Source organism: Bos indicus x Bos taurus, chromosome 2, assembly GCF_003369695.1.
Source record: "Bos indicus x Bos taurus breed Angus x Brahman F1 hybrid chromosome 2, Bos_hybrid_MaternalHap_v2.0, whole genome shotgun sequence".
NCBI lineage: Eukaryota > Metazoa > Chordata > Mammalia > Artiodactyla > Bovidae > Bos > Bos indicus x Bos taurus.
The window spans coordinates 127,738,285-127,882,463 of record NC_040077.1 but is presented as its reverse complement, the minus strand read 5'-3'; the positions used below and the strand labels follow the sequence as shown (position 1 = coordinate 127,882,463).

Genomic DNA, 144,179 nt, shown 5'->3' with positions numbered 1-144,179 from the left:
TCTGTTTCATAAGTAAGTTCATGTCATATTTCAGATTCCACATGTAAGTGGGGCTTCCCAGGTGGCTTAGTGGTAAAGAATCTGCCTGCCAATGCAGGAGACTCAGGAAACACAGTTCGATCCTTGGGTCAGGAAGATCCTCTGGAGGAGGAACCAGCAACCTACTCCAGTATTCTGGCCTGGATATTATACAGAGGAGCCTGGAAGGCTACAGTCCACGGGGTGGCAAAGAGTCAGACACAACTGAGCACACACACACGTCAGAGATGTCATATGGTGTTTGTCTCTTTCTGATTTACTTCACTTTGTATGATAATCTTCAGGTTCATCAACCCTGAATATTCATTAGAAGGACCAGTGCTGAAGCTCAAGCTCCAACACTTTGGCCACCTGATGCAAAGAGCTGACTCATTAGGAAAGACGCTGATGCTGGGAAAGATTGAGGGCAGGAGGAGAAGGGGACGACAGAGGATGCGATGGTTGGATGGCATCACCGACTCAATGGACATGAGTTTGAGCAAGCTCCGGGAGGGGTGAAGGACAGGGAGGCCTGGCGTGCTGCAGTCCATGGGGTCACAAAGAGTCGGACATGACCGAGCAACTGAACGGCAACAACAATGTTGCTGCAAATGGCTTTCTTTCATCGTTTTTATGGCTGAGTGTATCCTATCATATACATGAACCACACCTTCTCTACCCGTTCATCTGTCAATGGACATTCACGTTGTCTCCATGTCTTGGCTGTTGTAAATAGTGCTGCTATGAACACTGGGGTGTGTGTATCTTTTTGAATTATAGTTTTGCTTACATATGTGCCAGGGAGTGTGGGAAATCTATTTTTAGTGTTTTAAGGAGCCTTCGTAGCATTGACCGTAGTGGCTGTGCCGATGTACATTCCCACCGACAGCGTAGGCGGGGTCCCTTTTCTTACGGACTGCTTTTAACCCACCACTGTAGTGATGCCACTTGAGCTGCTCAATCAAGCGCACACCTGAGGATCCACCCCTGATGCGTGAGTTAGGCCATTCTCCTTGTTGTTGTTTTTTAGGGAGGGGGTGCTGCGCTGGGCCTTCCTTGCTGTGTGCAGCTTCTCTCTAGTTGCGGTGAATAGGGGCTACTCTTCGTTGGGGTGCATTGCTCACTGTGGTGGCTTCTCTTGTTGTAGAGCAGACTCCGGGTGTGGGGTCTTCCGTAGTTGAGGCGCACAGACTTAGTTGCCCTGCAGCATGTAGAATATTCCCAGACCAGGGATCCAGTCTGTGTCCCCTGCATTGGCAGGTGGATTCTTAACCACTGGACCATCAGGGAAGTCCTCAAGTTCTCCTTGTTGTTGAAGCCAGTTTGGGCTGGGTTTTATGATCCCAGCAAATCAAAGAGCCCTGGTTAGTACCTCTGGTGCCTCATGGGAAGAGCTTTTGTCTGCCTCGTCTCCTTCTCCAGACCTGTCTTTTCTGACGGTGTCCTTCTTAAATGCAGCGATAAGAGCTGGTCCCAGGCTCCAGGAGAAGTCCTTTATTCTGAAACAAAGTACATGCCGCAGTTCCATGGCCACTGGTGAAGATGGATGTGGGAAAACGCATTGCTCTGTTGACTCATGATCCTTCGGATTCATTTCTCCACCAGTGGCTCCTGCTAAAACATGCCTTTTCCATCCACAACCTGCCCTTAGATATTTGGCAACAGTTTCCGAGTCTTTCTGAGTCAGGCCCCTTTGGGAGGAGAGAGACAGAGGAGTCTGTCCCATGGGGACTGTCGGTTTCCAAGGGGAACGAGCTCTGTGTCCACCTTCACCCTGCCTTGCCATGTGAACGTGAGCAGGTGCCTGCATCTCTCTGGTTCTCAGTGTCCTCCCTTAAAAAAGGAGGTGAAGGTTACACCAACATGTCACAACCTGCTCCAGGATGTTCTTGGCTCCCTTCTGTCCAGAGGAGACATGAAATTTAAGAAGCAGCCTCACTCAGACAATCTGAGTCTTGTGCAGTCAGTGGTATCCTAGCAGAGATAAAGGCATACACTCTATGCCCTTTGCCATCTCATTTGATCCTCCCAGAAGCCAGTGAGGAGACAGGACCAGACAGACCTGCAGGACAGATATGGTCTCACCTCCAGGGCCTGGGATAAAATAGCCGCTGTGGGTTATTGAGTACTTTCTGCTGACTGTGTGCCAAGTACTTCATGTATGATCATTTTGTTTCACTCTCACGTCAACCCTGCTGGGTGGTTACTATTATTAGTCCCTTTTCCAGATAAGGACCCTGAAACTCAGAGGGGTGACGTAACTGTCCAAGGAAAAGGAAGCAAAAGGAAGCGGTGGAGCTGGGATTCAGAGGCGGCTCCAGCGTCTCGGAGGCTGCCTGTGTTTTCCATCACACAGCACTCCCTCTTGGTGTTGACAGGAGCACAAGGGTGGGAGTGGGGTGCGGCAGAACTCGGAATGCAGACTTGGGATCGCAAGAAACTCTGAACACTCACTAGTTCTTCACAGTGGAAACTGACACAACATGGCAAAGCAACTAGACTCCAATAAAAGTTAATAAAAAAATAAATAAATTAGCTATCAGTTCAGTGTACTTCATTTCAGTTGCTCAGTCGTGTCCACCTCCTTGTGACCCGATGGACTGCAGCACGCCAGGCCTCCTCACCCATCAGCAACTCCTGGAGTCCACCCAAACCCATGTCCATTGAGTCAGCAATGCCATCCAATCATCCCGTCCACTGTCGTCCCCTTTTCCCCCTGCCCCCAATCCCCGCCCCTAGCATCAGGGTCTTTTCCAGTGAGTCAGCTGTTCCCATCAGGAGGCCAAAGTATTGGAACTTCAGCTTCAGCATCATTCCTTCCTATGAATATTCACGGTTGATTTCCTTTAGGATTTATGGGTTTGATTTCCTTGCAGCCCAAGGGACTCTTCAAGAGTCTTCTCCAACACCACAGTTCAAAAACATCAATTCCTCGGTGCTCAGCCTTCTCTATAGTCCAACTCTCACATCCATACATGACCACTGGAAAAACCACAACCCTGACTAGAGATATATTATACAGCATAGAGAATACAGCCAATAGTCTAAACTAACTTTACACAGCGTATAAGCTATACAAATTCGGAATCACTATGTTGTACACCTGGAACTAATATTAGACTGCAAATTGACTATACCTCACTAGAAAAAAGGGTTTCCCTTGTAGCTCAGTTGGTAAAGAATCTGCCTACAATGCAGGAGACCTGGGTTCGATTCCTGAGTTGGGAAGATCCCGTGGAGAAGGAAATGGCAACCCACTCCAGTATTCTTGCCTGGAGAATCCCATGGATGTAGCCTGCCAGGCTCCTCTGTCCATGGGGTCGCAAGAGTCAGACACGACTTAGCAACTAAACCACCAGCACCCCTAAAAAAGGGCTTCCCAGGTGGCGCTAGTGATAAACAACCCGCCTGCCAACGCAGGAGACCTAAGGTATGTGGGTTCGATCCCTGGGTCGGGAAGATCCCCTGGAGAAGGAAATGGCAACCCACTTCAATATTCTTGTCTGAAGAATCCTATGGGATAGTGGAGCCTGGCAGGCTACAGTCCATGGGGTCGCAAGGAGTTGGATCTGACTGAAGCAACTTAGCACACACTGGGTATGTGCGCGTACACACACAAAAAAGTTAGGGGAAAAAAAAAGAAAACAACTCTATACACTTACTAGTTCTGTGGCCAGGGCAAAAATCTCCCATCTCACTGAGCCTCAGTTTCCTTTTCTTTAAAATGGGGCTAATGGTTCTCATCTGAATCGTGAGGACTTGGGAGGGGTGGGAGGGGGAAATATTCGTAGCAAGGGTGTGTAAGCGAGCATCTCTTTTGTACTTCAGAGCGGTCTAAATGAAGAGACTGTTGTTTTTCTTAATCCCGGAGCAGGGGCTGGGCCAGGAAGTAGGCAGGCCGATCAGGACGGGCCAAGTGTCCCAGAGTGGCTGTTTCCACGCTTGGCGTCCACCAAGTCCTCTGGAAAGAAAGACAGGGCAAGAGGCAAGGCCCAAGCCCTGGATTCTTATCTAGAACTTCCCTCCACCCCGGGCCCTCCAGGGGAAGAGCAACTCCGAACTGTCACCACCGAGTTCCAGGCATTCCAAAGGGCTCATCGGGGAGGAAGGCTGTCATCGCCGAGCCAGCAGCAGCCAGAGAGAGGCCCGGAAGGGCTGGCGGAAATCCAGGCCTCGCAGCCTCCGTCCTCGCCCTGCCCTGGTCTCACTGTCCTACCCGAGGCCCAGCCAGAGCCCGATCCTCCCAAGAGGAGCCGCGGACCGCAGACCCCAGCGGTGATGGCCCGGCGCCCAACCCTCCCGAGCGGCAGCTTTAAGGGCGACTGGGATTTGGACTCAGGACGCCCAGCCTCTGTTGTGGCTCAGGCCTCTCCCCTCTCTGGACCTCAGTGTCCCCGCCGTGGACCAGGAGTGTCAGGGAAGGGCACCGCAGTCCTGGGGTGAAGTCGGAGCCCCTGCTACCCTGTCACAAAGTGCCCCTCCCATCCTTCTTCCCAGGCTGCCCGCAGGGTCACCGTCACAGTCCTCCAGCCCAGGGATTCCACTTGCATGCCATCTTTATGATTCTGTATCTCTGATGCTTCCTGAATTCTAGGTCTTTCTTGCTCCCAGTTAGGCTGAGAGGTCCTTCAGGCTGAGTATGGGGGCCTGCTCGCTTCTCTGCGTCCCTCAGAGCCCAGCCCAGCACAGAGTGAACCTCGAGCCTCTTCACTGATTGTGCTGCTGGGCCATCCTGGGGACCCCTGACAGACATTCAGTCCACTCCCAGGGCCTGTGGGAAAGAGTTCTGGCCACACAGATGGGGCAATCCTGCCTTCTGACTGCAGCTGCCCCCTGCTCAGACTGCGTGATTTTGTTCAGGGCCCTTCCCCTCTCCCAGAAGCATCCGTGGCTCTTTGAAACGTGCTCAGTGGAGACCAATGGCACCCCACTCCAGTACTCTTGCCTGGAAAATCCCATGGATGGAGGAGCCTGTTGGGCTGCAATCCATGGGGTCGCTAAGAGTCGGACACGACTGAGCGACTTCACTTTCACTTTTCACTTTCATGCATTGGAGAAGGAAATGGCAACCCACTCCAGTGTTCTTGCCTGGAGAATCCCAGGGATGGCGGAGCCTGGTGGGCTGCTGTCTATGGGGTCGCACAGAGTCGGACACAACTGACGCGACTCAGCAGCAGCAGCAGTGGAGACCCAGGGAACATTGTGGCTCCAAGGAGAGTGAGCAGTGGGTATTCCTGGGTGGTGGGGTGAGGCCCAGGGCAGGAGCTGGTACTTCAGACCTCAACACCACCCTGCCCCCAGAGCTGCTCTGCCCTTCACTTTTAACTTGTATGCATTGGGCAAACCTGGCATTTGTGTTGTGTGTGTGTTTTTAAGGCTTTCCTAGGGCTTAACTCATTCACAATAAACTGCCATATTTAATACGTATACACTTTTGGACTTCTCTGATGGTCCAGTGGATAAGAAAGTGAAAGTGAAAATCGCTCAGTTGTGTCTGACTCTTTGTGACCCCATGGACTATACAGTCCATGGAATTCTCCAGGCCAGAACACTAGAGTGGAAAGACTTTCCCTTCTCCAGGGGAATCTTCCCAACCCAGGGATCGAGCCCAGGTCTCCCACATTGCAGGCAGATTATTTCCCAGCTGAGCCACAAGGGAAGTCCAAGAATACTGGAGTGGGTAGCCTATCCCTTCTCCAGCAGATCTTCCTGATCCAGGGATTGAATCAGGTCTTCTGCGTTGCAGGCAGAGTCTTTCCCAGCTGAGCTCTCAGGGAATCCGCCTGCCAGTGCAGGTTGGGTCCCTGGTCTGGGAAGACCCTGCGTGCTGTGGGGCAGCTAAGCCCATGTGCCACAAGTGTGGAGCCTGTGCTCTCGAGCCAGCGCTCTGCAACAAGAGAAGTCATCAAAATGGGAAGCTGGTGTACTGTAACAAAGACCCAGAGAAACCAAAAACAATTTTTTTTAAAAAAGACTTAAAAAAAGAAAGTGTACGCTTTGATAAGTTTTGACATATATGTACACGCAGGAAACCATCTACAATCATGAGGGCAGAGGTATCCATACCCCTTAAAACTTGCCCCGTGCCCCTTTCCAATTCCCCCCATTACCCAAGAACCACCAATCTGCTTTCTATCACCGCACACCAGTGGTCATTTTCGACATTTGTTTATGTAAATGGACTCACCCAGTACGGTCTCCTTTTTGTCTGGTTTCTTTCACTCAGCATGATTCCTCTCCATCTATGTAGGCACATGTAGCAGTGGCCCATTCCTTTTTAGTGCTGCCTGCTGTTCTGTTGTATTGGAGGCACCACAGTTGTTAACCCACTGACCTGTTGATGGGCATTTGGCTTTGTTTCCAGTTTTTAGGTATTACAAATGCATGTTCCTGCTATGAGTGTTCCAGTTCACATGATTTTATCTGAAAAAGTTGCACTATTAAAAGAAACAAAAAAGCTAGGGGATTTCCCTGGTGATCCAGTGGTTAAGAATCTGCCTTGCAATGCAGAGGATGCAAGTTAGACCCCTGGTCCAGAAACAAACATTTCACATGCTGTGGAGCAGCTAAGCCCACAGCACAACTACAGAGCCCCTGTGCCACAACTAGAGAGTCCCTGCCACAATGAAAGATCCACAGGATGCAGCAAAAATCCCTCATGCAGCAATTGAGACCTGATGCAGCCAAATACATAAATGAATGAATAAATAAATGTTTTAATAGGTATTGCTGTTGTTCAGTCGCTAAGTCATGTTTGATTCTTTGCAACCTCATGGACTGCAGCATGCCAAGCTTCCCTGTCCTTCCCCATCTCCCAGAGTTTGCTCATACTCCTGTCCTCTGAGTCCATGATTCCATCCAACCATCTCATCCTCTGTCGTCCCCTTCTGCTCCTGCCCTCACTTTCCCAGCATCAGGGTCTTTTCCAATGAGTCAGCTCTTCCCATCAGGTGGCCAAAGTATTGGAACTTCAGCTTTGGCATCATTCCTTCCAATGAATATTCAAGGTTGATCTCCTTACTGCCCAAGGGACTCTCAAGAGTCTTCTCCAGCACCACAATTCAAAAGCATCAATTCTTCGGTGCTCAGCCTTCTTTGTGGTCCAACTCTCACATCCGTACATGACTACTGGAAAAATGACAATTTGGACTATACTGACCTTTGTGTGTAAAGTAATGTCTCTGTTTTTTAATATTCGATCTAGGGTTGTCATAGCTTTTCTTCCAAGGATTAATCGTCTTTTAATTTCATGGCTGCAGTCACTATCCATAGTGATTTTCCACAGTGATTTTGGCACCCAAGAAAATAAAATCTACCACTGTTTCCCCTTTTCCCCCATCTATTTGCCATGAAGTGATGGGATGGGATGCCAAGATCTTAGTTTTTCAATGTTGAGTTTTAAGCTAGCTTTTGCACTCTCTTTTTCCACCCTCATCAAGAGGCTCTTTAGTTCGTCTTCACTTTCTGCCATTAGAGTGCTATCATCTGCATATCTGAGGTTACTAGTATTTCTCCTGGCAATCTTGATTCCAGCTTGTGATTCATCTAGCCCAGCACTTCACATGATGTAGTCTACATATAAGTTAAGTAAGCAGGGTGACAGTATAAAGTCTTGACAAACTCTTCTCTCAATTTTGAGCCAGTTCATTGCTCCATGTCTGGTTCTAACTTTTGCTTCCTGGCCTGCATACAGGTTTCTCAAGAGGCAGGTAAAAATGTACACATGTGTACATATTTTTTTAAAAAGCTAGATAATGTGATTCCCCTAAAACTGAAGGCTCTTAAGGACCAGAAAGCCGTCATGGAGAGTCAAGGACTAAGGGAGCTGGTGTTTTGAGTTCCTACTCGTGCCAAGAACCTGACCACATCTGCTCATTTAATGATAGCACATCTGGGAAGCAGGTGCCATTGTTATTTTACAGATGAAATAGCTGAGACATAGAGGCATGGATGCGGCTGGCTGACACACATATAGGCTGGGGCAGAGCCATGACTCAGTCCCAAGGTCTAGCTGCCTCTCGCCTGTGAAGAGAACCAGCACTGGTTCCTTCTTGCTTTGACTCATTGTGAGACTGGGGATGACGTTTGTGTTGACTTTGTCATACTGGGCCCGCTGGGGATAACCACTCAAGCCTGGGAGGCACAGCGGGGAGCTGGGGCCAGAGCAGGGGCAGGAAGTGAGTCAGCCGCAGTTGTGAGGGCCACCGGGTCGGGGGCCTGGCAGAGGAAGATGGGAGGGAGCCCCTTGAGTGACCTCACACAGAGGTCACTAGGCTTTCCACACAGGTTCTCTCCTATAACGTTCACCGTAATTCTGAGACGCGAGAATGACCATCTCCAGCTTACAGATGGGAAAACTGAGGCTCAGGAGCGTCTATCAGTCAGGACTCTGTCAGCTTCCAGTAACAGAAAAGCCAGCTGAAAGTGGCTTAGGGGATTCCCTGGCAGTCCAGTGGTTAGGACTCCGTGCTTTCACTGCTGGGGCCCGGGTTCAATATCTGGTTGAGGAACTAAGATCCCATGCAAAAAAAAAAAAAAAAAATGTGGCTTAAACCATAAATACATTGAGTTGATAAAACCTCCAAAGCTGTAGGTTCAGCAAGGGCCAGGTTTTATCCAGAGGCCCACGGGCCCTTAGGACCTGGGCTCTTCCGCTCATGGGGGGCGCCCCCAGCACACTCCCCCTCATTCACCATCAGCTGTGCATCTGTGCTCTCGCTTCAGTCGGGTCTGACTCTCTGTGACCTATGGACTGTAACCAGCCAGGCTCCTCTGTCCAAGGGGTTCTCCAGGCAAGAATACTGCAGTGGGTTGCCATGCCCTCCTCCAGGGGATCTTCCTGACCCAGGGATCGAACCCATGTCTCTTATGTCTCCGGCATTGCTGGTGGGTTCTTTACCACTAGCGCCACCTGGGAAACCCCTACCATCAGCCGGAATTGCCTAAAACCATCACTGGGTTAGGGACCAGACCTCACTTGTGGCCCAGACCCATCCGGCCCCACCTCCAGGGTGGGATCCCTCTGGAGACTGGATGCTGAGAGCGGGGTCTTGTTTGAGAGAAGAAGGGGTCTGCCATGGGAGCAGGAGAGGCCTGCACAAGGTCATCTAGCTGGCCAAGGAGAAAAGTGTGGGTCCTGTTACGGAAACCAGGAGTTTCCTTAGGCAGCCCTACTGCTCCATGAACACTGTGCCAGCTGTGTATCATCCCATCACGGTGAGGTGAGATGCTAATATTATACCCACTTTATAGAGGGAGACATCGAAGCTCAGAGAACAAGAAGTTTGTCTGAGATCACACCGCCAGAAAGTGATGGCCCTGGTACTTGAACTCTGTCTGGTATTCCAGCTTGTGCTTCCTCCAGCCCAGTGTTTCTCATGATGTACTCTGCATAGAAGTTAAATAAGCAGGGTGACAATATACAGCCTTGATGTACTCCTTTTCCTATTTGGAACCAGTCTGTTGTTCCCTGTCCAGTTCTAACTGTTGCTTCCTGGCCTGCGTATAGGTTTCTCAAAAGGCAGGTCAGGTGGTCTGGTATTTCCATCTCTTTCAGAATTTTCCACAGTTTCTTGTGATCCACAGAGTCAAAGGCTTTGGCATAGTCAATAAAGCAGAAATAGATGTTTTTCTGGAACTCTCTTGCTTTTTCCATGATCCAGCAAATGTTGGCAATTTGATCTCTGGTTCCTCTGCCTTTTCTAAAACCAGCTTGAACATCTGGAAGTTCACAGTTCATGTACTGTTGAAGCCTGGCTTGGAGAATTGTAAGCATTACTTTACTAGAGTGTGAGATGAGTGCAATTGTGTGGTAGTTTGAGCATTCTTTGGCATTGCCTTTCTTTGGGATTGGAATGAAAACTGATCTTTTCCAGTCCTGTGGCCACTGCTGAGTTTTCCAAATTTGCTGGCATATTGAGTGCAGCACTTTCACAGCATCATCTTTCAGGATTTGAAATAGGTCAACTGGAATTCCATCACCTCCACTAGCTTTGTTCGTAGTGATGCTTCCTAAGGCCCACTTGACCTCACATTCCAGGATGTCTGGCTCTAGATGAGTGATCACACCATCATGATTATCTGGGCCGTGGAGTTCTTTTTTGTACAGTTCTTCTGTGTATTCTTGCCATCTCTTCTTAATATCTTCTGCTTCTGTTAGGTCCATAACATTTCTGTCCTTTATTGAGCCCATCTTTGCATGAAATGTTCCCTTGGGATTTCTAATTTTCTTGAAGAGATCTCTAGTCTTTCCCATTCTATTGTTTTCCTCTATTTCTTTGCATTGATCACTGAGGAAGGCTTTCTTATCTCTCCTTGCTGTTCTTTGGAACACTGCATTCAGATGCTTATATTTTTCCTTTTCTCCTTTGCTTTTTGCTTCTCTTCTTTTCACAGCTATTTGTAAGGCCTCCTCAGACAGCCATTTTGCTTTTTTGCATTTCTTTTTCTTGGGGATGGTCTTGATTCCTGTCTCCTGTACAATGTCATGAACCTCCATCCATAGTTCATCAGGCACGGTGTTTATCAGATCTAGTTCCTTAAATCTATTTTTCACTTCCACTGTATAGTCAAGTCATAAGGGATTTGATTTAGGTCATACCTGAATGGTCTAGTGGTTTTCCCTACTTTCTTCAATTTAAGTCTGAATTTGGCAATAAGGAATTCATGATCTGAGCCACAGTCAGCTCCTGGTCTTGTTTTTGCTGACTCTATAGAGCTTCTCCATCTTTGGCTGCAAAGAATAAAATCAATCTGATTTTGGTGTTGACCATCTGGTGATGTCCATGTGTAGAGTCTTCTCTTGGATTGTTGGAAGAGGGTGTTTGCTATGACCAGCATGTTCTCTTGGCAGAACTCTATTAGCCTTTGCCCTGCTTCATTCTGTACTCCAAGGCCAAATTTGCCTGTAACTCCAGGTGTTTCTTGACATCCTACTTTTGCATTCCAGTCCCCTATAATGAAAAGGACATCTTTTTTGGGTGTTAGTTCTAGAAGGTCTTGTAGGTCTTCATAGAACCATTCAACTTCAGCTTCTTCAGCGTTACTGAAGGCATAGACTTAGATTACCATGATATTGAATGGTTTGCCTTGGAAATGAACACAGATCATTCTGTCATTTTTGAGATTGCATCCAAGTACTGCATTTCAAACTCTTTTGTTGACTATGATGGCTACTCCATTTCTTCTAAGGGATTCCTGCCCACCTACTGGAAGCACAGGCTGGAATCAAGATTGCCGGGAGAAATGTCAATAACCTCAGATATGCAGATGACACCACCCTTAAGGCAGAAAGTGAAGACGAACTAAAGGGCTTCTTGATGAAAGTGAAAGAGGAGAGAGAAAAAGTTGGCTTAAAGCTCAACATTCAGAAAACTAAGATCATAGCATCCGGTCCCATCACTTCATGGCAAATAGATGGGGAAACAGTGGAAACAGTGGCTGACTTTATTTTTCTGGGCTCCAAAATCACTGCAGATGGTGATTGCGGCCATGAAATTAAAAGACACTTACTCCTTGGAAGGAAAGTTATGACCAACCTAGACAGCATATTAAAAAGCAGAGATATTACTTTGTCAACAAAGGTCTGTCTAGTCAAGGCTATGGTTTTTCCAATGGTCATGTATGGATGTGAGAGTTGAACTATAAAGAAAGTTGAGCACCAAAGAACTGATGCTTTTGAACTGTGGTGTTGGAGAAGACGCTTGAGAGTCCCTTGGACTGCAAGGAGATCAGTCCTGGGTGTTCATTGGAAAGACTGATGTTGAAGCTGAAACTCCAATACTTTGACTAACTGATGCGAAGAGCTGACTGATTTGAAAAGACCATGATGCTGGGAAAGATTGAGGGCAGGAGGAGAAGGGGATGACAGAGGATGAGATGGTTGGATGGCATCACCGACTCAATGGACATGGGTTTGGGTGAACTCCTTGAGTTGGTGATGGACAGGGAGGCCTGGCGTGCTGTGGTTCATTGGGTTGCAAAGAGTCGGACACGACTGAGCAACTGAACTGAACTGAACTGGTATTCCAGGATCCTACCACACACAAAGATTAAGGGAAGGGCTTAGAGAAGGCCCAGGTGGGTGAATCAGAGGACACGTGGGGCAGCCCCCAGGCCAAATAGAGATGGCTGAGCAGTGACAGGTAAGGGTCAGCTGCTTGGGAAGTCCAGTAGCCAGGAATAGGTCTGAGGCCAGGCTGGCCGGCAAGCCCAGCCCAGCCTGTAACACAAGCCAAGGAGGCGACCCCAGCCACCCACATTGCCTGCTTTTCAAGTTCCAAGTCTCTTGCCTGAGGGCCCTGATCCACGTTCCAGATGGAAAAACTGAGGCTGACCTTGCATAAAAGTCTGGTTTATCTGTTTCATTCACTGCCTCATCCTTTTGCCTAGAACAGTGCCTAGCCCGTTGTAGGCATTCAATAAACATTTTCAGAATGACTGACTTGTTGAATGAAGGTGGTTTTCTGGAGGCACTTAGAATTGCAACAGAAAGCTGACTATCAGAACCAAGTCTCGGGACGTCTCTCTGGTGGTTCAGTGGCTAGGACTCTGCTCCCAATGCGGGGGCCAGGGTTCAATCCCTGGTCTGGGAACTAGGTCCCACATGCCACCATTAAAAAATCCTGAAGGCCACAACCAAGATCTGGTGCAAGCAAATAAATAATTTTTTTTTTTTTTAAAAAGAACAGCCTCTTCTTCAGCCCCTGACGTCACACACGGGAAGACTACTGGGGGTATCCCTCACAAGGCACACAGGCTCTCACAGACACAACATTTAATACATTTCCCCCAAAGCGCACACACACACACACACACCTTACTTTAGTTCCAAGGACAGACTCCCCTCAGCCTACTTACGCATAAACAGGGTGGTGGGAGGTAGAGAGGGTCACTGGCAGGACCCTTATGTAAGGGCAAGGTCAGGAAAAGCAGCCTGAACATGACATCACCCACCACCAACCCCGCCCATCTGGGCTGAACGCCTCCTCTTGTCTCCCCTTCTCTGAACACTCGCTTTCTCAGGACTCCTGGCTACCTCAGCCCCAGGGGTGCAGGTCCTCTCAGTTCCAACACCCAACTGAGACTGGTGTCTAGGTTTCAATTTCAAATTCTTTGAGAGTGAATCTGACTCGCTAGCTGGGGTTGGAAGCCACTTCCAGCTCAGCGGCCACCGCCCAGGACCCATGATGGTGGGAGCAGACCCTGAAAATGCCAGTGCGCATGCCTTCTCTAACAGGAATGTGGGGGGTAGAGGAAGTGATGCCTTCACAGCCCCCATCCTTCAAGATATTCAAGAAGTCGAGTATCTCCTGTGATGACGCTCTTATCACCCATACGGCACAGTGCCATCCCTTGTCCCTTGTTATTCAGTGCCTCGGTCACGTCTGACTCTGTGACCCATGGACTGCAGCATGCCAGGCTTCCTGTGTTTCACTGTCTCACGGAACTTACTCAAACTCATGCCCATTGAGTTGGTGATGCCATCCAAACATCTCATCCACTGTCGTCCCTTTTTCTTCAGCCTTCAATCTTTCTGAGCATCGGGTCTTTTCCAATAAGTCGGCTCTTCCCATCAGGTGGCCAATGTATTGGAGCTTCAGCTTTAGCATCAGTCCTTCCAATGAATATTCAGGGTTGATTTCCTTTAGGATTGACTCATTGGATCTCCTTGCTGTCCAAAGGACTCACAAGAGTCTTCTCCAGCACCACATTTTGAAAGCACCAATTCTTCTGCAATCAGCCTTCTTTGTGGTCCGACTCTCACATCCATACATGACTACTGGAAAAACCATAGCTTTGATTATACTGACCTTTGTCAGTAAAGTGATGTCTCTGTTTTTTAATATGCTGTCTAGGTTTGTCATGGTTTTTCTTCCAAGGAAAGTTATCTCTTAATTTCATGGCTACAATCACCATCCACAGTGATTTTGGAGCCCAAGAAAATAAAATCTATCACTGTTTCTACCTGTTCCCATCTATTTGCCATGAAGTGATGGGACCGGATGCCATGATCTTAGTTTTTCAATGTTGAGTTTTAAGCCAGCTTTTGCACTCTTCTCTTTCACCCTCATCAAGAGGCTCTTTAGTTCCTCTTCACTTTCTGCCATTGGAGTGGTGTCATCTGCATATCTGAGGTAGTTGATATTGCTCCTAGCAATCTTGATTCCAGCTTGTGATTCAACTAGCCCAGCATTTCACATGATGTACTCTGCATGTAAGTTAAATAAACAGGGTGACAATTTACAGCCTTGTTGTACTCCTTTCCCAATTTTGAATCAATCTGTTGTTTCATGTCTGGTTTGAACTGTTGCTTCTTGACCTGCATAAAGTTTCTCAGGAGGCAGATAAGGTGGTCTGGTATTCTCATCTCTTCAAAAATTTTCCAGTTTGTTGTGATCCACACTGTCAAACGCTTAGCATAATCAAGGAAGCAGAAGTAGATGTTTTCCTGGAATTCCTTTGCTTTTTCTATGATCCAATGGATGTTGGCAATTAGGTCTCTGTTTCCTCTGCCTTTTCTAAATCCAGCTTACACATCCTGAAGTTCTCAGTTCATATGCAGTTGAAGCCTAATTGAAGGATTTTGAGCATTACTTTGGTAGCATGTGAAATGAGCACAGTTGTACAGTAGTTTGAGCATTCTTTGGCATTGCCTTTCTTTGGGACTGGAATGAAAACTGACCTTTTCCAGTCCCGTGGCCACTGCTGAATTTTCCAAATTTGCTGGCATATTGACTGTGTAGCATTTTCACAGCATCATCTTTTAGGATTTGAAATAGCTCAGCTGCAATTCCATCACCTCCACTAGCTTTGTTCATAGTAATGTTTCTTAAGGCCCACTTGACTTTACATTCCAGGGTCTCTGGCTATTGGTGAGTGACCACACCATCGTGGTTATCTGGGTCATTAAAACCTTTTTTGTATAGTTCTTCTGGGCATTCTTGCCACCTCTTCATAATCCCTTCTGCTTCCGTTAGGTCCTTGTTGTTTCTGTCCTTTATCGAGCCCATCTCTGCATGAAATGTTCCTTTGGTGTCTCCAATTTTCTTGAAGATCTCTAGTCTTTCCCACTCTATTGCTTTCCTGTTTCTTTGCATTGTTCACTTAAGAAGGCTTTCTTATCTCTCCTTGCTATTCTCTGGAACTCTGCATTCAGTTGGGTATATCTTTCCCTTTCTCCTTTGCCTTTCACTTCTCTTCTTTTCTCAGCTATTTGTAAGACCTCTTCAGACAACCACTTTGCTTCCTGGTATTTCTTTTTCTTTGAGATGGTTTTGGTCACTACCTCCTGTACAGTGTTATGATCTTCTATCCATAGTTCTTCAAGCACTCTGTCTACTAGATCTAATCCTTTAAATGCATTTGAGAGATGTATACCACCTCCACTGTATGATCATAAGGGATTTGATTTAGGTCATACCTAAATGGTCTAGTGGTTTTCCCTAGCTTCTTCAATTTAAGCCTGAATTTTTTGATAAGGAATTCATGATCTGAGCCCTAGTCAGCTCCCAGTCTAATTTTTGCTAACTGTGTAGAGTTTCTCCATCTTCGGCTGCAAAGAATTTAATCTGTCTTATTTCAGTATTGAAAATACTAATGTATTGAAAATAATCTGGTGATGTCCATGTGTAGTTATCTCCTGTGTTGTTGGAAGAGAATGTTTGGTGTGACCAGTGTGCTCTCTTGGCAAAATTCTCTTAGCTTTTTCCCTGCTTCATTTTGTATTCCAAGGCCAAACTCGCCTGTTATTCCAGTTTATCTCTTGACTTTCTGCTTTTGCATTCCTATCCCCTATGATGAAAAGGACATCTTTTTTTTGGTGTTAATTCTGGAAGGTCTTATAGGTCTTCACAGAACCTTCAACTTCAGCTTCTTTGGCTTTAGTGTTTGGGGCATAGATTCAGATTACTGTGATGTTGAATGGTTTGCCTTGGAAACAAACCAAGATCATTCTGTCTTGAGATTACACCCAAGTACTGCATTTTGGACTCTTCTGTTGATTGTAGGGGAGTACTCCATTTCTTCTAAGCGATTCTTCCCCACAGTAGTAGATATAATGGCTGACCCAGGGATAAAACCCAGGTCTCCTGCATTGAGGCAGATTCTTTACCAACTGAGTCACTCGGGAAGCCCTAGATAAAATGGCCATCTGAATTAAATTCACCCACTCCTGTCCATTTTAGTTCACTAATTCCTAAAATGTCGATATTCACTCTCACCATCTCTTGCTTGATCGTGTCCAATTTACCTTGATTCATGGACCTAACATTCCAAGTTCCTATGCAATTGTTCTTTAGGGCATTGGACCATTGTCCCTTATTACTCATTACTGGTTGAGAGCTCTTAAGTAATCCCTTCTTCTGAACTCACCATTGCTCATATGCTCACATCTGTGGCTGCAGCACTTACGTAGTTTTAAGTTAAGGCAACAACCTGTTTCCTTGTTCTGCTTCTTTCTAAATAAGTTTTACACCTTGTAGAGCCAAATCTCATGTAAGAGAGGATGTGATTGGTTCTCTTATCGTTAGCTTGCCAGTACTTCCCTTGCTGGCCAAAGCATTCATGCCAGCTTGCCTGTTGCTTGCTAGCCAACCTATAGATGGCTGTCCAAAGACCAGAGCCCCGCCCACTTCTGGACAGAGATGTTTGGGGTCATTTTTTAGCTTTGGCTTTTGCAAGTGTTTTCTCCTCTTATCCTGATTTTCCTGTGGGTCTGGGCCAGTTCCCCCACCAGAATTCTTAGCTCATTGTTTACAGAGGCTTATTCTTCTCCTTCCTAATGTTTCTCCACCTTTTCCCTGCCGATTGTGTGTTTTGGACACAGCTCTGATCATTTCAACCAACAGTCACATGTATCGCTGTGAGCAGGTCTCTCACCTGCTTTGAACCTCAGTTTTTCTGCGGGTATGTTGGGGCTGCGTGTGTGCGTGTGTGTGCTCAGCTGCTCAGTCACGTCCTACCCCATGGGCTGTAGTCCACCAGGCTCCTCTGTCCATGGAATTCTCCAAGCAAGAATATGGAGTGGGTTGCCATTTCCTCCTCCAGTGGATCTTCCCAACACAGGGATAGAACCCGCATCTCTTGCATCTCCTGCACTAGCAGCAGATTCTTTATCACTGAGCCAACTGGGAAGTCAGTGCTGGGGTCACTAATTCTCATCTCACAGGGTTACTGAGAAGATGAAAGGAGTCCATGTGGGCAAGCTCCACAGAACTGAATCCTAAACAAACTCAGTGTTGGTCTTTCCTTTTGGCATCAGCCCTTAGTTAAATTGATCAAAAGCTGGACCAGGAGTGAGAAGAGGCTTGAGTTCAAGCCTCAGCTGGGCATCTAATTTTCTGTGTTTGGGAAACTCCCTTCCCCTCTCTGGGATCAGTTTTCCTATCTGTATACTGCTTCACTGAAAGGCAACTCCCCTTACCTATCACCCATGGATCAGTGAAAGTCTACCACGTCCTCACACATGACCTTGGAGAAAGTTTTTACAAAGTGGGTGGGCTGTGTTCAACCTTTGGGTTACCAGTGGAGTGGAAAGGGCCTTTACGGGAGTGGAGAACTGAAGGCGATCAAGAATTCAGCAGGAGTAGGTTTTATGAAAGGAGGAAGTGAAGAGGCTGACTAGGAGAAATGGACCCCCTTCCCAAGAACCCCCATAGAGATTAGGAGGCGTGGTGGTCCTAAAACATTGTGCCCAAATGCTTTCTGCCCCTCCCATAAAAACGAGGGTTTTTGTACGCCTTCCCCTTGAACATGGATTTTGTGACTGACCAATAGAATATAGGAAATGACCCAAATCTTGAGACTGGAAGGTCACTTCCTATTTCCAGGAATACTTATTCTTGGAATCCAGCTGCCATACTGTGCACAGGGAACCTTAAGAGGCCACGTGTGAATGTTCTGCCAGACAGCCCCGGCTGACATACCAGCCAACAACCAGTATCAACTGCCAGACATGTGAGCGGAGGAAGCCTCTCAGTTCAGTTCAGTCCAGTTCAGTCACTCAGTCATGTCCGACTCTTTGCGACCCCATGAATCGCAGCACGCCAGGCCTCCCTGTCCATCACCAACTCGCAGAGTTCACTCAGACTCACGTCCATCGAGTCAGTGATGCCATCCAGCCATCTCATCCTCTGTCGTCCCCTTCTCCTCCTGCCCCCAAAGTACTGGACTTAACTTCTAGAACACTCCAACTCCACTATCTACACGTGATCTCAGCCAAAGGCCGAGAAGCATTCCATCCACCCTCTGATCGCAACCACATGGAGAACCGTGAGACAGAACCCAGCCTAGCTAAGCACAGTTGACCCAGAGATCTGTGAGAAATAATAACAAATGATATTGTTTTAAGCGACGAAGTTTTTCGGTTGATTCATTTTACAGCAACAGTTTAACTGGAATAGGAGACTAGTTATGAATCCTTTCACAGTGGGATAGGATAGGAAAGCCCATTTTTCATGAGATCTTAAAGCACGGGGGTGGGGGATGCCCAGCAAGCTGTTAAACTTGAAGGTCGAAAGCAGTGACATCTGGAGGAACTTGGCATGAGATAAAAAGTTTCTGCTGTGACCTTTAGGAGTTGGCCAGAGACTCACCAGGTGAGTAAAAGTGTGACTTGGAAGTTTCTATCTTGAGCAACTGCCCTCAGTGATAGCAGGAGATGAGCAGGTTTGGGTGAGATGATGAGATCAGTTCTGGACACAATGTTGCATTTGCCAAGTGTCTTCTATAAATACAAGAGCCTGCCCATAGACTGACAAAAAGAGAGGAAACCTTTCTGGAAGCTTCAGCTTAGAACCCCAGTCCTCATTCATCAATGCCCATGCTAATTCACTCATTCATGCATTTATTCATCCACTCATTCACTCATTTTGTAACCCATTCAGACAGAAAGGTATATTTAAGAACCCAGACTCTAGAGACTGCCTGGGTTCAAAGCCCAATTCTCCCTCTTCCTTCCCACATCCCCCATGGCCTTGGGCAAGTAACATAGTCTCTTGGTACCTCAGCTTCCTTATCTCTAAACAGGAATGATAATAACAGTATTTATATTATTATAAAGATTAAAAGAGCACATACTTGGAAACCCTTAGAATAGTACTTGGAACATAAATACATATTACATGTTAGCTATTAATAGTTCAACAGAATCTTTATGCTGCACCCCTTACTGCACTGAGGCTGCAGCTGAGAACTGGGCAGACACAAGCCCTGCCACAAGGCTTACACTTTTGTCTTTACCCCGCACCTGGGCCCTAGGCTTCCTCAAGTTTTCTTTCATGTGTATTGTCCCATTTGATCCTCAGGAAGAGACTATTAAAAAGAAAAAACAGAAAGAGCCCATGAGGCTGGCATGATACTGACCTTCTCCCCATTTGACAGAGGTGGAAACTGAGGCCCAGAGAGGAGCATGGATGTCCTCTTTGCACAGTGCCTCTGTCTAGGCACAAATCGATGTGTCCCTTTAACAAAGGCACACTGGGGACTTCCCTGGCAGTCCAGTGGTTAGGACTCTGCCTTCCAATGTAGAGTGTGTGGGTTTGATCCCTGGTCAGGGAACTAGGATCCCACACGCAGTGGGGTGCAGCCAAATAGTTAAACAAACAAGCAAACATAAAAACAAAGACACTCCAACGTGAGTGGGCCTTTCTCCTGTCAGGTAACCATGCTTCCTCTGCCCATAAATCCTTCAGCAAACGAAATCTCAACCATGATTAACTTGTGACCTCTGAGCAGGGATCTCCACAACCCTTTGAAGGCAGAGTTTCCGGAGGGACGAGGTCAGGACCCTGTGCTCACACTGCCCCTGTTCTTACTTGGTCTTCTAAGTGAACTGGGTGTTTTTCCGCTTGGTGGGACCACACCAAACCCCACCCAATCCATATTATCTTCATGGATGCCTGAAATTCTAGCGCTCATGATTCATTCTTTCAAGTTGAGCAATGGCTCCCAGAAACATCCTGTAATATCCCCAAATCCCTCTGAAGCGGGTCACCAACACCTTATTGAGCTAAAAGCGGGCCTTGAAGACGATCGCCTTCCTCCTACAAATGAAGAAACTCTGGTCCAGAAGGAACTTGCCTGCGGGCGCAGAAGCGGTCAGTAGCAGAGCAGGAGTGGGAGACGGCCCTGTTTCCTCTAGGTCCATGGGTCTCCCGCTCATTTCAGTTCAGTTCAGTTCAGCCGCTCAGTCGTGTCCGATTCTTTGCGACACCATGGACTGCAGCACACCAGGCCTCCCTGTCCGTCACCAACTCCCAGAGTCTACCCAAAATCATGTCCATTGAGTCGGTGATGCCATCCAACCATCTCATCTCCCTGCTCATCTCATCTCCCTGCTCGTGTACAGCCTGCAAAGAGCTTCCCCATGAGAGCTAACCTGATGGAGGCCATGCCTACGAGCAGACCGTCTTCCTGCGAGGTGCACGTGGGCTGCCTGAGGCTACACAACAATCACGCCCTCTTCTGATAACAGGGCCTGGTCGATCCTTTAGGGAATCAGCTCAAAGGTACTGTTCATTGGTCCTAGCCCAGGTCCCCCGAGTGGCCCTGGTTGCTGGCCTTTCCAAGGCCTCGTTCAGCTCCTCCTCCCATTCTTTCTGGGCAGACCCAGACCCTTCCAAGGCATTCCATTTGCTGTCATTTAGGGAAAGCCAAGTTGCTTTCTGTCGTGGTTTCTTAAGAACTCTAATTGACATACCCACTTTACAGGTAAGAGGGATGAGGTGTGGAGAGGAAATGTGAACGATAAGAGATAAGGCCAGGGGACTTCCCTGATGATCCAGTGGTAAAGAACCTGCCTGCTACTGCAGGAGACGTGGGTTCAATCCCTGGTTTGGGAAGATCCCCTGGGGAAGGAAATGGCAACCCATGCCTGTATTCTCGCCTGGGAAACCCCATGGACAGAGGAGCCTCGCAGGTTACGGTTCACAGGGTCACAAAAGTGTCAGACACAACTGAGTGACTAAAACAGCAGAAGCACCTCCCCTGTGCAGTCAACAACTACACACAACAGCCCTAGAGACAGATTGTTGTTGTTTCGTTGCTAAGTTGTGTCTGAGTCTTTTCTGCAACCCCATGGACTGTAGCCCTCCAGGCTCCTCTGTCCATGGAATTTTCCAGGCAAGAATACTGGAGTGGCTTGCCATTTCCTTCTCCAGGGGATTCTCCCCACCCAGGGATCAAAACCAAGTCTCCTACATTGGCAGGTGGATTCTTTATCACTGAGCCATTTGCCTTATATGGTATAAGGACTAAATGACATACAGTCTTTGGCACTGTGCCCAACACTTAGTAAGTGCTCAATAAATAGTAGCTAAATATGACACCCTTATCACAGGCTCTGTCTGGAAGGTGTCTGGCAGTCTGTGGTGAAACTGCAAGTCTTAGGTGCCTCCCTTTCTCACCGCCCACTCCCAAACCTCCCAACCTTTCCTGGATGGCCTCCATGCCTGGTTTCTTCCTCCAGGGCCCTGCAGGCTTGGCTGGGCTGTTGAGGAACAGGGTTCTGGCCTTGTCAAGCACACCGTGGCTTTCAGTTTGCCGAAGGCCCCAGATATACCAGGGCTCAGCTGTCATGTTGTTCCTGCTCCAAGGTTCAGAAGGTTCCAGCAGGGTGTTCTACCCTCCAGCCTCCTTCAGCCCCCAGGCAGATAGAAATCAGAACGCAGCATTTCTTCAGGGCCTACCTACAGCAGGCCCAGTAGCCTCCATAGCTGCCCAAGCCTCCTCACACCTCCTCCGCCCTCCCAAGCAGCCAGAGACAGGCATGGCTGGACCCAGGGCCTTTGGGAGAGCCACGTGTGCCAGCCCAGCGCCTGCCAGCTCTCAGGCTGATCTCACAATGGCCCCTTTCACCAGGGAGAGGAGCTGGCTACCCTGGAGCCCCAGGGGTGACGTCCCAGCCCCAGGGGCAGGGAGGAGGAGGTCAGAAACTCAGGAAGGGGCGGCCGAGGCTGGGAGAGGGCAAGGTGCTCAGTCCCTGCCGCCGCCACCACCGCATGACAGCGAGGTGACCACCACACAGCCAACACCACAGAGATCAGACTCCCTTGGGCCCGGGTGTGGGGGAACAAATAAGTGTGGGAGCAGATGGAGGGAAGGAGTTAGTCATGGGGTTCTGGGGGAAGGGAGGCTGGGCCCTCAGCCCACACTCTGGCTGGCATCTCCAGGCCCATAGCAAAAGGGTGACGTGGTCTTGGTCCTTGAAACAGCCCTTCCCGTAACAATCCGGGCATCGCAGCCAGGCACCTTTTGCCCCTCCCCTTTGTCCCCATGCCTTCTGCCCCAGGACTCCAGGAGCTCTTAAAGGAACTTGCATCTTCCTACAAGTTTCTCTGTCCCTGTTCAGTTCAGTTCAGTTCAGTTCAGTCGCCTCTGACTCTTTGTGACCCCATGGACTACAGCGCACCAGGCCTCCCTGTCCATCACCAACTCCCGGAGTTTACTCAAACTCATGTCCATTGAGTCGGTGATGCCATCCAACCATCTCATCCTCTGTCGGCCCCTTCTCCTCCTACCTTCAATCTTTCCCAGCATCAGAGTCTTTTCAAATGAGTCAGCTCTTCGCATCGGGTGGCCAAAGTATTGGCGTCTCAGCTTCAACATCAGTCCTTCCAATGAATATTCAGGACTGATTTCCTTTAGGATGGACTGGTTGAATCTCCTTGCTGTCCAAGGGACTCTCAAGAGTCTTCTCCAACACCACAGTTCAAAAGCATCAGTTCTTCAGCACTCTGTCCCTGTTACCTGCCCCCTTCTCTACTCCTAGTGCCTAAATTTAATCTAAGGCACTCAATCCCCAAATTAAAGCCTTCACTGGGTCCCCACTGCCCAAAGGACCATGACCTCAAAGTCTGGACTTTCGCCACCTTTTCCTTAATATCTCTAAATTCCTTTATTCCAGGGAAGCCATCCCTTCCTCACTCTGTCCATGCAATTTGGATGAGGCTCAGGGCTAGGGAAAGGCTGCTGTTGCTGCTGCTAAGTTGCTTCAGTCGTGTCCAACTCTCTGTGACCCCATAGACGGAAGCCCACCAGGCTCCGCCGTCCCTGGGATTCTCCAGCCAAGAACTCTGGAGTGGGTTGCCACAGGTGACCCCAACTTGGCCAATCAGAGTAGCTCAGCCCCGCCCCCAAACAGTGATTGGTTCAGGCGTAGTCAGGGGTAGACCCAAACCAGTTCAGGGAGAGTCAACTGCAGAACCTGTGTTTAACCACTGGGAGACATTGATTTTTTCCTTCCACTGGGCTGGAAATTGGGATGGGTTCAGTCTGGAGCTGCCTTCATTTGGAAAGGAACTGCTCCAGAAGGAAGGCAACACAGGGAGAAGCAGAAAGATGGGGACTAAGTCCTCGTGGCAGCATTTCAATCCCTAGATACAGCTCTTTCCTGAAGCAGGGAAAATGAAATTTTTATTTTTGGTGGGGGCAAATTTCCGTCTCATTTAAGCCTCTTGGGATTGTGTTTTCTGTGTCTTGCAACCCAGGAGTTCTGACCGATTCAGAGACCCTCCCTAGTCCAGTGGAGCACCGCAGCTGCCGTTTTGTCTGCCTTCGTCTGGGTATACCAAACTCGCTGCTCTCCCAAACACCCCATGTACCCGATGACTCTACTGGGCTCTCTGCCTGTGATGAACTCACTTTTCCCTTTTGCTTTTGCTCAGCTCTTAAAAGGTCCAGTTCAAATGCCCAGTTCCTCCATAGAGCCTCTGTCAGCTCCTCCGGGGGGAGAATTTGCTCTTTGCCCCTGGTCACTATAGAACCATTATTTGGCTGGATCACAGTGGTTTGTGTGTGAATCCATCTCCTCCACTAGATTATTGAGCTTCTTGAGGGCGACTGTGATTTTCTTTTCTTAGCATACAGTACCTGGTCTGGCATATCATAGGGGCTCAGAAATGCTTGTGAAATGATCTGAATTGCCATCAGACTGGATGGCTCCCAGCTTGGGGTTGGCATCATGGGGCTGAGCCCTGACTCTGGCACCACTACTAGGCAACTCTGTGGCCCGTTCCCACCTCTGTGTGGATGAGCTTTCCTCAGCTTAAAATGTCTGTCTCAGCCTGTCCTGGTGGTTCAGTGGTTAAGACGCTATGATCCCAATGCAGAGGATGTGGGTTTGATCCCTGGTCAGGGAACTAGATTCCGCATGCCATCAGTAAGAGCTCATCTGCTGTGACTAAGATCTAGCACAGTCAAATTAATAATAATAAAAAAATCTGTCTCCCCTCAATCTATAAATCCTGCTCATCCATCAAGGAGCTCACATCTCTTAATATGTGAGATGAAGGCTGCTTTGAAATTGAACAGATTTGAGTCCGAGTCCTGGCTCTTCCACATGACACACGAGTTTATGGGGCGAGTCATAGAACTTCCCTGAGCCTCAGTTTCCTAAAGTGGCAAGTGCATAGGGTTTATTACATGCTGGGCATTGTTCTAGGTGCTTTACTGGTGCCAGCGTGCCTCATTCTTCTGTCCACCCTCTGGGGTGGACATACTCATATTATCCTTATAATAGATGAAGCAACAGAGGCCCAGAGAGGTTAGGTGCTGCCTGAAGCCATGACTTGGAGGTGGTAGAACTGGGATTGGAACTCACACATCAGTCGCCAGAGCAGTCCTGCCCCTCGCAAAGTGAGGGCAAGACTAGCACGTTCTTTTCAAGGTTGTTGTGAAAGTTAACCTCCGAATAATGTGTGCCGAGGACTAGCAGAGCTGAGCACTGCTGTTACCTCTGGTGTGTTCTGAGCCTGGTAAAGTCCAGTCTTCCCAGAGAATCCTGGACCAGGCTGGAGGGAGTGGGGCTGTGGCTGGACTGGGACAGTGTCCACATGGCTTTGGCTGCATTTTAGGGCTCTCTCTGCTTGGCAGAAGGTTTCTGCTCATAATGCTCATTTGTCCAGACCGTAGGTCAATGGCTTCTGCATTCTCTGCATGCACTTCCCTGGGCACAGAAGGGGTGGAAGAGGACAGTATGGGCTCCAGCCAGGCTAGGGAAAGCTTCTGGGAATTGGGAGGTCTGGGGTGGCCAGAGGGCCTCGTTTCTAGAAACCCCAGCTCTTCCACTGCCTGGATATGAGAACTTGATCACTTAATCCCCTGGGGCCTCAGTTTCTTCATCTGTAAAGTGGGGACAGTCATGATACCTACTTGATCTGGTGGTGTGAAGATGAAAGATGGTGTGTTTTGCAGGATGTGTTGTGGGCACTCAGTGAAAGACAGTTGATTATCAGTGTCATTTTGCTTTTTGCTCAACCAGACTGTCTGGGTCTCTGTCCTGGCTCTACTGTTTCCTAGCAATGGGACCTTGAGCAAATTACTCAACTTTTCTGTGCTCAGCTCCTCATTTATGAATCAGGGACAGTGACAAGACACAATGAAACAACTCTGTGTCTGGCACATTAAGGATGCTCCATACCTTTCAGTGCTTGTTGTTATTATTCTCCAGCTGTAAGATCTTGGGCGACAACCAGTCCCTCCCCAAGTCTTGGCTTTCCCGTCTATTCAGTGAAGTTTAGACTTGGCTCTTGGGGCCATTTCCTAAGAGATTCCCGATTCCAGCCCCCACCACTGAAATCACTCCCTCTGGGAGAGAGGCCAGATGTCCTTTCTCTGGGAGCCACTGTGTCCTCCTTCTTCTTGCTTCATTCCCTGCTGGGTCACCAAAACCTGACCTGGACCTGGCACATGATGGACCCTCAGTAAATGTTTACTGAATTTATGTGTGTGTGTGTTTTTAATGAAACAAACACCGATTTAGAGATTTTTATGTTCCAGGCACGCCTCTGAAGTCTTTACAGACAGATATAAATGCATTCACTCTTTGCGATCTTGGAGGGAGGGACTCTTTTTTTTTAAATTAATTTATGTATTTGGCTGCACCAGGTCTTAGCTGCAGCACAATGGTTCTTCAATCTTTGTTGTGGCATGTGGAATCTAGTTCCTTGACCAGGGAGCAAACCAGGGCCCCTTATCTCCGTTTTTTTCACAAATGAAGCAACTGAGGCAGGGAGTCAGGATAGTGTACCCAAGATTTACACTCAGGCCCTCTGGCTCCAGATTCATCTTCAGACCTTCTCTGACCCTGCCCTGTCTGTTCAAGAACTGACATACACAGCGTACACACCCATCCACGGGCATCCGTTACACATCTCCTGGGATGGGATTCTCCCATCCTCAGGGTGAGAGGCGGGGACTGGCCACGAGATGCGCAGAACTGAGCAATGGGTCCAGCCTCTTGGGGACAGTCTGCCAACACCTGCCGCTCTGCCAAGTCCAAAAACGGCCTGGGAAAAGCTCACATCCTGCTGTTCTTCCGGAGCCCGAGGAGCTAACAGGAAAGGCTGAGAGGTCTGGCTGCGGTGCTGACTCGCTGGGAGGCGGGGCGAGCAGCCGGTAGGGAAGGGCGAGCAGCACATTAAATTCATCCTTCCTTTCTTGGGCACTCACTGGAATAAGGCTGGGCCAGGGAGCCAGAGGCCTGAATCCTCCAACCCAGAACCCCAAGATGCTGGATTATAACCTGGCCATGACACCCCTCCAGGAAGATGAGGGTCTCTGCATGGCCAAACCCAGTATTGGCAGCCTTGGGCACTGCCCACTTGCTGACCACAGCCTGGAGGCCTAGAAAGGCCCCAGGAAGGAAATAAGGAGAAACTTGAGGCCTGAAAGTGGGAGGAGGGGACGAGAGCAGAGAAATGCAATTGGAAGAAAGAAGCAATCTGTCTAGACTCTGAAAGCCCCTAGGATGGAAATGGTTGCTGGACTTTTAAGAAGAAGGATATTTAATACTCAAATTTTATCTTTTAGTGGTGCCTCCACCCACCATTACCACCAACCGTCCCACAAGATGGCCTTGTGGGATAAATTGTGAGGGTGTGAAGGGTAGGGCCTTGTTTCTGGCTGGGACTTGGGGGTATGCACAGCACAGGTGGGACACAAGAGATGTCTGGGGACTGAGAACTCAGTAAATGCAGCCCTGGGAGGCTGGTGAGTCAGGCTGGCTGTAACCTGCACATCTCCTGGGCTTCTTACAGGCAGTGCTGGAGGCTTGAGCCATGTGGTAGAGTGCAAACTTCAGAGCTAGATTATGTGAGTCAAACACTCACTACATCTGTCATAGACTCCTTGAGCCTTGATTTCATCTGTAAAATGGGAATAATAAAGACTAATTTTTTTAGTACCTAGTATGTGCTCGACACTGATATCAGTATACCTTATACGGATTACGCCTCTTAAAATTCTTACTGCAACCCTATGAAGTACCTTCTATTTTCAGATGAGGAAACTGAGGCATAGGACGTTTAAGTTTATACAATAAGTAGCAGAGTTGCAAAAACCCAGGAGGTCTCAAATGACACGGGTCACATCTACCTACTAAGGGAGTTGTGAGTGTTCAATGAATTTACACATATAAATCTCACAGACCAGTGCCTGGCACACAGTTGCTGCTGCTCAGTCTCTCAGTCGTGTCCAGCACTTGCGACCTCATGGACTGCAGCATGTCAGGCTTCACTGGCCTTCACTATCTCCTAGACTTTGCTCAAACTCATGTCCATAGAGTCGGTGATGCCATCCAGCCATCTCATCCTCTGTCGTCCCCTTCTACTGCCTTCTATCTTTCCCAGCTTCAGGGTCTTTTCCAATGAGTCAGCTGTTCACAACAGGTGGCCAAAGTATTGGAGTTTCAGCTTCAGCATCAGTCCTTGCAGTGAATATTCAGGGTGATTTCCTTTAGGATTGACTGGTTTGATCTCCTTGCAGTCTAAGGGACTCTCAGAGTCCTCTCCAACACCACAGTTTGAAGGTATCAGTTCTTTGGTGCTCAGCCTTTCTTATTGCCCAGCTCTCACATCCATACATGACTACTGGAAAAAACATAGCTTTGACTATACAGACCTTTGTAGGCAAAGTAATGTCTCTGCTTTTTAATATGCCATCTGGGTTTGTCATTGCTTTTCTTCCAAGGAGCAAGCATCTTTTAATTTCATGGCTGCAGTCACTGTCCACAGTGATTTTGGAGCCCAAGAAAATTAAGTCTGCCACTGTTTCCATTGTTTCCCCATCTATTAGCCATGAAGTGTTGAAACCACATGCTATGATCTTTGTTCTTTGAATGTTGAGTTTCAAACAAGTTTTTTCACTCTCCTCTTTTACCTTCATCAAGAGGCTCTTTAATTCCTCTTTGCTTTCTGCCGTTAAAGTGGTATCATCTGTATATCTGAGGTTATTGATATTTCTCTCTGCAGTCTTGATTCCAACTTGTGATTCAACCAGCCTGGCATTTCCCATGATGTAGTCTGCATAGAAATTAAATAAGCAGGGTGACAATATGCAGCCTTGATGTACTTCTTTCCCATTTTGGAACCAGTCTGTTGTTCCATGTTTGGTTCTAACTGTTGCTTCTTCACCTGCATACAGATTTCTCAGGAGGCAGGTAAGGTGGCCTGGTACTTCCAGCTCTTTAAGAATTTTCCACAGTTTGTTGGGATCCAAACAGTCAAAAGCTTTTGAGAAGTCAATGAAGCAGAAGTAGATGTTTTTCTGGAATTTTCTATCTTTTTCTATGATCCAACAGATATTGGCAATTTGATCTCTCATTCCTCTGCCTTTTCTAAATCCAGCTTGTACATCTGGAAGTTCTCTGTTCAGATACTATTGAAGTCTAGTTTGAAGGATTTTGAGCATTACTTTCCTAGCATGTGAAATGCGTGCAATTTTGTGGTAGTTTGAACATTACTTGGCATTGCCTTTCTCCCTCTTCCAACAACCTAAGAGATGACTCTACACATGGACACCACCAGATGGTCAATACTGAAATCAGACGGATTATGTCCTTTGAGCCAAAGACGGAGAAGCTCTATACAGTCAGCAAAGACAAGACGGGGAATGGACTGGCACATAGTAAGTGCTATGCACCATAAGTACTGGTACATAATAAATTAAATATGAGCTTTTAAATATGCTGGCAACCCACTCTAGTATTCTTGCCTGGAGAATCCCATGGACGCAGGAGCCCGGTGGGCTACAGTCCATGGGGTCACTAAGAGTCAAACACGACTGAGCGATTTCACTTTCACTTTCATGCATTGGGGAAGGAAATGGCAACCCATTCCAGTATTCTTGCCTGAAGAATCCCAGGGACAGAGGAGCCTGGTGGGCAACCCCTGCCATCTATGAGGTTGCACAGAGTCGGACACGACTGAAGCGACTTAGCAGCAGCAGCAGCTTGGTCATAGCTTTTCTTCCAAGGAGCAAGTGTCTTTTAATTTCATGGCTGCAGTCACCATCTCCAGTGATTTTGGAGCCCCCAAAAATAAAATCTCTCACTGTTTCCTGACCTATTTGCCATGAAGTGATGGGACTGCATGCCATGATCTTAGTTTTTTGAATGTTGAGTTTTAAGCCAGCTTTTTCACTCTCCTCTTTCACTTTCATCAAGAGGCTCTTAAGTTCTTCTTCACTTTCTGCCATAAGGGTGATGTCATCTGCATATCTGACATTATTGATATTTCTCCTGGTAATCTTGAGTCCAGCTTGTGTTTTATCTAGCCTGGCATTTTGCATGATGTACTCTGCATAGATGTTAAATAAGCAGAGTGACAATATGCAGCTTTGTTGTACTCCTTTCCCAATTTGGAACCAGTCTATTGTTCCATGTCCAGTTCTAACTGTTGCTTCTTGACCTGCATACAGATTTCTCAGGAGGCAGGTAAGGTGGTCTATTATTCCCAACTCTTTGAGAATTTTCCCCATTTTGTTGGATCCGCACAAAATGGATCACAAATGACTGGCTTTGGCATAGTTAATAAAGCAGAAGTAGATATTTTTCTGGAACTCTTGCTTTTTCGATGATCCAGCGGATGTTGGCAATTTGATCTCTGGTTCCTCTGCCTTTTATAAATCCAGCTTGAACATCTGGAAGTTCACGGTTCACACACTGTTGAAGCCTGGCTTGGAGAATTTTGAGCATTACTTTGCTAGTGTGTGAGACGAGTACAATTGTGCGGTAGTTTGAACATTCTTTGGCATTCCCTTTCTTTGGGATTGGAATGAAAACTGATCTTTTCCAGTCCTGTGGCCACTGCTGGGTTTTCCAAATTGCTGGCGTATTTCCCAAATATGCTGGCATATTGAGTGCAACACTTTCACAGCATCATCTTTTAGGATTTTAAATAGGTCAACTGGAATTCCATCACCTCCACTAGCTTTGTTCGTAGTGATGCTTCTTAAGGCCCACTTAACTTCTCATTCCAGGATGTCTGGGTCTAGGTGAGTGATCACACCATCGTGATTGTGTCATGAAGATCTTTTTTGTGTAGTTCTTCTATGTATTCTTGCCACCTCTTCTTGATACCTTCTGCTTCTGTTAGGTCCATACCATTTCTGATCCTTTATTGTGCTCATCTTTGCATGAAATGTTACATTGGTATCTTTGATTTTCTTGAAGAGATCTCTAGTCTTTCCCATTCTATTGCTTTCCTCTATTTCTTTGCATTTATTACTTATTACTGAGGAAGGCTTTCTTATCTCTCTGTGCTAATCTTTGTGTTTTTTTTTTTAATTTTATTTTTAAACTTTACACTATGGTACTGGTTCTGCCATATATCGAAATGAATCCGCCACAGGCATACATGTGTTCCCCATCCTGAACCCTCCTCCTTCCCCATACCATCCTTCCGGGTCGTCCCAGTGCACCAGCCCCAAGCATCCAGTATCGTGCATTGAATCTGGACTGCTGACTCGTTTCATATATGATATTAAACATATTTCAATGCCATTCTCCCAAATCATCCCACCCTCTCCCTCTCCCACAGAGTCCAAAAGACTGTTCTATACATCAGTGTCTCTTTTGCTGTCTCGTATACAGGGTTATCATTACCATCTTTCTAAATTCCATATATATATACATGTATTGGTGTTTTTCTTTCTGGCTTACTTCACTCTGTATAATAGGCTCCAGTTTCATCCACCTCATTAGAATTGATTCATATGTATTCTTTTTAATGGCTGAGTAATACTCCATTGTGTATATGTACCACAGTTTTCTTATCCATTCATCTGCTGATGGACATCTAGGTTGCTCCCATGTCCTGGCTATTATAAACAGTAACGTGATGAACATTGGGGTACACGTGTCTCTTTCAATTCTGGTTTCCTCAGTGTGTATGCCCAGCAGTGGGATTGCTGGATCATAAGGCAGTTCTATTTCCAGTTTTTTAAGGAATCTCCACACTGTTCTCCATAGTGGCTGTACTAGTTTGCATTCCCACCAACAGTGTAAGAGGGTTCCCTTTTCTCCACACTCTCTCCAGCATTTATTACTTGTAGACTTTTGGATCGCAGCCATTCTGACTGGCGTGAAATGGTACCTCATAGTGGTTTTGATTTGCATTTCTCTGATAATGAGTGATGTTGAGCATCTTTTCATGTATTTGTTAGCCATCTGTATGTCTTCTTTGGAGAAATGTCTATTTAGTTCTTTGGTCCATTTTTTGATTGGGTCATTTATTTTTCTGGAATTGAGCTGTAGGAGTTGCTTGTATATTTTTGAGATTAGTTGTTTGTCAGTTGCTTCATTTGCTATTATTTTCTCCCATTCTGAAGGCTGTCTTTTCACCTTGCTTATAGTTTCCTTTGTTGTGCAAAAGCTTTTAAGTTTAATTAGGTCCCATTTGTTTATTTTTGCTTTTATTTCCGATATTCTGGGAGGTGGGTCATAGAGGATCCTGCTGTGATGTATGTCGGAGAGTGTTTTGCCTATGTTCTCCTCTAGGAGTTTTATAGTTTCTGGTCTTACGTTTAGATCTTTAATCCATTTTGAGTTTATTTTTGTGTATGGTGTTAGAAAGTGCTCTAGTTTCATTCTTTTACAAGTGGTTGACCAGTTTTCCCAGCACCACTTGTTAAAGAGATTGTCTTTAATCCATTGTATATTCTTGCCTCCTTTGTCAAAGATAAGGTGTCCATATGTGTGTGGATTAATCTCTGGGCTTTCTATTTTGTTCCATTGATCTATATTTCTGTCTTTGTGCCAGTACCATACTGTCTTGATGACTGTGGCTTTGTAGTAGAGCCTGAAGTCAGGCAGGTTGATTCCTCCAGTTCCATTCTTCTTTCTCAAGATAGCTTTGGCTATTCGAGGTTTTTTTGTATTTCCACACAAATTGTGAAATTATTTGTTCTAGCTCTGTGAAGAATACCGTTGGTAGCTTGATAGGGATTGCATTGAATCTATAAATTGCTTTGGGTAGTATACTCATTTTCACTATATTGAATCTTCCAATTCATGAACATGGTATATTTCTCCATCTATTAGTGTCCTCTTTGATTTCTTTCACCAGTGTTTTATAGTTTTCTATATATAGGTCTTTAGTTGTGCTAATCTTTGGAACTCTGCATTCAGTTGAGTATATCTTTCCTTTTCATTGCCTTTAGCTTCTCTTCTTTTCTCAGCTATTTGTAAGGCCTCCTCAGACAAGTATCTTGCCTCTTTGCATTTCTTTTTCTTGGGGATGGTCTTGATCACTGCCTCCTGTATAATGTCACGAACCATTTAGGTATGACCTAAATCAAATACCTTATGATTATACAGTGGAGGTGATAAATAGATTCAAGGGATTAGATCTGGTAGACAGTGCCTGAAGAACTATGGATGGAGGTGCATAACATTGTACGGGAGGCAGTGACCAAAACCATCCCCAAGAAAAAGAAACACAAGAAGGCAAAGTGGTTGTCTGAACAGGCCTTACAAATAGCTGAGAAACGAAGAGAAGTGAATGGCAAAGGAGAAAGGGAAAGATATACCCAACTGAATGCAGAGTTCCAGAGAACAACAAGGAGAGATAAGAAAGCCTTCTTAAGTGAACCTTGCAAAGAAATAGAGGAAAGCAATAGAGTGGGAAAGACTAGAGATCTTCAAGAAAATTGGAGATACCAAGGGAACGTTTCATGCAAAGATGGGCTCGATAAAGGACAGAAACAACAAGGACCTAACAGAAGCAGACGAAATTATGAAGAGGTGGCAAGAATGCCCAGAAGAACTATACAAAAAAGGTCTTAATGACCCAGATAACCACAATGGTGTGGTCATTCACCTAGAACCAGATATCCTGGAGTGTAAAGTCAAGTGGACCTTAGGAAACATTAGAACAAAGTTAGTGGAGCTATTTAAAATCCTCAAAGATGATGCTGTTGAAGTGCTGCACTCAACTTGCCAGCAAATTTGGAAAACAGCAGTGGCCACAGGACTGGAAAAGGTCAGTTTTCATTCCAACCCCAAAGAAAAGCAATGCTAAAGAAAGTTGCTAAGACACTACCGTACAATTGCTCCCGTCTCCTATACTAGCAAGGTGATGCTCCAAATCCTTCAAGTTAAGCTTCAATAGCATGTGAACTGAGAACTTCCAGATGTGCAAGCTGGATTTAGAAAAGGCAGAGGAACCAGAGATCAAAGTACCAGCATCTGTTGGATCATAGAAAAAGCAAGGGAATTCCAGAGAAACATCTACTTTTGCTTTGTTGACTACTCAAATGCCTTTGATTGTTGGATCACAACAAACTGTGGAAAATTCTTAGAGAAATGGGAATACCAGACCACCCTGCCTGCCTCCTGAGAAACCTGTATGCAGGTCAAGAAGCAACAGTTCAAACCAGACATGGAACAACAGACTGGTTCAAAACTGGGAAAGGAGTATGTCAAGGCTGCATATTGTCACCTTGCTTATTTAACTTCTATGCAGAGTACATCATGTGAAATCCTGAGCTGGATGAATTGCAAGCTGGAATCAAGACTGCAGAGGAAATATCAATAACTTCAGATATGCAGATGGTACCACTCTAATGGCAGAAAGTGAAGAAGAATTAAAAAGCCTCTTGATGAGGGTGAAAGAGGAGAGTGAAAAAGCTGGCTCAAAACTCAACATTTAAAAAACGAACGTCATGGCATCTGGTCCAATCACTTTATGGCTAATAGACGGGAAAAAATGGAAACTGACAGATTTTTTTTCTTTGGCTCCCAAATCACTGTGGACGGTGACTGTCACCATGAAATTAAAGGGCGCTTGCTCCTTGGAAGGAAAGCTGTGAGCAACCTAGACAGCATATTAAAAAGCAGAGACGTCACTTTGCTGACAAAGGTCCATCTAGCCAAAGCTATGGTTTTTCCAATAGTCATGTACGCATATGAGAGTTGAACTGTAAAGAAGGCTGAGTGCTTAAGAATTGATACTTTCAAATTGTGGTCTGGAGAAGACTCTTGAGAATCCGATGAACAGCAAGGAGATCCAACAAGTCAATCCTAAAGGAAATCAACCCGGAATATTAATTGGAAGGACTGATGCTGAAGCTGAAGCTTCAGTACTTTGGCCACCTGATGTGAAAAGCCAACTCACTGGAAAAGACCCTGATACCAGCAGGTATTGAGGGCAAGAGGATAGGGGGTGACAGAGAATGAGGTGGTTGAATGGCATCACTGACTTAATGGACATGAGTTTGGGCAAACTCTGGGAGATAGTGAAGGACAGAGAAACCTGGCATGCTGCAGTCCATGGTGTCACAAAGACTTGGCCGTGACTTAGTGACTGAACAGCAAGTCTGATTGGTCAAGCTATGTCTTGTGCTCATTCGTGGGCCAATAACAGCACCAGAACAGTGCCAAGAGCTGCTAGTATTAGCCCTCACTGGCTCCACCCCCAGAGCTGAAACTGGAGCAAACATTCCCAGAATAGGGGGTGCTGGCCAGAGGAGGACTCTGTTGGGAAGGTATAAGGAGGGGTATGGAAGCAACTTTAAAGAACCGGTGACCCTTGTTAGCTGGAGGACAGGGGGAGCCCTGGGTTACACAATACTGTGTGCTCATCCAGTGTCCAGTGGTGTTGGATCCAGAGGAAGAAGAGGTTTATTTGGATTGAGGGTGGAGGTATGTTTTTGGAGGATCCCTGGAGGCTTTGCCTCTGAATTCTGAAATATGAGAAAGATTTCCTCAGCCGGGAATGTCTGGAAAGAGAGTCGGAGGGTATAGCATGAGCAAAGACCTGTCGATTTCGGGGAAGTTGGGACCCTGGGCAGAGTAGCCTGGGGGGAGGGAGGTGGAATGTGAGATGGGGCCTTCAGGGCACAGGGCTCCTCTCCACCCCCATCTCACCTCTGGGCTGAGAGGACCAGAATAACAGATAACATTACCAAGTGCTTGCTGTGCATGTGTACTTTCTGGGCAATTAATCCTCACCACAGCTCTACGGAGAAGTACTGCTGCTGTCCCATTTTACAGCTGGGGAAAGTGAGACACAGATTAAGTAATTTGCCTAAGATCACACAACTGGCCAGGGCAGACCCGAGCTACAAATCCAAGCAGTCTGACCTCAAAGCCTGTGCTTTCAACATGCCCTTTCCTTCCTTGCTTGGCCCCATCCCAGTAGGGGGTGAGCAGCACAGGGCAGGGAGAGAGAAGTTCCACCAGGCCTGGGCGTCGTTTTGTGAGTCACTGCAGCTGGTGGTTGCCGCAGCAGGGGCACCTGCATCTGGCAGACAAAGGCTCAGGAAGGTTTTGTCTCCAGTGGGCAGGGAGCCGGGCCCCCTCCTGCGGCGTGGGAGACAGGGAGAAGGTGGGAGAGCCGACGTGGAAGGAGCTCCAGGGCCAGGAGATCTTCCTTCCTAGTACTTGAGTTCTTTGAGTCTCCGTTCTCTCCTTTGAAATAATAATAATTCTCATTATTCCAAATATCATGCTATTAGGAGGAGGCAAATGGAACTCGGTAAAGAATACAAAGATGCTTTTTACCATGTCATTCAAAGGTTATTTGTTTTTCTTGCTAAAGCAGAAATCCTGGGTTGGAAATGTTAGCAGAGATTGCCTTTGCAGCTTCATTCTTTGTTCTGCTATTCTTTTTTTTTTTTAATCCTCTGTACAATGAACATATTTTACTTTTTAATGGACTCTCCCCCACAAAGAAGAACATTAAAATTCATTATTAAAGTTCTTCCACAGGATATATCTACATAAACCTGTGCAGATGTGTGTAGAATGGCTTCGGAAGGCAACCCAGGAAAATGACTATGTGCAGCCTGGGGGAGGGGAAATGACAGCCTGGGGTGGGGGTGGGGGACTGCCCTTGAGCTGTAGGCTCTCTGGGACTGCTTGAATTATTATTTATTTATTTTAGCATTTGCTTGCATCACCTCTCAAAAACTTTTCTTTTTTTTTTCCTGGTCAAGAGGAAGAATCACACCCAATTCCCAAATCCTCACTGGGTCCCCTGGTGACCATACTTGGGATCCATCTCTGAGCTCCCCCTCCCCTTCTCTGTTCTGGCTTTTTAAGAGATGCCTTAGGGACGGACCCCGGTGGGACTGGAAGACTGACTTGCCTTGTCTCCCAGCCAAGCGGCTGATTGCAATGAAGTGGGTGCCAGACATCTTGGAGGTGGGGCAGGGGCTGGGGAGTTCTTCCCCCACTCAGCGTGGACCTACTCACTGCATCCTCCACACCAAGGCCACATTTCTTTTCTTTTTAATTAATACAATTAATTAACCTTTAACTGCGACGAGTCTTTATTGCTGTGCATGCTCAGGCTTTCTCTAGCTGCAGAGAGTGCGGGCTACTATTCATGGTGGTACGAGGGCTTCTTATTGTGGAGGCTTCTCGTTGTGGAGCACGGCTCTAGACCCTCGGGTTTCAGTAGTTGCAGCCCAATGGGCTTAGTTGCCCCACTGCATATGGGATCTTCCCAGATCAGGAGTTGAACCCGTGTGCCCTTCATTAGCAGGTGGATTCTTAACCACTGGACCACCAGGGGAATCCTGGCCACGTTTCTTAGGGCAGTATAAGGCCCTCCCTGCCCGGCCTTTCCTCTGTCCAGTTTCACCCTCTCCACCCTCTCATCTCACATTGATGGCCAGGTGCCAAAAGAGCCTATCTTCTCTCACCCCAGGTCCACGCACAAGCTGTTCCCTCAACCTGAACAGTCCTTCTGCCCCGCTGCACAGTTAATACCAACTGATTATGCAAACCTCGTCTTACGTGGACCCTCCTCCAGGAAGCTCTCCTTGATCCATCCTGTTAAGGGCCCTCCTCTGGACCACCCTGGGATTCCCTAGTGCAGAATTCTAGCTGCGCCACTTTTGGCCTGGCTGTGTAACTCTGGGCTAATGACCTAACCTGTCTGTGCCTCAGTTTCCTCATGTATAAAAGAGCACTTAGCTCAGACTTGTTGTAAAGATGATATGACTCAATGCAGATAAAATGTTCAAAATTGTGCCTGGTACATAGTAAACTCTGGATGACTCTCGTTCTTATCACATGATATTTGGAATGGCCTGTTTATCTGTCTCCCCCGCTAGACTGTTAAGAGCTTCCTGAACCCTGTGGCTGGGTCATGTCCTGATGGTCACTCAGGGTCTGGTACATATTAAGACAATCTTGAAAAATTCCTGTTAAATAAGTGAAATAATCTGTTCATATTAATAAACATTTCTTGGGCACTTGCAAAGCATGTACAATATGTAACACTCCTTATTAGACACTGGACTACTAGGTATCTTCTAAGCGATATTTCATTTAATCCTTATTACAAGGGTTTGAGTTAGGTACTTGCAGCATTCCCATTTCACAGATGGGTAAACTTTCATTTTTTCATCATAGCGCATCACCTCCTGACATTTATTTGTCTGTGAGAGAGCCTGCCTCCCCTCGCAGTTCTGTAAGCGTAGGGACTATTTTGTGTTACACTTTGCAGTGTTCACAGGGCCTAGGACAATGTCTTGCACAGAGCAAGTGGTCCTTTTTTATCTGTGTTAAACACCATTGCCTCTTGAGAAAACTCTGATGACTGTCTTCCACCCCAGACTAAGTTAGATGCCCTCATCTGTGCTTTCATAGCACCTGGAAATTATGTGCACTTCCCCTAACCCATCAGGCTTTGCTGATATTTCTTCTTAAATCTGTGGTTTTCTTGGCCAATTGGCAGAATCTGGGAGGGCAGGACCTGTGGTTAATAATAATAATAAACAATGAACATTTGTTGAGTATTTGGCGTGGGACAGCTCTTTCCATGAGGTATCGATCCCTGTCAGTAGTATCTGTCCTCCTCAGTAGGAGCCTATGAGGTAGCATGTTGTCTCCATTTTACAGAGGAGGAAAACTGAGGCTCCTGGAGGTCGAGAGACTTGCTGCAGGTAAAGTGAGTAGCAAGTCAGGTGCTAGCAGTGCCGGGCCCAGGCAACTGAATTTAGCATTGGGATCCTTAACCACTACACCTATTGCCTCTTTAGAAAAGACAACAGCTATTTATGCCACGAACTGAGTGGGGAGCACTTGAGAAATGTCTTCTGAATGCCTCTGACAAGCAGGAAACGAAAAGGTGTTCCCTGTTCCGGATTTCTGGTCCACCGGAGACAATAGGGGGCAGGGTGCCGAACCAGTCTGCGCAAAGGGAGGGACCACGTGGGACTTTTTGGAAAGGGCGAAAGAGTGCCTCTTCCTTCTCACTCCCCAGCGCAGGTCCCAGAGGCTCAGAATCCCTGGAAAGACCAGTGCTTAAGCCGATACCACTGTTGTTTCCTGGCTGGCCCAGCCCCTATGGCCAGACTTGGGGGTGGCCCCAGAGATGATGATCTGGGAGGCTGGAATGTCTTCCTGGCTATTAGGAAAAAGGAAACCAACCAACACATTAAAAAGTCCTTCAAAAGAGAAATATCATAGAAAGAGTTCCATTGGTTCAGCCATTCCAAGAGAGAGGAAAAAACCCCCTGGATTGCAGTTAGGGATCTAGCGTTTCCTGCCTCTGGGCCCCTATGATGTTTATTTTAATTTAAAGTAATTTCAAACCAACAGAAAAGTTGCAAGAATAATATGAAAGCTCATATTATTGATAAGCTTATTTATATGAGATATACAAATATATGTTACTTATATATGAGAAATATGTAAATCTTTGTCACCTAGATTCCACAAACTTTTTACATTATGCCACTTTTATGTTCTCTCTTCATAGATAGATAGATGATAGATATTAGATATAGGTCGATAAATAGATGGATATTAGATATAGATAGATGATAGAAGTTAGATAGAGATATGGATATACATCTAATTCTAGGGTATGTACTATGGTTTCTGAACCATTTGAGAGTAGACTGCAGACATCACACTCCATATCCCTTAATACTTTAGTACATATTTCCAAAAAAGAAGGATATTCTCTTCCATAACCACAGTACGACCGTGAAATTCAGGAAACTTGGCATTGACGTGATTCTGTGATTACTGTGCATACCGCCATCCTGTCCGATGACGCAGTGACTCTCGGTATGGTATTTCCTTCTCTAGTACGAGCTCCGGGGCGAGGTTATGTGCTGCGTTTGGCTGCTGCATCTTTTTACTCCCCTCTAACCTGGAAAAGCCCCCTGCCTTTCTTTGCATTTGTGACATTGAGATCTTGAAGACGACCCAGCGTTTTACAAAATGTTGCTCGTTCGGGGTGTGTCTGATGTCTCCTCATGATTAGATTTGGGTCATACACTCTCGGTTGGAATCTTACAGACGTGATGCTGTGCGCTTCTTCAGACATCACTTCAAGAACCCCCCAATGTCTGTCTGCTTGGAGAGGGTGCTCTTTTTATTTTTCTTAACTTGTTATTTTATACTGGAGTATAGCTGATTAACCGGAGAGGGCAATGGCACCCCACTCCAGTACTCTTGCCTGGAAAATCCCATGGGCGGAGGAGCCTGGTGGGCTGCCGTCTATGGGGTTGCACAGAGTCAGACACGACTGAAGCAACTTAGTAGTAGTAGTATAGCTGATTAACAGTGTTGTGGTAGTTTCGGGTGGAGGGAAGAGATTCAGCCATATATATACATGTATCCATTCTCCCCCAAACTCCTCTCCCACCCCGTCTGCCCCATAATATGGAGCAGAGTTCCCTGTGCTATGCAATAGGTCCTCATTGGTTATCCATTTTAAATAAAACAGTGTGTACGTGTCAATGAAGAGTGTGCTCATTTTGATCTCCGGGTTAAGGGGTGGTCTGGTTTCTCCACTGTATAAGTTGCAATCTCCCCTCCCTTTCTGGCGGGGTGGGGGATAGCAATCTGTTAGGGGGCACTTGAAGGTCAGGTAAATATCCTGTTCCTGCTGATTCTTGCAGTGTTTATTTCCGATCAGCAGGAAGAGGTGCCCAGTCCCCTTTTACCTTCTTTGTCCCAGTCAGCCCCCACACCGTGAAACTGGGATGAGGCCTCTCCTAGCATACTTCATCAGCGTTCTGTGGGGCTTGGACATGTTTACCCCACCTGACCCTGTTATTTGAATCCAGGGACTCTGGTCCCTGCCTTAACAGGGTGGACTCAGCAGCTGAAGGGTATGGGCAGGTTCTGGGCAAGAAAGGACTCCTTTTAGAGTTTCACTTGAAAACAAAGAGGCAAACCAAGTTGGGGGAAAAAACAAGAGTTGGGCTCAGCCTTCAGAACCATGGCCATGTCTGAGATCAGCTCAGGAGGAATGGCTGTTGTCCTTCTGTTAGGGATTGTCCCCTGTGTGTATACAAATACTGGCAGTTCTGGTCCAAATACAGACAGCCCAATAGGAAGCACAGTGCTATTTGAGGAGATGAGTGGCTGTTTGATATGGGAAACAAACAGATCAACCAGCCAAGCCTCCAAGTATCACTAAGCCACCGACCATGGAGGGAGGAGGACTGAGCGTGTGGGATGCAGCTGGGAAAACATGGCCCCGCGGCTTGCAGGTCTCCTCTGGATGCTGAGACTTGGCACGGCTCAGAGCTGGGGGCCGTGTTTATTCTTTTGAAGCGTGAAGGGTACTTCTCAGCTTTGAAAAAATACAGTTGCCGGCTTGCGTTTCAAATAGTTCAACGCCTCCTCTGCTACCCAGCTGTGATCTAAAAAACTGGGATTGTTCAGGCCTCAGAGTATCAAATAAATGAACTGTGACTGCCCAAGGATGAGAAAGAAGTGTCCTTATTCAAATCAACCTTTGTGGCTGGAAAAGATTGTCGATTTTTGGTCTGATGTTGCAGGGAAGCTGCTGGGGGCTGGAGACCACCCCCTGCGTTCTCCTGTGGCAGCAGGTGGCTGTCTCTGCACCTTTAGACCATAGGAAATGGACACCTCATCTGAGTCGAGGCCACCACCTCTAGCGGTGAGAGCTACTTCTCTGTGCTGAAGGTCATAGCCATGGTCTTAGGTCAAGAGGCAAAGGGCGGAATAGGCGTCTGGGGGAAGACGGTTGAACGCAGGGTACTGCCCACATGATGGCTGTGGGTGATGGGAGGGGGTGGTGCAGTCTGGAGTCAGAATCGATTTGGGTTCAAATCCCACCTCTGTCCCTTGCTTACCAGCTATTTGACTCGGGCAACTGATTGAAGGTCTCTAAGCCTCAATTTCTTCCTCTGCAAAATGGGGTTCAATAATAACAGTGGACTTGGGTTGTAGGTATTGTATGAGACTATGTATACAGTGTACCCAATAATAAGAAGAGTGCTGATGGCGGTGGTCATTATTATTATTTCTGAACCTCCAGGCTATGTTTGGCTTGGCTAGGAGGCTGGAGCTGGGGTGGAGGTAGGAGTGGGGATGTGGGCCGAGGGAGCAGGTGCGTGGCCCTGAATTGAGGCCACCAGGCACAGAATGCCATCATCCTGATGGCCAACTCCACTAGCTCCTACCCTCATTAGCAGCCTCATTCTCAGCAACCTTGAACACCATTTTAAGGGACTGTGTATTATTGCATTGTGTAGATGAACTATGGGGGGTTTTTGAACTATGTTTTATTTGAGGAATTTTTAACAGCTGCAGAATATTCCAGTGATTGGTTGGATCATGTTTTGACAGGGAAACAAAATGGTGTATTAGAATACAAACAGGGTCTGGAAATACAGATCTTCAACTGTTTAGTCAACATTTTTGAAGCATCAACTTTGGGCCAGGCCCTGTGCTGAACACTGGTCATATAAAGGTTAAGAAAACTGACAGGGACCTGCCCTCAAGATGAGTAGGGTCTAAAGGGGCTGACAAGCATACAAGCGGACCTGAGCTTAAACCCTGGCTGTGTGATCTTAGTCTCGTGTCTTCCCTGAGCCACAGTTTCCTCAGATACAGAGGCTCAATGTAGAGTGTTATAGCCACAGTTTTTGGCCAACAAACATTAGTTCTCTTTTATATATATGCATATATATATGTGTGTGTGTGTGTGGTTTTATATATATACACATGTATATATATGCATTAGTGGTTTTATATATATGCATATATATATAAACATGTATACATATATATCTGTATTATATATACATATATAGTATAAGTGAAGTCGCTCAGTCGTGTCCGACTCTTTGCGACCCCATGGATAGTAGCCAACCAGGCTCCTCCGTCCACGGGATTTTCCAGGCAAGAATACTGGAGTGGGTTGCCATTTCCTTTTCCAGGGGATCTTCCCGACCCAGGGTTCAAACCCTGGGTCTCCCACATTGTAGGCAGATGCTTTACTGTCTGAGCCACCATTAAGATGGGTACATATATAGTATATACATATCTAATTATAAAATATATTATACATAATTATTAATATATAATCTTTTTTTGCCCTTATGGGTAACCTGGCCATGGATAGCTTCTTAAAATAGCTTTTTCTTTTGGAGATGGACTATTTATCATAAGCTGATTTTTGCTATCTAGCTAAAGAAGGTGTTTTTTCTTTCTTTCTTTCTTTCTTTGTGTTTTTAGGCTGTGCTGGAGGCTTGTGGAATCTTACTTCCCGGACCAGGGATTGAACCAGGCCCTGGCAGTGAAAGCACCAAGTCCTAACCACTGAACCACCAGGGAATCCCCTAAAGAAGTTTTTCTAAATCCTCTGCTAGTCTCCAGTGTTCACCAGGCAGGAAATGGGCAGGAGCCACCGAACTGGCAGGAGGCCTCAGCAAGTAAGACCTTTTGTTCTCATCTGCCTATTTTGTGTTCCTCCAACACACCAAGGAAATTCTTGCCTCAGTGCCTTTGCGCCGGCTGTTCTCTCTGCCTAAAGCACTAGATACTGCCTAGATATCACCTTCACTTTCTTCAGGTCTTTACCTAAATGTCATCTTATCAGAGAGGCTGTTCTTAACCACTGCCCCTCAACTCCTCTCTTCATCTCCTTTCTCCTATTTCTTCTTCTTCATAACTCTTATTACCTCCTAGTATAGGTATATTGGCTTAGGTATTGGCTTATTATCTTTCTTCCTAAATGGAATGGAATGTTTGTGAAAACCAGGATGTTGTCTGACCTGGGCCTGGAACAATGCCTGGCATATAGGAGGCCCTCAGTAAAAATTTGTGGCATAAGTAAATAAAGAGATCACATGGGACTACTCATAATACATACAGTATATACTAGTGTCTGGAAACAGTAAAAAGCTGTTCAAATGAAAGGGAGAATGAAAATAATTGGAAACTGAATATCGTGCCTTATTTGGGTGATAGGCCATTGAAGATCTTGGCTGGGGTGTATGTGAGTGGGGTTTGGGGTTGGAGAGGCAGTATTTCTTCCTGGCCAAGCTGCAGTGAGAAGCTGATGGCCTCTATGGGGATCCAATCCAATTAAGGCCCTGGCTCCAAGTCAGCTCGGATTCCCTTGCTGGCTGCAGCAGCTTCCAAGTGACAAAATGAAACCTGTAACTTTCCCGAGATGAGACAGTCTCCAGGTGAGCAGGGCAGAGAGGGGCTGAGCATAGGGTTTCTGCTCCCAAGGGAGCAAATCTGCATTGCATGCACAGGGTTCTAATATTCTGTGTATGTGTGTGTGTGTCTCTGTGTGTGTGTCTGTATGTCTGTGTCTGTGTGTGTGTCTGTCTCTGTGTGTGTGTGTGTCTATATGTCTGTGTCTGTGTGTGTATCTGTCTAGGTGTGGCTCGTGTGTGTGTGTGTGTGTGTCTCTGTGTGTGTGTGTCTATATGTCTGTGTCTGTGTGTGTGTCTATCTATGTGTGTGTGTGTGTGTGTGTCTGTCTCTGTGTGTCTCATGTGTGTGTGTGTGTGTGTGTGTCTGTCTCTGAGTGTGTGTGTGTGTCTCTGTGTCTGTGTGTGTGTCTATATGTCTGTGTCTGTGTGTGTGTCTGTCTATGTGTTTGTGTGTCTGTATGTCTGTGCCTGTGTGTGTATCTGTCTATGTGTGTCTCGTGTGTCTATATGTCTGTCTGTGTGTGTGTCTGTCTCTGTGTCTGTGTGTGTGTCTGTGTGTGTGTCTATATATCTGTGTCTGTGAGTGTGTCTGTCTCTGTGTGTCTCGTGTGTGTGTGTGTGTTCCAGGCAAAGTGGCTATTTACCATCCTCCAAACCCAGTGCTCACAGAGAAGCAGCTGGATGCGGTGGAAAGACGTCAGATGCAAAGCGAGGGGACACAAGTTCTGAGATCCGCTCCCACACAGCTGTGTGACAGGGCGAGAAACCAAGAAGGCAGGGAGGCTGAGACCTGCCCCGACTCACATAGCTCCCTACTACAGAGCTGGAAAGGTGGCTGTCCACAGGTTTAGGCTTCATTGCGCTCAGAATGCTCTTTCAACTTTGTTTTTCTTTTTTCAAAACATTTTTTTGGAGAGGTAATACATAGCTCAAGGACAAAATTTTAAATTTATGTAAAAAGAATCCATATTGTAGAAAACAAATGTACACCTCTCTCCCCAGTGACCTGGTTCTTCTTTCTGGGGGTAAACACGTGTCCAGTTTCTTGTGTATCCTTCCAGAGAGAAATGCACTTGTGACATAGAGTTATGAAAAGATTATTATGGTGTGTGAATGTGATACGCAGGCATGCAGAAATGATGCACAGGCATTACATTAAAATTTAGACTAATATAGAGAAATCTAATATCACAGGTAGAGATTATACTTCTTTATGTATCCAAGCATTTTCAAGGTTTTTTGGTGAACATATTATATGTGTGTGTGTGTGCTCAATTGCTCAGTTATGTCTGACTCTTTGGACCCCCTGGATTGTAGCCCGCCAGGCTCCTCTGTCCATGGGATTTTGCAGGCAAGAATATTGTGGAGTGGGTTCCCATTTCCTATTCTAGACTATCTTCCCAACCTAGGGATCAAACCACGTCTCTTGCATCTCCTGCCTGGGCAGGCAGATTCTTTACCGCTTTACCACCTGGGAAGCCTGGTGCATGTATATGTGTCTCAGTCAGTTCAGTCGCTCAGTCGTGTCCAGCTCTTTGCCATCCATGGACTGCAGCACAGCAGGCCTCCCTGTCCATCACCAACTCCCAGAGCTTGCTCAAACTCATGTCCATCAAGTTGGGGATGCCAGGTGATGCCATCCAATCATCTCATCCTCTGTCATCCCCTTCTTATTCTGCCTTCAGTCTTTCCCAGCCTCATGGTCTGGGTCTTTTTCAATGAGTTGGTTCCTTGCATCAAGTGGCACTGGAGTTTCAGCTTCATCATCAGTCCTTCCAATGTATATATGAATATACATATTCTAAGAATATATTCTAAGCATATATATATGCTAAGTTGCTTCAGTCGTGTCTGACTCTGTGACCCTATGTACTGCAGCCCACCAGGTTCCTCAGTCCTTGGGATTCTCCAGGCAAGAATACTGGAATGGATTGCCACGCCCTCCTCCAGCGAATCTTGCTGGCCCAGGGATTGAACCTGGGTTTCTTTTTCCTGCGTTGCAGACAGATTCTTTACTGCTGAGACACCAGGGAAGCCCAATTTTCCTTATAATGTGCCTTATATATAAATAACATATATCTGCCATATATATGTATGTTTCTCAAAAATAATTTTGATAGCACTTCACATATTATTGAGGGATTTCCTGTTCCCAGATATTTTTACGTTTTTGGTTGCAGGAATAACTGAGATGTTTACTTCTATTATAATTTCAAACTGGCAGGGTTTTGAATATAGGAAGGCACTGGTTTCTAAAAAAAATATTAACTTTATATCTTATCATTTCCATGAGATTGCTCTTACTATTTTGTTGTTGTTTCGGTCATGCCATGTGGCATGCGGGATCTTAGTCCCCAGACCAGGGATTGAACCCATGCCCCCTGCAATGGAAGCATGGCGTCTTAGCCACTGGACTGCCAGGGAAATCCCAAGATTGCTTGTTGCTGCTTACGGATTTCCAGTTGTTTTTCTTTGGAACTAATGTAGCAGACAGTCAGCCCAGTAGATCCTGCTCCCATGGATGCTTTGTTAATAAACTCTTTTTGATGTGACTGATGACCTATCACGTCTGTGTAAACTTCCCCTTCTTTCCCTGACTCAACATAAGCCTCTGTTATAGACATTATACCCACACTTGACAGAAGAAATTGTGGCTTGGCAAGGTGAAATGATTTGCCTTAGCTGGTGAGTGGCAGACCTGGCATTTCAACTGAGGTCTGTTATGCAAAATCTTTTGATCTTAGCATGGCAAAATGAAGGAGAGAAGAGGTTAGAGAGGGGTTTGTGCAAAAGCAGCAGAAGACGACATTTTTTGAATGCCTAAGCCGTGCCAAAAACTTTATATACTATCGTTTTGAATGTTCATAAGATCTCTTGGAGGCCAGCATTATGAGCAGATGGTTGGCCAGGGCCTGGGCTCAAGGACAAAGAGATCTGGGTTTGATTATTAGCTTGGCTGCTTTCCAGCTGTGTGACCCTAGGCACATTGCTTAGCTTTTCTGAGCCTCAGTTTCTCTGCTGTATCCTTGTTACAAACAGTACCTGAATGGTCCTCCTCTCAAAGGTCTGTGTCCTGGAGCTTGTGGCCGAGAATACCTCAGTCCTTGGACCCACACACTGGAACTTTGTTTCTAGAGCCTAGAAAAGCGGAATTGACACGTGTCTCCAGCTCCTATGTTTGTTGAATGACTTTGCTTCCTCCAGGGGAGCCCATATCTACAGGGAGGTGGGAAGTTGGTGCTTCTGTGGACACAGCATTCAGGTTAAACTTTAGCCAAAATTATGGCTAAGTCACAATTAGCAGGATTTTATAGGACCTAATTCATATTGTGGGGACACATCTGAAGTTCAAAGATGCATTGGGATTTTCCATAACTGAGTTGACTGACATCACTAGAGATTAGTTTGTTGTTGTTTAATCGCTCAGTTGTGTCCGACTGCTTTCGACCCCATAGACTGTAGCCCACCAGGCTCCTCTGTCCATGGGATTTCCCAGGCAAGAATACTGGAGTTGCCATTACCTACACAGGGGATCTTCCAGACTCAGGGACCAAACTCATGGTTCCTGACACGTCTCTGGCATTGCAGGTTGATTCTTTACTGCTGAGCCACTGGGGAAGCCCCCAGAGACTAATTAAGCACCTGTTACAGGTGGAATGAGAAAAACAACGATGTGAAACTCAGGGGATGGAGGTTAAAAGGCAATGGTTGAATTTTATTTATTCTTTCACTGAATCTCATCAAACTTGGGGCTTCTCAGGTGGTGCTAGTGGTAAAGAACCTGCCTGCCAATGCAGGAGACATAAGTCTCAGGTTCAATACCTGGGTCGGGAAGATCCCCTGGAGGAGGGCGTCAAGATTATTATTATTTTATTATGTCCCAAGCACTGAGCTAGGTATAAGAAAGCATAAAGAAGAATTATAGGTATACATGATTTTGTTGTACATCATTGTATTGTACTTTGTAGATATTGCATTTTCTTACAAATTAGAGGCTTTTGGCAACCTGGCATTGAGCAAGTCTATTGGCACTATTTCTCCAACACTGTTAATTTATTTAATATACTTATTTTTAAAATGTATTTAAAATCTTTAATGTATCAAGTACTCTGCTAAATCATTTGCATGCATTATCTCACTTAATCCTCACAACTACCCTGTGATATTAGTATTCTTATCACCCTTATCTTATACATAAAGAAACTGAGGCTTACAGACTAATTTGCTATTTTTCCCATTGTCAATTTAGTTAGCAAAGAATAAATATTTGAAACCCAGGTCTAGTGTACCAACAGCATTATTTTTATTTACTTAGTTACTTTATTTATTTATTTACTTTTGCTTGTTATTTTTGGCTATGCCATGGGATCTTAGTTCCCCAACCAGGGATCAAACCTGTGCCCTCAGCAGTGAAAGTGTGGCATCCTTCTGCCAGGGAGTTTCCTAACAGCATTATTTCTTTTTTGAATTTTTAATTTTTTTAAAACCTTTAATTTTGTATTGGGTTATAGCCAATTAGCAATGCCATGATGGTTTCAGGTGAACAGCAAAGGGACTCAGCCATGCATACACTTGTGACCATTCTTCCCCAACCTAGACAGCATATTCAAAAGCAGAGACATTACTTTGCCAACAAAGGTCCATCTAGTCAAGGCTATGGTTTTTCCAGTAGTCATGTATGGATGTGAGAGTTGGACTTTAAAGAAAGCTGAGTGCTGAAGAATTGATGCTTTTGAACTGTGGTTTTGGAGAAGACCCTTGAGAGTCCCTTGGACTGCAAGGAGATCCAACCAGTCCATCCTAAAGGAAATCAGTTCTGGGTGTTCATTGGAAGGACTGATGTTGAAGCTGAAACTCCAATACTTTGGTCACCTAATGCGAAGAGCTGACTCATTTGAAAAGACCCTGATGCTGGGAAAGATTGAAGGCGGGAGGAGAAGGGGACGATAGAGGATGAGAGGGTTCGATGGCATCACAGACTCAATGGACATAGGTTTGGGTGGACTCCGGGAGTTGCTGATGGACAGGAAAGCGTGGCATGCTGTGGTTCATGGGGTTGCAAAGAGTCGGACACGACTGAGCGACTGAACTGAACTGAACTGATTCTCCCCCAAACTCCCCTCCCATCCAGTCTGCCACATAACATTGAGCAGGGTTCCACGTGCTATATAGTAGAACAGCATTATTTTAAAATTAAAGTATGTATATTATTTTTTTCAGGATAATGCTACTGCACACTTAATAGACTACGTACAGTGCAAACATAATTTTTATACGTACTGGGAAACCAAAAAGTTTGTGTGACTTGCTTTATTAAGATACTGGCTTTATGAGTTAGAGGTAGCTGCGGAGGAAATTGAAAGCTTAGGCTTTGCTGTGATTACTCCAGTATTACCACAGTGGGCAGGGAGACCAGGTCTACATGCTGAAGAAGCCTGACTCTATGGCACAACAGACCCTTTGGGCCTATCCTGCTCAATTCTCCCTGGACGACAAATACTCTCAAGATGAAATCACCATCAAGAAATGCTTCAAGGTACTCATGACCCAGCAACCTCGGCCTGTCCTCTGAGGATCTCTTAAAATCTCATATCCCTTATGCCGCCTGCTAGCCCCAGAAGACTTTCTGAAACCATGCTCTTCAATCTGTGAGCCTTGAAGTCTTGCTACAGCTCTTGCTTCTTGAATCTGGTCTCATCCTTGCCTTTGATCATGCTTGTTGTGAGGCAATTATGGTAGCATCCTCTTTAAAGGGAAGATGTTTGAATCATCTTTTCATACTTTGAATCACTGCCAGGTTATTAAAATGATTTGAAAGAGAAAAAAGAAACCGATACTGGCTTTATTACGGTGGCCTGGAACTGAACTCACATCTCTAAGGCCTGCCTCTCATGTTTCTTAGCACTTAGTATATGCCAGGCTGTGTGTTAATAAGCTTTACATTTATTTACCTGTTTAATCTCCATAACAACTCTATAAGATAGGTATTGTAATTATCATCATTTTGTAAGAGGAAATTGGTATAGAGGGGACTACTTGCTCAAAATTGCAGAGCTAGGAAATAAGATATTTTGCTCAACTAAAGATGGATATAAGGTTCCTTTTACTCCTAGAATCTCACAGTATACCAAAGAAGAAGACATTGATATGAATAGTAATAATAGCTAACATTTATCAAATGTTTATAATTAAATGCTTTACATGGATTATCTCATTTAATCCTCAAAGTGACTTTATTAGTTAGGTTCTATTCTAGTCTCTTGTGATGAGGAGGCTTGCTTGAGTTAAGTAACTTGTCCAGATGGAGTTCAAAATCAGGCAGTTTGCTAGAGAAGCTCACTTTAGTACATGCAATACCACCTAACCTCCTTGATGGGTGATGTAGAATCCAGACCAACACATTGGTTCAAGGCAGCTCCTTGGAGCAGGGGAATATTTGAGCTGGGCCTTAAGGATAGGTAGGCACTTACCCATACCCACTAAGTATACAATGTGGTGAAAAGACAATTGTGGGTTGAAGTCTCAGCTCTGCCACCTTTCCAACTGAATGACTTGTGTTTCATCTCCTCTATTCCCTAGTTTCCTTAATTTTAAGTGTGGACAATGAAAATTATTCATCTGAAACACCATGAGGAATAAAGTTTTTTTATTTTTTTGAGTGCAGGCTCAGTAGTCGTGGCATGCACAGGCTTATTTGCCCCAGGTTATGTGGGATCTTCCAGATGTACAAGCTGGGAATAGAAAAGGAAGAGGAACCAGAGATCAAATTGCCAGACTCTTTTGGAGCATAGAAAAAGCAAAGGGAGTTCCAGAAAATTATCTACTTCTGCTTCATTGACTACTCAAAGGCCTTTGACTATGTGGATCACAAAAACTCTGGAAAATTTTTAAAGAGATGGGAATACCAGGCCACCCTACCTGTCTCCTGAGAAACCTGTATGTGGGTCAAGAAGCAATAGTTAGAACCTTACATGGAACAACTGACTGGTTCCAAACTGAGAAAGGAGTACATCAAGGCTATACATTTTCACCCTCTTTATTTAACTTATATGCCGAGTACACCATGCAAAATGCTGGGCTGGATGATCACAAGCTGGAATCAAGAGATTGCTGGGAAAAATATCAACAACCTCAGATATGCAGATGATACCGCTGTAATGGTGGAAAGTTGAAGAGGAACTAAAGAGCCTCTTGATGAAGGTGAAAGGAGAGTGAAAGACCTGGTTTAAAACTCAACATTCAAAAAACTAAGATCATGGGATCTGGGCCCATCATTTCAAGGCAAATAGAAGGGGAAAAAGTGGACGTGATGACAGATTTTCTTTTCTTGGTCTCCAAAATCACTGCAGACAGTGACTGCAGCCATGAAATTAAAAGATGCTTAATCCTCGGAAGAAAAGCTATGACCAACCTTCTAGCATATTAGAAAGCAGAGGCATCACTTTGCCAACAAAGGTCTGTGTAGTCAAAGCTATGGTTTTTCCACTAGTCATGTACGGATGTGAGGGCTGGACCATCAAGAAGGCCGAGCACTGAAGAAATTATGCTTTCTAATTGTGGTACTGGAGAAGACTCTGGAGAGTCCCTTGGACTGCAAGGAGATCCAATGAGTCAATTCTCAAGGAAATCAACCCTGAGTATTCATTGGCAGACTCTTGAGAGTCCCTTGGACTGCAAGGAGATCCAACCAGTCCATTCTAAATGAGATCAGTCCTGGGTGTTCTTTGGAAGGACTGATGCTAAAGCTGAAACTCCAATACTTTGGCCACCTCATGCGAAGAGTTGACTCATTGGAAAAGACTCTGATGCTGGGAGGGATTGGGGGCAGGAGGAGAAGGGGACGACAGAGGATGAGATGGCTGGATGGCATCAACGACTCGATGGACGTGAGTTTGGGTGAACTCCGGGAGTTGGTGATGGACAGGGAGGCCTGGCATGCTGCAATTCATGGAGTCACAAAGAGTTGGACACGACTGAGCAACTGAACTGAACTGAACTGATTCATTGGTAGGACTGATGCTGAAGCCGAAGCTCCAAAACTTTGGCTACCTGATGTGAAGAGATGACTCATTGGAAGACCCTGATGCTGGAAAAGATTGAAGGCAAAAGAAGAGAACATCAGACGATAAGATGGTTAGATAGCAACATCAACTCAGTGGATATGAATTTGAACAAACTGTGGGAGACAGTGAAACATAGGGAAGCCTGTAGGCCCTGGAGTCACAAAGAGTTGGACATGACTTAGGGATTAAACAACAATGTGTTCCCCAACCAGGGAGCCAACCCACATTCCCTTCATTGGAAGGCAGATTCTTAACCACTGGACTCCCAGGGAAGTCCCCATGAGGAATAAATGTGATTGGATATAAAAACACTCAGATATCTGGCATGCATCATGAGAGTTCAGTAGTTGAGATTAAGGACAGATGGGTTTAAGACCAACAGCTATTTCCTAAGCAGCACTTACCATGCACCAGGCACCCCAGCGTGCACTTAACATGGATTTACTTATCCACAATCCTATTAAAAGTCATAACTATTATTGGTTACTATTTTCAGACCCATTTTACAGAGGAGCAAAGTGAACACAGCCAAGTTAAATAAGGTATTCTGAGCTAGTAAACGACAGTGGCAGAACTGCAACCTGGGCAGTCTGCCCCAGAGTCCACGTGCTTAGTACTTCACTGCCTCAGTTGCAGACAGTGGGTTTGAGACAGTCAGCCAGAGCAGCACTACAGAGTCAGGACTGGGAAGAGGCAAGTGTGCCAGCAGTGGGGGCTTTCTGGAGGTGCCATCTTGCCCCTTGGAAAACCTGACTTCTCATTTAGCAGCAATCATAGACAAACACAAACCACCTGACCTCTCAGAAAGGCGCGAACAAGACCTTCCAAAGGGTACATCACGGGTACAGGAAACAGTAGCTTAAACAAGGCACGTACACCCGTTCCGTAAGTTCTTACTGTGTATTATGAATTGTTCTATGAGCTGGGAATATTAGCCATAACCAAAAATCAAACAAAAAGTTCTGCCCTCATGGAATTAATGTTTAGTGGCAGGAGAGAGACAATAAGCAAACAAACAAGTAAAATGCATTTCAGAGGGTGATACATGTTATGGAGAGAAATAAAGTGGAGAGTAGAATGAGGTTGGACCACTTAGAATGTTGAGTAGGATGGTATTGGGGGAGATTTCCCTGAGAAAGAGGTATGTGAGCAAAGACCTGAAGGAGGCAAGGGAATGGGAATTGCAGGAATCCTGGGGGAAGAATGTTCCTCTGGGGGAAGAATGTTCCATAGGAGGAGAGCAAGTGCAAAGGCCCTGAGGCAAGAGGGCATTTGGCACATTCAAAGAATAGCAAGGAGGCAGATGTGCCTGGGATAGAGAGCAAAGCGGAGAGGAATAAGAGATGAGGTCAGAAGCGGGTGGGGGTGGAGGAGGGAGAACACATCTCTACCTGTCTTCAAGATCTGTGTGCATGTTATAAAAACAAACGAATACAGAATGCAAAACATGCATGCATTTCAAAACTGGAATATGAGACTTAAATGCAATATGCTTGTGGACCCTGCCCCACATACACTTCCTGGTTCTCTCCCTTTCTACCTCTCCCTGGACTGGCTCTGCCCATCCATGCAAGCCACGTGGTGGTGGAAATTGGGAAATGTAGGTAGAAGTGACTGTGATCAGATTTCTAAGCACAGGCTCCGGGTCTCATCACTGCCTCAAGGTTCTGTGGGGGAGAATGTCAGCGGCTTCCTGTCAGTTAGGATCTGCCTCAATAAGGCCTAAAATCTCCTGGTCAGCTCATCCCTCCACGCCTTGGTCAGCTGCATGCCCTCGGCCGAGAGGCCAGTACGGGGCTGTCAGCAGACACTCACCACAGGTAATAGTGACTGATTCAAGCTGAATTTGATGACCATCAGGCAACCTTTTCACAAGAGGACCGCCTGGAAACATTCTTTGCCTCAGGGCCAGTCTGGGGTCATCTTGGAGGTCCCATTTGATTGTTTTGGACCTGGATCCGCTTTGAACTGGTTCACTATTTTGGTTCCTTTTCAGGCAGGTAGACACTGGAAGCAAACTTTGGTTCACTTTCCTGACTCCATTAAGAACTAACACTTAGGTTCAGTTGGCACTTCAGTTTCTGTTTTATTGTTTTTTTGGTTTGGGTTCCCATCTCGGGGACAGCCTTCTGGCATTTTACTTCTTTTCAACAAATGGGCTGGTCTCGGGGAGTTGAGTGTGACGCCATCCTCGCCTGTAGGGGTGGACAGGGACAGGAGGCCTAGAGTGGCGATAGTAGCTATCACTGACTAAGCAGGACATGATGTAAGGAAGGCCCAGTAACAGCCCCACCCCCATCTAGAGAATGAAACTGAGGCTTAGGGAGTTGGGGCTTCCCAGGTGGCTCAGTGGTAAAATAATCTGCCTGCCAATACAGATTCCATCCCTGTGTCGGGAAGATTTCCCTGGAGGAGGAAATGGCAACCCACTCCAGTATTCTTGCCTGGAGAATCCCACGGACAGAGGCTCCTGTACAGTTCATGGGGTCGCAAACTGAGTGACTGAGCAGGCAGGGATTTCAGGATCTTGCAGTTTAAGGGCTTAGTCTGACTCTAGATCATGTGCTTCTAACCCCTGGGGTAGGATGTTTCTTTAAAGAGTTCCTGCAAGAGAATTTGAGCAACAGGCTATGGACTGGGAGAGGGAGGAGCTGCCGGTTTCACTATATTTTCACACATACGTTCACTTTGTTAAAACATTCTGACATGTGCTATGCTCTGAGGATGTGGAGAGATAAACCTCGGTCTGATCCTCTCAGGACTCAGCCTTCAACTTAAGCTAGGAGGTGGGGAGGAGTAGCTGAGTCATGTTACGGAAAGTCGGAAAGTCAGAAGAGGGGACAAGTAACTGTTTCCAGAGGGGATGACACTTGCCCCAGGCATTCATCAGTCGCAAAACCAGACCGGTGCTTACCTCCTGCCTGACTCAAAGTATACAGCCACTGTCCTCAGGGACTTCAAATCCCAGTAGAGTTTTTCCAGTTTGAAGACCACCCGCATTCAAAAGGTCCCGGTGCTTGTTAAAATGGGAATTTCTCCCTTCCCCTCGGGAGGAGAAGCAGAGAATTGGGTAAAGCAGGTCTGGGTGTAGCACCCAGGTGATTCTGATACTTCAGGTTTGCCAGGTGGATGGGGAAAGGAAATCACTTCGGGGAAGAGGAACCCTATGAATGAATGGCTTGAGAGTCCTTCGTAGCCTCGGGCAAAGGCGTTCAGTTCAAGCAAGACCTTAGGCTCTCGGAGGAGAGGGATCACGGTCCGTGCTGTTTATTGCGGGGGGGTGGGGGGCAGGCACACTGTAGGGTCTCATAAATATGTGTTAATACGCTGGCTCCCAAGACAGAAGTGACGGGAGAGTCAAAAGGGAAAACGGAGAAGTCAGAGAGGAAGGATAAAACGGTGCTTCTAAGGGGATGAAAACTTTCTTCGAAGAGGCAGAAGGGAGCTCTGCCTAACTGAGGGTGTTGCGGGGAGGCGACTGCTGAGGGAAAGGGCGACGAGTCCTGGGGGGCTGCAGCAGAGGGGAGAGGGCGGGAGATGCCTTCTTGCTTCTCCAGGCCGGCCGAAGGCTGAGGTCACTTGGCACAGCGCCAGTAGCAGCTGCGAGGACGCGCGCGCACTTCGGCGGGAGGCGGTGTCAGGCGCTGGTTCCCGGGGGACTTTCCCCTCCGCCCCACCTAGGGAGGCGAGGCTCAGAGTCCCGCCCTCCGCTCGCCCAAGCCCTGGCTTCTCTTGGTCCCCACCGGCGCCACGCCCCTGAGCCGAGGTCAAGCCGCCTCAGCAGCCTCCAGGGGCCGGAGCCATCCTTCTGCCCCCAACCCCCCGACCCCAACTCAACACCCACTTGGCCGAGGCCACGCCCCCGAGCTCCGGCCGCCCACTTTTCCTCTGGAGAGTCGGGAGACTCCGGCCTTTGGCCCCGCCCCCAGCCGAGACCCCGCCTCGGTGCCCCGCCCCCGCGACTTGAAGGGGCCGGGGCTGCGGCCGCCTCAGTCGCGCGCGCGGGGCGTGGGGCGGTGCTGAGGAGACGAGCCTGAGGCGTGGAGGCTGAGGCAAGCTAGACGCCAGGACAGTCCAGGGTGCTGCAGCGCGGCGGGAGCCCGTAGCCAGAGCAGTCCCGGAGCAGAAACAAGCCCAGCCGAACCGGCCATGGCGTTGTCGATGCCGCTGAACGGGTTGAAGGAGGAGGACAAAGAGCCCATCATCGAGCTCTTCGTCAAGGTGAGCCCTCGCCGCCGTCCCGTCCTCCCAGAGCCGCCAACTGCCCCCGCCCTGCGCCCGCCTGGCCGCGGGGGGCGGCGTCCCCTGGGCGCTCCTCAGCCGCGGCGCCCCCACGCGGCGCAGGGCAAGCGGGCTGGAGCCGAGCTTTGCTCCCGCGCCCCCGGCCCATTGTCTTGGGCCCACCCGCGCCTTCCCGGCGCCGAGGCCGGTCGAGGGAGCCGGGGTGGGACCGGGACCCCAGAAAGCCAGCACTGAGGGGCGGGGAGGCGGGGGCGGGCACCGTATCCAGCCGCGGGGACCCCGGCGGATGCCTCACATCGTCCCGCGTCCGGGTGGGGCGAGCTTCTCCCTCCAGCCCCGCCGCCACCCCGGGGCCCCGGAGGCCCCAGTTCCTGGGACCGCGGCGGGGGTGGGTCCTGTCACCCCCCTCTCCCCAAGCCGCCGCCGGGGCGCCCGACCCCACCCCACCGCAGCCCTCGGCTCTCGACCCAAGTCCACTCCCAGCCCGGGAGGCGAAGCCTCAGCCGTCGTGAGCTGATGGACTGAACTTCTTTGAACGCTTTCTGAAAGAGCGTGTCACTCCGGCTGTAGGAAACTGTAACTTTAATTTTCGATTCCGTCTGAAAAAATGTTTTAAAAAGAGTAGACATTCCTGGGCCTCCGGAAAAGACCGAGATTCCCAACTTGGGTTTTCCTGTCCGAGGTATTTTACCACCATCTGGTTTCTTGTTTCTCAAGCGCGAGTGTTTTGTATGATGCAACATTTTGGCTGCTCCCCTCGGTGTTGCTGCCTCGGGAAAGATTATGTGCCCTTTTGTTTTGAAAGAAAAACTGACGAGGAAAGAATTCGTAACTTGCTTGGGCTTTAAAGGGTTGATTTTTTTCCCCCCTTCTGGTCTTTTCAGTTTTTATATCCTGGAACTACCATGTTTGTTGACAAGTACTACCTCTAGCCCTTTACTTTTTTTCTTCAGTGTTTTTCGTTTTCGCAAAGGAGAAAGAGAAGTTATGAACATCTGGATCCAACTGCCTCTCTCAAAACTTCTTTAAAATCCTCCACATTTTCTATCTTAGTCACTTACTTAAGCCAGCTCTCAGATTTAAGCTCTTAGTTGGAGAATTTAACAGATATCCGGAACAATTTTGTTCTTTATTTCCTGAGTTTTTATTTTAAAGTACAGAAGACATTTAGGTGTGTGTTTGAGACATGGAAGGAAGAAATGCTCTGCAGGTGATGGGAACAGTGTTTTGAGATTTTCAGTTATCAGTTTTAGAAGCAGTTGGATTCAGGGAACTGAAACAGCAGACAGGTATAGAACTCGCAGAGTATCTTCAAAGAGTCTGAGTTATGTGTAGTGGCAGATATAGTACTTTGAGATACAGAGAATGTAGGAAGAAATCTGAAATAAGAAAAAGGAAAAAAAAGAAAAAGGAAGAGGCCTGGAAGGCAGTATGGAGAAGGGAGAGGGGTGGGTCAGAGAGAAGTATTCAAAAAATTTCACTGAGCCAGAAATAGGAAGGAATTTCCATAAATTCAAGAACAGTGTGTCTACTGAAAACCTAAAAAACATGTTACTTAAGCATATTACTTCAGAAGTATCATTAAATTTACAGTCAGATAAAGGTGCTATCAGTACTGGCCTTTCAGCATTGTACTGGAGGTCTAGCCAATACAATAAGACAAGAAAAAGAAATAAAGGATGTGAATTACAGGCAAGGAGATCAGTGCTTAATGCCCTATTACTATTAATTTAACTCTTCAGTTAGGAGAGAGATGTGGTGCCTTGTTTCCCAGACTTGAGTCACTTGTATATATCCCTTCTTAATTTTCTGTATATTTCTTGAATTGGTATTATTTACTAAACCCAGCTCACTTTTTAAAAAGCATAAACACATTGCCCTAAGCAATAATGCTTGTGAAACTGGATTAGGTGTGGTGGTTATATTTCTTACGTGCATAACTATCTAAATAAATGTTTGTGAGCCATTTAAAAGCATCCTGCTTCTCAACAGTTGTAAGTCTCCGTCACTGGGCTTGGTGGCAAAGAACCAGGTTCAAGTCATAGTTCTGTACTCACCAGCTAGTTTAACCTGGGCAGGTTATTTTCCCTCTCTGAGACTTGTTTTCCTCTTTATCAAGTAAGAGGTGAAATGTTTTCTGCTGCCCCATGATTCTGCATAGGCAAAACTTTGTACTGATATAAATCAGGATAGCTGTTTCAAAGGGGGAAAAGGGGACAGGTAAGTTGTGGTAAAGAGTATTCTTGATTACCAAAATCTATGTGTGGGAAATGCCAGTGGGGAAAATACCCTTGTAAATAAAATTATTTTGAAAGCGGCAAAGGGGTGGAGACTGTGGTTGTCCAGTGTGGTGTGTTAAACACCTGAGTTTGTAGCAGGAAACTGTTACCTACACCTAAAGGAAATGAGTATAAACATGCTGCCTGTTCAGGTAGCATTAAATTTTATGGAAATAGGCTAGGACCTTACGAGCTAGTGTGACTAGACTCACTGCTACATTTTTTCCCCCTTGTTTTTGGAGTTGTCTGTTCATGAGCCCAGTGAATTCTCATTGCCTGTATAACAGCAGTGCTCCATTTTTGTTTACCCCAGCATGTACAGGATGGGGGGGTGCCCTTCCAACAGTAAAAGAGGCCTACAAAGGCAGTTATTCTCAAGAGTTAGGATGCCCTCTTTTTCCTACTCTAAGGGGCTGGTATGGATTTTGATACACTAGCCCTACTTGGGGACCACTGATTAATAGGGTGAAGTTCAAGCCCTTTAGCAAGGTCATAAAGTCTCTTATCTGCTGCCAGGTTTCTAATCCAATTTGTCCACTTACTAATTGTGAGTCCCAGAGCACATTGCTTAAACCTCTCTATGGCTCATCTGCATAGGTGAGATATTAATAGACCAACCTCATGGGATTCAATTAGTTAATAGATATGGTGATAATAAGCTTAGAACAATGCCTAGTTCTAAGATACTAGAAGTAAGTAAATAAGTAAATAAATGCTAGTAGTGTGTCATTTTGTATATACTTATTTGTGTATACATCTTCCCTACTTGAAAGGCAGTAAGTTTCTTGATGGTAAGGTCTGTGTATTGTTCTGAGTGGGTACCTAAGATGGTACCAAATAGTTGGAATGAGATTGTTTCCTTCTTTCTGAGCATTTTGGTGTTGATATATGTGTCTGACATGCTTTGGAATTGATGGCTACTTACTTTTTAGATCCTGATGGTCTGTGTCTCAAACCTCAGTCCTTCATTTGTTCAACTTTGCTTACCCTCCAGCCTCCAAAACTGTGTGGTTTTCTATTTTCCCTTCCATTTTTGGTACTTCTAGTCTTTTCATGTATCTGCCATATATTTTCCACCAGTATTTCTTCTTTGTTACATTCAGAATTTGAAAACTCAGATTTCTGTATGGGGTAAAAGTAAATACTGTGTTGATCAACAAAATGAGAGAAGATGAGAAGAGTCTGAATCTTTGGATTTTTCCTTTGCTTCTATATGCCTAACTCCTGTTGATTCCCCTGCTGCCCTCTCACCCCTCCCCCTGCTAGAATCTTTGGTATGATGTGATGATGTTTCTGATCTTGGGGAGGAGGATTCCCTTTGCAGAGTTTACTTTTATTGGCTGGAATGTGAAGTTTTTGGTGTTGCCATTTTGAACTGGGACACTCACTATTGGCAGTCATTCCTAAATTGCTAGAATTGGAGTGGTGTAAAAAGTTAATCTGGTGCAGAGTGGCTTAACACACAAGAATAATTGTTTCTTTTGAGGTATTTGGCAGAATTTTTAATGTGCGTGAACCCTGACTGCTTGGAGCCAGACTGCATGGCTTGAATCTGGCTTCTAGAGGTGTGTCAGGGAAGTTTCTTAAGTTCTTAGTAGTACCTCAGTTTCTTGACCTCTAATATTGAGATGATGAGAACAGCACAGTTTTATGGGGTTGCTGAGGGGATTAATTGGTGATCTATGTGTATTAATTAGGGTAATCTAAGCTTCTGTAATAAGTACTGTTATCTACCCCAAACAGTGGTTCAAACAAAATGGAAGTTAATTTCCTTTCTCACCTGGCAACCCAGGCAGGGTGTTCTCAGTGTTGACGGCTTTCCTCCTTAGAGTCATTTAGGGACCAATGCGCTTTTCAGCTTCTTTTCCCACCAGCCCCCATGGCATTGTCCTCTTCAGTTGGCAGAGCTAGTGACTGAGAAATCTGGTTGCAGCAGTTGGTGAAGAGTATGGAGGAGGCTCATCATAAGGGCACCAGGCTAGAACTTCTACCTGTCACTTCCTTTCCTTCTCCACTGGGGAGAACTATAATCACATGATTTCATCTAACTGCAAGGAATGCTGGGAAATATGATCCGGCTATATATCATCATATGTAAAGTATTAGGAATAGTGCTTGGCACACAGTAGAACAGTGGACACCTATTTTCATTCTTGATAATATATTCTTCTTCTTTTTTTGGCTGTGTTGTGTGGCTTCGTAGGATCTTATTTCCCACCAGGAATTAAACCCAGGCTGTCGGCAGTGAAAGTAGAGTCCTAACCACTGGATTTCCAGGGAATTCCCAATAGTGTATTATTCATAAGTACGAGCTTCCTTAATTGGATTCAGGATTTCGTAAATCCTTAAAATTACATCTAAAATTCTATATGAATCTCTTTTTCTGGGAATTAGGAACCATTGTTCTAAAAAGTAGATGGTGGCATTCTGATTGTTGAATATTAATTCGTATAAGAAAGATATAAAAGATAAGTTTGACCTAGATGATCCTTAAAGTCACTTACATCTGATTATCTGTGATTTAAAGCATTTATTGGAATGAAGTAAGTGCCTAAAACTGAGTTAGGTATTATGAGAAATATAAGAAATTATTAAGAATTTTCTATTTTTAGGTTTATAAATTTTATTGGAGAGAAAACAACAATACAGGGTAGTACGTGCTTAACGAGTCAACTGTGGTTCACATTAAGTTGGGCCAGGACAGATGGGTAAAGGCAGAGGAGTAAGCTTTGACTTGACTTTGAAAAAATAGCTATCATAACGGAATTGGGAATAGCCAAGAATGGGAATGTTAGGGGAGTGTGTGTGTGTTTTATAATTTTATTTATTTATTTCGGCTGTGCTAGATCTTCCTTGCTGTGAGGGCTTTTCTCTAGTTGCTGTGCGCGAACTTATTTCGGTGAAGGCTTCTCTTGTTGCAGAGCGCAGGTTCTAGGATATGCAGGCTTCAGTGGTTGCAACTCCCAGCCTCAAGAGCACAGGCTCAATACTCCTGGGATAGGGACTTAATTGCTCTGCATCATGTGGGAACAACCTTGGACCAACCCAAGTCTCCTGCATTGACAGGTGGATTCTTAACCACGGAGCCACCAGGGAAGCCCTGGGAATATTAGTTTTGACATCACTTGTAAACTCATTATGCAGGAAACAGTAGATAGATGATACTTTCAGAAGAAGAAGGAACCAGCAGTGATTCAAACTCTTAGTGCCAGGGAGACCAGTTAGTTAAAAGTTGAGAATGAGACTTTCAAAACCTAAGTCTGAGTCTCATTGTTTTCCCAACACTTCTCTACTTTTTGGATTGTTGTCTATTCATCAGCTTCTCAGCAGCATTTGGAAAGGTGCAAATGGATTACGGGCAGGCTCGCAGGGCAGGCTTTTTTTTAAACACAGACAAGTGAAATTAATTTTCTATAGGCAGTGATGCTGAGAACTTTGTTTTAACAATTGAACAAAAACTAACCCAACATCAAGACAGTGTTACCTTGGATGAATTGCTTTGACATTTACTTGAGATTTTCAGAGGGGAAAATTCAGGAGATAGAAATGAATGTAAAAATGTGAAGTTAATGGCAACACTATTTTGTTATGTTTTGTCTGAGCTGTTCCTGAAGACTTAACAGTGCTCCTCTTGGCAAAAGCCAAGGTGATAACTTTAAATGTAAAATTTCTGAGAGAAAGGGGCCCCAAATGGGTAACAGATGGGAGGATTCTGAGACAAGGTGACTGAATACATGAAAAGTCTAACATGAAGGAAGGAGATTGGTGGGAAGGATAAATTATGAGGTAGAGGTTAACACATATACACTACTATATATAAAGTAGATAACCAACAAGGATCTACTCTGTAGCACAGGGACCTATACTCAATATTATGTAATACCATAAAGAAAAAGAATCTGAGAGACTGTGTATAACTGAAGCACTGTGCTGTACACCTGAAACACAACATTCTAAATCAACTATACATCAATTAAAAAAAGTCTAATGGTATGAATAATAATAGGAAAGAGCAATGTGGAAGACCTGGCTGTCACTAAAAGTTAGAGCTGGTTTGGAAGGGTGCTTACAGAGATGCCTGGAAGCCAGTTAAATGATGGTGAGCAAGACTTTCCCATTTCCTGTTTGATCAGCAGTGTGGAACCTCAGTGTTCTTATGTCTCCTGACTAGGAAATTAGTGAGTCCATAAAAGGGAAGTTTGTTAGCCAGGGTGAAGAGTGTGATTAAGGCAGATTTCAGTCAAGTAGGGGAGTGAGTTAAGATGGGTTTGTCCATTTATAGGTTCTTGTAGAAAATGGAAAGGGAGTTTCTGAAGCAAAGTAACATTAAGGTCATGAATGCAAACTGTCCAAGTTTGATTTAATAGAAATCTAAATTTAATTCAGAGATCAGTTTGTGAATTCTTTTGGAAGTTTTAATCCTTTTGTCTTTTTGGTAACTTGACTTTATCCCTCAGTACTCAGTACCAAGAAGTGGTATACAGAATATCAATTAGCCTTATTTGGTTTGTTATTTTCCTTTATTTAAAACAGAAACCCAGGAAACTATATTAGTGTAAATTGATGAAAATAGCAACTTAATGTAGATAAATGAGACTATATTTTAAAGGTGTGCCAAAGATGGTCTAGGAGTATTTTATATTTTAATATCAATGTTTTAAAGAAGTAGTAATATTAGAGTCAGAGTCAGGTATTGACCCTCAGAGCATATATTTTGTTTTATAGATTTTTTGTTGTTGCTGCTTTGCTTAGAGCTGAAATACATTATGATTCTGGGCAAGAGGTATAACAGTTTTCTTACTTTTTTTGTAATAAAATTATTACTTCCAACTTTACAGGTGAGATAATTTATTTTTATGGAAAGAATTTTTATGGAAAGTTTTCATTATAAGAGAATTATAAAAATGTCAATCATCTGTAATAATTTATTAAATTTTACCATCATGTAGCATAGCTGTTTATTTGTATGTGTGAGAGAAGGAAAAACAATCTGAATAAATATTAGAGACTACAAAAGCAATTAGCTGAAAGTTGAAGTACTTAAGAACTTTTAAGAATATGTGAGTTCTGTGTATGTTTTCCTTAGTTAACAACCTGTTGCTTTATTATGGAGGTAGAGACCAGGTGGTAGATTGCTAGTGTGAAAGTTCATTAAAAGCTAAGGACAACCCAATTAGTCTGTTGTGCTGTGTAGGAAAATGGAAGAGTGGTAGCTGTGAGACCAGACTACATACATAGACTGACTGAGAGAAAAGAAGACAGTTAGACTTAAATGAACTTTTGGCCTTGAATATATGTATGCCCAAGACTTAACTGAAAAATTTGCAGAGGTATAAACTTATGAAGAGTGTGAAGTTTTGTATTATTTGATTTTCTAGGTTACAGAATATATTAGTTAACATGTGAAATGGAAGTCACACTCAGTCGTGTCCGACTCATTGTGACCCCATGGTCTATACAGTCCATGGAATTCTCCTGGCCAGAATACTGGGGTGGGTAGCCTTTCCCTTTGCCAAGGGATCTTCTCAACCCAGGGATCGAACCCAGGTCTCCCGCAGCGCAGGTGGATTCTTTACCAGCTGAGCCACAAGCAAAGCCCAAGAATACTGGAGTGGGTCACCTATCCTGTCTCCCAGCGGATCTTTCCGATCCAGGAGTTGAACTGGGATCTCATGCATTGCAGGTGGAATCTTTACCAACTGAGCTATGAGGGAAGTCGATATTAGTTAACATAGAGATCTAAAATTTTGATTTAGTGTTGAAGGCTTGTTGATCTTCATTAAATCAAGTAAAAACTAATGCTAGCCATCAATAACATAGACTTTACTGACATTTTTAATTATCAGCAGGACCCTTGATTGCAAAGGTATATAAAAAAAAATGACTCAGCATAAGTGGTATCTGTTTTAGTTTAAATATTGGCCCTAAATTTGAAAAATAATGTCATTTTTCTTCTGCTTCCTAGTGTATTCATCTGTGTGTATTATGCTTTTAAAAAAATGTTTCTTTCTAGTTATAAAACCAACAGTTATTTACTGTAGACAATCTGGAAAACACAGAAAAGCATCATAAAATAAAATTACTTTTGTCCCCCTTTTCTTAAAATGACTGCTGTTGCTATTTTGTTATATGTTCTAATCTTATTCATAAACTTTCATTAATTATTGTGACAGTTTATGTATAATGTTTTAATGTTCTTCATGCAGAATGCTTGGAAGAATGAAAAGTGAAACCCAATCTAAATTGAGTTAAGTGAGTTGGTTTGAAGAAAATTAACTTTATTTAAGTTTTACCAGAGAAACTCATATTGAATTTGGATTTATTTTCCTAATGGCACTAAAAGAACGTTTACCCTGTTTGATCTTTGCAGGAAGAAGGGAAGCTTTTAAGTTGTGAAATCTGCCAACACCTATAATTGCTCTCAGTATAGATATTGTTTAAGTGGTTTGAAGGTAGGCCCTCCTCTGTGCTCTTTGGGATATCCGTTCTGAAAAGTCTTTTTTTCTTTTTTTTTTTTTAAGTATTTTCCTCCTCAAGTTCTATCTATTAATAGTAGGCTGAGGTTTGCCCATTTTATAGTTGGAGACGTAAGATGCAGTCTTTGTCTAGGAACAGTCAAGCACAGTAAAGGGATCATAATAGAAGCAAACGTTGAATACTTTCCATGCACCAAGTGCTAGAAAGATAAAGGAATAAGAACAGTTTCCTTTGTTTTCAAGGAGCTTGCAAAACAGTTTAATGGACACGGGGTGAGTAAATGAGCCATGTTTGATGATGACATTTTCCATATAATACAGTGACTTTTTGTCTCATGTGCTTTTAAAAATCCAGTTGAATTAAGGTCTTAAGACACAATTTATGTGGCAACCTAAATGACAAAATTGACTTAAGAGATGAGTGAAATGTTTATGTTGTATTCTAACAGATGAAGGGTAGTTGGTATTACTGAATCTACCAGGTATTATATATTGCTAGTTTGAAGAAACTTTTATCCTTTTCTTCAATAATTGTGTTATATTCTGTAATTTTGCCTGAAATAAAACTGATACTTTAGTCATAAATTTTAAATGGATCCTACTTTCTCTAGCTGTTTATTGAATTAGATACAAACTCCATGATCTAGCATTTGTAGTCTTTCAGATCATGATCCCAACGTGTTTTCAGTCTTGTCCCCCCACTGCAGCTGCAGATATGTTATGTTCTAGCTGGATTGGTCCTCAGCATGCCCTGTACTTCTCTGCCTTCATGGAAGACTTTTGCTCTTGTTTCTTTCATCTGAAATATGCTAGCCTCTCCCCCTACCTCCAGTTTCTGCCTGCCAGAATAATATTTGTTATTTTTTCAATCAGTCATTTAACAAATACTGCAATACTGTTCTGCTGCTGCTAAGTCACTTCAGTTGTGTCCGACTCTGTGGGACCCCATAGACGGCAGCCCACCAGGCTCCCCCGTCCCTGGGATTCTCCAGGCAAGAACACTGGAGTGGGTTGCCATTGCCTTCTCCAGTGCATGAAAGTGAAAAGTGAAAGTGAAGTCGCTCAGTCGTGTCCAACTCTTCACGACGCCATGGACTGCAGCCTACCAGGCTCCTCCGTCCATGGGATTCTCCAGGCAAGAGTACTGGAGTGGGGTGCCATTGCCTTGGACTTGGATACACCAAAGAACATTATGGCATTCATATTCAGTTGAGGGAGGCATGTAGTAAATGTATGTCTACTGGTGATAAGTGCTGTGAAGAAAAATGAAGTGTAGGGAAAGGAGTGTGGAGAATGATAGGGGTGCTCTTTTTGATTTAACAGGACATTCTATTAAATCTTTAGCTCTGCAGAAAATAGCAAATACGGAGGCGAGGGCAAAAGCAGAGACTAAGTAGTGGCTGTCTGTAATTCAGGCAAGAAATGATGGTGGCTTGGGCTAAGGTGAGAAGTAGTCTAATCTGGATATATTTCTAAGATGGAGATCACAGGATTTCCTGATGGATTGGATGTAGAATTTGAGAGAAGGAGAAGATGATATCATGATAATTCACTGATTGGGATGCCTTTTTACTACAAGGAAGATCTGATTTGTAGATTTTAAAGAACAGATGCTTAATCTCACTGACTTAATTTTTCTGTTACATTTTCCAAATGCGTGAGATAGAAATGTAGAAGAGTATTTCATACTTAACTGAACTAATATAAATATTTATGAGGTGCTTTCTATGTGCCAGGCACCATTGTTCACTGCATTATGTCTATTAACTCATTTGATTCTTCTTCAATAAAATATTTGCTGAAAGAATATACAGAAGCTTTTTTTTTTTTTTCCCTCTGTTCCCTTGAATAGAGTTGATTCCAGAGGAGACTGGGGGGAAAAGAAGAAATAAAAAATCACATTACTGGGGAAAAGCAGATGCCTATTAAATTCACAGAAATCTTCATATAGAGAAGCCAGAGAAATAGGCTGAGAGTATAGTGCACATCATGGGGCTCAATTCATATTTGCAGTTTTGATTTAGTACCTCAAAATTGTTGTTACTTTAGATTGAAACGAACAGTTACCTTTTTTTCCTGGCAAAATAAAAAATTGCAGGGAGAGGCCTTGGCTGTGTTCTGGCCCTGAGTTTGTGGTTTAACAGCCGCTGGGATGAAGAGCTGCTGTCATTGTCCTGATGACTCAGCAGGGACCCCATGCTAGACTGTAGCGTTGCCTCTGTGTTACTTGCAAAAGTTCTTTCTATCCTGGGTAGTAGTTGAGATTCCAGACCCCAAAGTCAGAGTCAGAAAGTGATTGTTGACTTGAAGTATCATTTGTATTCCCTCTGTGGGCACTGAAATAGTCTACTTCAGAGTTGAAGATCATTAGGATTAATATTTCAAGTAAGGTAATTGAAGTGTCATTTGGAAGAATTTGCTGCTACAGGGTAGTGGTTAAGAGCCTAAGGCTCTGAAGCCATGTAGACTGTTTTAATCTTAGTTCCGCCTTTCTTCTGCCTGAGTGTCTCCACTGCGTAACAGTGTTTACTTCTTGGGTTTTGTGAAAAGTAAAAGAGTTAATATAAGAAAAGCATTTAGTGTCTGACACAGTTAACAATGTTTGCTTATTATCCCATGGACCTTTGGGAATGCTGAGTTAAGCCTGTCTGTGGTTACTTTATATGTTTAACATATCTGGTTTCAACCACCAGGATGTTACTATGAGAAGCATCTGCCAAGCTGTCATAGGTGGGGAGTTTTCTATTCTTTATCAAAAGACCAGGTTTAGTACAAAAAAAGATTAGTTCTGAACTTATTCCTGAATTTAACTTCAGTGAACCATGATCCTGTTGACACTTATTAGGTAACCAAAGGACAGTCAGGTGGACTCTGCCATCTTAGAACATCTGCCTCAGCAGCTCTTTCTGGACTTGGAGCTAAAGCTGAGAATCCATTATTATCAAGAGTGTTTTTCTTATTTTTTTATTTCTTCTTTATCTTTCTTTTCTTTTTGTGACAGCATAAAAAAAATAGAGATAATCTAAAACATATAGGATCTAGTGGTTCTGTAGAAGTACGTTATAATTATGGCTCTTGGTGTATACGTGTGTGTATACATATATGTGTGTGTGTGTGTTGCTCAGTCATGTCCAACTCTTTGCGACCCCATGGACAGTAGCCCGCCAGGCTCCTCTGTCCATGGAATTCTCCAGGCAAGAATACTGGAGTGGGTTGCCATTTTCTTCTCCAGAGGATCTTCCAAACCGAGGGATCAAACCTCATGCATTGCAGGCAGATTCTTTACCATCTGAGCCCCCAGGGAATCCTATATATTATATATATATATATATATATATATATTTTTTTTTTTTTTTCCCATTTAGCTCCCTGTGGTACTAAATTTTGGAGAAGGAAATGGCAGCCCACTCCAGTGTTCTTGCCTGGAGAATCCCAGGGACGGGGGAGCCTGGTGGGCTGCCGTCTATGGGATTGCACAGAGTCAGACATGACTGAAGCGACTTTGCAGCAACTTAGCAGCAGCTACTAAATTTCACTGTTCCTTGATTTTTATGGTAAACTTTGGCATGAATATAATTGATACATGATGTAAGGATCATAAAGTGACTTTGAAATACTTATTTTATAATGTTACAAGCTTCTTGAAACTACTTGATTTATTCCTATGCAAGACAGAGTACACTGGTACATGAAAATGAACAGTAGGTTTTTGTTTTCCTAACAATAGTCATAAGATGATAGATCGCTTTGAGTGCTTGCTGCGGTTCATGCACAGTGTGCCAGGCCCTGTAACTGTGTTAGGGAATTTAATCTTCATATAAACTCAGAAATAAGAACTATCAATACTGTTTAACACAATGAGGTTTAGTTCATTTCTTGTGTATAGTAAGAAATGAACCATTACAGGGCTGGTAAGTAGCAGTACTGGAATTTGTACCAGGCTCTTTGTAATTCAGAGAGGCTGCCTCTTAACCACTAAGAGCTTTTTTATTTGTTTGTATTCTTTTTCTGTATTTGAAACTTGAATTTTTAACTAAGTTTTGTTTTCACTATTCACTATTTTCAGTCACCCTGAAATATAAAAAAGAAAGAATTCAGAGAATGTTTAAGAATATTTCTAAAACACTAACCCATGGACTTGGATGGTTTTTAAATGAGTTTGGTGCTTCCAATTCTCTTGGTTAAATTTGAAGGAAGCTATAAATTTTCCATTATTTCATCTCTTTGCATTTTGGGGGTCTGGTTAATTAGTATTTTTAAAAGTACTTGAAGGGTTTATTGATAATCTTGTTGAGGAACTTGAACATCACATATTTGATTTAAGGATTGTTTTCCAAGTTAAAAGTTTCAGACAGTCCCAAGTTTAACAGAAATCACATACTAAATTGTTAGTTTTCCTGTTTTTTTTTTTTTTGACCTCTCCCTTCAGAGGAGCCTGCACTAATCTTTTCATTGTTGATAGAAAAAAAGCAAGGAAGTTTCTTTTTGTGGCGAAAGGAAATGGCTGTTAGTTCAGGACTTTATCCATATTAGGTATAAACTAAATATAGATGTGTAATCCAGGAGTGAAGTCACATCTATAAAGTTTCTTAAGCAGAGCCAATGACATCAGTTAGTGCTTTTGGATCTGGGTTTTTTTTCTTTCAATTTTTGTTGTTGTTGGACTTTTGGTTCACTAAAAGGTTACCAAACTTATTAGTTCTATGATCTGCCTTCCATGTCCCTTGAATTTTTTAATAAGGAATCTTTCTTTAAGCAAACATAAATAAAAAAAATTCTGCTTTGTCTGTAAGGAATAGTTGCTTATGCTTTTTTTTTTTTAATGGCTGCACTGCACAGCTTGCTGGACCTCTGTTCCCTGACCAAGGATTGAACCCTGGTAGTGAAAGCCCAAAATCCTAACCACTAGGTCACCAGGAAACTCCTGCTTATGCTTCTTTTTGAGGGGAGGTAATAAATATGTTAGTTTCTTTAGTTTCTTGACCCTATTGTTATTTTCCTATCTCTGTGTTTTTTTTTTTTAAACTTAGTTGCACCCTTAAGTCTTCTTTACACATATTTGTACTACACAGCTAGACTCGTGTCTTGTGTAAGAAATGTGTTTTACTTAGCATCTTCTTGGTTTAAGTCAGATCTCATTGTGGCCAAGTGGTAACAGGATTCTTCTGATTAGTTAGTTAGTACAAATACTGTAGCAGAACAGAATGAAGGAATAAATTTCCTGTTTCTGGCCAAAAGCACAAATGAGGACTTTTAAAAGACCCCCCAAAGAATTCTTATAAATGTAGCTTTTATGCTTCTTCTCAGAGCCCTTTGCAAGCATGCCAGCACATTCAGGCACTTAGCACTGTTCAGTGCAGCTGAAGAGAATGATCTACCTTATGGCATATCATCATTATAAATATTTTAAAATACAAACTAACTGTAAAAAATTTTATCTTAATGTGCCTCAGGGTTTTAGTTCATGAAACCAGTGCCCTCCAAGATTTAAGTTGAAATATCTTGTGAATCTGTTTCTGACTTGGTTACCCCCTCAGCGAAGCTAATCCTTTCCACTATCCGTCTGGAGCACTATGTGTATTTGCATATTCTGCCACTCATTGAGTCATTTTTCTTCATATCTTTGTTCCAGTTAGAATGTGAATTCCATGAGATCAGCGATCAAGGATTATTTTCTTCATCTTTTGTATCTCCTAACACAAATCTTGTTACATAGGAGATAACTCATTGATTCAGTAAATATCTATTAATGTTTTGGGACAAATTGGTATGTGTAGTCTGGGGATGGAAGCATATAAGAGAGTATTAAGCCTATTTCTGGTATTGTATTCTATATTACCTCATAGTAAAATACCAGAAATAAAAATAGTGTTCAGTTATTGAACTTGAGACTTGTAATTTGGGTTTTATGACTAAGCTGTTCACTAGATAGATAGCTGTTATTCTAAACTTAATAGATTGGTTTAGAGGGTGAGAATCTTCAAATTATATAACTGGAAGATCAGGTTTAAGTTGTTTTCATCTGTAAATCAGGTGTGGTTTCTTAGAAATGACGACCACTCTAGCTCAGATTTATGTTATGTACCCAAAGTAGACTTAGTCTTGAGTATTTGGGTCTAGACAGAGAGTTGAGACCTGAGATTTCAAAATCAGGTCCAGATAATTAAATTTTCATAATTGGAAGCAGTTTATTAGAAAACAGATATAAATGGAGCCAATAAAATTTCTTAGTGATAATGGGGGCAGTTTGCCAGAGAAGTGAAAAGTATTTCAGGAGTAACTTATTTGACCAGAAAGAATATATTGTATTTTTCAAATAAACTACCTGAAAGATAATGGGAAGATTTTGTTGTGTCTAAAAAAAATATATATATATATATAGAACTATTTTAAGTTCTATAGAACTGAGTTCTATAGTTCTTGTACTATAGTACAAGAAAGAACTATAGTACAAAAATATATTGTCTTTATAGTATTTAAGGAACCCATGCATTAAAATGGTAAGTAACTTTTCATACCTGCAATTTGTTGTTGAATATACAGTTTTAAAAGAAAAACTTATTTTGTAATATATTTTAATGAAAAATTTAAACATAGATAATCAGAATAAAATACCAGAGAAAGATTAATTCGTTCATGTGTTCATTGTGTGCCAATATTGTATAGTAAAATATTCTTTAGCATTTTTGTGACTGCAGTTTTGCATTGCTCATTATCACTATTAATCCTCTGTTCCTAGTCATTTAGAGGTCCAAAATTTAGCTCTTAAACAATCCTGTAGTGTAGTGAGCACTTGAAAAGGTGCTCAGCATCTCGAGTGATGAGAGAAATGCACATCAGAACTACAGTCAGGTATCACTTCACACTGGTCAGGATGGCTATCATCAGAAAGTCTCCAAATAATAAATGCTGGACAGGGTGTAGGGAAAAAGGAGCCCTTGTACACTATTGGTGGGACTGTAAATTGGTATAGCCACTATGGAAAGCAGTATGGAGTTTCCTTAAAAAACTAAGAATTGATCTACCATATGATCCACCAATCCTACTCCTGGGCATATATCTGAAAAAGATGAAAACTCTAATTTGAAAAGTTACATGTACCCCTAATAGCACTATTTACACTAGCCAAGACATGGAGGCAACCTAAATGTCCATTGACAGATAAATGGATAAAGAAGATGTGGTACATACATACAATGGAATATTCCTCAGCCATATAAAACAATGAAATAATGGCATTTTTAGCAACATGGATGGACCTAGAGATTATCATACTAAGTAAGTTAGAGAAAGACAAATATTCTATGTTATCACTTTATGTAAAATCTAAAAAAATAGAATCAATGAATCTATATATGAAGCAGAAACAGATTCATAGACATAGAAAACAAATTTATAGTTACCAAAGGGGAAAGGGAAGGGTGGAGTATGGAATAAACATATGTACACTACTGTATATAAAATAGTTAAGCAACAAAGATTTACTGTATAGCAAAGGGAACTATGGTCTTCCCTGGTGGTTCAGATCATAGAGAATCTACCTGCAATGCAGGAGACCTGGGTTTGATCCCTGGGTCAGGAAGATCCTCTGGAGAATGAAATGGCAACCTACTCCAGTATTCTTGCCTGGGGAATCTCATGGACAGAAGAGCCTGGTGGGCTACAGTCTGTGGGGTTGTAAGAGTTGACATGACTTCGTGACTAAAACTACCACCATCACAGGGAACTGTATTCAATATCTTGTAATAACTTGTAATAGAAAATAATCTGAAATATATATATACACACACACATAACTGAATTACTTTGCTGTGTACCTTGAAAAGTGAAAGTGAAAGTCAGTCACTTAGTTGTGTCCGACTCTTTGTGACCCCATGGACTGTAGCCTACCAGGCTCCTCTGTCCATGGAATTCTCCAGGCAAGAGTGCTGGAGTGGGTTGCTATTTCCTTCTCCAGGGGTGTGTATACCTTAAACTAATACAAAATTGTAAATCAACTGTATTTCAATTTTAAAAAAGGCAAAAATAAATAAGTAGGTCAAGAAAAAAAATACCCTGTGCTGTAATGTGTATTTTTATAGCCAATTTTCTGTGCATAACCATATCATGTAACTGTTTTTAAAGACCCTCACCTATCTCATTTATCCTCTGAATTCTTCATTTTCCTTTATTTATGTAAAGGAAATTTACATAAATTTACATTTATGTCTCTTAGATTCTTTGTGCTCACTTGTGTCCAACTCTTTGCAACCCCATAGACTGTAGCCCACCAGGCTCCTCTGTCCATGGAATTTTCCAGGTAAGAATACTGGAGTGGGTTGCCATTTCCTACTCCAGGGTAGGTTCTTTACAAAGGAAGAAATTTTTGACTCTACTGCTGAATGCTTGATGGAATTTCTAGTTAAAATTGCTTGGTCTTGGAACATGTTGATAAAGAGAAATAGCTCTTACCTACTATAGTTAGATAGTTGCTGTAAGCACAGACTGGGGAGGGAGGAGTGTTTTTTTTTTAACACTCATTGTTTTCTTCCTCTCCTAGGATTCTTTCTGTATATTTTTAAACTACATTTAGGGATTTTGACTTGCATTAGAATTTCACTCATACCTCTAACATATTTGTCTTCAGCTGATAAGCAAAGGAGCACTCTGACAGTTAGTGAATTTATCTTTGGTTAGAAGATGTTCAAAGAACAAGGCTTAGGCAGTGACAAAGTTTGAGTTACATTTTTTCTATGTGGCCAGAATGAGAATATCTAACTGTAAAGGGGATGTTTCTTTTTAAAAATAATATAATCATGCCTTAATATAATAAACATTAATTAATTTAAATGAAATTAACTCATTTAAATGTCAGACATTCAAATTCTGTATAGTTTTATCTGAAAATGCTTCGATTCACCTCCATTCCAAGATATTTTTTCCTGGATGTAAGGTTTGGGGGTGATTTTTGTTTTTTTTTGTTGTTATTGTTGTTATTTCAGTATTTTAAAAATGTAATTCTGTGTTTTCTGGCCTCCATTATTTCTGATGAGAATTCAGATGTCATTCAAATCATTATTCCTTTGTTTGCAGTGTGTATGTGTGTGTTTGTTCTGGTTCCTTTTAGGATTTTCTTTTTTTTTCTTCACTTTCTAGCATTTTAATTATGATCTACCTAGGTATGGCTTTCTTTATGTTACTTCTACTTGATGTTAAACTTCTTGAATCTGTAAATTTGTCTTAATTTGGGCAAACTTTGGCTGTTATTTCTTGACATTTTTTTGCCTCATTCTTTCCTCTACTTCTGAGATTCTAATTAAACATACAGACCTTTTGATATGTTCATGGGTCTTTGAGGTTCTCTTAGTTTTTTTTCACTTATTTTCTTCTGTTCTTCAGATTGAGTAGTTTCTTGCATCTGTCTTCACATTCATAGATTCTTTTCTCTCTATTCTACTGTTAAACCCATCTTGTGGTTTTTAAATTTTTTCAGATACTGTATTTTTTAGTTCTAGAATTTACTTTTTCTTCTTTTTTTGTGGTCTCCTTTCTTTACTGAGAATTTTCTACCTTTCTTTATCATGAGCTTATTTTCCTTTGTCTTTGAACATAGTTATAATAACTGCTTCAAAAATTCTTGTCTAGGGACTTTGCTGGTAGTCCAGTGTCTAAGACTTCATGCTCCCAAAGCAGAGGGCCTGGGTGCGCTCTCTGATCAGAGAACTAGATCCTGCACGCTCCAGCTAAAGATTCCACATGCTGCAATGAAGATCAAAGATACCACATGCTACACCTAAGACTCGGTGCAGCCAAATAAATAATATTAAAGAAAAAAATCCTTGTCTGTAAAATACAGCATCTGGGTCAGTTTACCATGTGTCTCCTTGATTATTTTTTCTCTTGAGAACAGTTCATGTTTTCTCATGTTTTTATAGGGAATCATTTGGATTGTATTCTGTATATTGTGAATAATAAATTATAGAAAATTTGGATTTTGTTATATTCTTCAGAAGAGTATTTTTTTCTTCCTTTTTTTTTTTTTTTCCAGGCTGGTAGTTTACTCAGCTGAACTCAGATGTCTCTTGAAGTGAAGGCAGCTCATATTTCAATTCAGTTCTTTTAGCTGGCCTACTTGGAATCTGCCCTATGCATGTGTATGCCAGGGATCAGCCAGAGATCTACACAGAGTTTTGTGCAGATTTTAGGACTCCCTCCCACTAGTTCTCTTTTTTGTGATGTTCGACGTTATTTTCCATTGGTTATGGTTTCCCTGAATCGCTGAACTCTGTTCTTCAGTTCTTCAAGCCAGCAGGACTGTGAATTGTTCATTGGAATTTTAGCTGCCCTGCATAGCACAAGGTTAAAAGATAAAAATTGGAGAAACTTGTCCAGTGCATTTTCCTCCTGGGTATCAGCTCCCCTCCAGCATATGTTGCTTTTCTTCATTCTGCAGTGTAGTTCACTGCAAGTGGTCGTTTCTGTCTCAGTGTTATCATTGTTATGGGTGCAGAGAGTTGATCTTAGGGGAACTACAGTTCAGTTCAGTTCAGTCGCTCAGTTGTGTCCGACTCTTTGCAACCCCATGAACTGCAGCACGCCAGGCCTCCCTTTGCATCACCAACTCACGGAGTCCACCCAAACCCATGTCCATTGAGTCGGTGATGCCATCCAGCCATCTCATCCTCTGTCGTCCCCTTCTCCTCCTGCCCTCCCTCAGTCTTTCCCAGCATCAGGGTCTTTTCAAATGAGTCAGCTCTTTGCATCAGGTGGCCAGAGTATTGGGAGTTTCAGCTTCAGCATCAGTCCTTCCAATGAACATTATTGATCCCCTTTAGAATGGACTGGTTGGGTCTCCTTGCAGTCTAAGGGACTCTCAAAAATCTTCTCCAACACCACAGTTCAGAAGCATCAATTCTTTGGCGCTCAGCTTCCTTTAAAGTCCAACTCTCACATCCATAACATGACTACTGGAAAAACCATAGCCTCGACTAGATGGACCTTTGGTGACAAAGTAATGTCTCTGCTTTTTAATATGCCGTCTAGGTTGGTCATAACTTTCCTTCCAAGGAGTAAGCATCTTTTAATTTTATGGCTGCAGTCACCATCTGCAGTGATTTTGGAGCCCAGAAAAATGAAGTCAGCCACTGTGTCCACTGTTTCCCATCTGTTTGCCATGAAGTGATGGGACCAGATGCCATGATCCTAGTGTTCTGAATGTTGAGCTTTAAGCTAACTTTTGCACTCTCCTCTTTCACTTTCGTCGAGGCTTTTTAGTTCCTCTTCACTTTCTGCCATAAGGGTGGTGTCATCTGCATATCTGAGGTTATTGATATTTCTCCTGGCAATCTTGAGTCCAGCTTGTGCTTCATCCAGCCCAGCGAACTACTGGGTCATACTAAATGCCTCAAATTGTTTTTTTAAAGCTAACTTTATAATTTAGGAATAGTTTTAGATTATAGAAAATTTGCAAAAATAGTGTAGAGTTCTAACTGGTTTTATTTGTTTTTAAAACTTATTTATTCTGTCACTGTGCTGGGTCTTCCTGGCTGTGCACGGCCTTTCTGTAGTTGTGGTGGGGCGGGGGCACTGCTGCCTTGTTGTGGAGCATGGGCTTCTCCTTGCAGGGACTTCTCTTGTTGTGGAGCATGGGCTCTAGGCAGCGAGGCTTCAGTAGCTGTGGCACAGGGGCTTAGCTGCTCCAGGGTCTGTGGAATCTTCTTGGACCATGGATCAAACCCATGTCCCCTGCAGTGGCCGGTGGATTCCTATCCACTGCACCACCAGGGAAGTCTAAAATTGATTTTAAATGAAAATATTTCTAAAATATGTTAATACTTCCTGGACTTCTTAAAATGCTGAATTTAACTGTCAATTAATGTCAATATTCTGAATACAAATTCAAAAATGCAATGATGGCCTCAGAAACTGTTGAGCTATGTGGACTATTTTTGCCTTTCTGCTAAAGGGCCTCAGCTATCGTGCTTTTTGAATCTCCTGTGTGTGTGCATACCATGGCTGCGTGTGTGTTTGTGTGTGTGTTTTCTATTTCTTCCTTTACCAGCTGAACTCTATTGATGCAGCCCATTTCCTTTAATTTTCTATTGTAGTCTTTTGTGGCTTGGGTAAGCCAGATAAACAAACTCATTAAAGTTTGTTTGAAATAAGAGTAAATAATCTGAGTGTCAGTGTTGAGTTGATGCATCGGGTACATGACTTTTAGTACATGGTCTCAGTGACAGACATTAGTGTTTGCTGTTCACAGACTGATGATCTGGCCATGTGCTGTCTGGTATGATAGCCACTAGCCATATGTGGTTGTTAAGTGCTTGTTTGAATTGCGATGTACTCTAAGTATAAAATATACACCAGATTTCAAAGATTTAGTACAAAGAAAATAAGCTAACAACTACATGTTCAAATGATACTAATAATATTCTAGATATATTGGATAAAATAAAATATTATTTAAATTAACTTCACTTTTGTTTCTTTTTAAGTATGGCTGCTAGAAAATTTTAAATAACGTTTCTGGATCCCATTGTCATGGTTGTGGTTCAGGTAGTTTAACTTACTTGATAGTAATGTCATGTGTAAGACGGTGGTTGTACCATACAGATCATGGGACTAAGCAGGTGCCATTCCAGGTTTTCTTTCTTATCTTGGTGTTAGAAACTGTAAAAGTGGTTAATAGCATGAACTTAAAGTTCAAACTTCAGTTCTGCCCCTCCTCAGTTATATGACCTATGGCAAGTTACTCAGTTTCTCTAAATCTCAGTTTCCTTATTTGAAATATGAAGAAAACAATACCTAACTTCATATGGTTATTGTGAGGGTTAATGTATCAATAAAAAGCACTTTCCTATAGTGCATGTTGAATGATAAATTAACCACTAAATTAAACAGTAGCTGTTAACTTGTTTGTAGGCAGTTTTGGCAACATTTCCATTTATTATTGTTGATTCATATAAGGAATACTTTCAAGATTGATCCAGACAAGGAAAAGGGTTATACCTTTGGCTGTCTTTTTTTTCTTTCTTTCTTATCATTCAGTAGTTTTAGTTATATGAATTATAATTTGTTCTGAAGAGATAATAGACTTTGTTCCTCCTAATTTAGGCTTTGGGTGACTGACCGTGAACAGGGCTTGTTTTTTTCCATTATGGTTCTGTTGTTCTTAGATGGAAAGCCTGGTCATTGTATATCTGGCATTTAGTTTTAACAAATGATTCTGGCCAGACAGTTCAGATTTGATTTTAATCTTGATTAGAACTTTTGTTTTCATTTTCAGCATACATTTCAAATATGTAACGGAGAACAAAAGTAGTACTCAGTAGAATCTCAACTGTCATTAATTCCCTACATTAGTTCAGGTAGGTTTTGAGTTTGCATTCAGAATTTCTTTTGAGTTCTTCATAGTGCTTGAAAAAATGCTGTCATATTTAAACAGCTTAATCTTTTGACAGTGATGAGGAGCATGAATAAAATTATCATGTATAAACATGTGGAACATTTTCTTTAAAATTTTTTTTAAATCTTAAGAAGAAACAGTACAGAGATATATAAAGTTAATACCCTTGTTTCTACCTTTTCCCAAGTCTGTCCTGAGGTATAAACAATGCTAATTTTGGTTTGTAGTCTCCTACACCTGAGAAATACCTTCAAATCAAGATTATAGCTCTTGTGGTTAAGAGCTGTAAGTGGTTATCTCTTGAAGGGATTTCTCTTTCTGTCCTCCAGCAAAGAATAGGCAGGCACAGCCTCACCTCCATCCATCTTGAGGCTTTTCTCTACCCAGTTGCTGAAACCCAGAAATCTAGAAGATACTTGATTTCTTCATTTCCCTCACTTCTCACATCCAAACCATCCACAGTTTAGGATTGTACCCTCCTCAGTTAAATTTGATGCATGCATTTCTTTCCACCTTCATTGCCTCCCTGTAATCCAAGCCACATTCCACTGGGACTATTGCAGTAGATCTCTCAGCTTCCATTATTCATCAGCTTCATGCTCCCAACCTGTTTTCCACTTGATAGCAAGTGTTATTTATTGTCTTAAAATTGAAATTGGATTTTACCCTCATGTACCCCCACCTACCAAAACCCTTCAGTGGCATCCCATTACTCTTTTCCACACAGACACACTCCCAGCACACACACACTCCCTTCCCATCAACACATACTCCCCTCCCAACACACACGTGCTCATTCTATACACACACACCCCTCCCAACACACACACACTCCCCTCCCAACACAGACGTGCTCATTCCATATACACACACACCCCTCCCAACACACACACACTCCCCTCCCAACACACACCCGTCCCAACACACGCATGCTCATTCCATACACACACACACCCTCCCAACACACACCAGTCCCAACACACGTGTGCTCATTCCATACACACACCCTCCAAACACGTGTGCTCATTTCATACACACACCCTCCAAACACACACCCCTCCCAACACACGTGTGCTCATTCCATACACACACACACCTTCCCAACACACACCTCTCCCAACACATGCATGCTCATTCCATACACACACACACACCCTCCCAACACACACCCCTCCCAACACAGCATGCTCATTCCATAAAGTTGTACCCCATTAACACATATCCCTCCCAACGCACACACACACATGCTCATTCCATAAAGTTGGAATATATTCTCTTCTTGGCACATACTTTGTTACCAAGCACCTACCACATGCTGGCAATATTTTAAGAGATTTTCATATATTAACTCATTTAATCTCATAACTATGAAATGGATATTATTCCCATTTCATATATAAGAAACTGAGTTCCAGAGGTTTAAGTATGTGCCCAGTATTATACAGGTGTTAAGTAGGAGAACCCTTATGTCAAACCAGGTTCTCTGCTTTCAGAATCCTTGCTCTGATGTTAAATGATTTTTTTTTTTAACATAGAGGGTGCATGATAAACATTTGTTCAATGAATATAAAATTGTTCCCTCTGCGAGTGTAAGTTTAAACTGTGTAGTTTGGTCTAGAAAGTCTTTCATGATCTGGCCCCCTCCAACACCACCTTCTCTAGTATTCATAGCAGTGTAGTCACGCTGGCTCTTTGTGGGGCTGGTTTCTTCTTATTCTTAAGGTCTAATCTTTCATGACCATCTTATCTAAAGTAGGTGCTCCTTGTCTTTTCTCTTAGTACTTTGTTTCCCTTTAGGTACTTACTGCAGTTTACAGTTTTTAACTTGATGGGTTTATTCTGTTCTCTTCCACAGTCATAAAGTCAGCTGTTACCTTTCTCATTCACAGCTGTTTCTCCAGTGCCAATCACCAGCACTTGGGAGATAGTGAGTCCTCAGTAAATATGTCGGAGAAGGCAATGGCACCCCACTCCAGTACTCTTGCCTGGAAAATCCCATGGACAGAGGAGCCTGGTACACTGCAGTCCATGGGGTCGCTAAGAGTCGGACATGACTGAGCGACTTCACTTTCACTTTTCACTTTCATGCATTGGAGAAGGAAACGGCAACCCACTCCAGTGTTCTTGCCTGGAGAATCCCAGGGACGGGGGAGCCTGGTGGGCTGCCATCTCTGGGATCTCACAGAGTCGGACACGACTGACGCGACTTAGCAGCAGCAGCAGTAAATATGTATTGAATGTTGAATAAATAAATATATCTGGTCCTAGGCAAGAAGGTGTATATAAGACGTTTGTGAATGAGGAGAAAGCCCATAGCTTGAACTTCAGTGGCAGGTATTACACAGACTGCTGAAATCCTAGAACGAAGTCTAAATGGCAGCCTATGAAAATAGAATTAATTGTAAACAAACCAGAGCCCTGGTTATTATATCTCCTTTAACTTACCTTGTGAGTTTTCTTCTTTCATTCCGTACCACATTTACGTGTTTTTATTTTTCCTCCTTTTTTTTTTTTTTTGCTGTGCTGTGAGGCTTGCAGGATCTTCCCTGACCAGAAATTGAACCCATGCCCTGGGCAGTGAGTGTGGAGTCCTAACCACTGCACCACTAGGGAATTCCCTCATACTTCTAGTCTTACTTGGAGATAAATGGAAATGTTAGTTTGGATACTTATAATTGTAAATAACAGAAAACTTTGCCCCAGATTGTCTTAAACCACTAAGACAACATACCTAGTGAACGAAGTCTAGCAGGGAGATTGGCTACTGTGTGATTTTCTTGTGTTGGTTGTAGCCTCAGCTTACTCTCAAGTTGGACACATCAGCCACAGGTTTCTCACTGAAGGATTTCCTCTCCTGGTATCTTTGTCTTAAGAGTGAGAAACTCTTCTGTGGGGACTGTTGACTAGAACTGGGTCACATGACTATACTGTCAGTCACTGGCAAGAGGATTGGAACTATCATGACTGGCTTAGAATCAGTCAGGATTTACCCCTAGAATTGGAGATTGGGTTATCATCCCCTGTGTCTCTTAGGGGAGGGAGGAATGGATTGCTGATCAAAATTTCAAGGTCAATCAGCAAAAAAAAAAAAAAATGGGAGAATGTATCTTGGGCAAGCAACTGTCAGACTTTGCTTGTACTGGTTTCTGGTTCGTTAACTTTATCCCAAGGTGATTTGGAGACCTAATCAAATTTTTTGAAAAAACTTATTAAATCAGAAAGATTTGACTTGTTTTTCTATACTGATAATACTTTTTTGTGACTCAAAAGCTTTCATTGTTAGCAACCAATAGAAAGCTATTAAATAGTAAGACATTTGCAGCAGATGAAGTCTGATAGATTAAAAAAAAGTATGGTGTGTTACTGAGTTTATAGTCTAGTTCAGAAGATACAGTGCAGAGATACGAATATTAAAGTAATGATACATAGTAGTGTTTTAAGAATCACAAGGCAAGTTACAATTAACTTTTAAAAAATGGTGTAGAGTTGCTAAGAGTTTGTAAGATGCAGAATCTTGGGCTTTACCCAGGATTTACTGAACAAGAATCTGCATTTTAATAAGATCTTCTTCCCGCATGCCAAAACTAAAAAGATCTCCATGTCCTAACAAAAAAAAAAAAAAAGCTGCTGATTTGTGTTGAGATCAAGGTTTGAAAAGCTGGAATAGAAAGTTCTCTTGAGGGTGAGACTAGAGCTTGACCTGAAGGACAGATGCAGCCAGGGGAATTTCAGGTGAAGGATAATGTGATTTTCGTCATGAAAGGGTCCAAATTTATATTGCCTATTGTACAGGATGAATGGAAGGGGATAATGGAATAGTAGTGTGAATCCTCATGAATATTGGTAGGGATTCACTCTAGGAAAGAAAGAAAACTTTTGCAAGACCTCATTTTTTTAAAAAATTATTTATTTATGGTTGCCCTGGGTCTTCATTGGAGAAGGAAATGGCAACCCACTCCAGTATCTTGCCTGGAGAATCCCCATGGACTTCAGCCACCAGTCCATGGAGTTGCAAAGAGCTGAACAGACTGAGCATGCATACACACACATACAGTTTTCTAGTGGAAAACCAGGTATTGGTTCTCATCCCTAAATCACAGCAGAATCTGTTTTTTTTTCCTTCTCTTGACAAGTCAAATCATTTAGTAGTGTAACATACTAATTAAAATGTGTAATTGTTCTTTTAAACTAGATATAGCCATCCTGCAGCATAAAGGACTTGATCTGTAAAGGATTCTAGTTCACCATCATTGTCTTTGACATTATATTTGGTCTTAAGATATAGACAGTGGTGGTAGTGAGCTTCTCTGGTGGCTCAGAAGGTATAGAGAATCCACCTGCAAAGCAGGAGACCTGGCTTCGATCCCTGGAGGAAGATCCCCTGGAGGAGGGCATGGCAATCCACTCCAGGATTCTTGCCTGGAGAATCCCCGTGGACAGAGAACCTGGTGGGCGACAGTCCATGGGGTTGCAAAGAGTCAGACATGACTGAATGACTAAGCACAGCACACTAGTGGTTTAGTTGCTCCGTTTTGTCTGACTCTTTGGTCTTAAGATAAGCTTCTAGAAGCTTTAATGTACTATTTTGCACCAAAAGATACTTGCCTCTGCTTCTTAAATTGTGTGGAATAAGAATGAGTGTTTAGGCTTTAAGAGGCTTTAGGCTACTAGTTTGGTTTAAGTAACTTGGCTTTTGCCAGGTTTGAGGCAAGATAGCTTGGCATTCCTTTAAAGTATGAGAGGAGGCTGTTATTTATCAAATCCTACCCTAGCAAATCGTGACTAGATTGCTGGCTTACAAAGAGCAGAGTCCAAAAGCCATCATGAGGAATTCGAAGTTTAACTGTGGAGTAAACTTCTTTCTTGTCTTTTATTTTTTGGCATGTTTTCCCTCCATGTCAGTGTTTGCCAAAATATGTTCTGCCCACCAAATGCATGAGAATTAGAATTGTTTGAAGTGCTTGTTAAAAACTGAAGATTGCTGTACCCCACCACAGACATTCTGAATCAGTGTCTGGAGGTGAGACCTGGTATCTGTGTTTTAAACCCACTTCCTTACAGATTTATGTATCCTAAGGTTTTGAGAATCAGTTTCTATGTGGATTCCTTTTATTTTCAGGTCTTTTCCACATTCATCTATAATTTATGTTTCACTTAACTTTCATATGTTGAGGGCAGGAAGTTTTCTTTCTTTCTTTCTTTTTTGGCTGAATCACACAGCATGTGGGATCTTAGTTCCCTGACCAGGTATCAAACCTGTGCCACCCACAGTCCTGCAGTGCAAGCACAGAGTCCTAAACACTGGACCACCAGGGAATTTCCTAGGGTAGGAAGGTTTTGGGGGTTTCCCAGGTGGAGCTAGTGGTAAAGAATCCCCCTGCCAATGCAGGAGATATAAGAGACTCGGATTCGATCCCTGGGTCGAGAAGATCCCCTGGAGTAGGGCAGGGCAACCCACTCCAGTATTCTTGCCTGGAGAATCCTATGGACAGAGGAGCCTGACAAGCTACAGTGCATAGGGTCGGAAAGAATTGGACGTGACCGAAGCGACTTAGCATGCATGCTGGAAGGTTGTTGATTGCTTGCTTTTTGTTGTTGTTGTTAAATGAAAGATTCATGTGCATGGTATGAATATCAAAAAGTATGAAAGGACATACAATGAACAGTTCACTCCTCATCTCCCTGTTTTAGTGCATTGTGCTGTTCTAAGCCCTTTAATATATTATTTCATTCATTTCTTCCAAACAATCCAGTTAGGTAGTTCATGTTACTGTTCCCATTTTATAGAAGACAGAAACAGGTCCAGAAAGGTTAAATCACTTTTGAAAATCACACAGCTGGGATATGCTGGAATTGTCTAGAAGTCTGACTCTTAACTCTTAACCACCATCCTCTGCTGTGCAAGAAGGATATAAGGGTTAACTAGATTAAAACATGTGAAGAGCTTCTTTTGGGAGAGTATAGAGTTCATCTTCAACATGGTAAATGTTTCACGTGAACTCTTAACAGCCTACCCTGGAGTTTTGTCTAATCCTGGTATCTATTCCTCATGTAATTTCTTTTCAAACTAATCTGTTCTTCTCTAAATTGCACTGGCTCTCATCTGGAGAGTAGACTTCATGGATTGGTAATACTGAACAAGAAAAATGGTAGCAACTGAGGTCTTTTCAATGTCCTGTCATTGACTGGCTTTGTTTTATTTACATGAGCAGAGCTTGGGATGTGGTAATTCTTCCTTTACACATCCGTTGCCTTTATTTATGGAGTTATTTCTATGATGCTTCTTTCTCTTCCCCTAGTCATAGCACCCCTCACCCCCAGCCCCTTCAACTCAAAGAAATATGGAGAAACCAAGTTAAAACTTTCTTCCTAGGGTGTTTTAAAATCTGACTATTCTGAAAACTGATTAAACTGGGTTTTCTAAGTGAGCAGTTCCTTAACCTTGAATTAGTAAAACATTAAAAATATTTATGTCACTTGCCACTGACTTCTCTTCTGCAATGTAGTAGTTAATCTGGTTAGTTTCTGAATAAATACTAGTATTGGGCAATTCAAGAATTACAACAGAGGTGGGACGGGAGAGGGTGAGGAATAGAAAGTGTACAAGAAGAGCTCTTGATCGCAGATTAAACAACACTACCCTTTTTATAAGAGCAAAACCTAAATGAATGCTAAGACTCATTATTTGTCTGGAATTGGTGGTTGTTTCTGTCTGTGGTATTGTTCATGTTTTTGCTTTGATTATTTGGAGTAATCTAATTTTTAAGGAAATGTTTTCTATAATATGAAATCATAATTTAAAAACTATTTATGTATTCCAAATTAAAGTTTTGTCTAGTATGTAATCTTTGTCTACTTGTAATCTGTATATACATTTAAAACAGCTTTATCGAGATACTCAGATATTACTCAATTCACCCATTTAAAATGTACATTTCAGTGGTTTCTTGGAATACTCACAAAGTTATGCAACCATCAGCACAGTCTAATTTTAGGACATTTTTATCAGTTCAAAAAGAAATGACTACCCATTAGCAGTCCTTCTCAACTCCCTTTTCTTTCCATCCCCTCTCCCCTACCCTCAGCCCTAGGCAACTGCTAATCCGTCTCTTTGGGTTTGCCTATTTTGGATATTTCATATAAATGAAATAATGTGATCTTTTGTGACTAGCTGCTTTTTTTTCTTAAACTTTATAGCTACTTTTTAAATATTTTTATTTATTTGGCTGCACTGAGCCTTAGTTGGAGCACGTGGGATCTGGTTCCCTGACCAGGGATCGAACCTTGGCCGCCTTCATTGGGAATGCAGAGTCTTAGCCATTGGACCACCAAGGAAGTCCCTGGCCCCTTTTATTTTACATAATTATTCAAAGTTCATCCAAGTTATAGAATGTATCAGCACTTCATTTTATGTAGATATACTACCACCTTTTATCTATTTTTAATTTTTATACGTTTTATTGACATATAGTTGCTTTGCAGTGTTGTGTTAATTTCTGAAATACAGCCAAATGATTCAGTTATATAGTTTTCATTTTCTTTTCCACTTCCAAATGTTCATTTGTGTTGTGTTTTAGATTCCACATATAAGTGATGTCATATAGTATTTGTCTTTCTGACTTAACTTTGCTTATTAAGATAATTTCTAGGTTTATCCTTGTTGCTGCAAATGGCATTATTTCTTTTTTATGGCTTAGTAATAATCCATTGTATTAGTTTTGCTTTTTAAATTTAATACATCTGAAAAACTTGCACTTCTGGGAAGATGGAGTAGTGGATGGTGGTGGTGAGTTTCCTGAGTTTTTGCTTCATATATCCCAGACTTGGCGCTATAGAAACCAGCAACCTGGAAACACCAACAGCTGCAGACAAAACACCACCAACAGAAGGCTGCTGTCTCTAGCCAGAAAACCAGGAAAGGGATGGCCTAAACAAGACAGAAAACTTTCAGACAATAGCTGCTCTACTCCAAACACCACAGGAAAAACTATATGGTCCTATCCCCCACCCGTGCCAGCAAAGGCCAAATGGGTTAGCCCTGACTTCCACCCTCTGGTGGGGTGATAACATTTACCAGATCCTTTACTAATGGGCATGGGGTGGGGGGAGTCTCCAGTGTTTTGTTTTCTGGTTCCTCCTTATATCTTGAATTTCTTTGCTAAGGCTATTTTTATGTTTGTTTTTATGTTTTAAGCTGTTCATACTTGCTCATTGAAGCATCTTTATCATGGCAGCTTCAAAATCTTTGTCAGATAATTCTGACATTTCTGTCATCTTGATGTTGACATCTTTTGATTGCTTTTTTAAAAATTCAGTTTGATAAGGTTATTGGTATGACAAGTGATTTTCAGTTGAAACCTAAACATTTTCTTATTATGTTATGAAACTCTGGATCTTATTTAAACCTTTGGTTTAAACTTCTCTGACACTTGTCTGGAAGGGGGAGGCAGAGAGGAAGGTTGGTGGGCAGGAGAAGCCGGGTGGAGATAGATGTCCAAGTAGAGACAGAAGTCCATGTGCCCTGCTTGGCTTCCTCTGATACCCAAGGTGGGAGGCTCCTCAGTATGCTGGGCCAGGATCAGAGTTCCAGCTCCCCATGTGGTCTCTACTGACACCCCAGTTCGAAGTGGCCTCATTATAGCTGGTTGAGCTTGAAAGTCCTGGCTACTCTGTTCTAGGCCTCCTTTTCTGACACCCCTCACCTTACTTCCCTCCAACCAAGGAGAAGGGAGGGTTCCCATCACTGGCTGGCAGTGTTGAAGGCCCTGGCTCCCTCCTTGGCCTTCTCTGATGCCATCCTGGTTGGGACATTTACAGTCTCCAGAGGACTGATCATATTAGTTTGGGAATAAAATGTTATAAAAAGCTATGCAGTGTGATTGCATGTTTAAAAGTAGTATGTATGTAGAAAATAAAAATCTAGAAGAATGACTAGTGAATGGTTCAAGGGTAGGGGAGCCCTGACCTTCTGTAGTGTTTCAGTTTTTGTTTTAAAAGTAGTAAAGTTAAAAGACCTATACTCAGAAAACTATAAAACACTGATGAGAGAAATTAAAGGCAATGCAAACATAAAAATATACCATGCTCTTGCATTGCAAGAATTAATATTGTTAAATAATCAGCATTCAAAAAACTAAGATCATGGCATCTAGTTCCATCACTTCAAGACAAATAACAGGGGAAATAAATGAAAACAGTGCTAGACTTTATTCTTGGACTCCAAAATCACTGCATTGACTGCAGCCATGGAATTAAAAGATGCTTGCTTCTTGGAAGAAGAGCTATGACAAACCTAGACAGTGTGTTAAAAAGCAGAGACATCACTTTGCTGACAAAGGTCCATGTATTCAAAGCTATGGTTTTTCCAGTAGTCATGTACAGATGTGAGAGGTGGACCATAAAGAAGGCTGAGAGACAAAGAATCGATGCTTTGGAACTGTGATGCTGGAAAAGACTTTTAAGAGTCCCTTGGACTGCAAGAAGATCAAACCAGTCAATCCTAAAGGAAATCAGCCCTGAATATTCATTGGAAGAACTGATGCTGAAGCCGAAGCTCCAATACTTTGGCCGCATGATACGAAGAGCTGACTCATTGAAAAAGACCCTGATGCTGGGAAAGATTAAAGGCAGGAGAAGGGGACGACAGCAGATGAGATGGTTGGATGGCATCACTGACTCAATGGACATGAGGTTGGGCAAGCTCTGGGAGATGGTGAAGGACAGGGAAGCCTGGGGTGCTTCAGTCCATGGGTTCATAAAGAGTGGGAGGTGACTAAGTGACTGAATGACAACCCAAGGCAATCTACAGATTCAGTGCAATCCCTATCAAAATACCAATGGCATTTCCCACAGAATTAGAACAAATAACTAAAAATTTTGTATGGAAATACAAAAGATCCTGAGTAGCCAAAACGATCTTGAGAAAGAACAAAGAGGGAGAAATCATGCTTCCTGACCTTAGACTGAACTACAGAAGCTACGGTGATCAAAACAGTGTGGTACTGGCACAGAGACAGATTCATAGATTTGTAATAAGCCCATTAACCCACCCACCTATTGGCAATTAATTTATGATGCAGGAGGCAAGAATATACAAAGGAGCAAAGATAGTCTCTTCAGTAAATGGTGTTGGGAAAACTGGAGCTACATGTAAAAGAATGAAATTAAAATATTCTCTAATACCATACACAAACTCAAAATGGATTAAAAACCTAAATGTAAGACCAGATACTATAAAATTTCTAGAGGAAAGCATAGATAAATGAGGTTTTAAAGTATACCTGTAGTGTGGTAGTGGTGGTTTAGTCACTAAGTCTTGTCTGACTCTTGAAAGCTCATGAACTGTAGCCCTCCTGGCTCCTCTGTCCATGGGATTTTCCAGGCATGAATACTGGAGTGGGTTGCCCTTTTCTTCTCCAGGAGATCCTTCCTGATGCAGTGGTCAAACCTGTGTTTCATGCATTGCAGGCAGATTCTTTACTGCAGAGACACCAGGGAAGCCCAACTTTTAGCCTGGATTTTGTCTAAATTAGCTGCTAAATTCATGAAATGTATTAGATTAACCTAGATTAGATTAACCTATAAGTCATATAGAACATTCTTTGACATAAATTGCAGCAATGTTTGTTTGGATCTGCCTACTAAAGCAAAGAAACAAAAGCAAAAATAAATAAATGGGATCTAATGAAACTTAAAAGCTTTTGCACAGCAAAGGAAACCAACTACAAAATGAAAAGGCAGTCTACTGAATGAAAGAAGATATTTGCAAATGATAGACTGATAAGGGGTTAATATCCATTAATATCCAAAATATATAAACTGCTCATACAACTCAACATCAAAACAGCCAGGTTAAAAAATGGCCTGAAGAACTGAATACACATTTTTCCAAAGAGGAAATGCAGATAGCCAACAGGACATAAAAAGAGGCTCAACATCACTAATTATCAGGGAAATGTAAATGAAAACCACAATGAGATATCACCATATACTGGTCAGAAAAGAAATCATCAAAAAGAATGCAAATAGCAAATGTTGGCAAGAGTGTGGAGAAAAGGGAACCCTTAGACACTGTTGGTAAGAATGTAAATTGGTACAGCCACTGTGGAAAACAGTATAGAGGTTTCTTCAGAAACTAATAATAGGACTACCACGTGACCCAGGAATTCCCCTCCTAGGAATATATCTGAAAAAAACAAAAACACTGATTCAGAAAGGTACATATGCCCCAGTGTTCATAACCGCATTATTTACAATTGCCAAGGTAAATAATATGGAAACAAGCTAAGAGCCCATCAACAGATGATAAAGAAGATGTGGTATGTATGTGTGTGTATATATACACACACACATATATAAAACAAGGGAATACTACTTAGCCATAAAAAATGTAATTTTGCCTTTTGCAGCGACATGAATGAACTTGGGGAGGGGGCATTATGCTAAGTGAAATGAGTCAAACAGAAGACAAGTACTATATGATATCACTTATAAGTGGAATCTAAAATTGCAACAAACCAGTGAATAAAAAGAAGCAGATTGACAGATTTAGAGCGCAAACTAGTGGCTACTAGTGAGGGGGACGGAAGGAGAAAGGGGCAGTAGAGGGGTAGGAGTAAAAAAGGGTAATTTTGGGATTATATGAAATTGTGTGTGAAACTTTGAAAATTTTAAAGCACTATAGAGTTTAAAGAATCTTTCATTTAATAAAAAAATTGAAAATGTGTATGTTACTGTTAGAAGAAATAGAAAAAGCAAAACTTTGAAAAAATGCTGTATGAATGCTTTTTAAAGTGCTGTATGTACCTTTTTAAATGCTATATGTTCATTTTTGTCATCAATACAAAACAGTGTAGAATAAGATACCATGATTCCCAGTTGTAGTATGCTTTTTGTATACTACATTGTACCGTAATACCCTCCTCAGTTGGTTGGACCAACTATTTATTGTAGTTGATACTCAAAAGCTTGATTTAGATCCTTTAACTTTGTTGAAATGGAATTTTATTAGTACAACTTGGATTAAAAGAGAAAGTTTTGATTTATGACTACTGGAAATCTTGAGTTTTTCCACAGTTTCACTCTACTTTATGAAAATATCATCTGACTAGTAACTCCCAATTTTCTAGTGGTCTTATGACTTTGGAAAAACTTATTCATGGTGCTATTTCTTATTTGAATTGTTTTGAGTTTTAGGAGAGTAGTTAATAAAAAGCCTTTTTCCGGATTTGTATTGGAGAGTGCACATACTATGTTTTTTTTTTAATTAATTATTTCACTGCACCGAGTCTTAGTGTGTCATATGAGATCTAGTTTCCTGACCAGGGATCAAACCCAGGCCCGCTGCACTGGGACGCAGAGTCAGCCACTGGGCCACCAAGGAAGTCTCCTACATGCTATGTTTTTACTTGTGCATAAAGGAAAGTAGCTTGATGAGGAGTATGAGATGTGTAACAAGCTTTTGCTATACCTGAAAGAGAAGTAAATTGGTAAAACCGGTGGAAAATTATAGACAAAAGGGGTGAAGACACAGGGACATTTGTAGTCTGAGCAGGTTTTCATGAAGCGGTTCACGTGCCAGGATTCTCCTGTCTGTGCTCTAGGCTGCGCTGTGCAGGCCGCTGCAGGAAATTGAGGCACAGTTTCCTCGCCCTGTAGCAGTCATGGTGTACCTCCAACGTGTCTGCAGTTTAATATGTTTCCAGGTGCTTAGATACAACATCTTTATTACATCTTCTTTACCAATTTATTTATTTTCGCACTGCTGTCACAGAGACTTGGAAAATACAGTTAATTTTATAGATTAAATAAATGGAATAGGGTGAAGACGATAAGCCATACTCATTCTTTGTCTATCAAACTACTGCTTTTCCAGTAAGTCTCAATTTGTTCTACTTTTTTCTTATATTTATACTTCTGCTGCTAAGGATATTAAAACCGGGAGGGGAAAAAATGCAAAAAATAAAAGAAAATTGGGGCATATGAAGCTACAGGTTTGTATGAAATATGAAAATATTAATCATTAAGCTGTGTAGAAAGGTAGTATGTTACCTTTTTATCTGTGGTAAATTTAGTTGTATGTTATCCGTGTTCCATATGTTGTTTAGATGGTCAGCATCTTCTAAAAAGCAGATTTGGGTGCCGATTTATTATACATTTAACCTAGTGGGGTGACTTAGTACTGTAAACTGACTTGTGCTCTGAAGAAGAAATTACTGTCCTAACTTTTCCACATCAGTGTTTCTTCATGTGTCCAGCAGATGCCCCACTTTTTCTCCTTGAAAAGTGAGTTAGTCGCTCTGTCTTGTCTGACTCTTTGTGACCCCATGGACTGTAGCCCACCAAGCTCCTCTGTCCATGGAATTCTCCAGGCAAGAATATTGGAGTCGGTTGCCATTTCCTTCTCCAGGGGATCTTCCCAGTCTAGGGATGGAACCCAGTCTCCTGCATCACAGGCAGATTACCACCCGAGCCCCGAGGGAAGCCCCTCTTCAGGTTGTTTTTAATAACACCAAAGTTTAAGAACTAGACCTTCTTTAGGAAGTAAATTTTTGTACAAGTATAGTATTAGAAATGAATATAATTCATGCTGGCTACAATTTGATGTTTTGTTAATAAAGAATGATCAAAAATTCTTTTAATGAAACCAAGCATATCCTGTGCTATGTGATTAGGGTGGAGTTCTGAGATCCTCCTTATATGCCCATGTATTTTGTTGGTTGTATCAATATTATCTTTAATCAGGTAACTGCTTTTGTTTTAACTCCCCTCCATTTCCCTGTTGTATAGGAATTAATGACTTTACTAATGTAGCATTTTACTGAAATGGCTTCTGAAGTTTCTGAGAATTACTTTAGGAAAATAAACAGTACTTTTACCAACATCTGAGTGACTTGTTGAAAGGTAACTTCTGGCTCTATTCACAGACTTCATGGTCAAGAGGGCTGTGTTGGCTGCTGGTCAGTATCAGAGTGTTCTCTTCTACCCTGCAGGCTCTTTCTCTGATTTCCTGTTCCCTCCCTCCTTTATAAACTCAGGGACCTACATGATGGAGTTAAAGATTTGTCTCACTCTGATTTTTAGGAAAATTTTGTGTCATTGTTGAGCTCAGTGAAATCAATTGAGTAGGATTATAGATAACTTGGCTTCCCTGGTGGCTCAGATGGTTAAGCGTCTGCCTACAATGCAGGAGACCTGGGTTCAGTCCCTGGATTGGGAAGATCTCCTGGAGAAGGAAATGGCAACCCACTCCAGTACTCTTGCCTGGAAAATCCCATGGACAGAGGAGCCTGGTAGGCTGCAGTCTATGGGGTCACAGAGAGTCAGATACAACTTTCACAGATAACTTATTCTAAAGATATCTTTTGTTATTTTCTTGTTCCCTGAAGGAATGTGTAAACAGGATACGGGATTTTTATAATGAATAATTTAAAAATTATTATTTTAAGTTGGCGATTTAAATATTGGGGGAGGTTGGTGATTATTTTACTCTTTGGAGGCAAGCACGTGTTTCCTTTTTTTGTGTGTTGCCCTGTAAAGAATACTGTCTCATAGAGTAAGAAGTAACTTACATTTCACAAAACCTGTAATAGTTTTTGCCCCAACACAAGGATATATGTTCCCCCTAGGGGTTGATTATACCTGTGCTATCCAATATGGTAGCCATTAGCCACTTGTGGCTGTTTAAATATAAATTAATTAGAAGTAAATAAAATTCAGTTCAGTTGAACCAACTACATTTTAAGTACTCACTGGCCACGTATCACAAATAACTACTGTTTGGGACAGTGGTGACTCAGGTAGTTTCTATCATTGCAGAAAGTGCTCTTGGACAATGCTGTATTAGGCTAGCCATTTTTAAGAAGAGAAAGAGGTGAGAATTCTCTGGTGGTCCAGTGGTCAGGACTGTGCGCTTTCACTGCTGAGGCCCCGAGTTCAATCCCTGGTCAGGGAGAGCTAAGATCCTGCAAACCACGAAGCATGGCCAAATAGAGAGAAAGAGGCCAATGAAAGACCTGAGTTTCTTCCTTCCACAGAGCAACTTTCCCTGTCTCCTCGTACCCTTGATTAAAAATTCAGAAAAAGAAAAAAAATAAATAAATAAAATAAATAAAAGAAAATAAAAATTCAGAAAAAGGTCTGTAGTTTTGTGTATCATCACTTTGACATTTTTTTTAATGTTCATTTCTGTTTCCCAGGCTGGCAGTGATGGTGAAAGCATAGGAAACTGCCCCTTTTCCCAGAGGCTCTTCATGATTCTTTGGCTCAAAGGAGTTGTGTTTAGTGTCACAACTGTTGACCTGAAAAGGTAAGATTTGGTTATAGTTGGGGATCAACTTGAGTACATACTTTACTGTTTTCAGTTTGATCCTCTCCCCATCTCTCACTTTGCTTGCTTATGTTCTCTAAAGAAATGTATTAAAATTCAGCTGAATGATGGACACATTTAACTTGCGTGAGTATTATGGATAATTCACAGTGTCAGTATATTGCATGTGACCACTCTGTGTTTTTAAGAACTTATTGTATGTTTACTCTATATTTCAAGAGCAGCACCAGGAGCTATTTTAGTGTAGATGCAGTGACATCTTTGACTTTACAGGATGAGCATGGAACTATGAGGAACTTTCTAAGCAGATGACTTCTCATGTGTTAGGAAACACATGGCCTGTGTATCTGGATTTTTAAAGCTAAGCATGGAATTTTAGGAGGCTGATTACTGCTGTGGTCTTTTTCATTTAACCTACTTTTTAGGGAGTAATAGGAGTTTTTTATAATATGACTTTGACCATATTTGGTTAAATACAATTATAGAATAAGAGCAGTTACCTTGCTCTATGGCCCTGTGATTGTTCTTGCTAGTTGAAGGATGTTTCTAATTTTCTCTCCATAGACCAAAGTGGAGAGGGCTGTGAAGAGCCCTGATAAGCAGTAAGCTTTTTTCCTCAAGAACTTCTGTTCTCCCCTAGCAAACAGATCCGAGGCAAAGAACATTCATACTTTTTTAAAAAAAAGGTTTAAGCCAAGGATTGAGAGCATTTATACCAATAGACAATTTAGGACGTGGCAGTGGAAATGTATTCCTCTTGACACAAATGCCACAACATGCTTTGCTGTTTATTTTTTAAGCATATCAATCATGAACAGTATCCAAGAAAAAATATTGACAGGCTGTCACTTGGTGGGTAGCAGAATTCATGTGCATTCTTCTTCTGGGCATCACAAGGTGAGAATTATCTGATAGCTATAATCCCATTCCCTGTTCTCTATTATCATTCTCTGGGACCGTAAAATTTTTTTTTTGCTTCACTTAATTAGATTTTGAGGACTTAAAATTTCTTTATTGAAAATAAGTCATAAAGTCTTCTAGGAACCCCTTTGGTTACATATATGAACATAGAAGTAAGCCTTGGAAATTATAAGAATTAAAACTACAGGATCATTTGAAGAAAAACCTAGCTCATATTGGACAGGACTGTTGTAAGAATGAAATAATTTATACTTACCCTTCTATTACTGTTTTTTTCCTACACACATTCACAAAGGGAGTTTCCCAATATAACTCCTAAAAATAGACCATGCCACCAAGCACACACCCTTAGGGTGTCTTAAAATACATGGATTCCTCCTATTCCATTTTTGGCTTGGAGCAAGTGAGTTTGACTGCCATGCTTTGAAAAAAGCCTTCTTTGAACAGCTCAATACAGTGCTTGATTGTGGTACATACCAGTAATAGCACAAAAAACGATGGGAATCTGGTTCAGAAAAGGAAGTGAACTCGTCACAGCCGTTTCTAACTCATCTGTTTCACTTTTCACTTACAAACTTTTTAAGACATTATTCCTGGAAATTGATTGATATTTGAGGGCTTGTATATGTTTAGGGCTTGTATATGTAAGGTACCCGACATGTAAAAAGTGACATGTGAGAAGTGGGATGAAAGATTCAGGGTTTCCTGACAGAAAATCTACTCCTCAAGATATATATTTATTTTTTAGAGCTTTGTGTTAAATCAACAGAGAGCACTGAATATTGGAGCCTATATTCTTTAGCTTTCTTTAAAAATCTTAGGTCTACAGTATATATTAAAAAAAAAAAAAAAGCCTTCTTAAGATCAGTTAAAAATATACAGCTAGTACATGATAATGAGTCCCCTTCATTCCCAACCTTGGTCATCAAGTTCCCCTTCACAGAGATAATTGAACTTAGGTTCAGTGTTTATCATCCTTCCAGACCTTTTCTATGAGTTTCACCCTTATATGGGCTTCCCAGGTGACTCCGTGGTAAAGAATCTGCCTGCCAAGTAGGAGACATGGGTTTGATTCCTGGATCGGGAAGATCCCTGGAGAAGGAAATGGCAACCTATTCCAGTATTCTTGTCTGAGAAATTCCATGGACAGAGGAGCCTGGCGGGCTACAGTCCATGGGGACGCTAAACAGTTGGACACAACTGAGCAACAACACCACCCTTAATATGTAGTCTTAACTAAGATTTCAAAGAGAAGGTATCTCAAGAAAGTGAACATTGGCTCAAAAAAAAAAAGTCAATAGAATAAAGTTGTCACAGAAGAATAAAACATCATGTAGTAAAAAGTACCTTTCATAATTCTTAAAACTTTAAATGTGACTGTTTTTAGAAAGCTGTGGGGGAGAAAAGATTTGGTGCCCACAGTGGTTGTTTTCCTGCTTTTTCTGCTAATTGCCTAATTTCTTGGTGAAATGTACTGATGCCAGAACAAGCTGGTGGAGAGCAATAGAACTCTACTGAGAGCTTTTTCAGGCCCACTCTCTGCTCTGAAAAAATGATTGTTACATGCCATTCCATCCATAGGAACAAGCCAGTCTCTGGTTCTGGTGCTGTATGACAGGTTCTCTCTGCAGCTCAGTTGGTGTTAATGCCCACGCTGGTGGTATCATACGCCCCTGTGAGGCTTGGAGCAGCCTCCCGCTGCTTGCCTGCCAGTGCTGCCTTAAGACTTTTGTGGGAGTAATTTCTAAACCTAATTTTCGGTTTATGCTGAAATCATATTATAGAACTTTTAGATTAAAAAAACATTTGTAGGCTTTAGGAGGAATTTAAGTTTTTATCAACTGCCATTTGAACAAAAGCTTCAGGCGAATGTAAGTGAAAATAATAAAGTGTGGGGCACATTTCAAGATGTTACCACATCATCAAAAGGGGAGCAACCATGGCATAGTAGAAAATGTGAGGGGCAGAGGCCTGGATCTGTGCAGAGAGAGCCCTGTCCCTGGTTTCCCTGGGACCTCGGGCAAGCTATCTCATCTTCTTGGAGATCTGCTGTTGCTAAGTCGCTTCAGTCGTGTCCAACTCTGTGCGACCCCATAGACCGAAGCCCACCAGGCTCCCCCGTCCCAGGGATTCTCCAGGCAAGAACACTGGAGTGGGTTGCCATTTCCTTCTCCAATGCATGAAAGTGAAAAGTGAAAGTGAAGTCGCTCAGTCGTGTCTGACTCATAGCGACCCCATGAACTGCAGCCCACCAGGCTCCTCCGCCCATGGGAATTTCCAGGCAAGAGTACTGGAGTCGGGTGCCACTGCCTTCTCCATCTTGGAGGTCAGTTACCTCATTTTTAATCTCAGGAAGGAGGAAGGGAAAAGTAAACTGACAATTCTTCAGTGTCCATTACATGTTAAATATCTTCACCATACTTATTAGAAACTACTCATATCAAACCATGTTCAAACCTTTCATTGAATAGAATTCATTATTTTATCACACTGATGTTATAGGGCCTTTCTGGCTAACAAGTTCATGGCAGTGATCAAGATCTTTATTTAAAGACTTCCACTATCTTCACTGTGCTCAGAAGTTCCTAAATCAAGAGATCAGCATCATTAGAGCACAGATAAGCCTGAGAGGTAGGCTGGGGGAAGAGAAAGAAGAAAGCATGAGAACAGTAATGAGAGAGACAGTCACACTGAGACACTGACTTGGATATAGCTGAGTGTGGCCATGTAGTTGTTAGGGTAAATTCCTCTGGTTTGGGGAATTGAGAGTAGAAATGATAACTTTAAGAAATTCAGTTCAGTTCAGTTGCTCAGTCATGTCTGACTCTTTGCGACCCCATGAATCGCAGCATGCCAGGCCTCCCTGTCTATCACCAACTCCCAGAGTTCACTCAGACTCACGTCCATCGAGTCAGTGATGCCATCCAGCCATCTCATCCTCTGTCGTCCCTTCTCCTCCTGCCCCCAATCCCTCCCAGCATCAGAGTCTTTTCCAACGAGTCAACTCTTTGCATGAGGTGACCAAAGTACTGGAGTTTCAGCTTTAGCATCATTCCTTCCAAAGAAATCCCTAAAAGCAGTGTTATATTACCAGTGCATAAAATTCCTCCTCCATGATATTCTCAGAGAAAATAAGTAAATTGGAGAAAACCCCCTTAAAAGTCTGAGCAGTATTTGTTTTCATTTTCCATTTCTGTCTTAAACATTGAAACTCTCATCCTTTGTGGTGTCACTAATTTCCTTCTGCTGTAGAAGTCTGCGCACCATTTGTAACATTGTATGAGTCAGACCCACAGTAAGTTGCCATTATCATGGCATAAAGTTTGGAAGATTACTATGATAGTTTAAACTTTAACAATTTTGAAGTAATTTAAAATGTTACAATGGAACTATGAAAATGATAGCTCTGTATATCTTAAAAGGACTTATAAACTCAGAACAAAATCTGATTTCCAAGTGTATTCTTGAGGTAATTTGCTTTCATTATCATGTCTCTGTGGTTCCACCCTTCTGAAAATAGTCTTTAGCAAGTTTGAGTTCCAGGTATGTCTTTAGTAAACAGCAGCTTGAATAACATGTACAGAGAGACCAAGTGGAGTGGAACAGTCCAGCCTTTTAGAGAAATCATTCATTTCCTGCGGCTGGTCAGGCAGGAAAGTACAGACTCTGTCCTTTCCCTTTGTAAAGTTGACTTGGGCTACATGAAGCCCTTGTTAGAATGGTCCTACAGTTGAAGATACATGTCTCATGAATGTGTTCTGAATCACATGTATACTCTCGGTGTGTGTGTGTGAGAGAGAAACAGACAGACAGGGAGAATTTCATTGCCATGTGTCTTTATGTTCTTTTTCAAGATAATTTCAAAGATGGAAATCCTGTTGAGGCCACTAAGAGCTGGATTAGAAAATTGGATTGTAAATGAAAGGCTTTCTAAACCTGTTATCGTGTGTGTGTGAGTGCTCAGTCACTTGAGTCATGTCCAACTCTTTTCAACCCCATGGACTGTAGCCCACCAGGCTCTCTCTATTCATGGGATTCTCCAGGCAGGAATAGTAGAGTGGGTTGCCGTTCCCTTCCCCAGGGGATCTTCTCCACCCAGGGATCGAACCTGTGTCTCCTGCATTGTAAGTGGTTCTTTACTGCTAAGCCACTGGGAAAGCCCTGTTATCAGTATACATTCTGCTTATAAACTATAAATCTGTTAAGAATTATAAAAGTTGTATTTGGTACCTTTTCATAGATGTTATTTTGTTTTAAAATGATTGCTCCACAAATGGACCTTAAAGTAGACAGGGATCAGCAGTATACCACATTTGATCACAATAAATAAAATCCTTTAACTGGTTGAACGGGGACACATAGGCAGATGCTTAGTAACTGGGATCTTGGTGTGTGTGGTTTGATGTCCACAACAATTCAGTCATTCAGTTAGTGACTTAGTATTAGTCAGAATATAGCAAATCTAGTGAAGAATAATTAATAGGAGTAAAGTGATCTGAACCAAAAGATTTGTGTTGTTACTTTTTTTTTTTTTTTTTTGCTTATTTGCCATATACTGTGTCTAGCATTGGAGAAGGCAATGGCACGCCACTCCAGTACTCTTGCCTGGCAAATCCCATGGATGAAGGAGCCTGGTAGGCTGCAGTCCATGGAGTCGTGAAGAGTCGGACACGACTGGGCGACTTCACTTTCACTTTTCACTTTCATGCATTGGAGAAGGAAACGGCAACCCACTCCAGTGTTCTTGCCTGGAGAATCCCAGGGACGGGGGAGCCTGGTGGGCTGCCGTCTATGGGGTCGCACAGAGTTGGACACGACTGAAGCGACGCAGCAGCAGCATGTCTAGCATTCTCTTGACTTGTGTGAATTAATTTTATGTCTGAAAAATCAACACCTTTAAAGTTTTAAAAGGAAACTCAATTAACAAATAAGTCTACATCCTTAGTATTTTTTTCTATTTAGTGAGTCAACTAGTTAGAGTTGGTTATTTTTAAGAACCATCTCCAGTCTCCTGTGGCTGTGCTATACTCATTTTTACCAAGCTGCTGGAACGGAGCCACCAGCTCGAGGACCTCCAATTGTTTGTGCTGAATTAAATTTTAATTGAAGTTAAGCCACTTAAGTTGCTTAAAGTATTAGCTTCTATAAGGTGCCTCCTTTTCATTCCGTCTTTCTCTTTCTGTTTCTTGTTTTACTTTTTTCTCTTTATATATTTCCTTTTCTTCATCTGGAAACAAAATAGGCAATAACAGAATAATTTTTTTTTCATCTAAATAGAAGACTACTATAAAAAAAGACTTACTCTGATGACTAACTGTGAAAATAAATAGCCTCCGAAACATTGGAGAATATTCATGCTCTCATATCAAGGCATGAATTCTATGCACTTTACTTTCCTAGATATCCGTTGAGGGAAACATTTGAATGAATTTGAATGAATTGCTGAATACTTATTGAAGGTCTTTTATGAAATAAACCAAAGATGTCCTGAAAATTTTAGTCATCGCCTATTCAGTTGCATTGTTTTCACATTGCAGTCCCTGTTTCTGTGAAGCCTCTGTAAAAATGAGCCTTTGTGGGTCAGACAAAACACCTGAGACCTTAGAGGACCAAGTGAGGACTTGAAGTTGAAGAATCTTAGATTCTATCTGGTTGCTGACTTGATAATAGCTTCTAAATGAGTCACTTCAGTGCTTACAGCTTGTCTGTTTGAAATCTGCTGATCTGTTTAGAGGCATTAAAGTTTCTTCTCAAATCTACTTTCACTTGGAGCAAGGACCTAACATGATTGTCCTTCATCTCAACAGTTAATCTTGGAAAATAGTATCATCACCTTAAAAAAAAAAAATCTATATAGCCTTTCAGCAGAAACAAGAAGAACTATTCACTAGTCGTGCATGGTTTCACTTTACTTACACACTTTTATGTTAATCAAATTTCTTAGTACCAGCTAATGCTAAATAACCATCAGACTCAAATAGAATTTTGAACCATCAGACTTAGAGTTTTAAAATTGTCACTTTCGTGAACACTTATATAAAGTTTAGTTCACTTTCATACCCATTATTTGATTTGATCTTTACAGACAAACCAAGTCTTATATCCATAATACAAATGAGGAAATCTAGACCCAGAGAAATTGTGATTTATTTAGTCACATAGCTGGTGAATAGCAGAACTGTTCAATTTGGGACTTTAACCAGGTTCTTTTTATTTGGTTTTTTGGTTCTTTCTTCTTTACCATGCTAACTTTATCCTTCCTCTAACAAATATTTTTGTTTGGAAACCTTGAAAATTGTTATAATTTATTGTAGAAGCAATAACTGCTATCTATTCTGCCACCCTCCCTTATGGATTATTTTACAGCATTGATTTCTTTCTTCTCCTTTACCTAACTCTGCCCTGTTCATGAAAAAATGATTACCTTATACTTAAGCATTAATGGATGCTTCGTTAGTCATAAGAATGTTAGTGGATATGTTTTATAACTTTGAAGTGAGAAAGGTGTCTTCCAGGTGACCACAATTTGTGTGTGACAGATTAAAGGATGTTCTTATTCATCACTGGCATTGATGGAAGATATGTGTATTTTCTTTCTCTTGTGTATTTTATACAGTTTTATTAGCCCTCCTTGCAGTGATGAGATACTGTTGTTCTTTCTTACCTTTGTGCTACTTTCTTAACTTTTTTAAGTGTTAGGAGTTGGAAATAAATATATAAACCCTAAATTGTTAGGATTTCCAGACTCTTGATTTTGTGTATGGTCTTTCTGAGTTGAGGAGGAAAAAAATTGTAAGTGGGAACAAATGGGATTCTGAGTGAGAATATGAGTGGGTGACTTGAAAACTAAGAAGACTACCATCTTGGACATGCTGGACCCTTTAGTGATCAAAGAACAGGTGGTTAAGATGATGAGTAAGAAGGAATAACAAAAAGAAATGAGTGGGAATTCCCTGGTGGTCCAGTGGTTAGGGCTGCCGTGTGCCCATGCCCAGGTTCAGTCCCTGGTCAGAGGAACTAATATTCTGCAAACCATGCAGTAGAGCCAAAAATAAAAAAGAAACCAGTGAAATGAAAAACAGAACAATTCTGATTTGGAGTTGAGTACTTATGTAAAAGTTACTGGAACCCTCTAGTCATACCTCACTATTCAACTGAATGTGCATCTGGAAGACTTGCTCACGTTCCATGTACTCTGATTATTTGGTGCTCAACTTTACCTTGTCCAACCAAAGAGTGCTCAGTAAAAGAATAAGAGTTGAAAATCAGATCAGATTTTGACTTTTAAAAGCTCTCTTTTGGAATTTAGGTTATTGCAGAAGTTGATAAATAGTCCTATTTTTCTTTGGCTTGGGAAGGAGATATGCTATAGAACTTGAGTAGAGGGAGGCCCTGAGTTAGAACATTTGAGCTATTTGGATGATTACCAAGTCCTTGTATTTTTTATTGGAATATAACAGTAGATGAGGCACTCTCCAGACATAAACTGACAAAATATTTTACCTTCATGGTGCACTTAAAGATATCCTTTATTTTATTCAAATTGTGTGCATTTGTGGTAAGGAGGGAAGGAAGGTCTGTACTAGGGGAAAAGTTCTTGGAAGCAATGCGTTATTTTTTTTAAGTTTTTAAAGTTCATCTTCTTAATTATAAGAGTTCTCAAACATATACAAAAATGAATCAACTTCCTCATAACTTCAGTTCTGTTATCAAGATTTTGCTTCCATTTGCTTTGTCCCTTTTTTTTTTCTTCCCTGAAATATTTCAAAGTGCACCCCAGGAATACTGTCATTTCACCTCTACTTATTTCACTGTATATCTCCAAACAGTAATGACATTTCCTTACCTTACCAAAGCACTTTTCCCCTAGTACAGACCTTCCTTCCCTCCTTACCATAATGCCATTAGACTATCTAGTTCCCAGTGTATAATCCAGTTTCCCTGTTGTTTAGTCACTCAGTCGTGTCCGACTCTTTTGCAGTGCCATGGACTGTAGCCCCCATTCACCTCTGTCAATAGAATTTTCCAGGCAAGAATACTGGAGTGGGTTGTCATTTCCTTCTCCAACAGATCTTGCTTGAGACCCAGGGACCGAACCCGCAGCTCCTGCCATGTCTCCTGCATTGCAGGTGGATTCTTTACCGATAAGCCACTGGAAAGGTTCCCCTCCCCCCACCCCCACCCCAGTTTCCTTAGTTGTCTCCAAAATATTTTCTCTTTCACTGGTTTGTTCAAATTAGGATTCAAACAAATTAAACTCATATTTGGTTGTTATGTGTCATAAATTTTTCTTAATCTACAACAATCCCTTCTAACTCCCACTTGTGGCTTTTTGTCCTTCTGCCATTGACTGGTGAAAATCCAGTTAGTTGAACTGTAGATTGCCTCAAATTCTAGATTTGGCTGACTGCTTCCTTGTGATATCACTTAACTTTGTCCTGTAACTCCTCATGTTTCCTATAAATAAACTTTTTGGTCCCAGGACCCCTTTATTCTTTTAAATTATTGAGGACCTCAAAGAGCTTTCAGTTAATATTGATTTTACTATATTAAAAATTAAAATGAGGAATAAAATTTTAAAATTTCTATTTAAAGTTAGAAATTTAAAATAATTATTTACTAATTCATTTAAGTAGAACAATCATGAATTCATTGTCATCTCAGTTATTCTCCAAAACAAAATTAGTGAGAAGAGTGGCATTGTTTTATATTTTTGTACATATCTAATGACCGCCTTAATAGAAGACAGATTCTTGTATCTGCTTCTGTATTTGTTACTTTGTGATATCTCCAAGTAACCTATGGAAAACCCCACTGTACAACACGAGAGTGAAAAAGGTACATGATGTCTTTGTATTATTTGAGTGGTTCTGACCTCATGGACTATCTGATGAAAAAGTGAAAGTGAAAGTTGCTCAGTCGTGTCCAACTCTTTGCGACCCTATGGGCTACACAGTCCATGGAATTCTCCAGGCCAGAACACTGAAGTGGGCAGCCGCTCCCTTTTCCAGGGGACCCTGGGTTCCCTAAGGAATTCCCTGGCGGCTCAGATGGTAAAGTGTCTGCCTACAATGCAGGAGACCTGGGTTCGAACCCTGGGTCAGGAAGATCCTCTGGAGAAGGAAATGGCACCCCACTCCAGTACTCTTGCCTGGAAAATCCCATGGACGGAGGAGCTTGGTTAAGCTACAGTATGTGCGGTCGCAAAGAGTTGAACATGGCTGAGCGACTTCACCTTACCTGGTTCCCTAGATTGCAGATTGAGAGACAGCTGCCCTAGGAGGCTTGATTTGGTAAGAATGGTTGTTAGGTGGTGATGTATGCTTCATGTTTTATCCTTAGGATGCATACCATATCTGGTCATGTTATTGATTCTAGGATTCATTGGGCTTAGGTGAGGCATTTTGCTTTTTAATAGGGCAGCAGTGGCACCCCACTCCACTACTCTTGCCTGGAAAATCCCATGGGTGGAGGAGCCTGGTGGGCTACAGTACATGGGGTCGCAAAGAGTCGGACATGACTGAGCGACTTCACTTTCACTTTTCACTTTCATGCATTGGAGAAGGAAATGGCAACCCACTCTGGTGTTCTTGCCTGGAGAATCCCAGGGACAGGGGAGCCTGGTGGCTGCCATCTATGGGGTCACACAGAGTTGGACAGGACTGAAGCGACTTAGCAGCAGCAGCATACCAGTTTTACCATTCTTATTAGTGTTCTGTGTATTTTCAGTTTTTCCTAATTAACAGGAAAATGTCTTCATTATTTAATTTTGAATTTCTTGTATAATTTTATTTACGGACATTTTTCCATGTGTTCACTTACCTGTTGCTTACCAATTTATTTTGACCTATACCTATTAGAATTTTTTAATTTGGACAAAGTCCTTCTTAATTACTGTCACATTTTGTCCATTCTGTGTTGCCTTTTATCTTTGTTTGTGCTGTCTTTTATATATTAAAGTATTTTAATACTAGTCAAATCTTGTGATTTTTTTCCAATCAAGTCTGGACTTGGAAAATGGAAAGGAAATAACACCTGAACTTATGGAACACCTGAAATGTTATGGAAAAGGACTGTGGGAATCAGCTACTCCTCTCCCTTATTTAAAAAATAAAAGGCCTTGAGAAGTAGAAAAGTTATAGTTTGTCCAACTTTACACAGTGAGTTGGTGCCAGGGTTTAGACTAGAGACTGACTTTCCCAAGTCTTCTTCCCCTCATTCTATCTCCATTTCTAATAAATACCTCAGTTAAATTTGGAACATGAATGAAGAACTTTGTAATTAAAATCAAAGATTTAAAATTTTCTTATCATAAATTACATGCTTTGTGGAGGTTTGCCTCTTACTAGAATACTGTTGTGGCTATTATACTTAGTGGAAAAAGTATATTTTTTCTTATTCATTTTTATATACTTTAAAATTTAGAATCACTCTGAGAATGTAAAGTCTTGTTGCCTTCTTTAGTTAGAGTTAAAAATGACCTGATTTTGACCACTGTTTTGCCTAACAGGAAGCCTGCAGACCTGCAGAACTTGGCTCCGGGGACCCACCCACCATTTATAACTTTCAACAATGAGGTCAAAACGGATGTAAATAAGATTGAAGAATTTCTTGAAGAAGTCTTATGCCCCCCCAAGTGAGTATCCAAGAAAATATGCCTGGAAATATTGCCGTCTTTTTAAAGCTTTGTTTTGTCTGGCCCTTAGAGACATTTCTCTTGATTGTACTTAAGTTAAATTGTCCCTGAATTAAGTTGGAATGACTAGGACTTCTCTTCATTCATTTTAAAGCTACACAGATGTCAGAACTGGCTGCTGGCTAGGCCCGTAAGCCATACTAAGAGAGGTAGGAATCGGATTAAGCTGGTGAATACCTGGTGAAAGTAGGTTTGGGATATGTGAGATAGGTCAGGAAAGACTGATTATTTGAGGTCCCAAAACGAGAGTGAAGTTTAAGGATAAGAAGAGATGGGGAAAGACATACTCACGTTGAACCCAGCCAGAATGTCTAAGCAGGAGTGAGGTACAGGTTGCTGGGAGATTTCCTATCAGGTTATTTTAAAGGTAATTTTCTGAAGCTACTACCCAAGGGCATTAACTTTTTAGACTGTGTCCCTGGGATTCCGTTTTTATATATATATTTCTTAGAGGTGTTCTAGATCCCCTGGTCCTGCATATTAGCTCGCGTGGTTAATGATTTTAAAGTACTCAACTGTTGCCTATAATGTGAAATGTAGTTGAGAAATAAATGTACTGTAATGATGGTTACCTAAATTGCAACTATGCAGGTTTGCATCATAGTGTAATCTTGGCATAGATTCAAAGCTTCATTGATTTCTTTTAGGCTTTTCCAGTTTGATTATCCTGAAAACCAGGTTTCTTTTTTTTTGGGCCCAAGCCTTTTCTTGTTAGTTGTCTTTACTCTCCACACATACAGTTAAATTTCCTTGGAATGGGATTATTGAGTTAGAGAGTTCTAAAATAATAGTTACTCAGTATTCCTTCCTTCATTCATTGGTTTATTCTTCAAACAGTTACTGGGCAACAAAGCTCTATGGATACAATATGAGATAGTTCCTGCTCTCCAGAGGTGCAGTTGAATATGGACAGATAGTGGTGCTATGGGAAGGTGAGTGGAATCAGGAAAGGCTTTAGAGAAAGAGATAACATTTGAATTAAGCTGTAATTGAAAAAAAAAAGATTGGCATTCAGCAGGTGAATGAGAAGATGACAGACATTCCAAGCAGAAAAATAATTTTGAATAAACTTTCTTTGGAGGACCTAAGGATGTGGCTGGGTTGAAGATGGTAGGCAGGAAAGCTGCCAGGAGGTATGTGAGTAATGAGACCCCTGTCTGCAACTAGTTCATCTTCAATTGGGAACAGAATTGCCCTCTATTCAGCAGTCTTATACTAAGCTTAAAATTTCACTTTCTTAATCCTGTGTTCTAATGTTTGTCCTCTGCCTTCCTGTCTTTCTGAGAACCTCAAACTTCTTTTATCTCTACTTTCCAAGAGTCCTAACCTACCTTCCATCCCTAGTAAAGTTTCTGTAGACAAATATCTATAAAACTGTGTTTGACTTTTCCTCCAGACCATGTATATAGTTACAATACTGATAAACTGAAACTCAGATCTTTATAAAATAAAAACGGAAGCTTTATATACATCAGTAATGAACTATTGTGGACATTCATTCAACTTAGTGGAAATAACTTTTGAGAGAACATAGAACCTGCCAGATCTCTTTTTATTTTTTTTGTATATGTGTATCTTACCCTTTTCATTTTTAAAGTCTGTCAGCTGTGAGGAAAGTTCCATATTCACTAGTTTATCCTCAGACGCTAATGAAAGTAGTCTTTCTCTCATAACTGTAGATTATTGTATCAACATTAAATTATAAATAGAGAAACAGTTTGAATGACATTCGTTTTCTGGGAGGGAAATTGTATGTTGTTTCAAATCATAGTCTGAAATGTTTATGGTGTAAATCCTTCCAAGGATATTTACATTTTTGAAGTCAGTATTTGATAACATTATATACCATTTCAGTAAAATGGGGGCATTTTTACATATTCTCTCCTAACCTTCTTCTTCAACAATATCAGCAATAACAACAACAAATTTCATTATTCTTATTTTTTCTAAGAGGGAATAAATATTAATAATATTAAAGTTATTAATAAATAATGTTAGCTCCATAATAAATATTAATGGAGCTAATATTAAAGTATTCTAATTTTTTGGCATCTAGGACTAAGACATTATAGCATTTTTAATTTGATTTGGACTTTGAAAATAAACATTTTCACTTTTTTTTTTGGCCACATTTTGTGGCTTGTGGGATTTTAATTCCCCAACCAGGGGTTGAATCTAGGTGCTCAGCAGTGACAGCAGAGTCCTAAGCATTGGACCACCAGGGAATTTCTTCACTTTGCTTTTCATATATAGAAAATTTAGCTTCATTTCATTTGGGCATATTTAAAAAGATACTCTAACCAGAGATGATCTTTTCATCTAAATAATTTAAAAATTGGGAAATCTTTCTGTTATTAAGGGTTCATAATCTGCTAAATTCTCTCTGTGGTTAATTTTCCTTGTTTTTATGTTGATGTTTCTGATGGCTCAGATGGTTAAAGAATCTGCCTGCAATGCGGGAGACCTGGATTCAACCCCTGGGTAGGGAAGATCACCTGGAGCAGGGAATGGCAACCCACTCCAGTATTCTTGCCTGGAGAATTCCATGGACAGAGGAGACTGACAGGCTGAAGTCCATGGGATTGCAAAACTGATTGACTAACAACTTTGACTTTATATTCTGAAGAGAGTTTCTAAATAAAGTTAAAAATTTTACTTTAAATAGAAGGGAGTATTTTTGATGTTACTAATGCCTCTGCTGTTATTAACTAACATTCAAGTGCTAATAGTGTGCCATGCACTGTGCATTGCGGAGTATTTTGTGGAGTATCTCAATCCTCTCCAAGACTTTATGGAAAAACTGAAGATGAATAATCAAAATAATTCGTGCAAGGTTTCACAGTTAATGGTGGCAGAGTTGGCATGTGCATGCTGTGTGCTAAGTCGCTTCAGTTGTGTCTGACTTTGTGTGACCCCATGAACTGTAGCCTGCCAGTCTCCTTTGAACATGGGAATTCTCCAGGCAGGAATACTGGAGTGGGTTGCCATGCCCTCCTCCGGGGGATCTTCCCGACCCAGGGATTGGACGTGCTTTTCTTATGTCTCCTGCATTGACTGGCGGGTTCTTTACCACCAGCGCCACCTGGGCAGAGTTGGCATACTTCCTTTCAAAGCTAGATCTATATGCCTTCAAAAACCTGTTTCCTCTCCTATTTTTCATTTGGTTGAGTTTGACTTTTGTTAAAGGTAAAATGTTGAGTCTTTAATTGGAATTGTGCTTTAGTGAGTACAAAATTGAAGGCTAGCTCAAGTTTAGAGGAAGGGCAGAATAGAAAGCGAAGGGAGTTTGTTTTACTGTGATGACCAAGTGGGACTGAAAGTGGTTGTCCAGCTTAATTTAGTGAACCCTGTTTAAAAAGTAGGGGAGGTTTAACTTCTGATGAGTTTTTGTTTATATGCATGGGAGCAGCATGTTTCGGAGAAGGCAATGGCACCCCACTCCAGTACTCTTGCCTGGACTATCCCATGGACGGAGGAGCTTGGTGGGCTGCACTCCATGGGGTCGCTAAGAGTTGGACATGACTGAGCGACTTTACTTTCACTTTTCACTGTCATGCATTGGAGAAGGAAATGGCAACCCACTCCAGTGTTCTTGCCTGGAGAATGCCAGGGATGGGAGAGCCTGGTGGGCTGCCGTCTTTGGGGTTGCACAGAGTTGGACACGACTGAAGCGACGCAGCAGCAGCAGCAGCATGTTTGGATTGAGAGTACTTTGCCCTTAGTGGGTTCTGTAACCCATAATGTGAAATGCTGATCAAACAGCATATTTTCTGTCACGCAGACTTGCTTCTAGAGGATGAGAGAGAGAGAAGGAAGTGTTTCTGGGATCATCACATGCATTCTTTTCCCTTTCCTCTGTTCTAGGGCAGTCAGGGATCAGCCTTTTCTCTAGGATGAGGTCTTCAGGTCCTTAGCTGATCCTATTTACACTGATTGTAAGCCTGCTTGTTTCCAGGTAGGAGGAGGAGAAAAAAGGCAGAAGAGTTGTGTAAGCTGGTGAACTAGAATCCAGCATTTCTAATAACATGTTTTTGGCATTTGATGAAACTGAGAACAGAGGGGGTTTTATGTGAACATTTCTGATTTAATCGTGACAAATGCAAGCTATTCTAGAGTTGTTTAGAATTTAGAGACTAATGAAAAGCTAAAATCAAGGAGTTTTTGCTAGTCTAGGTAACTATAGGTTTTAATGGAGAAACTGTCTTCTCTTCTGGGGTGTTTTTTTTCAGTTTCCCCCTTGCTTGAAAGAAGGAACTACTTTGCCACCCCCTACCCCGACCCCCACCAAAAGCTTTTTAAAAACTTTGAAATTTGGATTTTTAACTGAAGCAGGCTTGTATACTTGGCCCACTTACTGTGATAAAAGGAGAGGAGGATAGAGGAAGCTAGATAATTTTGGAGAAAAGTTCTATAAACTGTTGTTAAGCCTTTTTTCTTTCTTTCTTTCTTTTTTTAAGAGAAATAACAATGAAACTTGAATTTACAGGAGTTATTTAATAGACTTGTATAACCACACTTTATTCTCATATTAACACAAGAAAGGAGAAAATGTCTGAGATTTTTCTTAAAGGATGGAAATACTCTTAGCTAGTCTGCCATAAATACTAGTCAGTGATGTGATATAGGATGTAATAAAGGACTGATCTTAAAGTCTCAATGCCCTGGATGTGCATGTCTGTTCTGTGGTTGACACATAGCCTTTTATTAATCATTTACTTTTGTTTTATTAAATGTTAAAGTAAATGTTCATAATAGTTGAAAAGTATTGCTTAGTCAAGCAGTTTGCCAGTACTACTACTAATGAATTATTAAAATCCAGTGTTTGGGGGAAATGCAAAAAAGTTGACAACTGATTTTGGGCCTAATGGTTTAGTATTTGATTTATCTTTTTGAACTTGATCTGTAATAATACAAAAACAACAGCACTGGACTTGGGGACAGGAGATGTGAGTTTGATGATACTTTTAATTAGTCCAGTGATTTGAGGGTAACTATGTAAGTTTTCCGAAATATAATTTCCTTTCAGCAAAATGAGAGATTGAGGTTGAGTAGTCTCGGTGTACTCGGTGTACACTCGCGGTGTGCCTATAGTATTATATGCATTAAATTAATACTACAAATTTAATGGTTTGTCTTGGAGAAGAATAGGGCATGTTTAACCTGTTTTAGAGAACAGTAGTGTTTTGTTTTTTTTAAAGAGTTGTAATAGTATATGTTTCCATGTAATAAAGGATATGCTGATTGCAAGTCCTACATTTTTACCTGCTCATTAAAATAGGTCTCTGGTAAGTATGATTCTGTGTGTTCGTCTTTATAACCCTAGTACAACTTCTGACACATAGTAGGTACCTAATTATTAGAATAAATAAATATATGCATAAAATGAATATATAAATAATCTATAATTCAAATCTACTTCCCTATAAGTTACTTTGAGAATTATGAAGTTTACTTCATTAGAAAAAGTAGGTACTCTTAAATATTGGTTGGGGAAAAGAAGAGTAAATTTGGAAACTTGGCTAGAGGAAGACATAGGTGTACTGAAGAGGCGCTTTTGTTCCTTGCACTATATTTTCTTTGGAATGAGTCAATGAAGGTACTGTATTAAAAGTGGTGGAACTATTTAAACTACAGGCTGGTTATTTTCATAGTCAAGGGAAATCCAGGGATGTTGAAGCTGGAATTAACTGTTTCAGCTCAGGCAGAGGGGAATAAAAAAAGAGAGAGAGATGATAAAGTTTTCTGTAGTTAACAGGAAAAAAAACATGTTATACATGTATATTTATATATAAACACACACATCACACACACATATAATATACATTACATACACTCAGGTGAAATTTATTTACTGTAATCATTCACTGAAAAGCTCATTATGTAGTTAATTTAACTTCTAATTATAAAGAACCTTTCAAGCTTAAAAATAGATATTAAAAAGGAAATAACTTGAGCATATAGGTATTCAATAGATATTTTATATTCTCCTTCCCAGTATAGTACTATGTCTAATTTAGAAGATATCTTTTCTTGAATTTAAAATGGTAAACATAAAAAATATGACTATAAAAACTAGCCTGAAACTACAACTTGCAACTGGACTAAATTTTTTTCCTAAAAATTTTTTGTTTTCAATTTAAAGACAAGTGGTAAGAAAGCATCTTAAAATGTATGAATAAATCTGAATAACTAGTTCAATGTAAGATTTTTTTTCTGTAGTTTTACTGCCCCAGTCCATTTTCCAGGGAAGTGTTGCAGGGCTTTTAAGAATAGAACAGTCTTTCCTAAAGTGGTGCTAAGAGTCTGAATTTCTCTAGTTCTGATGAGTTGCTGCAAACTCTACTGAAGGGAAAAGTAAAGAATTAGGCTTTTTCATGTATATTTTCCAATTTAAGGAAGAAATAAAAATTAAGTATATGTATTTGAAATTTAAGTATATAAAATACACGTGTGTGTCTTTTTAAAAAAGTTGTTGTGTCATGAAATGTCTCTTCTCAAAGTAGAAAGACTTTGTAATAACACAACAGAGCACTTGTTAGAAAAATTCTTCTGTCTTAGTTTTCTGTTGCTCAGTGTTACCCTTACAGTATTTCATATATGGGAAGTTTTGGAAAATCCTGAATGTAGGGCTAAAGTGAATGATCAGCCTCCTGCTGTTTTTGTCCTTGACCTAAATTTGGCCAGTCTAGATTCTTTTCCTACTGCCAGGGTTCTGTGGCACTGTTGTACACGGCTGGCTCAGTGCATGGCATACCAAAGATGTCTGTTTGGCATTCCTATCTGAGAAAGCTCTGCAGTTGAAATGTGGCTAGTGCAACTGAGGAAATGAGTTTTAACTTTATTATGATTAATTTAGATTCCTATTTGGATAGCCACAAGTCACTAATGGCTACCATATTGGACAATTCTGATATATAATATTTCTGTCTGCACAGAACGTTCTCTTGGACAGCTCTGCTCTAGAGTTCTCTTACTAAGACGCCCATTGACTTGGCACCACTCTCTGAACAAGTAGATTGTTTTCCCAGAATTTTAATTTATAAAATGGAGATGGGGTGCGGATGCCCTTTGGATGCCAAGAATATTAATACATGAACAAAAGCACTGTGCAGAACTTTGTTTCCTAAGGAAAAGTACATCTTAAAAGTACTGTGGAAAACTGGTGATGGCATTTCTTAGGGTAATAACTGTTAAAAGATGTCTAGTAACTGCTAGCACAATGGTTTGATTGAGAGGATTTATGCTAATATATCTTTAGAGGCTGTATAATCCATTATTACATTTTTCATTTAGGTACTTAAAGCTTTCACCAAAACACCCAGAATCAAATACTGCTGGAATGGACATCTTTGCCAAATTCTCTGCATATATCAAGAATTCCAGGCCAGAGGCTAATGAAGGTAAAAAAAAAAAAAAAAAAACAAGTGGTTGAATTAGCAATGTAGAACCAGTCCCTCCTACCTACACCCCAAAAAACCTCCAAAACAAAACAAAACAAAAACAGGAACAAAGATCAGAAAACCCTATTATGACAGTGATTATAAATGATTACTTTGGAGGCCATTCCTTAAAGTATTAAAAACTAGCTTTCAGAGTTGATCAGAGATTTGATGATAAACCAGAGTAAGTCCTTAAATTGTTCTTTTTCTGTTTCTTTTTGATTAACTGTGCCTAGCATAAAGTGGGTGTGTGATTAAATATTTATTGAATGGATTTGTTCTTATATTCTTCTGAGAAGTTACCATGAAGGGAGCTATACAGAAAATTACAGTGTCTCAGAAACAATGGATTGGGTGGTTGTAGTGGTTGGAATAGATTGATATAGCTTAATTTAAACTATTGTTGGGTGCCAGGAACCTAAAGTCAGCCTGGGTGGATTTTTGTGCTAATTACCCTTATGGTTAATTGGAGTTTTTGGAGTTCCTCTAAGAGAGCATTTGGACACACCAGCCTTGCAAAGGTCTCTGTATGCTAAAACTAAGGTTTTCACTTCAAGTCCTATTTTCCTGGTGAGAATGGTTTGTGTAGTGCAGATGCTACCTCCTTCTTTTATTTATTAAAGGACACTGTCTTATTTCATTTAGCAAACTTACATATAGTAAAAGGAAAGTCTCTTTAAAAGAGGTCCCATTGAATGAACCTTGTCCTAACAACACCGTTCAGTCACTTCGCCTTTTCTTTGGGATGTTAAGCATTGTTCTTTCTGCCAAAAACTATATAGAGAGAGCATTAGTGTTTAATTAAAAGTAACAGTAATTACCAAAGCGCCAATTCCTAAAGACACTATATATAATCCATCATAATTTTAGACTGTTTGGTAGCTTCGGTGGGGTTCTTTGGGTGGAGTTTATGGCCCCAAATGAGCAAGAATACCAAAGGGAAAAAATATCAGTGCCAGTTGAGCAAGAATAAACATCTTTTAAAAAGTTGACACATTTGCCGATTTCCTTCTGTTATTTCGGTGGGTAGATTGCCAAGCTATTCAGGCTTTTAAAAATTACTATTAAATTTTTAAATTGCAGCATTTCACAATTTAGTATTGAATTTCAGTGGTTTCTGGAATGATATTCACTGCATGAAATCGTGTTTCTATAGGGAAAGGAAAAACTTTAGTGCTCAGGCCTGTCTTACATCTATTAAATGTGTTTGAGTAGCTGCCGTAGCTAGGGAGCAATTTTCCTTAGTAATTGTCTTTTTTTTTTTGACTAATGGTTCTGCATGAGTCTTTTATACACTCAGTAAACAGTTCACTGGGGCCCCTCCTATCCAGAGACAGTATCTCTCCTCTGTTCTACCTTCCTTCCTGCAGGTGACTGTTCTCTGTACACCCAGATGTTCTTGCTGAACATCTTCTATGAACTTGTTCTATGAACTCTCTTAAAGTCATAATGTTTTTATTTCTCAGTGTGGTTCTTGGAAACTAGAGGGTGGTTGAAATTTCTTTTGATGCTTGGTAAAGAGGAGAGGGAAATAAAATGTGTCTGCTTTAAAAAAAAAATTGCTTTGAGGGCTGGGAATGGGGGAGGAGACGAGGGGAGAAAGTGACTCACTTAAGTATAACTTTGTATTCTATTTTTTCCTATCAATTTGTTCCTGTCTTAAGTAGCCACCTACATTTACTGTCCTTTGAATGCTGTAACCAATAAGAACAAACAACATAGTGGATTATACCGTGCATAACTTAGAAGGCTTTTTATATTAAATTACCTATTGGTAAATAAGAATTCCAGTTGCCAAGCAACTTCCCCCCACACTGCCATGAGACTTTAGAAAACAGTATTCCAAATCACTTTGGAGCTTACTGGGTCTCCCTTGTGTATGTTTGTTGCAGGTCTTTTATCTGTCTGTTTAGTACAATTAAATACCTTAAATAAGCCTTAATGATCTACCTCCTTATTCCTCCAAATAATAAACAGCCTACATACACATTGATAGATTTTTTATTTTACATGGTAAATTAAAGTAGGCAAGTCTTTGATTGGTTTTTAAAACCTATTAAATATTTCACAAAATTCAGTGTGTTTGGACAGTTTTAAGGCCTTTTAGGACCTACTTCTATCTATGTAAGGGATTAGATGTTTGGATACTTTAGCAGTTGGGCTAGTGAAACAAAAGGGCCAATGCTTATATCAGGGTACAGAGTAAATAAAAAAGATTTAGAGAATAAAATAAAGGAAACATAGATAGATAAAACATATAATTCTTTAGTAACATGTAAAGGTGACCGAGAGTAACTGTGTTTTCTTTTGAAACATTAAAGGAGAAATTAATGGGTAATTACTTTTATGGGATGGGTTAGGTATGACCTGTCCCAGATCTCACACTTTTTTTTTCCAATTCTGTGATGCCCTTAATTTATATAATTTATTAAGCTCCCAAATGTAACCCATAGATAATTTGTTAGTCTGTTGATGTTTATAATATTCTTAAGAGGTCAGTGAATTTAGCAATGATGAATCTGCCATTATATCCTCAGAGGCATATTCCATAATGTCTCAATTCCCATTTTTAGATGGAGGCAAGGAATCTTTAGGTTCTGATTAGTTCCTTTTTATTCAAAGTTTATTCTCCCTCCCTGTTTACCTCCTCTCTTGTGCTGCCTGCCCTCCGCCAAAAAGTGTGTGAAATAGAGGATGATTGTTCATCATTGTAGCAGTGAAACTGTATTGGGTATTTAATCGTTTTTAAGTACCTAATACCTCTCTCTGTTTTCTGCCAACATGTTACCAGATCTTTAAAAATTGCTTGTGTAAGATTACCTCTTTATTAAAACTAGCAGTAGCTTTAAAATAGTTTTATTGATGTAAGTGCACATAATTTTTTTCTTCACTATAAATTATATTCTTTTTCTGTAACAGAAATTGTCTTGTTATAGTTAATGCCTTCTGCCTTGTTCTTACTCATTCAAATTACACAATTCATAGAGTAATTCATGCTTATTGAAGAAGTTAAAATAGTACAGAAATTAATAAAACTTCAGTGTCCTTTTTGAGTCAATCATATAACCTGTTCCCCAACAGTTAGGATGTCTCCTTCTTTTTTCTGTGCACACATATTGTACTTAAATGTGTATTTGTGTGTGTATGTGTGTGTGTGTACACACACAGCAGTTGTCTTTATCATGTATTATATGGTAGAAATACTTCCATTTCAAAGTGTAGATCTCCCTCACTTTAAGAAATGCTGCTTAATATTCCATAATATGGATATTTTTGGTTAACTATTTCACTACTGACATTTAGAGTGCCTCAAGTTTTTTCATTATGACAAACTGTGCTGCCTCTGATGTCCTTGTGCTAGATTTCAAATAGGTCAAAAGATTTTGTTCTCCATAGACTATACCAGTTTATCATCCCACCGTGAAGGTATTCATATCCCCACACTTCTGATCCTGGTGTGTTTGTGAGAGTGTTTGTTAATATTTTTATTTTTCACAATTAAATTTAAAAATGGTTTGTATAGCCTCTGTTGCACTTCGTAATTTTTTTTTGAGAACTTTTGAAATACCTTCTTAGAGATACAGCATTAATACAGTAGGGGTATTAGAGAATAATAGTGCTTGTTATTAGTTACAAAAGACAAGGAGCTTAAAAAAGGAGTTACTTTCTTTTTTTTAATATAAATTTATTGATTTTAATTGGAGGCTAATCACTTTACAATATTGTATTGGTGTTGCCATACAGCAACATGAAAGGAGCTACTTTCTATTACTTTACAATATTGTATTGTTTCGCCATACAGCAGCACGAAAGGAATTACTTTCTGATGGCCTGCTACTGCCTCCTAGTGGTTACCCTTGAGATTTTCATCTTAACCAACTTCAAATTCCTCTGTGATGGTTTGTCTTCAAAACTTTATTATGTTTATTAAGTGATGTTCTTTAGTTCTTGTTACCTCATTTTTTAGTTCTCGTTACCTCATTTTTCATTTTTATCCATTCCTTATATTGTTACATAAAAATTGTATCAAACTAATTCATCCTTCTTTGTTTTCTTTAATACACCCTTTATTCCAGCATTCTTAACTATGAAAAATCACTAACTCTGGCCGAGTACAGCAAGTCGACTTCATTGCAGGTATTTTGCTAAGTCCAAAATTACAGGGCAGCAATTGTAATGTTCTGTTAGCCTCTGAATTTTAGTGCCTTACAGCTACAAATGTAAACACTGTACATTAGAGACCTTGTAAATTTAGGATATTTTATTTTTCTTTTGGATACTTTTGAGAATTAATTCAGGAAAAGGATTTATTTAGAGCAGATCAGAGATCGTAAACTTGCTTAGACTGGTCATGCCACTCAAGTGCCGTTTGAGACATTATTTCAGTGTTTGAATTCCTTATTATCTTTCCTTGTAGGCCACTATCCTGTTCATTGTAATCTGATCAAAGAACAAGTCCTTGTATCTAATGTGTATTTATTCTGTATTCAGTGCTTTTGACAGAAGCATATTGAATCTTCAAAAGTGAAAGCAAGCACTTCCAAGTATTTTATTTTTGCCTCAAGATCTGACACATATTTACAGCCCTGGAGCCATATAAGGGCTTCCCTGATAGCTAAGTTGGTAAAGAATCTGCTTGCTATGCAGGAGACCCTGGTTCTATTCCTGGGTCAGGAAGATCCTCTGGATCCATATACTTGCTAACTAGTCAGCTTTTTCTTACTTCCTCCTCTATGAGCCTCTGAAATTTACAGTTCACTTTATAATATTCAGGGAGTTGTAACAAGTCAAATTCCAAGATGTCAGATGTCTCCTTTCTTTGATGTTGAGAAAGGGCAAATTCTCTTCTCCTTTATCTCAGTATCTGTAAGATAGGATAATATCTACTTTATGTCCTGTGGCTGCTCTGAGAATCAGTTCTCTTAACATATGTTCATCAAGTTTTTCAACTGAACAATAAGAAAGTAATGATTGTTTTTTATTTATGAATTTTAAGTGGTAAAGGCAAAACAGACATTTTCAAATAAACAGAAACCAAACATTCATGTTAGCAGGCTCATACTAAATGAAATACTGCTAAAAGTAGCTTTTCAGGCAGAAGGAAAATGATTTCAAATGAATACCCAGAGATGTAGGAAGGAAGAGAAACCAAAAAGTAGTACAAATATATTACAAAATATAAATGAATACTGTCTGTATAGAACAGTAGTAACTTCTGAGATTTAAAATATATGTCAAATTAATAGAAAAACCAATAGTAGCATGTGAGTGAAGTGAAGTCACTCAGTTGTGTCTGACTCTTTGCGAGCCCATGGACTGTATAGTCCATGGAATTCTCCAGGCCAGAATATTGGGGTGGGTAGCCTTTTCCTTCTCCAGGGGATCTTCCCAACCTAGGGATTGAACCCAGGTATCCTGTATTGCAGGTGGATTCTTTACCAGCTGAGCCACAAAGGAAGCCCAGGTGAGACAGGAAGGCAGTTAAATACAGTTAGAGTGTTCTAGGGCTCTTGTATTATCCTGAAAATGGTAAAAGTTATAATTAAGCTTTAGTAAGTCAAGGAAACATTCTAGCCAAAAAAATGTGTAATACATGAGTGAGGGAGAAATGAATAATAATATATATATTTTAATTAATCCAAAAGAAGGCAAGAAAGTAGAAGAGAACAAGAATAGGCAAATAGAAAACAGTATGATGGCAGTTCTAAACCAAAGTTTGTTTAGATGTAAATGATTCAGATACTCCCAAGTAGAAAACAAAATTTGCTAACAGGATTAAAAATAGTTGTTTTTGTACAAGAAGAAATACTCCCCCTTCACACACATTTGAAATACACACAGATAGATAGACAGATCATCAGACCCAGGAAAGTTGAATGTAACAGTGTAAATACTAACCAAAAGAAAGATGGTAAAGCTATATAGACGTTGCACAAAGTAGACTTTGAGGAAAGAAGCATTGCTAGAGATAATGAAACACGTTTCAGAATGATTTAAAAAGATCAATCTACCAAGAAAATAAAATAACTCTAGATTTATATTTATAAATAAATTCACTACCCTGGCCTGGAGAAGTCCATGGACTGTATAGTCCATGGGATCACAGAGTCGGACATGACTGAGCGACTTTCCCTTTCACCCTCAAAATATATAAACCAGATTGACAGAGCTAAAAGAGAAATAAACTAATCCACAATCTTGGTGGGAGATCTTAACTGACTCCTTTAGTAACTGTTAGAATCTGCCAAAAACAAAAATTCAGTGAGAATATAGAAGAATTGAATAAGACAGTAAACAAGTTTAATCTCACTGATGTTATAAATTTAATCTCACAGTGCCCCCAAACTGCAGAATATACCCTTGTGTTTCAAATGCACATGAAACACAGAATTGACTGTAAAGCTGATGTGTGTGTGTGTGTGTGCTTAGTCACCCAGTCGTGTCTGACTCTTTGCAACGCCGTGGACTATATAGCCTGCCAGGCTTCTCTGTCTATGGGGATTCTCCAGGTGAGAATACTGGAGTGGGTTGCCATGCCCTTCTCGAGGGGATCTTCCCAACCCAGGAATTGAACCCAGGTCTCCCACACTGCAGACAGATTCTTTACTATCTGAGCCACTCAGTTCAGTTCAGTTCAGTTCAGTTGTGTCTGACACTCTGCAACCCCATGAACTGCAGCATGCAGGCCTCCCTATCCATCACCAACTCCTGGAGTTTACTCAAACTCATGTCCATTGAGTTGGTGATGCCATCCAACCATCTCATCCTCTGTTGCCCCCTTCTTCTCCCACCTCAATCTTTCCCAGCATCAAGGTCTTTTCCAGTGAGTGAGTTCTTCACATCAGGTGGCCAACGTATTGGAGTTTCAGCTTCAGCATCAGTCCTTCCAATGAACACTCAGGACTGATTTCCTTTAGGATGGACAGGTTGGATCTCCTTGCTGTCCAAGGGAGTCTCAAGAGTCTTCTCCAACACTGCAGTTCAAAAGCATCAATTCTTGGGTGCTCAGCTTTCTTTACAGTCCAACTCTCACATCCATACCTGACTACTGAAAAACCGTAGCTTTGACTCGATGGACCTTTGTTGGCAAAGTAATGTCTCTGCTTTTTAATATGCTGTCTAGGTTGGTCGTAACTTTTCTGCCAAGGAGCAACATCTTAATTTCATGGCTGCAGTCACCATCTGTAGTGATTTTGGAGCCCCGAAAAATAGTCTGTCACTGTTTTCATTGTTTCCCTATCTATTTGCCATGAAGTGATCGAACCAGATGCCATGATCTTAGTTTTCTGAATGTTGAGCTTTAAGCGAACTTTTTCACTCTCTTTCACTTTAATCAAGAGGCTCTTTAGTTCTTCTTCGCTTTCTGCCATAAGGGTGGTGTCATCTGCATATTTAAGGTTATTGATATTTCTCCCAGCAAACTTGATTCCGTCTTGTGCTTTATCCAGCATTTCTCATGATATACTCTGCATATAAGTTAAATAAACAGGGTGACAATATACAGCCTTGACTTACTCCTTTCCTGATTTGAAACCAGTCTGTTGTTCCTTGTCCAGTTCTAACTGTTCCTTCCTGACCTGTATACAGATCTCTCAAGAGGCAGGTCAGGTGGTCTGGTATTCTGAGCCTCTAGGGAAACCCATAAAGCTGAACCATAAAGCAAATCTGAAAAATTTTCCGAAAGAAATTGACATCATATCAACCACAAAGAAAATAAGCTAGATATTGGTAGCAAAACTACAGCTAGGAAATTTCTACATGTTTGAAAAATAAGCAGTGTCTTTCTGAATAACCCACGGGTTGAAGAATAACATGATGAAAATATACCACGTCTAAACTTACATGCTATCATTTGGGCTTCCCAGGTGGTGCTAGTGGTAAAGAATCCACCTGCCAGTGCAGGAGACACAAGAGATGCAGGTTCAATTCCTGGGTTGGGAAGATCCCCTGGAGTAGGAAGTAACCACCCATTCTAGTATTCTTGTCTGGAAAATTCTATGGACAGAGGAGCCTGGCAGGCTACAGTGTGTGGGGCCATAAAGAGTCTGACAAAACTGAGTGTACACACATACACACACAAAGCTTCTTTAGAGGAAAATTTATAGCTCTAAATCCGTATATTAGAAAAAAAGAGCTAAAAATTGGTAACCTTAAAGTATCCACCTCAGGGATTTAGTTAGATCAACAAATTAAACCCAAGAAAGTAGAAGGAATGAGATACTCAAAGAATAGAATTTTATGAAATAGAAGAAAACTAGGAGAGGATTAGCAAAGCTAAAAGTTCTTTGAAAAGTATAATAAGAAAATTGATCAATTCTTCACAGGAAAAATCAAGTAAAAGAAGGTAATAACCATTATTAGCAATGAAAGGGAATTACTACAGATCTTACATTTAAATGATTTGGGGAGGATATTATGAAAATGTTTATGTTTATAAATTTGAAAACACTTGCATAAATTTACAGAGAGTACCATGTAAGAAAATTATTACAAGAAGTGATTCAAGATGTGAATTCTCTTATATCTATAATTAAAAACCATCTCACAAAGATGGCTTCACTGATGAACTCTTCTAAGTATTTGGGGAAGATGTAGCATCAGTCTTGCATATACTCTTCCAGGAAACAGAAAAGAGGAAATACGTCTGAGCTTGCTTTTTAAGGTCAAACGATAGAAAAACATCAAAAGGAAGGAGTCTTTCAGGCCAGTCTCTCTCAAACAGTCATAAAAGGCTAAAACAAAATATGCCAGATCCAGCAATATGATAAAAGATCATATATATAGTCAAGTTGAGTTTAATTCAGGAATGGAAGATTGGACATTCAAAAAAATCTATTCAAATTGTCACAATAATAGAATACAAGAGAAAAACTATGATATTATTTCAATTGATGCAGAAAAAGTACTTGATAAAATTTAATACTATTAAAATGTTTATTAAAAAAAATAAACTATATATAGCAAGGAATTTCCCTAATCTGACAGAGAATCCACAGAACAGTCATACTTAATAGAGGAATAGTGAAAGATTTCCTCTTCAAACCAAAACTAGAACACAGTGCTACTGTCACCACTTCTATTAGCATTGTATTGGTGGTTTTGACCAGCATAATAGGCAAGAAAAAGTAATGCATTATATGAGACTTGTGAAAGAAGGGATAAATTTGTCATTATTCTTAATATAATCAAAAATGTAGAAAATCCAAAGTAATCTACAGACATACCCTAAGAATTAAAAAAAAGTGAATTATCAGAGTGATTGCATATGAGGCTATTATAAAAATGAGTTTTATTTGTGCCTGCTAGCAAGAAGCATTAGAAGATGTGATAAAAATATTTATACAATAAAAAATATAAGATATTTAGGAATAAACTTAACAAAAATGGACAAGACTTCTGCATAGAAAACAGAAGCAATCTCTTTTAATTTCATAAAATTGAATAAAATTTTAAAAAATGATATTCATAGATTGGGACACTCAAAATTATAAAGATGCCAGTTCTCAAATTGAAGTTGTGTTGAATCTATAGATCACTCAGAAGTTCAACAGTTTGTGTGTGTGTCTACGTGTGCTTACACACATGTAAATTAACACGCTAATTCTACAGTTTATGAGGGAAATGTAAGGAGCCAGGAATAGTCAAGATGATCTTGAAGAAAGATGTGTTTGAAAACTTATACTGCCTGATATCAGGATGTGTTGTAAAGGTACAGTAGCTAAAACAGTGTGGTATTAACAGAAGGATAGACAAATAGAACAAAAAACAGAATGCAGAGTCAAAAAACATCCCTCTATACACAATCAATTCTAAGTGGATTAGAGATATAAATATACTTGGTAAAATATCTTCCAGAAGATAATGGAGAATAGCTTCATAATTTGCCTTTAGATAACCAAGGCAAACCATTCAATATCACAGTAATCCAAATCTATGCCTCAACCAGTAATGCTGAAGAAACTGAAGGTGAACGGTTCTGTGAGGACCTTCTAGAACTAACACCAAAAAAAGATGTCATTTTCATCATAGGGGACTAGAATGCAAAAGTTGGAAGTCAAGAGATTTCTGGAGTAACAGGCAAGTTTGGCCTTGGAATACAAAATGAAGCAGGGCAAAGGCTAACAGAGTTTTGCGAACAGAACGCACTAGTCATAGCAAGCGCCCTCTTCCAACAACACAAGAGACGACTCTACACATGCACATCACCAGATGGTCAATACCGAAATCAGATTGATTATATTCTTTGTAGCTGGAGATGGAGAAGTCTATACAGTCAGGAAAAACAAGACCAGAAGCTGATTGTGGCTCAGATCATGAACTCCTTAATGCCAAATTGAGACTTAAATTGAAGAAAGTTGGGGAAACCACTAGTGGTTTTCAGGTATGACCTAAATCAAATCCGTTATGATTGATTATACAGTTCAGTTCAGTCGCTCAGTCGTGTCTGACTCTTTGTGACCCCATGAATTGCAGCACACCAGGCCTCCCTGTCCATCACCAGCTCCCGGAGTTCACTCAAACTCACGTCCATCGAGTTGGTGATGCCATCCAGCCGTCTCATCCTCTGTCGTCCCCTTCTCCTCCTGCCCCCAATCCCTCCCAGCATCAGAGTCTTTTCCAGTGAGTCAGCTCTTTGCATGAGGTGGCCAAAGTACTGGAGTTTCAGCTTTAGCATCATTCCTGCCAAAGAACACCCAGGACTGATCTCCTTTAGAATGGAGTGGTTGGATCTCCTTGCAGTCCAAGGGACTCTCAAGAGTCTTCTCCAACACCACAGTTCAAAGTGACAAATAGATTCAAGGAATTAGATCTGATAGAGTGCCTGAAGAACTATGGACAGAGGTTCATGACACTGTACAGGAGGCAGTGATCAAGGCCATCTACAAGAAAAGGAAATGCAAAAAGGCAAAATGGTGGTCTGAGGAGGCCTTACATATAGCTGAGAAAAGAAGAGAAGAGAAAGGCAAAGGAAAAAAGGAAAGATATACCCATTTGAATGCAAAGTTCCAAAGAATAACAAGAAGAGGGATAAGGTCTTCCTCAGTGATCAATGCAAAGAAATAGAGAAAACAACAGAATGGGAAAGACTAGAGATCTCTTCAAGAAAATTTAGAGATACTGAAGGAATATTTCATGCAAAGTTGGGCACAATAAAGGACAAATGGTATGGACCTAACAGAAGCAGAAGATATTAAGAAAAGGTGGCAAGAATACACAGAAATATCTTAATGACCCAGATAACCATGATGATCACTCACCTAGAGCCAGACATCTTGGAATGTGAAGTCAAGTGGGCCTTAGGAAGCATCACTACAAATAAAGCTAGTGGAGGTGATGGAATTCCCGTTGAGCTATTTCAAATCTTAAAAGATGATGTTGTGAAAGTGCTGCACTCAATATGCCAGCAAATTTGGAAAACTCAGCAGTGGCCACAGGACTGGAAAAGGTCAGTTTTCATTCCAATCCTAAGGAAGGGTAATGCCAAAGAATGCTCAAACTACTGCACAATTGCACTCATCTCACACTCTAGCAAAGTAACGCTCAAAATTCTCCAAGCCAGGCTTCAACAGTATGTGAACTATGAAATTCCAGATATTCAAGCTGGATTTAGAAAAAGCAAAGGAGCCAGAGATCAAATTGCCATCATCCATTGGATCATCGAAAAAGCAAGAGAATTCCAGAAAAACATCTACTTCTGCTTTATTGACTATGCCAAAGCCTTTGACTGTGTGGATCACAACAAACTGTTGAAAATTCCCAAGAGATGGGAATACCAGAGCACCTTACCTGCCTCCTGAGAAATCTGTATGCAGGTCAAGAAGCAACAGTTAGAACTGGACATGGAACAATGGACTGGTTCCAAATCGGGAAAGGAGTACGTCATGGATGTATATTGTCACCCTACTTATTTAACTTATTTGCAGAGTACATCATGCAAAATGCCAGGCTGGATGAAGCACAAGCTGGAATCAAGATTGCCAGGAGAAATATCAATAACCTCAGATGTGCAGATGACACTACCTTATGGCAGAAAGCAAAGAGGAATTGAACAGCCTCTTGATGAAAGTGAAAGAGGAGAGTGAAAAAGTTGGCTTAAAGCTCAGAAAACTAAGATCATGGCATCTGGTCCCATCACTTCATGGCAAATGGATGGGGAAACAATGAAAATAGTGACAGACTTTTTTATTTTGGGGGGCTCAAAAATCACTGCAGATGGTGACTGCAGCCATGAAATTAAAAGACGCTCCTTGGCAGAAAAGTTAGGAGCAACCTAGACATCATATTAAAAAGCAGAGACATTACTTTACTGACAAAGGTCTGTCTAGTTAAAGCTATGGTTTTTCCAGTAGTCATGTATGGATGTGAGAGTTAGACCATAAAGAAAGCTGAGTGCCAAGGAATTGATGCATCTGAACCATGGGGTTGGAGAAGACTCTTGAGAGTCCCTTGGACTGCAGGGAGATCCAATCAGTCCATCCTAAAGAAAATCAGTCCTGAATATTCATTGGAAGGACTGATGCTGAAGCTGAAACTCCAATACTTTGGCCACCTGATGCGAAGAACTGATTCATTGGAAAAGACCATGATGCCGGGAAAGACTGAAGCCAGAAGGAGAAGGGGCTGACAGAGGATAAGATGATTGGATGGCATCACCAACTCGATGGACATGAGTTTGAGTAAAGTCTGGGAGTTGGTGATGGACAGAGAGGCCTGGTGTGCTGCAGCCCATCGGGTTGTAAAGAGAGACACGACTGAGCAGCTGAACTGAACAGAAGGTTTCTTAAGCTGAACACAAAGTACTGATCATAAAAGAAAAAAATAAATGGGACTACATTAGGTTTAGTGATTTATGTTCATCAGAAGTCATCATTAAGCAAGTGAAAAGCAAGAAGGAATGTGTAATACATGGAAGCACAAAGAATTTGCATCTGCAGTATATAAAAAAACTGCAAGTCAGTACAACAGATAGTCCAAGAGAAAACTGAGCAAACAGCACTTTACAAAAAGCAGATATCCAAAGAGGCAATAAAGAGGAAAAGATTAAAACCAAATCTGTCATCCTCAAAAAGGGTTAAAATTAAAGAGACTATACCAAATGTTGAAGTTGTGAAGTCACTGGAACGTCCATACCTGCTGCTTGCTGTGCTGAACTTGGAAAACTGATCAATTTCTACTAAAATTGGATGCACGCATACCCTATAACCTACACCTCCACTTAAAAAAAGCTGAAGGGACCTCCCTGGTGGTCCAGGGGCTAAGACTCCACACTCCCACTGAAGGGATCACCATGAGAGTCTTTTGTTGATCAGCTTCTCTATACCACTTTCATTTTCCCAGGTATAAACTCAGAGAGTGGGGACCTTTTATGTTTTATTCAGTAGTGAATTTAATGATGCTTAGAACAAAACTTGGCATATACTAGGGCTTCAGTTTGTGTTTTGTTGAATACTTCTGTCCTTTTTCCATATTCAGCTTGGTTTCCAAGCTCAGAAGGTTTTTATCTCTTATGTACTTCTAAAACCCTTTTTATACCTACAGCCATCTACCTAAGACCACCATCTATTGTCTGGACTGCTTTGAAGGGATCAAGGGATGAGTTGGGGGGAGCAGTCTGGAGCAAGTGTTGTGTTTGGACATTTATGTTGCTGGTGAAATATCTAGTATATAGCATGTAAAGCTTTCCCTTTTTCTGTAATGGATCCAACTTTATTCAAACTTACAAGTAATACAGAGTGTCACCTTATGATTTTAACTTTCTTTTATGGCAAGTACATGTACTGTACTCATCATTGTGAACTCATCTATTCTGGGGGTGGGAGATACAGGTGGGTTGAGAAGATAAAAGGTAAAAAAAAAAATTTTTTTTAAAAGGGATAAGCAAGGGTCTGTCTTTGTTACTTCATACCCATTCTAATGGTGTTCCCATCCCCTCTTTGCTAAGGGTCACCGACCTTGACTTTCTAAATATGCAGAGGGGCTGCATGCTACTGTTCTCTGAATTATAATAATTTTAGCATCTTAATGTATTTTGCGGGCTTCCTTGATGGCTCAGCGGTAAAGAATCCACCTGCCAGTGCAGGAGATGCAGGTTTGACCCCTGGGTCAGGGAGATCCTCTGTAGAAGGAAATGGTAACCCACTCCATTAGTAATGGAGTAAATCCCATGGTAAATCCCATGGACAGAAGAGCCTGGTGGGCTACAGTCTACAGGGTTGCAAAGAGTCATATCCGACTTAGTGAATAGACAGCAACAAACTCTATTTTGCTGAAAGTGAAATCGCTCAGTTGTATCCGACTCTTTGAGACCCCATAGACAGTAGCCTACCAGGCTCCTCCGTCCATGGGATTTTCCAGGCAAGAGTGCTGGAGTGGGTTGCCATTTCCTTCTCCAAAGGATCTTCCCGACCCAGGGATCGAACCTGGGTATCCCGCATTGCAGGCAGACGCTTTACCGTCTGAGCCACCAGGGAAACCTGAAGAGGGCTCCAGTTTAGTATTGTAAATTGAACTCTCATCTGCCCTCTGTTTTTCATATTATTATAAGATAGTGCTATTTTTGGCTTCTTGTATATATTAAGGCAGTGCAGAAACTTCAGGCTTCTCTACTTGAATTGGTGTTTCTTAACACATTTCATGGATATAAATCCAAATATTTTTATAGGAGCAGGATTTAAAATTGAGGGCAAGAATCTCTGTCTCAGCAAGACTTTCTTCTCTATATTTGAAATAATAGGTTTGTCTTTTCTCATCCATTTTTTTTTGTTTGTTTTGTTTTCCAGTTTAGACATCAACTGTGTTGGGCCATGATGCGTTTGTATATGGGGCATTTAGTTATTAACAAATGTTTATAGATGACATTATCTGAAATTATCATACTTGTTTTTATATTTATCTGTAGTTTTACTTGTAAATTTGTCTCATCTCTCCCCCCCAAGTGAATAAATAAGCTCCGGGAGAGTAGGAACCTTGTCTGTTTTGTACCCCAGTGTCAGCGAGACCAGTTACTGACTGAAGGAGTAACACTTTTTGAAGTCTTACTTCAAAGTAAGACTTTGGGGATTGGGTGGTTTTCCTTCTTAATAGCATTTCCATCTTTCTTTCAGCTTTGGAGCGAGGTCTCTTGAAAACACTGCAGAAACTAGATGAATATCTGAATTCTCCCCTCCCTGATGAAATTGATGAGAATAGTATGGAGGACATTAAGTTTTCCACACGTAAATTTCTGGATGGCAATGAAATGACACTAGCTGACTGCAACCTGCTGCCCAAGCTGCACATTGTCAAGGTAGGCCTGCAGGATGTGGGTCACGTTGCTCTTAAACCTGATACCTTTTTACAAAGACAGGACTCCCCCTGTGTGTAAAACTTGACTGGTATTCTGACACTCACTATTTAGAACCTCCAAACAGTGTAACTTAATGTTGTCTAGGCAATAGGTGAAACACCCTAAGGTGTATTAAATGGAAAATTGTGTATTAAAATCAATGCCTATGAGAAATGGAAAAAATTTTTTTCTGTGACTGCATAAAAATTCAAGGTAACTTTAAAGTGCTTGCTACACTTACATACAGCATCAAACTTTGTTCTTTGATCACCTGGCTTTTTCTTTTCAAGGCAGAAAATATTTACTGAGCATTTATTGTGTGACTACATTTACTGGGTTTCCCAGGTAACACTAGTGGGGAGACATAAGAGACATGGGTTCGATCCCTGAGTTGGGAAGATCCCCTGGAGGAGGGCACAGCAACCCACTCCAGTATTCTTGCCTGGAGAATCCTATGGACAGAGGAGCCTGGCGGGCTGTGGTCCATAGGGTCACAAAGAGTCGGACTCGACTGAGCGGCTAACACAAGTGACAGTGTGTGAAACACTGTGCTGTGCACTAAAGATCAAGGTCAAGAAAAACAGGTCTCGACTAGTGTGTATGTTTGCAGCAATATCTTTTCAATCCATCTCTCAGAATAATGGAAATAAAAACAAGAATAAACAAATGGGACCTACCTAAACTCAAAAACTTTTGCACAGCAAAGGAAACAAACAAAATGAAGAGACAACCCACAGATTGGGAGAAAATATTTGCAAACGATGTGACTGACAGGAGATTAGTCTCCAAAATTTACAAACATCTCATGATTTTTAACAACATCAAAACAACCCAATCAAAAAATGGACCAAAGACCTAAACTATTGTGTATGTTTTAAAGTATTTATCCAGTGATTGCACTTGACTGTTTCTCTTGTTGGTAAAGGCAGGCGTTTGCAGTCACCACCACACTTCTGAATTTCTGGTGTGGTTTGCGGTCCTTATCATTATTTTAAATGTCTAGTTATAATGAAGGGGACAGACTTCAAGTAGAGGCAGTTTTGAGAGGTTCACGGAATTAATTTGCCCTAAAATCAGATACATGTCTGGTTTGTAAGACATGGCATATAAACATTAACTTTTGATCTCTTTGTATTTTAGGTGGTGGCAAAAAAATACCGCAACTTCGATATTCCAAAAGGAATGACTGGCATCTGGAGATACCTAACTAATGCCTACAGTAGGGATGAGTTCACCAACACCTGCCCCAGTGATAAGGAGGTTGAAATAGCATACAGTGATGTAGCCAAGAGACTTACCAAATAAAAGAGCACTTATGAGAGAAGCGTCTTCACATCTTCCCCTGACTAAGAACATACTTTCCCTAACAGACTGCTCCTCTTCCTAGAAAGTAGAAACTTTATTTGGCACGAACATGCAGTTATTCCAGATTAGGATAAAGGATAGACAAGGTATAGTAGCTCTCTCGAAATATATATACTCCTAAGCAGTATTATTTTAAAATTCATTTACCCTGCCTATATCCCCTAGCCTGTATCCTCCTCTCCTCCAATTTGGAGACACTCCATCACAAACTTTCACTTTAACGGTAGTTTAAAGGTAGTTTGCCATCTCTCTGGAGCCTTCATCCCTGGAGTCCATTCACTGTGTATCGATGACAGAACTTTTGATGTGCACTGTTCAACTGTTAAAATAGTAACCGTAAAAAAAATTTAAAAAAAAGTAACCGTGACCCCTTCAGTCAGGCCCAAACTGGTGCATAATGCATGGTACAAGGAATATTTATGTATTTTTGGAATTTTATAATATTTAGTAAGAGTATATGAAAGGATTGCTACTGTATCAAAGTATTCTATTTCAGTTTAGTCTATCCTGGATATGTACTAAAGGATGTTACCACCCAAGAAGAGTGCTTTCTACCAAAAGTCAGTGCAGATTTTGTTATTTTACTTTGTACATGGATTTTTACTTTTGCCTAAAAGCATTTTTCTTTCATACTAATGATACTATCTGACACTACTTAAAAGCTGAAAGTTCAGAGGGAAGGATGGTATTTTCAAGATCTTCTCAAGCATATTATGAATATAAGAGAAACCAATGGGCACCTGATACGCTCAGTCTAAATATGTTACTGGTTATATGTATTCTGTCCAGTGCCATTCATTTGGAACATTATTGCTCTCTTCCTATATTGTAAAAGTGCTCTTTTTTAAGGTAAGCATCAGCCTTGCTGTCTGTAGATCTTCTGAGCAACACTATGTACACTGATACTTGGTTCATTTAGCTCTAGCAGTGCAATGATTAGTAATGTAAAAGTTAGCCTAAGGAAGATAGCATGGATTTGTCAACATATCAAGTAGAGTTTGTTTATAAAGCATATTTGATAATCTAAAGAGTGCAGTATAAATCCTATATTAAAAATAAGATTAAACAGGTTATTATTCCATCCCATTTACTGTTAGACTTCAGGCAAGGTATGGTTCACTCCTTTTGGACTAAATTACAGTTGTGATGGTGACTTCATATTTACTGCAGTTTTGCCTAATCTCAATCATTGCATTTCCTTCAATTAAATTTTTCTGAAGCTACATTGAGGAATAGCACTCTGCATGTTTGTTTCTTAAACTGAAGTCCTAAACCAGGAATTTTTTGTGTGGTAACAAGGGAGGATAAACTTGATGAAAATAAAAGTTTGCTAGGTATTTATTCACTTAAAAAAGAAAAAAATGACTTTCTGTGTACTACTCCAAAGACTGGTTGTGACTATAGTAATGTTTTTGGTCATTTTTATACCTAACTTGTTTAAGAAGTGCTATTTCTCATAGGCTGTTTTTGGAAATTTTAAGTATATTTCTTTAAAATAGCAATGTTTTTTTCCTATGATATGCTAACGTTTAGTAAACACTGGCTTTATGGAAGGCAGCCTGATTTTTTATAAGCATTGTGCATTTATATAAATCTATCGGTAATTAGCTTGGTGTAGAAAGATAAGAAAAACTCCATATTGTATCCATTTGGCTCAGGGAGATTTCTTTGCTTTACCTTTTTTAGAACTCCTTATTGCTGAACAAAGTTAGGGTACCCACCATTTTGTAATTAAGTATTGGATGATGACTTATCTTGTTCCAGGAAGAAGCACTATCAGGTTATATATTGAGAAATTCTGTGGCAGCAGCTTCCGTGGGTGAATTGCATCACTTGTGCACCAGTACACAGACAGCCGTCTTCACTTTTCACTTACTTTTACCATAGGACCAACTTGGCGTCAGGTGATACTGAATCTTGCCTCATAGCTTAAAGCATAATTCAGGCGAAGCAGGGCGTCTGTTTCAAGTGAATGGTGGACTACGTGATGCAGAGTAAAGGGCTAATGCGGAAAGGGCTACAGTCCTCAAAACAGGGATGAAGAACACATTCTGAAATTCAGTTGTGAAGAGTTTGCCACTTTGGATATTTATTCTCTTCTTTTTAAAAAATGTACCCCATGATTACACTTGGCTGTCTCTCTAGATATCCAAGGAAGGGGGAGGGTCTATCTGTTATAATTTTGATGAAGGCAGAGTTGTGTTTCTGTAGAAAGACAGATCTTATTACTTTATCAGGAAAGTTAGATGAGATTGAGATTGAGATTGGCAAATGGACAAAAGCTAGTAAAAAAAGATGACGCTAGAACATACCTTTTTAACCCCATCTTACATTTGTGGAAAAATCATAGCTTACAGTCTTGGGAAATTTGGGACATGAAAAGTTTTCATGGTAGTTCATGTAGTGTATGGGTTGATGTAATAGAAATAGTCTGATATTATTTCTACAACTACTGAATCATTCTCCCCTTCATTTAAACCCCTTTTGTTTCACTTAAACAAGATAAGAGTCTGAATGGAAGATCTTATAGTTTCCAAGGGATTCTGAGAAATTTTTGTGTTCAACATTTGGAAGGCTGTCTACTATTTCAGTTGATATAACTTCTCCCTTTAAAAAAAAATATAGATGTGGATTTTCTGTATAGTTCTGTTATTTCCTTTTACCAAGATTGTTGACTTTTGTGATAAAATTCATACAAGATTTTATTTCTTGGTAACTTTGGCTTATACAACTATCTTTAAACCCTTGAGCAATCTGTATACAATGAAGAGGTTTCTGACATTTATTCTTACACTCATTTGTTTGACTTTAGAATTTAGGCACATTTACTTCTGTTGTTTTGAATCTCTTTAGAGCTGCGTGTAGATAGCTTTTATTTCTGTGCATTTAAAATAATCCATTTAGAAAATATCTACATGGTAAAAATGAGAAGAAATAGAAATGTATTTTTTCATGAACATTTTGATACACATTTCATCAAATTTATTGATTAACCAATTTCTTACACTGGTTATAATCAGTATTTGATTCAGAGAGAGAGAAACATTCATTATTATACTGTATCATCATTTTTATCCCATCCTTTACAAATTACCAAGGTTGGGGCTTTCAAAATTATACTTTTATTATGGAAAAAAATTTCAACTCCCCCAAATCATAAACTTGAACAGAATTGAAGCATTTTTTTTAATTACTTGAAAAGGAAAATGAAAGCTTATTGTAGAATGCTTGTATTTTCTTTTCTCTCTCTGGAACCAGTATATTGCTGGCAGCTATTGTATTAAAAAATAAAATATATTTTCACTATCATAAAAGGTTCTTTTTTCCCCCTCTCATGAAAATAAATAACAATTTGGGGTAAAAGTGTTTATTTGAGACTATCTTTTGTTTTTCTTGAGGGGGCAGTTCAGTACATTTAATAGATTAAAGGGGAAAACCATACGATCATCTCAGTAGGTACATAAAAAATATCTTACAAAAACTTTCACGGTACCCATTCTTAGCAAAACGGGATCAAAGGTTAACTTTTTTTTAACCCAATAAAGACATCTGCCAAAAACCTACAGCAAATTTCATAAATAAATGTGAAACAAGCCCTCATTAAAGTCAGAAGCAAAATACGATTGCCTTCTATCACAGCCATTACTCAGCTATTTTACATAACTACTGTATTTGAGGTATCCTATACCAATGCAGTAAAATCAGTAAAAGAAATAAGGAGTGGAAAAAGATGGACCAAGTGACTTCTCCTTTGTAGATGATACATATATAAAAAAGATGTGAGAGTTGGACTGTGAAGAAGGCTGAGCGCCGAAGAATTGATGCTTTTGAACTGTGGTGTTGGAGAAGACTCTTGAGAGTCCCTTGGACTGCAAGGAGATCCAACCAGTCCATTCTGAAGGAGATCAGCCCTGGGATTTCTTTGGAAGCAATGATGCTAAAGCTGAAACTCCAGTACTTTGGCCACCTCATGTAAAGAGTTGACTCATTGGAAAAGACTCTGATGCTTTTCTATCAGAGGAAATTGGGGAGGGATTGGGGGCAAGAGGAGAAGGGGACAACAGAGGATGAGATGGCTGGATGGCATCACTGACTTGATGGATGTGAGTCTGAGTGAACTCCGGGAGTTGGTGATGGACAGGGAGGCCTGGTGTGCTGCGATTCATGGGGTCGAAAAGAGTCGGACACGACCGAGCGACTGATCTGATCTGATTAGAAATAATAAAATTCAATTGCTTACTAGATACAAGATTGAACTATATACTAACATTAACCACATTAAAAATAAATAGATAACATTCATTTCTTCTAGAAGAAAACTGGGTGACAGAAAAATGGATGAAAATTGTCAGTGTTACTTTTTTGAGCTTTTGGAAATTTGTACCATAAGTACATTACCTATTCTTTTTAAAAAGTACTTTAAAAGATCATCTCTAAGGTATTTGGGATAAAACCTGATAAAGTATGTGCAATTCCTTGATGGAGAAAAGTACAAAATATTATTAAAGAACCTAAAAGAAACCTACTCAATGGATAGGTATACCATGTTTGTGGATGGAGAATGTAAAAGTTATAAGAATTTCATTTGTTTTAAGTAATTTATAAATTCAATATATTTTCCCAACAAAATCCCAAGAGGGTTTTTTTGGGGGGGGGGTGGGGCGGGACACAGATAAATGGATTTAAAATATAAATGTGGAAGAAGTATGCTCCCCAAATAGCCAACATATATCTGGAAGGAGAGGGAAAGAAAAGAAACTTGCTTGACAGGATATAAAGTCTTAAAAGCTTAATATAATTGATGAGTAGGATATATTAGGTCACATCAACACAACACTCCTGCTGCAACTACCAGAAAAAACTGGTTTAAAATACCAAAAATTCAATACTGCTTTTAAACATCAGAAAACTGTGGAAGCAATGACTAAATGAATTGGATTTCAGAAGAGGACGCCTTTCTGAGGTAAACTGATGGTCTGGCCATTTTTTCCTTAGGGAGTATTTGCTGATTCTGGGCCAGGAACTGAAGATTGGGTTTAGCCCATGCAGAGGGGCACTTCTGGGTAAAAGAAAACACAAGCTCCTTGGTGACGACATACTGGAAACCTGAGACACCTTAAATAAGTGGTTGGCTTTCTCCCAGGACATTTGCTGAATTCCAGAGCTCTACGTGACATGCCAGAAGCTAAGCCCAGGGCCACCAAAAGGCAGAGTGAAACGTCCCACAATGACACAATACTTAGACAAAATTGCATTAAAAGGTGGGCTTACCTGAAACAGCAGCGGTAACTTAGTGGTTGCCTGTTACTAGGGTTGGAGTTCACGAAGAGTCAGACATGACTGAGCGAGTGAACAACAGGGTTGGGAGTGGGAATTGACCGCAAACGGACATGAGAGGTCTGTTTTAAATACAGGTTGTAGATAAGGGTCTAGTATCCAGAATATATAAAGAATTGTTAAAACTCAATAATAAAAACACAACCCAGCTGGGGACTTTGCTGGCGGTCCAGTGGTTAGGACTCTGCGTCCACTGCAGCGGGCATGGATTCAGTCCCTGGTGAGGGAACTTAAGATCCCTGCATGCCATGGTGTGTGGCCAGACAAAACCCCACAACCCAACCAAAAAATGAACCAGGGTTTAGATATGTATTTCTCCAAAGAAGATCTACAGAGGACCAATCAACACCTAGAAGCTTAACATTATTAGTCATTCAGTTCAGTCGCTCAGTCGTGTCCGACTATTTGGGACCCCATGAATTGCAGCACGCCAGGCCTCCCTGTCCGTCACCAAGTCCCAGAGTTCACTCAGACTCATGTCCATCAAGTCAGTGATGCCATCCAGCCATCTCATCCTCTGTTGTCCCCTTCTCCTGCCCCCAATCCCTCCCAAAGTCAGAGTCTTTTCCAATGAGTCAACTCTTCACATGAGGTGGCCAAAGTACTGGAGTTTCAGCTTTAGCATCATTCCTTCCAAAGAATACCCAGGGCTGATCTTCAGAATGGACTGGTTGGATCTCCTTGCAGTCCAAGGGACTCTCAAGAGTCTTCAACACCACAGTTCAAAAACATCAGTTCTTTGGCGCTCAGCTTTCTTCACAGTCCAACTCTCACATCCATACATGACCACTGGGAAAACCATAGCCTTGACTAGACAGACCTTTGTTGGCAAAGTAATGTCTCTACTTTTCAATATGCTATCTAGGTTGGTCATAGCTTTTCTTCCAAGGAGTAAGCATCTTTTAATTTAATGGCTGCAGTCACCATCTGCAGTGATTTTGGAGCCCCAAAAAATAAAGTCTGACACTGTTTCCACTGTTTCCCCATCTATTTGCCATGAAGTGATGGGACCAGATGCCGTGATCTTCGTCTTCTGAATGTTGAGTTTTAAGCCAACTTTTTCACTGTCCTCTTTCACCTTCATCAAGAGGCTTTTTAGTTCCTCTTCACTTTCTGCCATAAGGGTGGTGTCATCTGCATTTCTGAGGTTATTGATATTTCTCCCGGCAATCTTGATTCCAGCTTGTGCTTCTTCCAGCCCAGCGTTTCTCATGATGTACTCTGCATATAAGTTAAATAAGCAGGGTGACAACATACAGCCTTGACGTACTCCTTTTCCTATTTGGAACCCGTCTGTTGTTCCATGTCCAGTTCTAACTGTTGCTTCCTGACCTGTGTACAAATTTCTCAAGAGGCAGGTCAGGTGGTCTGGTATTCCCATCTCTAGGGAAATGTAAATCAAAAACCATTAAAAACACCCTTTAGGATGGCTGTGATCAAGAAGACAGACAATCAGTGTTTGCAGTGATGTGGATAAATTAGAACTCACACATACATCGCTGGTACAGCCACTTTGGCAGATCCTCAAAAAGCTAAGCATAGAACTAGTAATACTTACCCAGCAATTCCACCCCTAGCTTTATAACCAGGAGAAATGATGTTCATGGCATGGTTTTTCATAATAGCCCCGAATGGAAGCAAATAGCCATCAACCAGTGACTGGATAAAATGTCCATATAATGGAATACTATTTGGCCATTAAAAAAATACAACCTACAGTGTGAACCTTGAAAACATGCTCAGTGAAAGAAGCCAGACACAAAAAGGCTACATATTATATGGTTCCATGTATATGAAATGGCCAGCATAGACAAATCTATAGAGACAGTAAATTAGTGGCTGCTAAGAGCCGGGGAAGTAGAGGATGGGCATTAACTGCTAGTGAGTACAGGTTTCTTTTTGGAGTGATGAAAATGAATGTTCTGGAATTAGCTAAGAGTGATGATTGCACAACTTTGTGAATATACTAAAACCCACTGAGTTGTATACTTTAAAAGGTAAACTTTATGATATAGGAATTATATCTCAATTTTTAAAAGTTACAAGGGGGCCATTCTGCCTGCTTAAAAGTTTTGGATAAACAGCGTATAGACAGGTTTATTGGCAAAGCTAGTGATGTCTCTTTCCTTTGTATTTGACTTAAATTTCAATTTAGATGTCAACCAGAATATATTCTTAAAGAAGAAAGAGGGGGGAATTGTGCTAATGGCTCCCCAACTTAACACATTTACTAAAAAAATTTTGTTTGCCTTAAATGGGTGAATTCTGCAGTTTGTAAGTGAAACCTCAATAAAGCTGTTTGAAAAGAATATTGCAATAACAGCTCAAATCTGAAATGAAGAACTCACTGTGTGGGTTTAACAGCAGAGTGCACACAGCAGGAGCTAGGATTAGTGTTTGCAGATAGGCCAACAGAAAAATTCAAATGGAAGCAAAGAGTAAAAGAATGTAGAAACTAAACAAAAAGCCAAGAGCATGAGAAACATGATGAACACAACCTAAAGATACATGTAACTGAGGTCCCAGACATAAAAGGGAATGGGGCAGAATCAATATTTGATGAAATAATAGCTGAGAATTTTCCAAAACTGTTGACAAACTTGAACCTACCTATTCGTAAAACTCAGCAAATTCATTATGGAGTAAAAGCAAAACCAGAAGGCACACTTAAGAATATCTTATGCTGGAAACCCAAGACAGAAAATTCTCGAGACGGCCAGAGAGAAATACATAACCTTTGAAGGAGCAGTGGCTGACTTCAGCAGAAACTTTGGAAGCCAGAGTCTTAAAACTCCTGAGAAAGGTCTGCCAACTTAGAATTGCCAACTTAGTAAAAATATTCTCAAAAGCAAACTAAAGGCATTTTCAGACAGACAAAAGTTGAGAGAATTAAGCACCATCAGACATGTGCTATAAAAATACTTAAGGAAGTACTTCAGCCTAAAGGAAAATGACCCCAGGTGGTAGTATAGAACCAGAAGGAAGAATGAAGAGCAATGAACAGAGTATATAGGCAAATATGAAAGAATATTGACTTTTAAACCACAGTAATGTCTTGAGGACATATATTGTTAAAAATATGTAGTATGGAATATATAACGGTTATATGTTATGCATGTATAGTAGTGTGGGAGGGTGGAAGAAAGGGTTGTTTGTACTTGGCAAGTAGTAAAACTGCTAATTAAAACAAAACTGTAATATTGTAATCTCGAGAAGATTAGGTATTATTAGGATAACTATCAGAGAAGGCAATGGCACCCCACTCCAGTACTCTTGCCTGGAAAATCCCATGGACAGAGGAGCCTGGTGGGCTGCGGTCCATGGGGTCGCTAGGAGTCGGACGCGACTGAGCGACTTCACTTTCACTTTTCACTTTCATGCATTGAAGAAGGAAATGGCAACCCACTCCAGTGTTCTTGCCTGGAGAGTCCCAGGGACAGCAGAGCCAGGTGGGCTGTCGTCTCGGGGGTCGCACAGAGTTGGACACTACTGAAGTGACTTAGCAGTAGCAGTAGGATAACTATAAAAATAGCTTGAAAATCTAAGCTTCAAGAGTACAGTAATACATTTATCAAAGATGCAAGAGGAAAATGGAATTTTTAAAAAATCCAGTGATTTTTCCAAAAGGAAAAATGACTAAAGGAACAAAAGTTGGAAAACAGCAAAAGGTTAGCTATAAAGTCTACACAATTAGTTATAGTCAATATAAGTGGGGTAAACAATCCAACTAAAAGGGAGTATGAAACTGTTTATAATCAAAACCCAATATATGACATTTACAAGAAACAAACTTCGTAACCACACAGAAAGTTTGAAATTCACAGATGTAACACCACAGGAAAGTGCATGTAACCATTGTATTTTATTTTTTATTTATTTTCAGTTGGGTGTAACCATTATAAAAAGCAGGCTTTGAGGCAAGAAGTATTTACCAGAGACAAAGAAGGACATTTTACAATATAGACACGTATGCTGCTAAGCTGCTGCTAAGTCGCTTCAGTCGTGTCCGACTCTGCGACCGCATAGACGGCAGCCCACCAGGCTCCGCCATCCCTGGGATTCTCCAAGCAAGAACACTGGAGTGGGTTGCCATTTCCTTCTCCAATGCATGAAAGTGAAAAGTGAAAGTGAAGTTGCTCAGTTGTGTCCGACTCTTATCGACCCCATGGTCTGCAGCCCACCAGGTTCCTCCGTCCATGGGATTTTCCAGGCAAGAGTACTGGAGTGGGTTGCCGTTGCAATGCCCTTTTATAATTATGACAGTTGTATTCACTAGGAAGATACAAGACTCCTAAATTTATACTCATCTAATAACACAGCCTTGGATACATACAGCAAAAGTTAGTGAAGCTGAAAGGAGGAATAGACAAATTCACCATCATTCAGGAGATTTTTAACAGCTCTCTCACTAACTAATAGAAAAAGCAGGAAATGAACCACACACACACCCACATACTCAATATGGAATAACTCAGTTAACTAATTTGACTTAATTGACATTGGAACATTACATCTGACAGCTGCAGAAAGTACATTCTTTTCATGGTGCACACAGAGGTTTTAGCAGAGCAGTCCATATGCTGGCCCAGAAAGCAAGCCTCCACACATTTCAAAGGAGTGGCATCATACAAAGTAAGTTCTCCCAATGCAGTGGAACTGAAAGAAAATTGGCTTGGTTGAAAGACAGCAAGAGGGCTTCCCTCGTGGCTCATTGGTAGAGAGTCTGTCAATGCAAGAGACACAGGTTTGACCCCTGCTGGGGGAAGATTTATTTATTTTTCCCCCTGCAGCGGAGCAACTAAGCCCCTGTGCCACAACTAGTGAGTCTGTGCTCTAGAGCCCAGGAACCGCAACTCTTGAAGCTTGCCCCTGCCTAGAGCCTGTGCTCCACAAGGAGACAAGTCAGGGCAATGAGAAACCCTTCCACCACAACTAGAGAGCAGCCGCCCTTCTCCACAACTAGAGAAAGCCTGAGCAGCAAGGAGGATCCAGCACAGGCAAAAAGAAATAAAATTTTATATATATAAAATTTTATTATATAGACAGCAAGAAAATCCCCAGAATAAGGAAGCAGTTACAGCAAGTTCAACAAGCCTTCACGCTACAGTGAAATTTAAACAATTTAACAGACATATGTGCACTAAGCCAGGAAGCTGTTCTAAGCACTTTTACATGTATTAACTCGGTCTTCCCTACAACCTTGTGGGGTGGAGACTATGATTCCCATTTTATAAATGAGGAAACTGAAGCACAGGGGACTTGCTCAAGGTCACACAGCTAGGAAGCGACAGCAAAATCAGAGCCCCGGAGCGGTGCTCTGCCATCTTTAGAAGGGCTTCTATATTTTTCTCAGTAGGGTGGGCTTGGCTCCGACCCCTGGACTGCCAAGGTAATTGGGTTGCCAGGGTCTTCCCGGTAGCTCAAACGGGTAAAGAATCTGTCTGCAACGCAGGAGACCCGGGTTCCATCCCTGGGTCAGGAAGATCCTCTGGAGAAGGGAATGGCAATCCACTCTAGTATTCCTGCCTGGAGAATCCCCATGGACAGAGAAGCCTGGCGGGCTACAGCCCGTGAGATCGCAAGAGTTGGACACGACTGAGCGACTAAACACTACTAGGTAAGCAGAGCCCAGCTGGAGCAAACCTGAGAATTCTTTCTCTGCGGTGTCTGGCAGGGAGCCGAAGATAGAGGATCCAGGCCCAGGCAAGCCCCGTATCCGCGCCCCCCGCCGGCCTCGGGGACTTACCCACCCACGGCCTTTACCACCTAGGAGTGGAGGCGGGAGTAGAAGGGGACGACAGAGGATGAGATGGTTGGATGGCATCACCAACTCCATGGACATGAGTTTGGATAAACTCCGGGAGTTGGCGATGGACAGGGAGGCCTGGCGTGCTGCAGTCCATGGGGTCGCAAAGATCGGACACGACGAGCGACTGAACTGAACTGTGAACTGAACTGCGGAGGAGGCGGTGGCCGCGCCCCGGTCCCCGCAGCCAGGCCGGCTCTCCGGGCCCGTCGCTCCGAACGACCGGCAGGGGGCGCAGGCTCCCCGGTCTTTTGGCCGGGCCGCCGCGCGCCCGCAGGGGCCGTGACAGCTGCAGGACCTCGTCGGTTTGGGGAGCCGGCAGCTCGGCTCAGCCGCGTCGAGGGCTTCCTTCCTCTTTTATCAGATCTGTCAGGGCTGCCGCGCTGTGAAGGCGCCTCCGGCCTCTTCCCTCCTTCCTGTGGCGAACCGACGCACCCCGCGCCGCCGCTCATCTCCGCCCCTGCCGCCCGCCGCAGGCCCCGCGGGCCCGGCTTGCACCCTTTTCGGGGGGTGGCGGCCAGGGGGTGAGGGCCCCTGCTTTGAGGTCAGGTCGCCGGGGGGCTCTGGTTTGCCCACCCGCCCCCCGGCCCGGGGCTGCTCGCGGAGCCGCTTCTTGCAGCTCTTTGCGCAGTACTGCACGCACTGGGCCCGCGAAGGCTGGAGGAAGAGTCTCGGAAGCGAAACTCTTGGCCGGTCTGGGGGCAGTTGGGACTCGGGGGCCGGGATGCAGCCGACGTTAAGGCCCGGGCCTCCTCCCAGCTTCGCCCTCGCGCCAGGGGCGGGCCCCCTACTCCTGGGTCCAGCTCCCGCAAGGTGCCCCGCCCCGGTGCCTCCGCGAGGGGGCTCCCCGCGCTGAACTTGACCCTGTCCCCCGGGAGGAGGGCCCCGCCTGTAGACGGCCTTGGAGGGGGCATTGTCCTCAAGGGAGGCTAGCTGCCTTTGGGACGGCCATTGGGGGAGGGGGGCGGGGGTGGGAAGAAAAAGCCAGCCACCCATTTCTGATCTCATTTCTTATAAGAAATGGACCTGCTTCCGTTCCTTCCAGTGTTTCTTCGTTCTCTGATTTCCTCAAAGAAGAATAAATGCTTTTCCTTAAACACCATGTGCCTGACTCTTGGTGATCCCATGGACTTGTAGCCCACTGGGGCTCCTCTGTCCGTGGAATTCTCCAGGCAAGAATACTGAAGTGGGTAGTCATTCCCTCCTCCAGGGGATCTTCCCAACCCAGGGATCGAACCTAGGTCTTCCTCATTGCAGGCGGATTCTTCCCCTTCTGAGCCAAAAGGGAAGCCCCTGTCAATTACCCGACTTTATATGCTGCCGCTGCTGCTGCTAAATCGCTTCAGTCGTGTCTGACTCTGTGCGACCCCAGAGACGGCAGCGACTTTATACACGTATAGGTATAAATATATTTTTAATATAAGTAACTGTTTCATCTTTTCAGCTTGTCTCTTGTAGTATTAACCCCATTTTAAAGATAAGGAACATTGAGCATCCAGAGTTTCAGTAATTGGCCCAAGCTCATGCAGTCAAGAGCGGATGGAGGCCATCTGGCTCCAGAGCACTGGATTCCGGGCTGTCGCCTCTCCAGTGTTGGAAGGAGCTCAAGTTGGGGACACATGAAGCCTGATTCCTTGGCACTGTGGTGGAGTAGCCCTGAGCTTCCCACTGGACTTTTCTCGTGGAGAGTTTGGGAGTTCCTGGTTACACCATGCACAGCTCCAGTCTCTGAAGTGCATGCAAGTGGGGACAAAGGACGCGGAGCTCAGGGCTCTAATACTAAGAACCAAGATTCAGGGCCAGCGCTCCATTTCTGTGTGATCGAGGGGGTCCTGGTTGATAAGAGGGGACTCTGGGAGTCTGGGGAGAGCAGGAGGGGCCTCTCCTCTTCCGCTCAGAGACAGACATGCAACACCCTGCTGTCTGCAGAGGTCACTGTACACCAGCGAAACCACCTGCTGCGGATGAATGGGAGAATTCTGGACCAAGGAGGGGCAAGAGAAGAAAAGCCCAGGATCCTCTCCATTCTCTGCCCTCATTGGAAGCACTGACATTTCAGTGAGTCATCTCATTCTCTGAAATCATTGACTGCAAGAGGAATTGTTGCTTATCTCTACAGATGCTCCAGGAATCCCAGGGTCCTTGCCAGAACCTTAAGGTTGCCTAATTTAATTATTAAGATTGATGAGAAAGACAAAAATGTCAGTGAAGTGGAGCCCAGCTCACGGGTGCACATTATTGATTTGGTTTATCAATACAGGGTGTTTTGCTTTTTTTTTTTTTAAGAACAATTCTGCCGTGTTCTGAAGATCCCTTTCACCTTGGTATTCCAAACCAACTTTCACTATCAGATGCTTTTTAGAAATCCTAGTGACAGCAAGCTAGAAGTACTCCAGCGTCTTTGGTTCACCCATGAGTGAACTAAGGATGAGCGACTTGCCCAGGGTCCCGTAGGTATTACCTGCAGCATGAGGGCTCCTAGGACAGTGCTTTCAGGACCAGACAGCAGCTTTGGCATAAACACCTGATGGCTTCCAGGTTGGGGCAGAGTTGCCACTAGAACCCCTGTTTTGATCTCCTTGTTCTTGGCTTTCAGGGAGTTCTACTTCAGGAGGCTTGGGTTTGTCATAGTCTTTGGCATCCTGAATCTTTATCTCATATGAAAAAACACATAACTGTATGATATGCTCCATTCATTTAAAAATAACTTTTGGAGCTCCTCCTGGGTTCAAGGCACTGGCTGGATGTGAATAAATGGAGACATGTGATTTCTGCCTTCTGAGACCTTCCAGGGTCACAAGGGAGAAAGACATATACACAAATAACCAGGCAATAAAAGCAGAAAGTGAGAAATAATTCACAAGAGTCTTAAAAGCATTATTCACTCATTTGCTCACGAATATTTATTGAACCTACGTGTCAATTCATAAAGGAACAATTGCTTTTCACTAGAAAAATCGACTGTATCAAGGAGAATAATTTTTTTTTTTTTTTTTTACAGATTTTAACTACTTAAGTGATTATCAAAGTAATTCTGCACACTGAAGACATTTCGAAAATCACGGAAAACGGTAAAGAAGCACATATACAAATTTCCCCTAAGCTCACCAGCCAGAGGCAATCCATGTGTGGGGTTCCCTTCTATTGGCTAAAATTTTTTTTTCTTTAAGAAATTGAGAGCTTACTTCCCACTGCAAACCTATTACCTCATAAGTGTTTCCCCACACCGTTTGGAACCCTTGACTGTTACAAGGTTTTTTACCCAGTGCTTTTAGTCACAAGGACGTACGGTAATTGCCTCACCCTCTCCCCAACTGTAGGTCACTTAGGTTCTTTCCAGCTTTTCGTTATAGCCTGTTCACATTGCAGCAGACATGTCTTTACGTACATCCATCTTCAGCCGCATGTCAACTTTTAGATTTCGGAGAAAATAATCAGAAATCTGAGTCCAAAGTACAAACATCTCAAGAAGATTGATAAATATCACCAAATTATTTGCTGAAAAGTTTCTAAAGAAACAGTAAAAAAAAAAAAATGTGAACAAAGTAGGAACATTTTTAAGGCTTTTGATAAAGATCACCAAGTGGCTTGCCAGAAATAGCTCACGAATTTACACGCCCCAGTGCCTACACGAGAATGCTATCCCTCTGTGCTTCAGTTAGCAGGGAGCAGTGTCTTTGATAACTTAATCTATCTTATTGCTATTTGCGTTTCTTTGACCTTTAGAGAGATCGAGCATTCTTTCCGCCTCCACATGTTTGTTAGCCTCTTATATTTGCTTTTTATTAAGCCATTTGCCCTTTTATCCATGAGCATCTTTGTATATGTA

General features: G+C 41.8%; 1 protein-coding gene and 1 pseudogene across 1 annotated transcript; both read left to right on the top strand.

Annotated features, from left to right (window-relative positions):
* The first annotated feature begins 41,206 nt into the window (after positions 1–41,206).
* Positions 41,207–49,258, top strand: LOC113900473 (annotated as a pseudogene).
* A 6,201-nt stretch (positions 49,259–55,459) lies between these two features.
* CLIC4 (chloride intracellular channel 4) lies at positions 55,460–132,513 on the top strand. The gene is made up of 6 exons (XM_027520132.1): positions 55,460–55,970; positions 93,331–93,440; positions 104,893–105,018; positions 112,372–112,478; positions 127,622–127,803; positions 128,983–132,513. The coding sequence occupies exons 1-6, from the start codon at positions 55,899–55,901 to the stop codon at positions 129,145–129,147; spliced, it is 762 nt and encodes a 253-aa protein (XP_027375933.1). The 5' UTR covers positions 55,460–55,898; the 3' UTR covers positions 129,148–132,513.
* The last annotated feature ends 11,666 nt before the right edge of the window (positions 132,514–144,179 follow it).

Excerpts from the sequence above, each read along its gene's own strand:
- CLIC4 (XM_027520132.1), top strand. The coding sequence starts at position 55,899 with ATGGCGTTGTCGATGCCGCTGAACGGGTTGAAGGAGGAGGACAAAGAG. Across the intron at positions 93,441-104,892 it reads ACAACTGTTGACCTGAAAAG|GAAGCCTGCAGACCTGCAGA; the intron begins GTAAGATTTGGT and ends TTTGCCTAACAG. Across the intron at positions 112,479-127,621 it reads CAGGCCAGAGGCTAATGAAG|CTTTGGAGCGAGGTCTCTTG; the intron begins GTAAAAAAAAAA and ends TCTTTCTTTCAG.